Consider the following 139441-nt stretch of genomic DNA (forward strand, 5'->3'; position numbering starts at 1 on the left):
AAGGACCTCAACTGGACCAAACCTATAGTTGAGCCAATATCCTCCCCCCACCCCACCCTATCTCTCCCGCCCCTCCATGCCACCTGCCCAACCTCCATCCACTGTCAGATTCCATCCCTACGGCAGCCTGCAGCCCGCCCCACACACCCAACCCCCTCCCCGCCTGCTTTGGACTCCGACTGACCCTGGGGCAGTGGCTGCTACTCGGAGCTGGGCGCCAGGCCGTAAAGCGACTGGCCCTGCTCGTCTGCGCTCAGGGCTCGGACAGCGGTTTGCAGGTCCTATGCAGGCAGCCGGCGAAGATGTTAAGAGGAGGCTTTTTGCTCCCCTGGGCCCTGCCGCGCTGTCACCATGTCCATCCCGCCGCATGGTTTGTCTCATCCCCTTTCTCCCAGGTGACGTTTCAGCAGCATAACCAAAACTTTGCTCTGGTGCAAACCATTGCACGTGAAATGGCATCCCACAGGTGGATATGGCCTGCTGGGGGCTTTGCTGGGCCTCGCCTGGCGGGGGCCGGGCTGTATTGATTAGAAAAGGGGAGAGGAGAAAAGCCACTCGGCTCTGGCAAAGGCCCAAGCTCCCGTCCTTTGTGCTGACCGCTATCCTGTGATACGGTAACATGCTGATACCTGAGCCGCACCCAGGCCGGGGGAAGGAAAGCGCTGAGCCCGGGGATCCTATCGCCAGGGGGGTGTCTATTTCCAGCTCTGCCACAGACTCGCTGTGGGACCTTGGGTAAGTCACTGCACCTCTCTCACCCGTCCGGGGGAGTGTCGCCACTGGGCAGTGCTGAGAGAGAAAGAACCATCCGTGAAACGCACGATGAGAGTTCATGACCTAGGCACCGACTTTCTTTTCCCTGGGGGCGCTTCACCGCTGCTCCACCCCAAGGCCTCACCCCCACTCCACCCCTTCCCCTGAGGCCCCGCCCTTGCCCCGTCTCTTCCCGCCCCCGCTCTGCCCCTTCCCCGTGGCCCCCACTGCTCGCTGCTCTCCGCCCTCCCCCAAGCCCCTGTTTGGCGGCGTCCTTGATCAGCTGCTGTTTGGTGGTGCCTCAGATTAGCTGACTGGCGCACCACCAAACAGCGGGCGCTGCGGGCTGGTGGGTGCGGAGTACCCATTATATTTTTTTGTGTGGGTGCTCCAGCTGCAGAGCACCCAAGGAGTTGGGGCCTATGGTTCATGCCTATGGTTCATGGCAACTTTGGAACTTTCTGAAAGTCTGAGCTTTCTGCGAAAACATGGGGGGGTGGGGGGAAGAGGTCTGCTGGCCACATGGGAGCTGGGAATGACTGTGCCTGACAGTGCTTCCCTGGGGTCTCAGAACAGGGCTGTTTGAACATGAGTGTGAGCCAGATCCGTGCGACAGATTAGAGCTGGTACGAAAAGGGAGGGGGGGGGGCAGGCGGAGGGCTGTGGAAAATGTCAACATTTCATCAGAAGCCAAATAATTTTGGCCATAAACTTCTGGGGGGAAAAAATCCCCAAACCAACTTTTGAGGAAAGTTAGCAGCTTTCTGCAAAAATTCTCATTTAGTCAAACACACCATTTTCCATGGAAAAAAGTGTTGACGGGCCATTTTACAGATCCCTCCCAGCTTTGGGGGGCATGGTGGCTTCCCCCCTCCCCGGACAAACCCTGGGTCTGATTATTTTATTTTTTTAAAGGGCTGGCTGGAAAACAAGAATTCCGTTGCGTGAAAAATGTCAAGAGTTTGGCTTTTGGTTTTTATTCTGCATCAGACCAGAACTGACCACCCGCTCACCCGCTCTGTGGTCTGCCGCTTGGTTTGTGACGGAGCTTTGTAACCGTGCCATGGTGGCCACTGATGGCATTCCCGGGACTGGCCCAGATCTGGCAAAGACTCACGCCCCTGCTTCTCTTGAGGCACTGTGCAGCTCCAGCGAACCCCACAGCACAGAGCATGGAGGGCTTTGGTCCTGCTCGTACGCTTAAAGTTAAACACGTGCACGAGTCTTTGCAGGCTCGGGGCCTTGGGCTGGCACCATTTCAAACCTAGGGCCCCTTTCTACTGGGCACAGGGCCTGAAAAATAAGATGCAGGGGTGAGTGCAGCAAACGAGCTGGAGGTGAGAATATTAGGCCTGGCTGCCATCAATTAATAAGTGCTAGCAAGCCGCCTGCGTCTATAGGCAGCCCTGTCCAAGCCCTCCCAGGAGAGAAGAAGGTGGAGGTCAGTGCATGTTCCTTAGGGAGAAGAGCTCAAGAGAAAACCCTGCTGACCCACTCCGGTGTCTGAACTCAAACTCCCGGTTTCAGTTGGGCTGCACTAGGCAGTCTGCCCCCTTCATGAAGTCAGAGGAGGACATTGCCCCCCAGGCAGCAAGCGAATGCTGTTTCAGTGGCTGGAGGCCTCGGAGAGCCAGACATGAATGATCAATGGGCTAGAGGCTCAGGGCCAGATTCTGAGCTTGGTTATGCCGGTGTAAACCTATTGCTTTCGGCTAATCCAGATTTACACCGGTGTTCCCGAGATCCCTCTGTCCTTTGCCGCACCGGGACTACTGTGCTTGTGCGCTGCGTGCGTATGTCCGGGTGTCGAGAGATTATCCCACATGCACGAGCACCTGCCAACCCCCCCTTGCTGCCCTTTGTGCTTGGAAACATTTTACTCCTCAGTGCTGACCAGGTGCTAAATTCAGCTTTCCCCGTATCCCGGCTTTGCCCCTTCTTAAAGAGAAGCCAAGAGCGTCACCTGATTTCCCCCAAATCCCTGTGAACCTCATGGTTGTTACATCCCTCCCTATTGTGTTTCAGGCAGTGTGGCCTTCAGAATAGGACAACCGGGATTTGGAAGATCTGGATTCTATTCCCAGCTCTGCCACTGGCCTGGGGCAAGTCACTCGTCTGCTCTGTGCCTCAGTTTCCCCTTTGGTAGAATGGGGATAGCATTTCTCTGCCTTCTGGATCAATGGATGACAAGTGCTGTAGGGGCTTGAGACCATTATTTTAGGGATTGATTTAAGGAGCTCTAAGAAGCAAGGTCCCCGCACCCCACCCCCCAATACTAAACCCGAGTCTAAAAAAATGCCATTGCAAGATTTCTCCCAGACACAGCCAGGGCAACCTGTGCTCTCGCCCCTCACCGAGACGTTGTGTTGCTCAGCCAGGGTTGATGAGCTCAGCCGGGCGCGCGAGAGGATTTCTGCTTCATTTATAGCAGTTGGTTCTCCACCAAACCACAACCGCCAGCCGGCGGACGTGACGCTCGCACGCTGAAGGCCCAGAGAGCAGGTGCGCTGCTTCCGCCTTCGAAGGAGCCTGCGGTTAAGTGAGCGCCACGTTGGGCCTGTTTTGAGGGTGGAGGATGTTGAACCCCAGCAAGGAGCCGCTCAGCCTGGGCTGCTTCTTAGTAGCCAGGCTGGAGCTTGTCTGTGGCCCACGTGAATCCCAACGACCGGCGCAGGGCTGCGTGGGCACCGCTGCGGGCAGGCTGGCCCTAGGACTTACACCCATGAGGCACCAAATCAGCCTGTTGGGTTGCGGCCCTCCCCAAAAGAAGCCTGGCAACGTCGGCGTCTGGGTTTAGATGCTTGAGGTTGCTGAAGGCCACGAGCTCACAACGTGTCACGTCTCAGCCAGAACTCGCCGCTCTCAGCTGATCCGTTCCTCCCCAGCTCAGGGCGGGATGGTCCGTGAGGAGGAGGGAGCTCCGTTTGTTCCCTGGGGTGTCTCTCGGCTGCTTTCCTTCTGGCTGCCTGGCCAGTGCCCTGCAGGTGGGTCTCTTTCCTCCCCTCCATGCCGAGGCGGGTGCCATCTGGAGTTCTCCCTAACTGCTCTGCTGATCTGACAGCACCTTCCACCTGAGAATTTCAAAGCACTTTACAGATTAGTTAAGCCTTGTGGGCAAGTTGTACCATGATCCCCATTTACCAGATGGCGCAGAGAGGTTAAGTGACTCACCCAAGGTCACACACTTTGTCAGGGCCAGGAAGAGAACCCAGGAGTCCTGACTTGGAGTCCCCTTCTTAAATGGCTACGTCCCGTTCCCTGCTCACACAGAGCTGGGGAAAGAACCCAGCGGCCCTGACCCTCAGCTCCTTGGATTTAACTCTTCCGCCACACTCCAGTGAAGGGAGGAAGAAGGAGATGAAGAAATAGGAGAACTTAGCTCTTTCTTCACATGCCTGGAATTCACCCCTGACTCAGGAAAAATCCTGGTTTCTTTCTAGTCCCAGAGCCAGGCAAGTGGCCAATCCTGCAGCAACCAGGGAGCCCTGTCTGCCCCCAGCTCCCGGTATAAGTCAGCCCCTGGGTCTCGGTCCTTTGTCAGGGCAGCCCCATTCTCAGAGCACCCGCCATGCTGGGCTCCTGGGGGCACACGAGCTTTGCTGACTCAGCAGGCTGCGCGAGTGCCTATTTCCCTTTTCCCTCTGAGCTCTCCCGTGCCCAGGAGGCTGGGAAGGTGCAGATGGGCCGGGGTTAAAGACCGGAGTTGTTGGAATCCATCCCTGTTGCTAGTTGTCAGGAGCTGCTGTCACCAGGGGACGGCCTCCGCCTAAGACTTTTGTTTAGTACGTTCAAGTGCGTGTGAGCTTGAGAGCCAGGAACTAATGGCCCTGGGCTGGGGCCAAGTATGTGCAGGCAGGTGCTTTGCAGGCATCCCGCTCCGGCAGCAGCTCCTGCTCCTCTGTTCTTGGGACCCCCACCCCCCATGCACCTCAATTCCCCCCCCCCCCGCAGCCCGTCATGCTATTCCAAACAGGGGCTCCGCACACAGCTCTGCCAACACCCCTCACACCTGACATGCAGCCCCCCCACCCCCCATTGCAAAGCCAGACTGTCTGCTCACGCAGCTCTGGCCTGTACTTCCCTTCCATTATTCACGGCCTGACCCCTTCCAAAGCGCTCTCAATGCATCTCACTCCCAGGCTGCAGCCAGTGCCTCTGGAACTAGGGGTGCTGGCTCGGAGTAGTAATAACAAACCCCAAAGACGTGGTTTCCATCGTCAGCGCCCCTGGCTGCAGCTGCCTCTGCCCTCCCAGGCTCGGGCCCCTAGCAGACAGAGTCACCCACAGGCCAAACGCGGTGACTTTGTTGATGGGGTGCAAGAACCGGAGGCGGGTGGAACCCTCAGAACTAACTTTCACATGCGACGTGAGCAGGATGGGCCCAGGGCTGTGCTGGTGACAAGCTGCAGTGTCAGCTCGCCACCCGAGCTAGACTCGCTGCCCAGGGCTTTCTGAAACCCCAGGTCTGTTTGGATTTTCCCTTTGATCTAACCACGCTCGCAGGTTGGTGCCAGGATCCCGAGCACCGGGCTGGCATTCTGCACCCTCTGCACAAAGCCAGAGCTCCTGTGAGCTCCCCCCCGCCCCCCACAGCCCCCGAGCTCAGGGCTGGAACATAGCTGTCCCCTATTAGATTCGGCAAGAAGTCACCCCATAGTCACCCTGCGGCTCCTCTCTGCTTTCTACTCCCACCCCCGCCCCAGCCCAGCAGCTTCTACCACATACAGGATCTGAAAAAACTTACTGGAAATCCTGTGCATGCAAATTCTGTCCTCTCTGCAGTGCCAGGAATTTACACTGCAGTCCCAAGAGGCAAATGGGCTCAAAGCATGCAGGCCTCCCCGCACTTAATCTGCCAGGCCTTGGAGTCCCTCTTTAAAGTTTCATCATGGGGTGTGGGGGTTGGGGGAGAGAGAAAAGGGGGTGCAGCCAGACAGGGCTGGGGGGGAGATGGTGGTGAAACAGCCGGTGGCGTGGGCTAGCTTCCCGAAACCTTTGACAGTTCTGATGGATAGGTCAGTGCGATATTGATTGCGACTCCCTGGCTCTTTCTCAAAGACACAACCAACAAACCCTTCGCTCTAGAATCCACGAGGGGTTTCCACATTCGGACGAGGGGAACACACCAAGCTCTAAAAGTCGAGGCAAAGACACGGATGTTTGGAGAGAGCCAGCCCTTCTTCAAGCAATGCCAACTCCCGGTTTCACCAGTCCGGGCCCCCAGAGAGGTGCGTCTCCACAGTGATTACACACACACTGACCAGGAAAACACCTGCAAGAGCAGCGCATCTCCATTAGCTTAGTAACCCGGGTAAACAAACATATGATTGATTTCCAGAGAAAAGAACCCTGAGGAGAGAGCTAAGATTGAAAATATACCTTAAATAGATGCTGCCAGGGGAGTTTAAACCCCAGATGTATGTTTGATAAATAAGACTTTGAATAGCCCAGGATCAATACAAATGAACCCAAAATAGAAATGGGCCTGGCTTGGGCGCTCTCACACCCTTTGTGATGTCTGCAACCCAACTATTGCAGTCTGGTGCTAGTGCCTGGAGCCAGCCAGGGGAACTGGATCTGAAACTGAAGTGAAATTGACGAGTTGATTCTTCTTTCAGCCGCTCCGGTAAACAAAGGGTGAGAAGTAGATTAATTTTTTTAAAAAATTTCCCTTTTAGTAATCGCAGTTTTGGTTAACACACGAAAGGAGATTTGGGGCCTGATTTTTAGAGGCGAGATCGGAAGAGGCGAGCGCCTGAAAGCGGAGTGATGGAGTTGGGAAGGTCATTTTAGTCAGATTGTTAGAAGCCATCTTTTTTTTTTTTTTTTAACGTAGTACCAGCTATTTTGTGAGAAGTTTGGAGAAATGAGGCCTTTGTTAACAATCCTCCCTGCCAATGTTTCTCTGGGAAAACCAGGCTGGCCACTCCTGATCTAGATCTCAGGGGGAAAAACAAGAAGAATAAACAAACAAAACCCAATCCTTCAAGCCTTATTTTTACATTATAAAGATAACACCCAACTTGATTAAAAGTCCTTTGCAGGTCACCTTTAACTCTACCTCCATAACCCCTCATCCCTCCTGCAATCTGCTTTCATCAGTTCCACTGGAAACATAAATCTGCCTCCAGTGAGTGCACTGAACGAACAACAGCAGCTTTGAGGGTAGGCTGCTGTAAAATGCCCCCCCCCCCCCCGCCACACACACACACTATATTGGGCACAGGGTCAGTCACTGCCACATAGGAAGAGCATTTCACTGGTGGATCTTGGCATTCCTAGGACACAAGCCTCCAAAGTTCGAGCTAGCTGTACCCCTCATTTTATACCAATGATGAATAGCAACGTACTTTATCTGCCAGAGCGTCCTCGGCCCACACGCCTTACAGCAGGCGAGGAATTCCAGAATTATGTCATAGCTGCAGCATTCATAAAGAGACGACAGCCATCAGGAGTTCCACAATTACATCCTCCTGGGGCAGGGTGGCTAAGTCACAGAGCAGCAGCTGGAGAGAAGAATTAGATTCTTGGGGGAAGATCTGCAGAGACTGAATCAATTCCTGGGGAATAACAACCAGCTGCTAAGAAGAAAGTGTTTCCTTACCGGCACATCGTCATGCCCGGTGGTGTTTGCATGACAATTTCCAGCGTGTCTGTGGGAGATGCGTGTGGGACAGACTAAATGTCCGGATAATAGGGGCTTAGAGCATGACTCCGCTCTGTCCTTTAATTACCCATCCACCCCTCATGCCCCAATTCTTCTTGGCAACTTTAGTCTTTGTATGACTCATGTCATGTTGTAACAGGGGGTCAGGATGAAATCTGCCCCTAGAAAAATCTCTATTTTTTACCTTTTAACCCAAAAGACTCCTTTTCCAGCTCCTGTTCCACAGTGCTACCACCTAGTCAGCTACCACATGGGGAGTAACTGGCTGGGGGGGGGGAAGCACCACTGTGGAACAGGGGCTGGGGGTTACAGAGGATCGCAAATTGAATAGGGGCAGGGCCGGTGCTTCCACTAGGCAACCCTAGGCGGTCGCCTACGGCAGCAGGATTTGGGGGGCGGCATTTTGCCGCCCTCGGCGGAAATTCGGCGGTGGGGGGTCCTTCCGCTCAGGGTCTTTGGCGGAAATTCGGCGGCGGGTCCTTCGCTCGCTCCGGGTCTTCGGCGGAAATTTGGCGGCGGGTCCTTCGCTCGCTCTGGGACCCGCCGCCGAAGTGCCCCAAAGACGCAGAGCGGAAGGACCCCCCGCCGCCGAATGCTCAGAGAAGGAGCGCTGCCGCCTACGGCGGCAAAAACCCTGGCGCCGCTCCTGAATAGGGGTCAACAATGGGATGCAGTTGTGAAAAAGGCTAATATCATTCTGGGGTGTATTAACAGGAGTGGCGTACGTAAGACGTGGAGAGCAATTGTCCCACTCTGCTCAGCCCTGATGAGGCCTCAGCTGGAGTCTTGTATCCCGTTCTGGGGGCCACGCTTTAGGAAACCTGGGTAAACTGGAGAGAGTCCGGAGCAGAGCAACAAAAATGCTAAAAGCTTTAGAAAATCGGACCAACAAGGAAAGGTTAAAAACACTGGGCACATTTAACCTTGAGAAAAGAAGACCGAGGGGAGTCCTGATAAGTCTTTCAAATATGCGAAGGGCTGTTATAAAGAGGACGGTGATCAATTGTTCTCCGTGTCCCCTGAAAGTAGGACAAGAAGTAATTGGCTTTATCTTCAGCAAGGGACTTTTACGTTAAATAGTAGGAAAAAAACCTTTCTAACTCTCAGCTCTGGGACAGGCTTCCAAGGGAGGTTGTGGAATCTCCGTCATTGGAGGATTTTAAGGACAGGTGGGACAAACCCCTGTCAGGGCTGTCTAGGTTTACTTGGTCCTGCCTCAGCGCCTCTTCAGGTCCCTTCCAGATTTCTATGAGTTTATGAATACACGAGGAGACTGGCTGGTTACCCGTGAATTCTCCAGCCTACAGTAACTCTGCACTGGGATGCACCTGCCCAGCTGTTAAATTTAACCTGGCCCATTGGTTCCTCCCCAAGCCTTAGGCAGTGAGACCCAGATCCACCAAGCTCCTTCCTTCCATTAATAGCAATGCAAGTTAGGAGCCGAAATACCTTCCTAGATCTGGGTTTCACCCCTTCTCCTGCCTTTCCTGGATGGGAAGAGATTCATTCTGCTTCGCTCTCCATGTTGCAGCTTTCCCGAGTGTGCAAGCAGCTCGGGCGTGCGGGCAAATCCTTTGTGGGGAGAAGTATTAGGTGGCAAACGAATTATCTAGTCATTTATTTATTGCACGGATTTCCGAAGCACCCAGCACATGCAGCGACGCTCCGTGGGGCCGGGCGCTTGGGCCAGGATCCTCAACCACCCTGATAAATAATTCACTAATCTAAGCCTTTAATTTTCACTCACGCTACTTCGCTTTCAGCAGCGTGGGCCCTGGGGTGCACTTGGGGGAAACTGGCTTTGAAAATAAAACCAGCTTCTTTAACCCCTTGGAGAGGAAGTGCGGCTGGGGCAGGGGAGAGGAGCTAGGCCTGTGGCACATGCTGCTGACCCTCCCCCCCTCATGTCACGTAGGGTAAATTGTTTAATCGCCCTGTGCCTCAGTTTCCCCATCTAAATTGGTGATCGTACCTGCCCCTCAGCGTCAGGGGGCTGTGAGGCTTAGCTCATGCAGATCCAAAGTGCTGGGAGATCTGCAGGTGAATGTTACGTTTAGAGGCTGCCCAGGAAATAAACCAATCAGAAATAAGCCGGGTGTGGCCGAGTGCTGGTCCTGGGGCACGTACACAGGGCCCTGGCCCCACGGCTCAGCCCTTGAACTCTGAGAGTGTCTGAGTTCAGGGCGCACATGACACGGGCCACATGGCTGCAGGAGGCAAGCGGTGGTCGCTAGAAGCAGACACAGCCTAGCTTTAATAGTGGGAGAACTGTAGGGCCGGGCAGGGACGGGGAGGGATTCTCAACAGTAGCCAGGAAGCATCCATCATCTCTCCTTCTCAGCTGGGGGAAAGCGGGGAAGTCTCTGTCCACTGCAATAAAAGACCCACAGCACGGGCGCGGCTGGCCCAGGTCAGCTGATTCAGGCTTGCGGGGTTTGGGTTGGGGGACTAGAAAACTGCAGGGTAGATATTGTGGCTCAGGCTGGAGCCTGGGCTCTGAAACCCAGGGATGGGGGGGTGGGTCTCAGCGCCTAGACTCCAGTCTGAGCCCCAACGTCTCCCCTGCAATGTTTAGCACCATGAGCCCCTGTCAATTGACCCAGGCTCTGAGACTTGGTGCTGAGGCGGTTTTATTGCAGTGTCTTTGTATCTTCTGTTGATTAACAAACACACCCATAGGGATTGCCAGAATGCCCCAGACCGTGGTCCATCTAGGCCAGTTGCCTCTCTCAGAGAGTGGCCTCCACCAGCTGCGGCTGCAGAAGGTGTAAGGAGATCAAGATAATTTGCTGCCCACAGATTGACACTTGAGCACCTGGCCTTTGCTTGGCCGGCCTGCCTGGTGAATCTGCCCACAGCACGCACCAGGATTGGTTTACAACAGAGTCCAGATGATCCAAGATCCCTTTCAAACAAGCTGCGGCCATGTCTCCCTGCTCTGCTGATTCCCTGTTTATTGGGGGTCCCAGTTCTCCAAACGTAGCTGGTGCCCCCAGAGCCTGTGTGGAGCATTCAGACCCCGCGCTCCCTGCCTGGCTTGCCCCAGCTGGCCCTCAGAGATGCTGAAGTTAAACAATCACAGATGGCTGATGTCTGGGACCAGTGGCAGATGATGCATTCCCCAGAGCCCGGTGAGCCATCAGGGAATCAGTTTCCTTCGGCTGCAGGCGACGAGGGGTCTCTCTCTGGGAGTCGGATTAGAACAGGCTGCCCGAAAGGCAAAGTGAAACTTGGCCGAAAGCACCAAGTTATATGTAAGTTACCCCATGGTCCAGTGCCCGTATCTCCTCTGCTGGGCTTCATGCAGAGGTTGGAGTCTATTCCAGCTCCCGGCCGTAGGACACAATCCTTTAGCTCCAGTGGAGAGCCTGATGCTTTTAGCTCCGGAGGTCCCCAGTGTCGGCCAGGATGGACCGCGTGTTTATATGTGTTTCTAAGCCTTGCATGGCTCTGACATGGGTGCTCAGCTGGTTTCAGGGCTCAGGGCAAGTTGAGCCCAGATCTTCTGCACTATCCCAACCCTTTCCAGCCAGCCTCGGTCTCGCTGGGAGGGAGCTGCCGGGATAGGACGGCGTTTGGCTTTCGGGGCAAGGTGGTGGAATTTAGTGGGTTTTGACCGAATTTCACCTTTGGGGGGGGGGGGTGGAGTTTGTTGAACTTCAAAGAGAAGCTCAAGATTGTGGCCAAACCTGAACGGCTGCAGAGCCCCTGCAGGCAGGAGCCAAAGAAACGGAACCCAGGACCTCCCCAGAGCTCTGCTGGACAGGTCACGGTGGGAAGGTGACAACTTAAACCCACAAAGCTGCAAGCAGCCTGCAGCCTCTTTCCTATTGCCGGGACCTTCAATTGGTCGGGTTTTTAACAAGCGTTGCCAATCAGGCCCTCCCCTATTTGGAAACAGATTCTGATCCACTCCAGGTGAAGGCTGCCTGCTGGCATTAGAGAAAAACAGTGCCACAGATATAAAAAACAGGTCTCAGAGGGGGAGCCGGGTTAGTCCCTATCAGCAAAAACAACCAGGAGTCCTTGTGGCACCTTAGAGACTAACAAATGTATTTGGGCATAAGAATATAAAAAAGAATCCGTCGCAATGGCCAGACCAGAGCATCCAGCCCCTTCTCTGACACTGGCCAGCACTTCCCAGGAAGATGCCCTAGACCTTAAAACGCTGGATTATAGACCAAGCTCTTCAGGGGGAGGTTCCTTCCTGACCGCATGGGGTTTGCTTTGCGCCCTGAAGCATGAGGTTGTCTAACCCTGTTCATTCTTTACCTCCCCTCCGGGATCTGGCTGGAGGCCGATCAGCCCCAGAAATGCCTGACCCTTTACTGCGTAACCAGCTCACAGCGGTTTGGCTGTAGGATTGGGGGGGGACCACAGCGCTGGGGTGCGAGATGCCGCCGGAGAACTCCTAGCGCAGGGTGGTGTAGCTGGGCCCGGGTCGGGCAAGCCCCGGACAGGTGGGGGAAGCTGGGAAGCGTCTGAGAGCCCAGCAGGCGGAGTCCCCACCCCCTCCGGCCCAGTAAGTCGTTGGGAAAAGGCCGGGCTGCGGGCAGGGAGGGGCTGGGGGAGGAGAGAAAGGGCCCGGGAGGAGGAGAGGTGACATGTGAGTGTAAGCAAAAGGCAGGTGGAAAATCGAGCGGCATGGAGAGGGGCCGGGGAGCGCCCGGGGCTGGGAGGGCGGCGGCGGCTCGGAGTCCTGCGCGATTCGCTGCGCTTTGACACTAACCAGCCCCCCAGTGCCATGTAAACTGCAACTCTTGGAAACTTCGGCTGCTCTCCAGGCTTCGGCGCAGGAGCCTCGGGACGCGTCCGCCCCCCGCCGCCGAGCCGGGGAGGGGTCTCCCCGCGGCTCGGGGAGGGAAGCTGCGTGTCCCCCTCCAACGACATCGAATGGGCTGAACCTGCGGGGCGTCCCGGGCTCCTTTCCCGGCCTCCTGCGGGGAGCGCGCCGGGCTCGGAGCCGGTCCAACTTGCAGGGGCGCGCGGTCCCCTCGCTGCCCGGGGCAGGAGCGCCAGGAAAGGGCCCCTTTGGGGAGCCAGGGGCCCCTCCCTCCGTCCCAGCCCGGGGCCCGGACTCGCCTGGAGCTCGGGCCATGAGGGGCTGGCCCGTCCCGGGGCCCCCCTCCGTGCCGTGAGCGCGCCATGGCCGGGCTGCAGCCGCCCGGCGAGGGGGATCTCTCCATGCTCTCGCCGCCCCCGGTCCCCGGCGACCCCCGGCGGGTGGAGTTCGTCGCCCTGACCGAGGTGCAGACGGAGAAGAACGAGCCGCCCGCGGGCAGCCCCCGGCGCCTGGGTCTGCTGGGGACCCCGCTGCCAGCGCCGCCCGGCGGGGCAGCCGCCCGCTCCGCCGCGCACAAGCGTTACCGGCGCCTGCAGAACTGTCTGTACAACGTGCTGGAGAGACCCCGCGGCTGGGCGTTCATCTACCACGCCTTCATGTGAGTCCGCCGGGCCCCCGCCCGCCCCCGCCCGGGGGGCGCCCGTCCCCGTCCCCTTCAGCCTGACACCCAGCTACCCGCCTTCATGTGAGTCCGGGGGGCGCCCGTCCCCTCCAGCCTGACACCCAGTTACCTGTCTTCATGTGAGTCTGGGGGGCACCCATCCCTGTCCCCCCCAACCTGACACTCAGCTACCTGCCTGGGATGGGTTCCCATCTGTGGGGCCCCCCAACCTGTCCTTGCCCCCTGGCCCCTGGGTGCCTCCTGGCTGCCATTCCTTGGGGTGCCCCCAGCCTGACACCCATCCACCCGCCTTCATGTGGCCCTGTCTGACCCCTAGGTCCCCAACTGCACCACATCCCTGGGGTGGCAGGGTCCGACATGTGAGTGGGGCCCCAGCCTGATCCTTCAGGAAAACCCCAACCTCAGAGCCCCCCAGCCCTGGCCCCATCTACACACCTTCATCCCAGTACTGGGCCAGGCTGGCTCATCTATAGGGGTCCCATCAGCTAGCCCCCCATCTCCATCCTGACCCCTAATTCCCCAAGGACCAGCCCACCAATCTAATCCCCAGGAGGTCCCTCATCCTCCTTCCCCAGGGGTCATGCATTTGTGTGGCTCCCGCATAACGCCGCGGTCCACACCCCACAACGACCAGGCTCTTGTCTGAGTTCTGGAAAGGGGAGCATCCCCCCCGGTCCCCATCCCAGTCCTCACTGCACCAATCCAGTCTCCATAGTGGTACCAGTCTCCCAATGCTGGTCCCATGGGGCTCCTTTTAGTCCCCAGTCCCAGGTTTCATCTCCACTCCTTTCCACCAGTCCCCCTGTTTCTCCTTGCCCACTTCCTTTCTCTCAGGGCTGATTCCTACCCCGGCTTCTTTCCAGTCCTTCCTCTGCTCCACCTCTCTTCCACCAATGCCATCCTAACCCCGAAGTCCTTTCTTGATCCAATATCCACTAGCTTCTAGTCCTGATCCCCTTCCACCATTTCAGCCCACCTTTCACAATCAGTCTCTTCCTCCAAGATGGCTAGCTCTCTTGTCAATCCCCTTTCCACCTTAATCCCAACCCCCTCTAAAGAGTTCTGAACTGCTAGCAGAACCTGCTGGGGGAGTCCCCAGGGGTCCCCGTTCCTCTGTCTTGTCCCCATGTGAATGTAAAGAATCCACACCTGCTTGCACACAGCTTCCAAACTCTTCCAAAGTTTGCACTAGTTTCCTATGAATTCAGTTCACACCTTTCAAATCCGGGTACATATTGTTAACAGCCTAGGCTATGTTCCACTCCATTGACTAGTGCAGGGGTCGGCAACCTTTCAGAAGTGGTGTGCCGAGTCTTCATTTATTCACTCTAATTTAAGGTTTCGCGTGCCAGTCATACATTTTACTGTTTTTAGAAGGTCTCTTTCTATAAGTCTATAATATATAACTAAACTATTGTTGTATGTAAAGTAAATAAGGTTTTTAAAATGTTTAAGAAGCTTCATATTAAATTAAATGCAGAGCCCCCCGGACCGGTGGCCAGGACCCAGGCAGTGTGAGTGCCACTGAAAATCAGCTTGTGTGCCGTCTTCCGCATGCGTGCCATGGGTTGCCTACTCCTGGACTAGTGTGTTGCGTTTTCTACTAACATCTTATTTTGGGAGGAGGGGGGTTGGGTTACAAACAACTTTTGTGGCTTTAAAAAAAAAATCGCTCCATTGTTTGAACAGATGAGGTGAGAATACCTCCCAGATCACTTCCTCTCAGTTTGTTTCTTTTTCAAATTTGAGATGGTATCTTCTGCTTTGCATGACTTCAAATAAAAAAGGTGTGGGGGGGGGTTTAGTGTTAAACAACAATGTTGACAGTTTAGTACCTTCAAGCCCTGGAATGGACCCAGAACATAAACACAGCTCGCTTTCTGGGTCTGCCTTCCCTAGATATCAATTGGGCCAAAGGTTCTGTTGCTGTCATGAACTATAGCGTAGCTGTGATAATCCAGGAAAGCAAATGGAACCCCTGGGGAAAAAAACCTTTCCCAGCATAAAGAACAGGAGTACTTGTGGCACCTTAGGCATCCGAAGAAGTGGGTTGTAGCCCACGAAAGCTTATGCTCTAATAAATTTGTTAGTCTCTAAGGTGCCACAAGTACTCCTGTTCTTTTTGCGGATACAGACTAACACGGCTGCTACTCTGAAACCTTTCCCAGCATGGTATTGTGGGCAAAGGGATATTGGTTGCTTAGTTTAGCTTGTTTCTGAAGAAACAAAAGATTTGTGTTAATCCCCCTTCGGACTTTGTCCCTAAAGTTTTCATTGACTGTTTGGAATTTTAAAATTTAAAAACCAAAGCAGCTTAAACATAATCATAATAATAATAATAATTAATAAAGACCTAGAAATGGGATGAGTTGCCCTCCATTCTCATTTGGCGAGAAAACAAGAAATACCTTCATTTGTCTGACTATTTCTGTTTATTTTTCTTAAAATTCAAACCAAGGTTCTGTCCTAGAAAGAACTCTTCCTTTCAGAAAGGCAGGAGCAGTGATGCCTTGGTTCTACAGGGATGGGCGCTAGGAAAACATAATAATCATGTAACGGATCTCTGGTGGGTGAGCTACCTGGTATGTACATGAGTCTGTTAATTTCATTAACAAACTCCCATTCTCAGGGATGGCAAAGGGAAGACAGCGTCATTTATCAAACGGTGACTTAGAAGGGAACGGACTTGTGTGTGCGTGCGCTGGGGAGACACGGAATGAAGAGTGATTGCGTTCGAGGACACCAGCTCAGTACTGGCTGTGACATAATTGGTTTTGTATAGAATGCAAGGCATTAATGATCAGTGCGTACCAGTGCAGTGCAGGCATTTCTTGGTTCAGCAGAAAGGGTAATTATTGCAGAACGAAAGGGGGACCAGGAGGCCTCCGAACCTTGCGTCGCTCCAGCGTCAGGTGGTGTTAATTTGGGGGGAATGGGGCTTGGACACAGAAAATTAGCGAGTTGTCTTTCTGCCTAATTAGATAGCTTGTGATTTCTTTGTGCTTAAAACAGTTGCAATGGGGCTCTGGGTAAATAGGAGGTCCATAAATCAAAGAGCAGGTGTTCTGTGTCCCAGAGGCACATTTTTTCCTCTTTTAAGTGGGTTATTTCAGCCAGCGCGCTCTTACCGTATTTCTCTTTAGTTGTACAAAGGCAAAGGAAGAAAAGGCAGTAGGCAAACTCCCTGCCCTGATCCTAGAGTGCTAGCCCCCTTGGCAGAAGTGTTGGGAACCTCTTTGCGTAGGTAGAATGAATTAGGAACCAACCTCTTCCCCATGAAAGGGCCTTTCCATCCTCTCCCTGTGTGGAACGCCATTGGAATTACGCAGATCGGAATCCGGGGCTAGATCTGTAAGGGTGACTCAAACACTAGTCATTGCAACGCCAACTCTACGTGCCTTGCTGCCTGGCGAGGGTCACCCAGTCTCCCTGTTCCATGCCAGGGGAGTGTTAAGTGCCTAAAAAAGGACCCACAAAAGTCAGTGGCTGAGTGGGGACCTGCCTAAGCTAGCCAAGAGGAAATGCCAAGGAGAGGGATAGAGCAGAAGCCAAAGGGAGTTAGGCATCGGGGCTGGAGGGAGGATGCCTCCATCTGTTTGGGATTCGCAGCCATGCTGGGCACCTACACCCTTTCTCCCCAGGGGGAGGGAGGGGTTACAGAAGGAGGAGGAGTTCCCCTTGCCACATTTAGCTCAGCAGTTCGAACACTCGCCCAGGAAGTGGAGAGACCCAGAATCAAATCCACCCCACCCCCAGCCTTGTGTGGAGCAGGGACTTGGCTATCCCACCTTCCAAGTGAGCGCCCCAGCCACTGGGCGTAAGGAGCTCTGGGGCAGGTCTCTCTCCACGGCATAAATAGTCTATATTCCTTGGGCCAGAGAGAGATCTACTGTATATCCTGGTGACTGGATGCTCCACACCACACCACAGCTCCTCCTCCAGCAGCTTGCACCTCCTCCTCCTTGCTCTGTGCAAGGTCCTATCTGCTGGGTGGCCACTGATGGGTGGCCACTGAAAACGCCTCTGGGGTCAGGCCCCACCGGTGAAATATGTCGGGCAATGCCGAGTGGGAGGATGCTGCTGGACTCAGAGTGAGCTGGGTGTCAAGGTTTATGTGGCAGTCCACATGCCCGGCGGCAGAAATGTAGTCACCCCGGGGACTTTACGGGGGGGGGGGGGTGAGTTTGATGTCTAAGGGGTGTAGGTGCCCATGGGGTTAGGCAGCAGCTGGGTGGAGGCTTTGAGGCTCCACATTTTGGGCTTGGGTGCCTGAAGAGGCATTTAGGTTCCTAATTCCCCTTGTGGATCTAGCCCTTGATCTGCAAAGCAAGAGAGCCGAAAAACGCCGCTGAGCGATGAACGTGTGCACAGAAGGGGAAGTGTGGTTAAGCGGTGAGAGCGCATGACTGGGCGGAAGCACGGCTAGATTCTCTTCTAGGTTGGCTTTGTGCAAGTTGCAGGGGAGCTGCATCTCTGTGCCACTGTTTTCCCCAGAAGCACAACCCGGGCGCTACCACCGGGGCCTGGAAGAGAGGGCAGCAGCCTACCTCATTCATCCCTGTAAAGGGTGTGGAACTCTTCTGCTGAATGGGGCGCTACGGGGGCCGATTCTTACACCCCCTGGAAATCTGAGCAAAGTGTGTGAAGTGCAGAGTGCCTCAGACAGAGGATTCCAAGCCGCAGGTTTGCACATGTAAATAAATATCTATTTAGAGCCTTTCTGACGGCAGGTCCCTTCCTGTTTCGTTTTTCGCGATGCAAGGCGTATGTGGATTTCTCCCCCCGCTGTATTCTGTTTTAAAGCTCACAGAGTCTGAATGTCTTAGGAGGGGCCGTAGATTCTCCGTGCTGCAACACGAATGAGCTTCCAAAGCACCCGAAGGTTTGCTGAGGCAGTGTGGGCTAGTGTGTAGTGCAGCGGGGCTGGGGAGACCAGGATTCTAGTCCCAGCTCTAAGACTGACCTCCTGTATGAGCTAGGGTGAACCTGTGCCCCTCTCTCTCCCTTCCCCCCTTTGTCTGCTCTATTTAGATTGTGAGCACTTCGGGGCAGGGACTGTCTCTTGTGCTGTGTGTGTGAGCGGGAGAAGGGCTGGGGGATAATGACTACCTAGATCTGCTCTTAGTGGGGGGGTGTTGCGGCATTACTCTGCCCTTAGGAGAGAGTTGAGTGGGGAGAGGCTAGCCTGCTCCTCTGGTCTCCTCCGATAGCAGCGGGGTCCAATGCAGCCCCTTGGGATGCCCTTGGGGCTGTGTCCAGGTCTATCGCTGGGTTCAGCCACAGGTGGGGCAAGCGGAAGCGCTGGGCTTGTCTCCACTAGTCACTGTTCAAGGCCTACTGAGGCCTCATGGGAAAACCCTGCTGAGCGGTCTCTGGGGAGATCACTCTGCTCCCAGAACAGTGCCAACGTCCCGAGCTGCGGTTGGCTTCATTTTATTTCATTTTTTCCTCCTTCCGCTTCCCTCTTAATTTGCTCCAGGTGTTTTCATGGAGGTGGAATGGGGAGAGCGGAGGGGAAGCTCCCAAAGATGCTCTTTATTCTGTGCCTGGCTCATTTTGGGTCGGGGGGACCCGTAGTTTGGCCTGCAGTGCCATTAACCCGCAGCGTGGTGTCTCATGAGACCCAGCCAGGAGAGTTGAAGCTGCAGGATGCTTCTCCCAGACCAACCAGCATTTGACCTGACCCATCCGCTGGATCTTCAGAAGCAGGAATGTTTCTAGCCAGGGTTTACGCGGTGCTTGAGCAGCGATTTGAACTCCCCTGGGGAAGCTTTTGCTAAATTGGCGTGTGGGTAGCAATTGGACTCTGGTCCCAAAGTGCCTGTCATCTCCCCGGGAGACCCGTCGTGATCGAACGCAATGAGAGAAAGCGCCCCTGGATTTGAATCTGAGAAGAGGGAAAGGAAGTTGCTTGTTGCTGTGAGAATATCTCCAGGAAACGAGGAACTACATCAGACTGGGAATCGGGACACCTGCCTTCTGATCCCGGCTCTACCCGTGACCTTGGGCAAAGTCAGTTCCCTCCCACCTCCTCTGGCCTCAGTTTCCCCATCTTACAGCTGGAAAGCATGGTATTTCCCTATGCTTTTTTTTTAAAGTGCATGGAGCTCTCCGGCTGGAAGAGCCTTGTGGAAGTGCTGAGTGTTATGTACCCACTGATGTGCCTGTGCTAACCACCGGTCCCGCTGCACCTTGCAGTTGGCTGCTTTATCTGCAGGCCCAGAGCACGTTCTTCAATCTGTACCATGTGCTCGATTCCTGTGGGCACAGGAGGAAGCTCAGCAGGCAGCCACCGGTGCATCTGTGCTCTCCCTGCTCCGGCCCGTTTCACAAGACAGCGTTATCCAGGCACGAGGTGTACTGCAGCCTGTATAAGTCACAGCTGGCAGGTACCGCTCTGGGGGCCCAAGTAGTGGGGCTGGGTGTGGGGAATGGAAGACTGGAGTGGAGGGGGGTGAGCGGTTGGAGCCGCATGATTGGGAGAGGACAGGAGGTGTTTGGCGTCTGAGAGTGGGAGACCCCCGCCTCCCACACACACACACCACACCTAAAAATAGCGAAGATCAGCACCAATCAGAAAGGGTAAGGCTGAGTGTCCAGGCTGCTGTATACCTGTCTATGCACATGTATGTGCTAAGCATGTCCGTGCTGTGCGTGCATCCGTGCCTTTTGGCGTGTGGTTGTGTTTAGCTCTCGCTGCCAGAGCCCAAGCCACGCCGGTTTAGTGCCGGGCCGTCAGAAGCAGCCAGGAGGTCACCACCGTGCTGCCCCATCTTGGTTTTGGGGAGCTATAATGCAATGGGAACAGAACGTACGAACTGGGAACAGAATGTATGAGTCAGAGCCTGTTAAGAGGGGAAGAAAGTGGGTCTGTTTTAAGCTAGCCTGGTGAGACGGCAGGATGGATTTGTCACTTAATAACAGGGCATCTGCATTCCCGGGGGAGATCAGACAGGAGCCGGTCTGCCATCTGTAACTCTTCTCGGGACCCTCAAAGTCGTTCGCTGGGGTGGTTTTTTTCTTTGTTTGTTTGTTTGTTGTTGGGTTTTTGTGTGTGTGTGCAAATGTTGGGCTAGAAACAGAGATCCTCCTGCGAGGAATTAATGGTGGCAGCTGGCGCGGAAGGGTTGGTAGTTGTGTATTACACAGGTTTTGCTGTGCTCTGAAAGAAGAAAGGGAAGGAGAATCTTGCTTTCAGAGAGTAATGAGAGTGGTGCACACACACACACACACACACACCCATCCAGGCCCTCCTTCTCCCCCACCCCCTCTAAAAATAACTCCAGTGGAACAAGGCTATCCACTAGCACCCCAGTACAGCGCTGCCAAGCAAGATGCCGTACTAGGGGCGCTACCCACCTGCCCATCCCGATTCCCGTTAGGTCCTTGAGGAAGGGCACGTTTAGACTTCGTCATGGAAGCTGGAGAACGAGCTCCCCGCTAGCCGGATCCTCCTCCTGCCACATCCCACGTGGGGTTCTGGAAGCCTTCAAACGAGACTCCGAGCTGCTGGAAGAGGGACTGCGTTCTCTCTCTGTCTTCGCTCATCTGCGCCACTTCCATGCCTATGCAATAGCTTCTGTTTCCCTGCCAGGCCTTGCTGGGAAGGATTAGTGCCAGGGGACTCCTGTCGAATGAGCTCGCAAAGGGGGGGTGGGGGGGGCAGAGTGTAGCGATCCACAATGAAACTCTCCAGGACACCGAGTTCAGGGTTTGCCCTGGACCTGTGCGTACAGGCAGCAAGGTCCCCACCATAGCTGCCCCAGCAACGGCTAATGGTCTGTGGCTGTGTCAGTCGCAGGTAGGACCCCTGTTTGTGACCTTTACCGTGAGATGTGTTGTTGCGTCACAAACTTGGCCTGGAGACCGTGATGTGGAGTCAGGGAAAGGATTACACGCCCTGCCTTGGAAACTAGTTCTGTGCTGCTACCAGGTTTTTTTTTCTTGTTGGCCGTCTTGTCTTCTAGATTGCAAGTTCTTCGGGGCAGGGACCGACTACCCTAGGTGTGTACAGCTCCTAGCCCCGACCCTGACTGCGACCAGAGTACAAAGAACTAATAACTAGCAAACCTGGCAAGATACCACTTTTCTTCTCAAAGGGGGCTGGGGGAGGCAGTGGGACTGATGTCGAAGGCAGGGGATGCTCTTGTAGCATGGGGCAAATCATGTCTCCAAAGCCCTGAATAATTGTGAATCCCGTTGATTAAGGTAGTGCCTCTGGCCAGCCAGGAGCGGGGCACCCTGTGCTAGGTGCTGCACGTGCACAGAACAGTAGGCAGTCTCTGCCCTGAATAGCTTGCAGTCTGAATCTGTACAATCCCGTCCCTCTTCACATATTGTTAGAGCTGGCCAGAAATCTGTGTGCATGGTGAGGGGAGCGTAGTGTGTCTCTTTCTGCCCCTTTCTTCACCCCCCAACATTAACTCCGGTCTCCGGTCTCTCTTTTGGTGGACTTCTTTCTATAAATACCAGCGCCGCTTGGCGATCGATACAGGAAGTTGACACGGCTTCACCCCAATGCTGCAGCTCTCCACGCTTTGGAGAGCTCTCTTGGGACGGTGGTTCTGAGTGCTCTCGCAGATCTGCCTAATCTCCGTGGCCCTCAAAGGGGAAACCTTAGACTGGAACTTAGAGAAACCCTAAAAGTTGTTCCGTGTCCCCCAGATATTTAAAATCCTGCAGGCCGAGAGCTGTGGGCTAAATCGGATCTCCACTCTCTGCTTAGGGGCTGTGCTCAGATTGCACACACAGGTCTGGAGGTGCCCTGGACAGGTGCATAGGTGCTGGGAGGTCTGGTTGCTCTCCCCATCTGCCCCAGCGTTGCGACGTGGTGCACAGCTGTATCTAGGATCACAACAGCTTGATAGGGTTTGCTGATGGGCTGGGATCTTAAGCATCAGAGCCTTCATTTTTGTGTGGATTTGGACGTGTTTTATGTTCAGGATGTTGAAGCCAGTAACTTAAAGGGTGCGATCAATTTAAGCTCTGTCTACCATGGTAGTGACCCTATAAAATCTCCAGGAAGTTACTGTAGCGAGCACCCAGTGTAGACATGCGTTTTGCTACCAGCATTTCCTTGACTGTGCAGGCTGCTCCTGTCCTGCTTTTTTTAATTGCATCGTCAAGATGGGGGAGTTAACGTTTCACGTCGAAAGGGCAGCGCTGAGGCAAAGAAAGTGACTTGCTCAGGCTCAGTGGGAGAGCTGAGGACAGACGCTCGGCTTGTGACATAGACCTGGGCGCTGTCATCTTGGAGGACTGTGGAAATAGGGTATTAAATGGAACTATACACTGTGGAATGAAATGCTCCCTCTGTTAAAACCGGTTTAAGATCCCAAATCCAGGTCTCAAATATGAGTCTCTTTCCATTGGTAAACTGAGGATCTGGGCCATAGTCTCTGTAAATCGGGACAAAATTCCTTCTCTTGTCTGTATCTTGTTAGATGTATGTACAGTGCCTAGCACAGTGGGGCCCCAAACTTGGTTGAGGCTGTTTATATGTACTGAGGTTGCACCTAAGAGCTCCAGTATGGACTAGGGCCCCGCTGTGCTAGGCGCTGTACAACCACAGAACAAAAAGAGCCCCAAAGAGCTTACGATCTGAACGCTCCATTGCAGCTCTTAGTTGCTACTATAATTGAAATAAGAACCGGACTCTAACACACACACACACACACACACACACACACACACACACACACACACACACACACACACACACACACACACTCTGCTGCTCTGAAAGAACCGGGTTCCTACTAGCTTATAATAATGGTTATGAAACTGCCGGGCACGGAAAACTTGGCTCAGCAGAATTTGCTTTCCTAGAGGAGCGTTTCATTAGAAGAGCAATTTGACCAGGAGCAAATTACAGAAGATTGAACCAATAACAATAACAAACCCCTTACATTGATAATTCTCCCCCCACCCCCATGCTCAGCTGCAGTCCGTGGACCGGTTCGCTTTGCTTCCCTTGTTAGTGTTGATTTGATGCATTTTACCTCCAGCCCTTCTTGTTAAAATCTCACCTGTGTGTCTGGAGTTCAGGACGCGATCAGAGGGAGAAGGCAAATGGGAACCTACTAGGGATTGTTTGTGCATCTCTTACGCTGCTTAACGAAAGCCTGGCACCCCAGAGAGCTGTTGCATTTGTGGGGCCCCGTCCTGTCTCCTTGCATGTGTATCTAGGAAGGGTTTTGAAAGTAATTCAGCTTCAACAAAGAAGATCAAGAATATGCAATAGAGCATTTCTCTCTCTCCCTTAGCTGGAGACGCTGGGCAAGTCCAGTCTGGTGGTAGCCTCCAAGTCATGAGTCCAGAGTTCTAATCCTGATTCTGACACTGCCTTCCTGTGTGGCCCTTGGGAATCTCACATAGCAGCTCTGTGCCTCAGTTTCCCCATCTATATTATGGGGGTAATATTGACCTGAAGGGGAATTAGCTGGATACGCCCTTGCTGGTGCAGGGCAGTTTTCACACATGCCCCCAGCCCGGTGGGGGATTCGCCCCTGGGTCTGGGGGAAGGCAGGGGTGGCTTACCCTGGAGCTTGACTCTGCAGCCACGGCTTCACAAGATGAGGCCACCTGGGAGATGCTCTGAATCAGAGGCTTTGGCCATATACATCCTCACTGATCAGCCCCATCCAGCCCCATCCACTGTGCAGCTGCTAAGGTTGCAAACACCTTGTCCTACTATTGCCCCAATCCCCAGGTGGACTTTCCATCCCTGGGGGGGCTCCACTTCTGTGTCCCCCATGGCAGAAGCTGCCAGGACCGGGGGATAAATCAAGGCCTGTGTCTGCCCAGCGCTTTGAAGATGAAGCCAGCTAGCAACGAGCGAAAGGTTTTTCTTAACTGTGCTGATTTGAACTTTTGCCTCTGCAACTCCTTGCACTGAAACGAAGAACCATTTCCCCTGTTGGCTGCAATTTCAGCCTGGCTGGGCATTGCCCAGAGCCAGCCCTAAACACCCTCCCATGTCGGTGGGAGAGTTGTCTGTGCATGGGCCATGCCGCTGGGCCTGAGCTGCTGATTCTCTCGGGGCCTGGTCTAGCCGGGACGTTACTGCCTGGCAAGCACGGGTGTGAATCTACAGGGCTAGCCGGCTTCACGGTGACAATCTTGTGTCTCTTGCAGGTACAGTATGTCCCTTTTTGGACCCTGGAACTGCTCAGGCAGCCTAGGTGAACATGGGGGATGAAACCAGGCACCGATGTTAAGTGTTTCTGATCCCTCCTAGCAAACGCTGTAACACGCTGGCTGGGAACCAGGCTGCTGACAGCTGATATTTTCTGGTGGTTCTTTTTATTATTATTCCCTTGCATCCTATTACTACAGAGACTTGCGCAGAGCAGCAGCCGATTTCCTCTGCCCCAGCGGCTCACTTTCTCATGCAAGCCAGGCAGCAGGGGCTGAATTTGACCCTTAGCTGGGTGGGATGTGGATGGGGAACCTTGCCTCAGAGGCACCTTGAGTGAGATGCCAGCTGGGCAGTACGCAGGCAGTACGCAGGCAGCACGAGCAATAGGCCGGGCGAGGCTGCTGCTGAAACGGGCAAAACGTGGCAAACAGCCAGTCAAGCCCTTTCGGAAACAGAGCGTTATCAAAGTGACCAAGCCAGTGTGTCCGTCGTAACGTACGGCAGCCCTGTGTCCATCGCCACGAGGTAGCTCAGAGGAGGGACAGCCTTGGGGTTAACACACTGGCCTGGGACTCAGGAGATCAGGGTTCTGCTATGGGCTCTCTGTGGGAGTCACTTAATCTCTCTGTGTCTCTATTTCCCCAGCTGGGAAATGGGGATAAAAGTACTTGTCTATTTAGATTGCAAGCTCTCGGCGGCAGGGCCCGTCTCTCGCTGCATCTGCATCGCATAGCACTGTGCGGCCCCTCGCACAGCTGGACCAGTAAGGGTTTGTCTACACTTCCCACTGAGCCCAGGTCTACGGGACCTGGACTTGGTGGTTCCAGGCCTGTACTTGAGCATCCACATTGCATGGCGAATCTGGATTTACAGTTGCTGGACTCTGGTCTTGCAGCCCTGCTAATGTGTCCACACCACACAGTCCTTCTCACTCGGGTCTTTGGCTTGACCTGGGGCCACTCTGCAAAATGACCGGGCTTGGACCCTCGTCAGAGCAGGACCCAGGCTCCGATCCCGCCTCCCTCCCCAGCAGGAGCCTAAGACCTGGGTCTGAGTGCTGGCTGACCCGAGTCACACTGATTTGGGTGTGGTTGGAAGAGGGTTGGGCTCAGCGTGAGTCCGAGCCTGGGCTTAGCGTGCAATGGAGACGTACCCACAGATGCTACCGTAACACTAATGAGAAGTCAGGCACTGCTGTTTTTTAATGATGCCGTCTGTGTGTTAGTCCCCCTATGGCTCCGCTAAATTGGCGCGGGACGTTGGCAAACAGATGGACTCTCCCTTCGCTCGCTGCTGCCGTTCCGTACTGAAGAAGCTCTCTTAAGCGAGTGAGTGGGGGATTAAACATGCATAAGCTCCGGCCACCACTTAATGCACAGGCACAGCGGCTCCACTGAACCAGGCCAATGCTTTTCCCGGGTAGCAATAGTGGAGTGTATTTAATGGGACCGGCACACGCCCATTCAGCGTCTTTATTCCCCCGTTTTTAAATCTGATTTTGGGGGGGAGGTGTGGGGAACGGAAGAGGGAGAAAGCAGAGGTTTTGCCAGCCACATTCCACCTGATTTAGCTCACTAACACTCATGGACAAACTAACTCTTGGGGCACTGTCTTTTATACGGTGCCTGGCCAATAGCACCTTCAGCCCCAATGCTCTCAAAGCACAGCACGTACGCAACAAATTAATCTCTGTAGTATCGGAGCGCTGGCTCCCGCCTGTTAATGTGCTAGCCTCATTGCACTCCTGTGCAGCAGGGCTATTATCCCTAGACAGAAGGGAAACTGAGGCGTAGAGCGACTATGTGACTTGCCCAAGGTCATGCAGGAAGTCTGTGGCAGAGGAGGGACATGAACCCAAGTCCTAGAGTAGCGACCTAACTGTTAGGCTGTCTTCCTCTTCATTAAGTCTCACTACCCCCTGTGAACATTGTCCCTAAGAAGCAGAGGAGCAGAGAGCTTAAGGCCCCCTGGTTTGGAGTTACTCAGTGATTGGGTGCCCTCCCCCCACCCTAAGGCCTGATTTCCAGAGGTCATCGCGGGTTGCTCAGCGCCTGTGAAAGTGAGACCCTACAGTTGCGGACCTAAGACCCCCCCAAACCAGTGGCCACTCTTGCAGATCCTGGTCCGACGATTTGGCTAGCTCAGACGAGATGTTCGTGGCCTCCCGTGGGCCGGAGCCCAGGCCTCCTGACTCCGCAAGAGCAGACCTTGAGGTTTTAAAAATCGCAGTGAGGCACTCATCTCCTCCCACAGGAAGTGCATGCGCTCTGTCCCGGGGGCCTTGCTCTATAATGAATGGGCCGAGGGGAGCGAGAGCATCAAGAGTAAACGTGTGCCATGAAATATTTAGAGCGTCCTTCCTCGGATTGAGTTTCAGCAGTCCCTCTCCGCGCATTACCGTCAGGGTGCGTGGGCTGAGATGATGGATGGACTCTGCGGATTGGTGCTCTGCCACTGATGGGTATGGACGGGGAGAAGGATGGGGCGTGGACTGGACGGCCTAGGGGAAGCCAGGAGTCTCCCCAGGAGATGATTTGTGTCAACAGGGACTCTGGTGGTGAGCAGGGGTTCCCATCTGATGGCAGGGCGTGGCCAATACGCCCTCTCTAGTGTCAGAGGCTGCGCACACAGCCGCTATCCCAGAGCCCAGCACAGGCACTGCACTCGCCTAAGTAGCCCCTGTGCTGCCTGCCCCGGCCCCACACCTTGGGTGGTCCCTCATAGCCGTGCCGGGAGGATGTGAAATGCCGCTAGGTCAGAACGCTGCACTTGGTACATGCACGAGAGGTGCCGGGCAGGGCCTCTAGCTTCTTGCTCTGTAAAGAGAGGGGAGGTTGTTCCTGCTCACCAACTCCTGGGACTTAGGACTGCTGAGCTCTGCCACTGATTCGCTCCAAAACCTTGATCAAGTCACTTAATCTTCCCGTGTTGTGGCATCCTCATCTGTAAAAATGCGAGGCTACTGAGCTGATCAGGAGGCAGCTGGAGGGTTTGCCTGATGTTTGTAAAGTACTCTGCTATCCTTGGGAGGGAAAGCCGCTGTGTGCAGTCACGTTCTCTAGCGCGGGGAGGCAGACGGAGTTGTAGAGGGGGCTCTTTGGAGAGGCAGTGGGTGAGCCGCCTGGCTGCCGGTTTGGCGTTTCATAGGCCGAAGGGATGTTACTGGTTATTTACGGCCGTGCCTGCTGGGCTGGCAGCCCCTAACCCTGGATCATTCTGCGGCTTCTTCCCACCTCTCCCTGGCTCCTGCAGTTTTGTAAGAAGAACCTGGGAAGTGGCAGCTTGAGGCTGGCACCTGCGTCTCTTGCATCATCTGGCAGAGACCACGTGGGACTGTTTCCATCCTCTGGAGCTCAAGCGTGTCTCTCTGTAACGGGCCACCTGGCATCCACCGGCCCAGGAGTGTGGGCATTGGGTCCTCTCCAGAGCCGCTCATTCCTGCAAGAGAAGGGGGTCTTTTAAAAAGCACTCTCAAATGGCCTGACCCCACACTACTTGCCCAGACACAATTCCCACTGACTTAACTGCCTCCGTCATTGGCTGGGCAGTTTTCCCAGGGCAAGGATAGGCCCAAAGTGTATTTAAAAGGAGTACTCAGCCAAGCGTGGTTTCCATGTGCCGGGGGTGGGTCCGTGACAGAGCACTGGGTGTTTGGAGAATGTAAAGAAACTCTTGCCTGATAGCAGACGCGTCCCAGAGAATCCAAGCAGCTGGAGACGGTGTTTTGAAGAGGTTTTTAAGACTAGGTTGGACAAGTCCCTGCCTTAGTGTGGGAGGGGCTGGACTAGATGACCTCTCGCGGTCCCTTCCCGCCCTACACTTCTGTGATTCAGTGAGGGTCACTTACAGGGCAGCTCAGCTCCCAGGCGGTGGATTTGTCTTGCGGTGTGAGTGGCAGAGACCCGTCCCCGAGCCATCCCCCACACCCCATGGGGTGGCCCCCTCCATACGGCGGGTAGGAACCGTGGCAGTTTCACTTCAAAGGGGCTTGTGCTGACCCTCGTCTTTGTGTGTTTCACTCACGTTTTAAAAAAATAGGTTTTGTTTGTTTCATTTGGAGTCTGAATGAACCAAAGGTCAAAACTTAGCCCCCAGCCTCCTTTGTTTAAAAAACCCAGTTTCCACCCAAACCCACAGATCAGGGCACCTGTCTCTGTCCAAACTCGGCCGTGGTTTGCACACCCCTCACTAAACTGGCCCCAGATTTCAGCTTGATTATAATCACCCCGCCAAATTGGGTGATTCTCCTGTATCCCTCTCTAGCATTTCGATTCTCTCTGGTGGTGGTCGTTACGAGAACAGATTGACAGCTTCCCAATCCAAGCCTCCCTGAGCCAGGCTGCTGTCCTGTGACACTCTGTCCTGGTAGGTCAGTGGCCTTGAGAAAGGGATGGGGTGACGGGGACTCTACCACGAGGTAGGGAGTGGTGGGGATGCTGGTGGAAGGGAGAGAGCTTTCCAGCTCTGCTTTCCAGTCCCAGGGGGCTGGTGGGAGAGACGGATGCAGAGCGGGGAGGCGATTTGGGATCGGATGGTTGTCATTGGGAGTGTCTCTGAAAGCCTCTCATGCCCAATACCCGTCTTTCTCGCTCACAGGAACTCTGCCAGGAAAGGTTCCCATTACAGCTGGCTGGTGTCCCGTCAATCCCCTGCCTAGCAAATGGCCGGGATGCTTTGGGTGCAATATTCCCTCTCTCAGGCATCCGGTCTCACAGGAGCCTTTTTCCGTTGCTTTGTTCCCTAGCCGTTGGCCCCATATCTCAGCTCTTCTCTCCAAGTGTCTGTGGCCAGGAGCAGCAGCCTCTCTGCCTGGGTAGAAATATCCTACAAGTACCTTGGTTTTGCATTTCTCTGGAGCCTTGTGCCCAAGCAGCTCAAATCTGCCCTTTGAGATGCTCTGGGGATCGGTTACAGTTTCTCAGAGTGTCTGCACAGTGAGAAACCCTCTGAGTCTCAGAGCCCAGGCCAGCTGACTTGGCCTCACGCTACAGGGCTAAAAACAGCCTTGGAGATGTTCCGGATCGGACTGGAGCCTGGGCTCTGAGCCCCTCCCCGCTGCTCCGGGTTTCAGAGCTCGATCAGAACACTTACACAGCTGTTTTTAGCCCCGGAGCATCAGCCTGAGTCAGTTGACCTGGGCTCCGAGCCTTGCTGCCCTGGTTGGTTTTTGCTGTGTCGACGTACCTTCAGTAACCTTCTCTAATTTACTTCCTTCTCTGTGCCTCACTCACCCCATCTGTGAAATAGAGAGAAGTGTACTGACCCGCATTTGAGCGTCGGAGCTGCAGCCACCTCTAGGGTGGAAGTTGACAGCAGTTTAACAGCCACAAAACACTACCCAACAATTCCGGCCTGGAAGTGAAGAGGAACAACTTATCCATTTGACAGTGCAGGAGGATTTTAGAAAGGCAGAATATAATGATCTGCTTGGAGTTTGGCCCCCCCCCCCACCCCTCCTTAGGATCTTGGAGTGAAAAATATTATGGGGAAGGAACAACAACAAAAAAAGGCCAATACTGCAGTTTCCCAGGCCTGACGCATCGCCACCAATGCGTAAAATTAAGTGACTAAGCCACAAAGTGAAACTGTGGATTGATTTCCCCCCCCCCCCCCCGCCGCCTTCTGCTGCTAGATTCCACTCTCCACACCCAGCCTTTGCTAAGCTCCAGTGCAGTCAGCTACCTCTCGCCTGAAACCCCCCAGGGCTCAGCTCACCCCCCCCCCCCCCTGTGTGCAACAGGTGCCCTGACTGGCATTGCTCTTGCAGGACAAAGAGAACACTGCAGTTTACAACAGCGGGGGGGGGGGGGGGGGATCTCCCATTTGATTCCCCCCTACCGTTCCCAGCAGAGGCTTGGCGCTTAGGCACACTTAGAGTTATATTTTAGTGCTAAGCCGAGATCCCCTGGGACTGAGTGCAAGGAAAATGGCTGAGTCAGCACAAGGAATCTGCTTTCTCTCGCTTCCTGTTCTTCTGTAATTGGGTCCCTCTGTGCTGAGGCCTGGATTGTTCAGAAGGTGGCTGGACCCCGAGGGCAGCCTTTTGCGTCTAGGTCACCAGTTCAAATCCAGCCCAGGTTGGCAGTGAGACCGCTGGCTCTCAGACCCGCCAGATCGTAGCCTTCCATGCCAGAACCATTCCGAGGTACACCCTTTCCCTGCACCTCAGACGCTTCGTTAGCCAATTAACCCAACTGCCCTTCTGAAAGGCTCCCGGCATCTCCCTCAGCCTTGTTCTCCGTTCTCACGCTCGCCAACCTTTCAGAAACTGCGGCCTCCCAGCCTTTGAATGCAGCTGCCTCGCGGATCGTTTTACTCCCGAATCCTCCATCCCGATGGTGCCGGCGTTTTGGCAGCGTTCTTGTGCCCATTCCCTAGGACAAAGGGAACGTTAGGTCTCTCTGCTCCGTCCTTTCCCCGTGCGCAGGCTTGGGGTGGGGGGAGATTTAACAGGGGGCGGCGCGGGGGCAGGTTAGGGTTTGAGACACAGCAGCAGAGCTGCGTGGGGACAGAGGATGTTGCGGCTTCGAATGAAGGTGTGTTAGCAGGACTGGAACAGCAGCAGGTCAAGATTGATGTGTGTGGGTAGAATTTTGGGTATGTAGTTTGCCAAGCGTGTTCCTGCTCTGTGGCATATTCCCCCCAATTAAGAGGAAAGGGCAGTGGGAAATGGCCACACTACCGGCTCCTTTCTGCCCCACCAAACCCTGCTTCTAAGTGGCTGTCCTCTCAGACCGGTCTGTCACTGGTTCTCCCGGGCCCAGCCTCACCTGGGTAACTTCGTTTGCAAGAGCCCTCTGCAATGTTACTTTTCCCCAGGGATCACTTTGTCCACTGGGCACAGGCCAGGGAAGGCGAGATGTCGCTTTATCCCGGAGCAGGCCAGAATCCCAGAGGCGCCAAGATAGCGTAAGGTTACATATTGCCCTCCCCGGCCAGTGCCTTTTCTGCTGTCCTGCCTGAGAGAAGTAGCAAGGTCTGCTCCTCTGTCTACAGGACACAGCCCGAGCTCCTCCCCACTGGAGCCCTCAGGGAATCTGGCTACGTCCCTCTGGATTTGGGCCTGCAGTTCTATGCAATTGAACAGAACCCCGCCTCAGAGGCACAGCCACGACTCCCGGTCCCGGCTTGGGCTGGTTCTGCGCCAGCCCCCCGGAGGCGAAAGGCTCTATATCCCATTACGGCCATTGCAAAAAGTAACCCGTCCCCACGGTGGCCGGTGACCATCCCAGGATGGAAGCAGAAGGACGCTAGGCGGCACCCTCAGATCCGAGCACTAACCCCCTGCGCTTTCCCTCTCAAGACGCCCTGGCGTTGGTTGCCTGGCGGAGCACGAGGCCTGCTTACGCTCATCCTATTTTTATGTATTTTCCTTGGCAGGTTTGGGCCGGCTTGGGAGGAGAGCGGGGCTCTCGCTGCACTGAGCGATGCAGCTGTCTCTGCGCGTCAGGCTCGGGTCCTTTGTTTCTGGGAAGGAGCCTGCTTCTTATGGTGCCAAGGGCTTTTCTCCCGGGCAATCCAGGGAGCTGCTAGCAGCCCCATCTCTGCTGCTGCCCCCCCGCTGCTGGGTCTTGCCCTGCCTGGAAAGCACCTGCCTCTATGCAGAGCTATTGAAATAAAGGCTGGCAAAAGCAGGTCGGGGAAGAGAGCGAGCCGGTTACTGCGAGAGACACCTGCGCTCCTCCGCAGCTCATAGGGTGGCCTCCCCCACTCGCACCTCGTGCATTGGAAGTGGGAGCAAAACCTGCTCCTCCCAGGGGCTGGGAAGTAGAACCGGGTGATGAACTTTTCCTCACTCGGCACCAACTAGAGCAGTGATGTCCCCAGCTCCTTGCAGATCCAGCCAACTGTCCACGGAGCTTTGCCAGGGAACGTCTCCTCCACCTTGCCGCTGACCTCTTCCCCCTCCCGCCCCCCCCCCGGACTCCAGCTCTCAGCGATCCTTCTCCAGCTAGTGGAGATGGGCGTCACGAGTAAAGCGGGGGGGTTGGCCGCGCACCGTGGCAGTGAGTCATGGACAGCACCTGTCAGGGTCCAGCCAGGCACCCCTCCCCCACTGTAGGATGGTTGCTAAGGTCTCATCCTGTCTAATCTTAAATGTCCCAAGCGATGGGGCTTTCCCTGCTTCCTTGGAGCCAGTCTCGGGAATGATGGGTTGAGTTGCCCCAGCCGAGCCTGGGGCTGGACCGCTCAGTCCTCCGGCCGGTTAACGGGCCCAGCTGGGCTGCTGCAGAATCACTGGCTGCTCAGGGCTTTTGCCCACAGCTGCGCGCTCTCCTATGCCTGCCTCGTTCCTGGCCCGCCTTCTGACTCTAGCTCTGACCCTTGGCTGGTCTCCCAGTTCCTGGCTCGGACTCCCCGCTCCTGGTTCTAAGCACCAGAGCAGACTGGCCACCGCCCAGTCCCTGACAACTGTTCTATAGCTTAGTGCATCTCCCAGCGGAGAAGCTTTCCCTGGCGTTGCTCCTAAGTGTTCACTGCTTTGGTTTCATCTTTGATGCCTGCGTCCTTGGGTGTCGTGAGCATTAGAAATACTTTGGATCCACTCCTAGTATTACTGGTACGTGCTTCTCTTTCATCATGGTAGCGGCTGGAGGCCTCAACCTAAATCAAGGCCTCGTTGTGCTAGGGGCTGTATAAACCCATAGTGAGAGACGTTGCCCTGAAGAGGTTGCAGTCTAAGGAGAAGACAGTGCGGGTGGTGGCACGGCAGTAAAACTATTTTAAGTCAGTGTGTTGGAAAGTTACTGGAGGTTTAGCAACCGCCAGCTAGGAATTCTGCTAAACAGCCAGCGAAAAGACCAGCTTCTGATCTCTGTTACGTAGTGGTAAATCCATCGAAGTCGGTGGAGTTAATCCAGGTTTACGCTCCTGGAACGGAGAGCAAAATGTAGCCCCAGAAGTTCTTGCTGATGCTGAGTTTTTAATGTATTAACTTACTTTGGTGTCTCTCTCTGTTTGGACCCATCCCGCCTGTATCTATTTGGACACCAGGATGGACCCGGACCAGCTTACTTGACTTTAAACATGACTGCCCATGCCTGAACTGAATGCTAAGTCATGTTTAATGTCCTGTAAGTAACCATGACTCCCTCTGGGCCATGTTCCAACATGATGTCACTCTGCAGCCTGGACAAGCCCTGCAAAGTAGCAAGGATTCTGAGATGCTTCTGGGTGTCTTTTGCAATAGCTTCTATTCAAACCTTCCTCAAACTCGAGGCTCTAAGCCTTTCCAGACCCGGAGAGAGGTCTAGGGAGGGTGGGAATGGAGAAGACCTCCTGAAAGACCTCCTCTACATCCTTTTCTAGGTCAGTACTAATGCGATTAGTATGCACCTTGCCTGGTGTGCCGGAGCTTTTAGCAATTGTGTAGGTGTATGTAGCTATGAGTGAACTGGCAATGGGCCAGGGCGTCTGGACTCCTGGGTTCTACGAGGGCCTCTGCCACTGGCTTGCTGTTTGACCTTGGGGAGATGGTTTTGTGTTTTCGCTCCCCTCTTTCTTTAAAATAGAGGATAAGGATACTGGCCTTCCTTTGGAGAGTGCTTTGAGCTATATGGCTGGGAAGATTTACGGATATCTCAAGCACTGTTGGGTGCAGTGGGCCGGATTCCGTGTGTCCACAGTAACGCTGCGGACGCCGCTGGAGTCGGGCCAGGTTTGCCCGGGGAAGCTAGGAGTGGAATTTCTCTCCAGCGATTCCATTCCTCAGCAGGCCATAAGAACGGCCGTACCGGGTCAGACCAAAGGTCCATTTAGTCCAGTATCCTGTCTACCGACAGTGGCCAATGCCAGGTGCCCCAGAGGGAGTGAACCTAACAGGTAATGATCAAGTGATCTCTCTCCTGCCATCCATCTCCACCCTCTGACAAACAGAGGCTAGGGACACCATTCCTTACCCATCCTGGCTAATAGCCATTAATGGATTTAACCACCATGAATTTATCCAGTTCTCTTTTAAACGCTGTTCTAGTCCTAGCCTTCACCACCTCCTCAGGCAAGGAGTTCCACAGGTTGACTGTGCGCCGCGTGAAGAACTTCCTTGCAGTGAGCCTGCAAACGCAGCATCCGTCAGAGCCTCTGCTTTGCATATCTCGCTGCCTGCGCAGAAGGGCTGGGTTTGTTTGGCGATATTCGCAGATGAGACGATAAAATAAACACAAGAGCGGGCTCAGTGCCACAGCAGGTGGAAGGAAGCAACAGCTGCCCTGGGGCCGGAGGAGGGAGAGCAGAGGGCTGAGCCCCAGTTTCATCCGCTGGCTAATTCTCCCTGTAACCAGGGGCCAGGATCCTGAGCTTCAAGCTGTGCATTCAGGGCTTGATCCTGCGACGCGCGGCGCGCTCTGGCCCCGATCCTGCAGAGCATGCCTGTAGCTCCAGTGACGGTGACCGACCCTCTCTCTGCGCTGGGCACTGATCTCAGCAGCTCCACGGTCTGGGGAAGCAGGTGGCAGGTTTGATCTGGGTGAGGGTCCCTGGATTGGTACCTCCCGTATCCTGAATTGGCATGAACTCAAAGCAAAACTCACTCCCCCCTCGGGACTCTTGCCTCCAAACTGCAGTGAAACCTGAACCTCACAAGCCCCATAAACTGGTCAGGGCAGGTCCCCGCCTTATTTAACAGCTCCCGGACCCTCCTGATGCGGCGGGACGTGAGCTGAGCAAACCCCAGGACCAGGACTGTTTGGCGAGGCTGAAGAGCAGCTTAGAGGGAGAGGAAAAGGAGAGAGATGTGATCGCCGTCGGCTTTGATTCAGAGCTGGGCACGGAGGCCTGAGCTGGGAGGCCAGTGCGTTGCATGCTGGGAGTTCTGTATCGGGTTTCCGCAGGTGTGACGTTGTTGTTTTTAACCAGTGCTTGTGGCTAAGGTGGGCAGTCTCCCACCGTGTGCTGGCTGAGGGTTCTCACTGCTCCTTGGCATTGCACTTAGCCAGCAGTCCGGTCTGTGCACGCCAGGCCCTTCTGGGGGATACTAGGCTCTATTACTCAGCTGGGAAGAGGTTTCTCTCTCTGCTCAGCAACCGAAGAGCTGTCCCTGGCAGCTTGGCACAGGGGCGCAATGCAGCGTGCATAGGGCCGTCTCTACCCCCACAGGCTGCGGAGTAGCATCCAAGGCCCGGATCGGCAGTCCTACGCCTTTGTGTGCAGGGGGCTGGTGGAGATATGCAGGCCCTGCCAGCCAAGCCTCCCTCTGCACCCTGCCTCTTGTGGATGCCTGTGGAGCCCATGGGGCACTGAAATCTCCTCCCCTCATGAGCCCCCTCCCCAACTGCTGTCCCAAACCCGTTGGGGATGGTGCATAATTTCCTTCTAAACAGAAGTGAATCTGTTGGTCTCCTAGCACCACCAGGATTCGAACCCAAATCGCCGGAGGCAGAAATCCAGCATGTCCCCTGAGTTCAGATATTGCAGTGCCAAAGTAACACACTGAGTGTCACATCCTCCAGCTCTGGGGGCAGGTCCACATAGGATAACAGCCTACTACTGCTGTCAGCTACCGGCATTGCTCGGTTAGCTCAGACGGGCGAGGTTTGCTGAAGGAAGAGGGTTCAGGCCCAGCGTGAGGAGGCGGGTTAACGGGAGCCCTCACCAAGTGGCAGGGTGGCCTCCAGGCGCTGAGACCCCTGACTGCTGGTGGGTGCCGGTAGCGGAGAGCTTGGCGGCCTGGGAGAGCTTTGCCAGTGCAGGGATGAGGGCTGGAGTCTCTAACACAGAGCAGGATAAACAAGGCAGCAGCTCTCGCCATGGTTACCGGGCCAAAACAATCTTGCTCCACAGCCGATTATTTATATCCCTCCGAGCAGATCGGCTGCCGTCTCCTGCTCTCCTAAAAGGGCGGCAGAGGTAGGGACAGTGGATTTATAGGACATGCTGTTTATATAAGAGCAGACGAGGCTCAGTGCTCGTGGGAGCTGAATCCCCGTGCGGAAGGACTGACAGCCCTAGGGGGCTGGACGCTGGGATCGGATGCCCTCTGTTCCTGTGCAATGTATCAGGAGTGCTTGGCGCTCAGGTGATCGGGACCTCAGCGGAAGGGCCGTTTCCCTGAAGCACAGCACTGCATTAGGGTCAGCGCCGACTTCGGGGGGGAGGGCGGGGGAGCCCCTGGAGTGAGTGACCTGCTCCTTGCAGCACAGCGCCCCCCAAGCCTGGTGCTGGTGGGGTCAGCACTGACTTGGCAGGGAGAGCGCCCCCTACTGTATCTTCCGGGGCCTTCCAAAACAACTTCTCTCCGCCTTCCACAGCCTGGAGACGGGACTGTGGATGCAAGCAGCAGAGCTCCTAGATCGCTCGGCAGTGCTGCTGTGAGGCTGAGAACGGTGAGGCAGGGCTGTGGACTCGGAGGTGCCCGGATGGATGGAGCCATCAGACAAGAGTGGCGTGCGACAGTGCAGGGCAGAGCCGAGCATGGCCAGTTACCACTGGCTCAGCTGCCAGATCTATTAAGATCAAGTCCTGAGCATGCTGGTAAAGCAGAAGGAAGCTGCTCTCAGCCAGGCAGATTCTCTGCCGTGGATCAGCGGGGGAGGCGCTTCGGGGTGATCTTAGGGCAGCTCGGAGGGGAGGGAAAACAGGAAAATTCCGAAAGGGAGATGTGTCCCTTTGCTGAGCTGTGTATGACAGGCTCAAAGTGTTTTCCCTCTGCTGACTTGTTACCCAGAGCCCGTGGCTTTGATTGGAAGCTGCCGCATGGCCCCGGTGCCCCTGCTTCCTGTTTTGTGGCTTCTTGCATTGAGAAAAGTAATTTCGGGCCCCAGTCTGTTTATTGGCTTCCCCTCACTAGATCCTCCTGCGACTCCATCCCTACCGCTGGGCAGCAGGCCAGCCTCCGGGCTCAGCACTTGGGAGCTAGAACGTGAATTTGGTTTGGGTTTTTCCCCCCCGGGGGGCTGGCATTTACTGCAGCAGCATGGAGGCGCTCGGGCAATGCAGCCCCCGTCTGTCTGGACAGGAGGCTCCCAAAGTGGGGGTAGGGGGCAGCACCCACGGGCTGGCGGGTGGGGATGGGGTTCTGGGGAGGACGTTCTCAGCAACTCTCACTGAAGTTGTACTCAGAGCTGCATCGGTCGTTCTGCCCAGTGCCAGACCCGTGGTAGGTTAGCCCCTGTGACGATTACTCCCTCACATCCCCGCCCCACCTACACCGAGGCATCTTCTGCAGTGGGGCAGTGCCCCCTTGCTGACAACAACCAGCCGCGACTGCTCCCCTCCAATCTGGCTTTGAAAGTGGGTCTGTGGCTAGGGCAGATGGGCCAGACCCCCCTGCATTTACCCAGCTCTGTCCCTTGTCCGGTGCGGGGGCTGAAAGTGAGGTGGTCCCATCAGCGCTAGCAGTGAAACCGTTCTCAGCACCGGTGGCCGGAGGGGGCACCGCTGCGCCATGGCCAGCAATGCAGCCCTCTCCCAGCAGGCACGGTGGGGAGGGTGCTGGCGCATTTCGCCCTGGCAGAGAATGCCCATAGTGCCCTGGGGCCGCGGGCCGGGCCCTCTGCTCTGGGGAATTTGCCACAGCTAGTGCTTGGTGGGCTGGGGCTGGGCGTCGCTCTCCCGATCCCGGCTTGCACGCTGCCTATAGAAGAGCTTCTAGCTAGCAGAACTATTTGGTGTTCACTGCAAGCGCGTTCGGCCCCCTCCCAGCCCACTCTATGGGTAGGTGCACCTTGAGCCTGACTCTTTTCTTCTCCCCCACCCAGAGCTCCCACCACTTTGCTGATGCACTTTGCTCCTGACCGGCAGCCACTCCTGGGGCCCATCTCCCTTCCAGCCCCTCCCGTCCCAGCTGGGGCAGGATGGAGAATGGGGCCCTGGGATGATAGTCAATTGGCTCCCTCACTCTGCTGTGGAGAGGGGCAGGTCAGAGGCCCGGGGGCATGGTGGGGCTAACACAAACCCACGGGCTCAGTGCTGGGGTTACTGGAGACAAGACAGGAGGTAGGAACCCAGAAAAACCAAGCGCTCCTGCAGAGCCTCTGGTGGATGGGGTGTGACCGTGTGAGCGGGGGGGGGGAAACAGCTCTTCCTCTTCATCCCAGCCTCACTCAGCGCTCCTCGCAACTGGCCAGCCTGTGCCATTGCTCCCCGCCCACGACCACCACCCGTCGAGCTCCTTTTCCCCTGACTTAGCAGCTTTCAGCTCCCCGGCTCACCTGTTCCCATGCTGGCGCTTGTGCTTCGAGTCCGCCCTTCGGCTGCCCACGCTGCCCATGCAGACAGGGAGCATCTGGCGACAGCTGCTCTAATGAGGATGAGCCAGGAGGGTCGCATCTTTCCAGCTCGGGCCCCACCTGTCTGTTCCCATCTTAATTGTTCATTTTGGGGGGAAGTACCCCCATTTTGGGGAGGGGGGAGCCGGTGGGGCCTAAGACCTCTGATCATGAGGGGGTTGGGCTCAGAAAGGGAATTCCAAGACACTTATATGACTCCAACCACTGTAGCATCATACTCTTTACTGCATTTATCCTTCCAGTACCTCTGTGAGCCATGGCAGTGCTGTACAGGTGGGGAAACTGAGGCACAGAGGCTAAATAAGTCCGGTGGACCCAGGTCTCCCAACACCCAGGCGAGTGCCCTAGCCACTGGTCTCTGTCATGTGGGAGCTGCTAGGGTTCCCCGCACAGGTGGACTCCCTGCAGCCCATCACAGAGCTGACAAAGTTGCAGAAAGGTGAGCGCCATCCTATGGCTACCGTTCGCCAGCGAGTCACCCTCCAGCTGGAGACTGGCCCGGTACATCTTCCAAGCACTGCTCAGATGCTAACCTAGGCCCGGACCCTCAAAGGTATTTTGGTACCTAACTCCCATGCTCCTCGCTGTCTGAAATCAAGGCAGCCCCCTTTACAATCAATAAAAGCCGCTGCTCCTGTGCAAGGTTGGTGTGAGTGGCTGATTCCTGGCCGGGAGGAAATTCCTCTTTGGGCTCAGGAATGCTGAGGCCTGTGGCTGGCTAATGCACGTGCAACGGCATCTTGTGCCTACTCTTTCTTGCACGCTCAGGGCCTGGGGTGCAGAAATCTGCAAGTGCAATCGACCCTGATGAGGTTATTGGTTTCATTTCTCCTTCGGCTCCCAATCTGTGTCTCTATCTTAGGGTGCCTCTCCCTGCTTTCTTCGCCCTCCCGGCGGAGATGGAGCACTCGTGAAAAAGCAGAATTAACCCCAAAGGCTGCGGAGGTGCCTTGTCTTTGAGCTCCTGTGCTCGCCCTCTGACAGCTAGGAAGGCGAAAATCCTGCTCTGCCCGATGCACAGCAGGGCCGAGTCAGGGGCGGGGGGATATTGTCCGGTTGGGGTCTCTGGATTTGTACGTGTACTTTTGCAGTGCAGGCGAGCTGGACTGGACAGCAGCAGCAAGAAGAGATTCTCTGAGTAGAGGGGAGAATCAGCTGGCCTGGGTTATGCTCCCCTCCTGGAAGCCCTTGAGAGGGGGCGAGGCTGTTCTCAGTGTGGTCTGGGCTGGTGTCTCATCCCAAATCGCCTCTCCCGTACCCCAGGTGTTGGGGGCTTTCTTGTGCGCTCCTCCACCCCCATCAAGCCTGATCTCCTCCCCTCGCCCCCGCTGCGGATGGGTCGCTCTGAGCCTCCCCCTGTTGCAAAGGCTCCTGTCTGGTGTCAGCTCAGCCATCGTGCGGCCTGGTGCCAGTTTGGGGGAGCCCCGCAGCGGCTGAGTGACTCCTAGGAAAGCCCTGGCCCTGCTCTGGTGACGCGGCTTCCTCTGCCCCCCTCCCCTCAGCAGTCAGCTCACAGCTGTCCTCAGTCACTCCTGATCCTCAGCCCACCCTGCTATCCCAGCCCTGGCCTCCCCCAGCTCCTCTAGTGTCCCTCAGACCTGTCCTGCAGCCTCCCCACACCCAACGCTGTGCTCCTGTCCTGCAGCTCATCCTGGGTGCAACATGCTCAGTCTCTGGGGGCCGGTGTCCCGCTGGGCCCGCCGGGCAGACAGCCAGAACTGGAAAATCCCCCCTCTCCCCCCAACAATCTCCCCTGGACACCTCCCTTATCTTTTCAGTTTGCATTTTCCTCACTGCAAGGGGCCCCTTCCCAAAGCCGTTTCTCGAGCCGCCTGACTCTCCCTAAGCAGCTTAGATGCTCCCAGAAACCCAGGCTTGGGGACTGGCCAGGCTTTCGATGTTAAGCCCTAGCGGGTGACGGCTTCGGGGAGAGTTTTCCCAATGCTGCCGCCCCTCCCCTCTCCTGTCGGCCCCTTCTGGGCCTCTCCTCCCCGGCTCCCGGACGCTAATCCCACTTTCGGATTACAGGGCCGGTGTGGGGGCCGGATGAGCGAGTCAGGGTGGGGTGAGGTGGGGAACAGGCTGCCCCAAAGGGGACAGTGAGTTTGGACAGGACCAGGGGACCCTCTGCTGGCAACCGGAGCCAGCTGTCTGGCTGAGGTGCTCCCTGTTCTCTGCACTGATGCTAGGACAGCGCTGTCTTCGATCTTTCCTCCCCATCCCAGTGACAGCTGCTGCGATGGTGAGCTAGCTCTGCCAGGCCCTGGCGCCAGCTAGGCCTGGCTTCCTCTTGGAAGGTGGCACCGTGAGTTTTGTCCTGTGTGCCCAGCGTATTCCCCAGGGATATCCATGGCCAGGTGTCCCAGAGTCCCTCTCTCTAAAGGCAATTGTATGGGTTTAAATCCCCATTCCTGGGGCGTTCATTTTGCTGACCAAACACACCCGCCGGTTTCCAACAGCCTCTCCTATGTCTCCTGCCGCTGATTCGAGGGTGCAAAGCTGATCGTCATTTAATGGTGGGCACAGTGGGGCGGCATTTTAGACTTCCAGGGGCCTGATGAGTTGAGGGGGGAGCTGGCGACATCCTAGACCGTCTGCTCCTTCCCCGCCACTCCAGAGAAGCCGACTCCAAGTTAGATGCTAGGGTGGAGCCCTGCTGAGAGAGACAGAATTTGTTTTCTGTTCCCTTTTTAAATGTCTTCCCCCTTTCCCTACAACTCTCCTTCTGCCGTGGCCTCCTCCTTCCATCTCTCCTCCTCTTCCTGCCGCCCCCCCCTTCCCTTCTTGGCTTGTTCTCCCATTGGTACACCCCCCACCCTCGCCTTTTTCTTCCTCTCCTCCTCTTCCTTGCTGCCATGAACATACCCAGGTGGCCTCCCCTGGAACCAGACTGACCGGGGAACACAGATGTCTGTAGAGAGGGTGATGGTCCATTCCAGCATCTTTGTGTCGCCTTGATTCTCTGTTTTCAGTGCTCTGGAGTTGTTGCTTGTATAAACAATTTATGCACCCTTAGTGCATGTATTAAACAATTACACTCCTGCAATCCGCCTTCAGGTGCTCCTTAGCCATCTGAAATGGTCCCTTTGTCTGCTTTCTGGGCACGAGGCCAACAGACACATTTTGCAGGAGTCTAAGTGGCAACACAGAAGAACTTTTCCATTCCAATCTCGGCCTCCACCAGCCAGTGCTGTAAGCATCCTGGCCATCCTGGGGAAAGGGCCTGCAATGGCTGGGAATCAAATGGGATTTCCTGGGCTGGGATAGGAGGGGAAGACGATGCAGGAACATACTTGAGCAGCAGAAAGTTTCCAACCTGCCTGAGGGTGGCCTTTCGCGCCACTGCCCTGCAGCAGTACAGGCCGCCGGGGTTCAAAGCACATCCACGCTGGCTGGGTTAGTGCTCCTTGTCCTTACGCCGTGCAGCTGAACCGCCCTGTGCGCGGAGTGGGGATGGGTGAACCCAAAAGAGGCAGGTGTGTTCACTTCCTGCCCCAAAGTCCGATGCCCTAACTCAATATCCAGCGAGCCGCAGCCATGCCTGAGTTGACCCTATAGAAACTCGGTTCTGTAGTCGTGAAACAGGGGAGGGGAGATACCATTTCCTGCCTTCACAATAAGCCCGGCATTAGGGAAGGCGGGTCTTTCTGTGGGTCTGGGGGGGGTTGGTCCTATCTGGCCATTGCAATGGCCTTGGGGATCGGTGCAGCCTGCGGCACACAATAGTTTAGTCTCCTGTGGGCTGTAATACTCTGGGGTCTAAAGGGCTCGGCGTGGGGACAGCTGGGTGGGGGTAGCGGGCTGTGATCTACAGGAGGTCGGACGCAATGATCTGATGGTCCCTACTGGCCTTGAGCTCTATGTCTCCAGCAGGGCAGCTCGTTGCTGGTTGGCTGCCACACCACAAGCACAGTGTGAGACTTCTCCCCATGTCACAGTCACGGTCTCCCCACCGACCCCGCGTCTGATCATCCGGGGCCAATGCCACCTCTCTGGGATCCTTGGCAGACGTCTGCAGGGACGGGGGTTGTCCCCAACGTTGGGTTGTGATTGGAAAGTAAAAGGGAGCCCAGAGCGGCTCTCAAATCCCATCTCCTTAGGTTAATGAGAAGCTCAGAGCTTTGGACGGAGCTGACCTCACCGAGAGATTTCTGCATTCTCCTCTGCTTCGTGCCTCATTACCCGTGTAATTGCTTGTGAAACTCTGATTGTATAATCTCCATTGCCGATGCATCGAGCAGAAAGGATCCAGCATCGGCCTCTTAGACAAATCTTTTGCCTTTTAAACTGATCATATATGGTAGGGAGGCCTATTGTCCTGTCCCCTCCCCTCCCCCCCAGCCCCAGGCAATTTGGTGCCCTCCAAGTCCTGATTTTGGGCAAGGGTCATGAGGTAATATGGTCTCGTGATGTGCCAGTGCAGGTTCATGGCGTGATGGGAACCTCTCTGTTGTGACTCCCGTGTTTGTCCTGACGGAGGAATGGTTAAGTTGACAGCTTTCTATGGAAACTGCCCAGAGAGGATAATCAAGGAACCAGATGGGACTTGTATGAGGGCTCTTAAAAAGGACATTCATTCTCCTGCTGCATTCCTAACGTGGCCTTTGCTACTAGGCTGCACACGCCACTGGGTAGGTGCTGGAGGGTCTGTGCCAGAACCCGTGGGGAATTAGGGGCTTCCAGAGGCAAAGATCCTTCCTTCCTGCTTCCTCCGGCCTGCTTCTGGACTTGACTCCTGCATGCTGAAAAAGTTAATTGCGTAAATGCTGCATGGGAAGGAAGGGGGTTTGTTCATCATTCATAGAGAGAAAGATTGTCTGTGGCCCTTGGCCTTGCAATTTCTGGGAGGGTCTTGGAACCTCGTGTGTGTGTGTGTGTTTGTGTTTGCGCACGTGTGTGCAGTGGAAAGCTTTAAGATCTCTCTGTTTGGGTCCCAGTGTAAGTAACGAGCTCCAGAGCCCAAATATTTAAGTTCAAAGCTTCCAGGGACAAAGGCCGCAGCTGGGTTGTCTCCGCTGTTATCCCCTTGCCAGGACGTGTGTCCACAGTTGAAGCTCCGATCTGTCTTGGTACAACAACCTGCATGAAGCTCGTTGTGGCCCCGGCGTGACCACACTCGTTGCAAACCGGAGACACTAATTTTCTGGGCTGGGACCAGAGGCTGCCGATCAGACTCCCCGTTCTCGCTGCACCAGGCTGTGTGACGGTCACGTGACACTGCAGGCCAGGCTGACAGTCACCTAACCCACCCCAGAACTCTGATGCTCTAGCGTGACCATCCCCCCACTTGGCACCATCCTGTGCCACTGCTCCGTCGGTGACACGTTTACACACCTGTTATTACTACTGCCATCTTCAACAGCACCCCGAGCCCCTGGAATGGGGGAGAGATGTTCTGTGCTGTAGGGACAAAGCGTGTCCCTAGTGAAAGGGTGAGGCTGGAGTCCCAGACGTGTGTGTGTGTGTGTGTGTGTGTGTTGGCATCACGCTTGGCACCTTTGAAAGTCAAGCCCGGAGTCCTTGATTAGTTCAGCCTGTAATGACAGTTTAATGGAGGAGGCCAGGCAAAGGGGAGATTCTCGATAAGTGTGTGTGTAGAGATGTACCTGCTTTTAGGTTGTGCATTAATATTGCGGGCTGGGAAGAGACCCCAGGAGATAACGTGCCATTCACACTCCCAGTGGCAGCCCCTGGTGACCTGGCTTAGCGTATGTTGACCTCACGAGGACTCACCCTCGCCCCGTTGCAGGAGTGAAGTGCTCCCCAGTGGTTAGAGCAGGGGACTTGTGCGCTCAGAACGCCTGGGCTCCATTCCCAGTCCTGCCACAGATGTGTGGTGTGACCTTGGGTGAGTGGCTTGGCAGCTCTGAGCCTCAGTTTCCCCTGTCTGTGAAAATGGGAGTGGTGATACTGAGACTGTGGGGCTTAACATTCCCGAGCACTGGCTGTGAAACGCCGAGCGTGAGTAGCGTGATGACCTCGGACCCCAGCCAACCCCCAGCGCTGGGCTCTCTCAGCCCTCTAACACCTGCAGAAGGAGCCTGATTCCACCCAAACTCCACCAGCTCCTTACAGCCCCGCCCCTCATCCCCTGCTGGATCCTGGCCGCTGCCCTGTTTGCTTTGGTTTCTTCGCCGTCAGCAGCCAGGTGTCTCTGCTTTCAATGTGCAGCAATTGCAAGGAGGGGAATCGTCCCCCCTCTAACCCTCATGTTTATGTTTTAAACTTGCCCAGCTGTTTCCTTCTCTTTTTAGAGCTTCTTTAGCGGGTTTCAGCCGCCATGGGGCCAGGCTGGGTTTCATGTTCTGCTGACAGGCTGGGAAAGTGGGGATTCAAGGCGCTGCCGTTCTTCCTTTGACCTTTGCAGGCACTCAGCAGTTCTGCAAAAAAAAACCCAAACCCCCAGCAAGACAGAGGAGGTGGGGTCGTCACCATGGAACTGGGGCCTTGGGCAATGTGGGGCTTATCTGGCACCAGTGAGAACCCCTAGTGCAGGCTTGATTTACACCTGTGCAGATTTACACTGGTTTCAAACCCAGGTAAGTTGCACCTGTACCAATCACACTGCGCTGTACAAAGCACGTCAACGTTAGGGGTTTGCCCTGGGGGAGCCACCCCAGGGGCTCTCATCCCAGCATGGATATGGCTTCAGTAAAGAGGAGAGCGTGCCCCTCTGCCCAATGCACCCCTCCTTGGCGCTCAAGTCGACGCAGGTCCATTAAGGTTGGGTTTCTGGCGATGGTGATTTTGCTGCAAGTCCGAAAGAGCCTGGGAAAAGGTTGATGCTCCAACGCTGATGGGCCGGGCAAGCTTTTCCCAGACATTTCGGGAGGAGGGCTCTGCAAGGAAGGAGCTGTTCTCCTTGCTTCCGCCTTCTCATGGGCAAAGCTCAGCCCCGCCTGGCTCGAGGAGACGTACCCGCGCCCGCTCGCTGAAAACGAAGGAGCGTAGCTGGAGGGGCTCGCCTCCCAGGTACATACCTCGCATTCCCAGCCACTCACCCCCACTTCCTGGGGTCTGCTCTTCTTGCCCTCACCCCTAGCTGCTCTTCCCCAGGGAGGTACAAACCCACCACCTTCTGGCCAGGGAGAAGTGAGCATCTGGCCAAAAACCCAAGGGTGTTGTAGCTGGCCGGGGGACCTGGCTTGAGTGCCTGCCGCTGGCACCTGTGCCACTGAGACAGCGACACAGGGTGTGCTAAAGGAAAAGATCCCCCTTGTTTTTCCTAGAGCCGAGCTTGCTGAAGAAAACGCCTGGGTTTGGTTTCAGGCCCCAGAGACTCGTTACAGCTGATTCGGCTTTAATGCCCCAAGTCAGCAGCAAAAGGAGACGAGAAACGCTACAGAGACTCAATGTCAGTGAGGGAGCAGCCCGCCCTCCCCCTGCCCTCCCAGCAGAGGGGCTGAGACCGAATCCCACCCGGCGCTATCTTTAGCAGACTGATTGATTCGCCCTGGCGGATTTTTATTTTGTCGGGGAAGCTGGTTTTGGAGCCGTTTCAGCCAAAGTTGGGGAAAGAGCCTGTGTAGGTTGGGGGCCCCCTAAATGACCCACAGGGCGAGTGCCGAGCCCCATGGGCCATGCCGAGAGCGGCTGGTTTCCATTACTGTTATGATGAATTTGTTGTTTGGCTTGCAGTAGCATCCAGACACCCCGACGGCGCGCAAGACCCTCCCGTGCTCGGAGCTGCACGTCCCACGGGGAGGGATGCTCCCTGCCCCAGAGAGCTCGCGGTTTGCAGCGTTACACCGTTTCCGTTCCCAGGCTGCCCCCTGGAGCCGTGCCTTGGGTTTGGTGTCCCAGGGAGAGGCACGGCGCCATGCGAATAGTGGCGCCGGGATCCCAGTGGAGCTCGTGGAAGAACCAGTCTGGCCCTGTTTTGGGGGCTACGGGACTCAGCTCTTCATGGGGATGACGGGGCCAGTGTGAGAAAATGAGACCCGTTGTGCCAACGGAGGGGTAGGGAGGTCGTTGCCCTCTCATGTGCCTTCCACGGGGCTTCGCTCCACGCGCGGTCAACTGCACGCGGAGCCCGGGTCTCCTACAGACGTGCTGGGACACCGAGTGAGTTCTCAGCAGGGCTTTAAGTTTTCCTTCTTCTGGAGCCAGTATAGAAGGATCAGGTGTAACGAGGCCACCAGGGAAAGACGGACACCCTGCCCGGAGCGACGCTGGCACCAGATCCACAGCTGGTGTGAACCCAATGCAGCTCTCTTGACTGTTCAGGGGATTTACACTGGCCAGGGATCTGGCTCTGGGGAATTTTGGCCAGGGTGTGGGGGGAAGAAAAACTTCCAACTCCCACAGTACCGCTCCTGTCACTTCTGTGCTTCGCACACTCCAGTCTCCAGGGTGGCGCTTCCCGCTCCAAGACAAGCTGGCGGGGAGGGAGGGGGGAGCTCGGTCGACCTCCCTGTGCTGTTACGCAAGGCCAGCTCCTGCAGATTGATGGCCCTTTGTACGTGGTCACGTGAACCAGCGGCACGAGCCTTCCACTTTCCATATTTAGAATCGCTGGATCAGGGGAAAAAATGTATTTTTGGAGAGTTCCATTTGCTACGTCTCCAGATTCTGGGCTTTTTTTCTTCTTCTTCTTTTAAATGTGCCAAAGCCCCTTTCGTTTTAACGGAGCCCAGAACTCACCTGGGCGAACGGACTCCAAGCAGCCGTGAGTGCTTCTGTGCTAGCGCTTTGGCAGGCCCCGTTGCGATCGAGTCTCTGGTGTTCTCAGGCACGGCTGGTTCCCTGTCCCCCACTCCCTTCGCTTGCAACGGAAGGCCCTTGCCTAGGAAGCAGTGTGTGTGTGTATTTAAAGAGCCGTGCGAAACATTCGTTCCAGCTTTTGTGCTGGGTTACCCAGCTCTTCCCCTGTTTTAACGTTTGGTGAGTGAGGACCAGAGGAGAGGACCAGAGGAGAGCTGGTCCTCACCGCCGGGAATGTCCAGTCCTCGGTCAGTCTGGGGCGCAGGGGCATGGATTGTGTGTTGGCTCCTCTTCAGAGAGAGTCAGATAACAAGGAGACTGGTGCTACTTTGCCTCGGTACCATTAGCCCCAGATGGGGAAACTGAGATTCAGGGAGGTGAATCTCCCACGGTCCCTACCATAGCTGGGACTAGAACCCAGGTCTCCATCAGATGTCTGGCAGTGCTCTCTCTGCTAGGCCACACTGCCTTAGAAGGGCTATAGCTGGGCTGCTGCATGCCCATCCCCTCCAGCGTGTGAGGCAGGGGGCTGGGAGAAGCGAGCTGCCCCAGGGAGAGAGCGGGCATAGCCAGCGTCCCCTAGCGAGCAAGAGGACTCGGGGAGCAGCAGATTATGCTTGTTCGCTGCAGTTCAGCCCCTGCTCTGCTGTTCTGTTAGCACAGCCGCCTCCGAGTGGATTGCAAGGGCCAGTCGAGCTCTCAGCAGGATCCACCTGCCTTCGATGTTTATCTCCTTCTCCAGCTCGCTCGCTCGCTCTTCACCCAGCCGTTTATTTTAGAAGTGATCTGAGGCGGCCGACTTCAGACTCAGGGAGCCCCGGGGTGAGGTTTGGATCCTGGCAGTGCTTCAAGTGGACTGGAGAAGGTGTATTGGGGCAGAAGCCGGAAGCCCTGCGCCAGCAGCCGAATCTAACCCCCTGGCAGAGCCGGCTCAGGGCGATCACTCTCAAAACCTGCTGCTGGACTCACTCCGATAGGGTGACCAGCTGTCCCAATTTTATAGGGACAGTCCCGATTTTTGGGTCTTTTTCTTATATAGGCTCCTATTACCCTCCCCCCCCCATCCCGATTTTTCACATTTGCTGTCTGGTCACCCTACATTCCGATAACGTAACTCAGGCTCATAAACCCCGACTTTTAATCCATCTTTCCCGGGGGGAAATGCCCGCAGGGCTTCGGCAGCCCCTTGGCTGTGATATGGGACCAGTGCCCTCACCTTCCTGCCCTTAGGGAAAAGTCCTCTGCTCCTGAATCGAAACCGCTCCCCTTTCTATCAGCGTGTTGGCCGTTGTAGGGACTGTCCTAGAGAATCTCACTCCAGTGGCACGATTCCATAGGCCGGGGGTGCGAACAGAGACTCTCCTTCTCTCTTGGCTTCTGCGGGCAATCAGCTGCTTTCTAGAGACAGCTGTTTGGTGTCATGCCTAACATGGACTTTTCCATAAGGGGAGAGGAAACCCAACCAAATCCAAATGCTTTAGGGGGAGATTCCCATGAGCCCTCCGCTCCGCTCTCACCGAAGCCAACAGGAGTTAAACGCGTTGGGAAATTCCACCTGCAGGGACCAGGCAGGTGAATGCAGAAAGGTGCTTTCTGTCTCTGCCTCTCCTTCGTAGCCATCACAGGCATCTTGACTCCCAGATGCTCGATGGAGAAGGGGTGGGTCCTCTGGTCGCCCTTCCCAATTTTTCCTAGCACAGTCCTGATTCGTATGGGGCACAAGTCCCCTAACTCGCACCTTTTCTCTGCATGCTTGAAACCATGGTTGGTTGGTTGGTTGGTTGGTTTATTTGCAAGCACTGCCGGCGTTTACCCCTAACGAGCCAACAGTCGAATGGCTCCGGTGCGCGCGGATGCTGCCTACATGGGCCAGATCTGCAGGATGGAGCCTGAATCATCTGTGCGAGGCCAAGGTGGGGGCAGAGGCTCGAGGTGGGTGGAGTAGTTCAGCCTGCCTGCGCCGACTCTCCCGTGGGGAATTCTGTCCTCACCCAAAACGCCCCCATCCTCCTGCACGGGAGGAGACGAAGGAAGTGGTTGGAGGCCAGGCCTGCTCATCAGGACTCCTGGGTTCCGTGGCCAGCTCCGTAGCTGACTTGGCCCTTGTGACTCTGGGGAAGTGGCTCGATCTCCCTGTGCCTGGGTCTGTGAAACTCACCTGGGGTCAGACGGCACTTTGAAATCCTCCAGTGACAGAGCGATAGAAAGGCAAAGTAGCACTGCCCCCAAACATGGCCAGGGATTCTATCCACGCACTCCTGCAAGCCTGGGCGTGCCCCAGACTGCCCTCTCTGCTTCCCCTTGCCCTGACCCCCCCACCCCAGGAAATGGGGGTTGTACAGTACAGCCCAGTAATGCTGTGCAGAGCACTCTTACACACATACGCAGGCATTTGTTTTTGTCCCAGACTGTACGATAAAGGAGAATCCCAGGGTTGTGGTAAGATTAACTCCCCTCTGCCCATAGGGCCACCCCCCTCACACCCTCTCTTCCTCTCTGCTACGGGCTCGGTTTGCCCTCCTGCCCCCGGCACGCGCTCTCGTTCGCCCAGGAATGGCGTGAGACGCATGTTGCCACAGTGCAGGTGGGTTCTTAGGGCCCTTCCCAGGGGACGCCGGAAAGTCTTTCTCGTGATTAAATATTTAACGTACTGGCCCAACTCCGGCAGTTTTCCGAAGCCGGAATATTATTGGCTGGTTTCATTCTTTGTTGGCGCTCAGCGCTTTCCTCGGCCGCCATTCGGGGTAATGACTTGGGGATTCCCTGAGCTGTTTTGAGTTAGGCTGCTCAGAGAGTGTGGGACTGCAGGGTCCGGCTTCCCGAGACCCCTGAGATCCAGGGTGAGTGACTGCAGGGCAAATGGGGCTGCAGGGAGTTAAAAAGATGTGGGATTTGTCTTTGTTTTAAATATAAACTACTTTGGAGAACTTTTTGTTTACAGGTAGTGGTGTCTAGTGGGTACGGCAAGGGACTCCGGACTCCTGGGTTCTTTTCCCAGGTTTGGGATGGAAATGTGGTCTAGGGGTAAGAGAAAGGGACTGGGAGGTGAGACTCCTGTGTTTTCCTCAGCTCTGGGGAGGGAGTGTTGTCTAGGGGTTAGCGCAGGGAGCTGGGAGTCAGGACTGCTCAGTTCTGTTGTGTGCTGTGCTGCGGATCTATTGTGTGATCCTGGGGAAGTCCTTTCCCCGCCCATGCCTTGGCCCTTCTGTAAAACCAGGATAATGTTTATCTGCAGTGCAGGGTAGTTTGCGGAGCTTAATTAATGTTCATAAAGCACCCCCTCCACCACCAATTAGTGCTCTAGAAAATGCAAAGCGTTATTCCAGTGGAAAGATGCTACGCTTTAAAACAGTGAAAGGGAGGGTACCCCAGCTCCCTTCCGCCCCCACCCCCGGCTAAAGTTCTCTCCCTCGCTCATGGGACAGTGTGTGTCACAGTAGCCCCATGGGTGAAGAAGTCCTAGAAAGGCAAATAGAGATCTGGGGGGCAGCTGAAGGGTGCCACCTGGCTAGGACTCCACGTTTAGGATGAAAAGGCCCCCAGGCCCCAGTGTTAAGGGCTGAGCTTCTCCTTGCATACAGCTCAGGATATTTGGAGCTCTGGTCCCCACAGCCGGGAAAGGGAAAGCAGAAATGCTGGGGCCGTGCAACGGCGAACTCGAGTTGGTCCATTTCACAGGCTTACGCTGCCTTTCAGGCCCTGGTTTTGCTAGTGCTCATCGGACACACCTAGGTGCTTCTCCCTTTGGTGGACCTGCTGCAGTTTACATCTGCTCTGAACTTGGCCCCGCATCATTGCTTGGAAACCAGATTTGTTTCCCCCCAAACACAGCCCCCTGGGCGCCATGCTAATAGGTGTATTGTAATACGTGCATCGGACTGCAATACTTGCATCGGATTGCCTGCTACAATTTGAAGGGGGTGGAAGAGCTGACCAGGGAGGGCTAGCCGGGGCGGCTGGTTTGACATGTTCCGAAGGGGGAAATCCAGGCTGAATCCATTTTACAAACTTCCCGGCGGTGAGATCTGCCGGGCGCAATGTCCCAAAGGCAATGATGGAAAATCCCCCCCCCATCCCTTGAGACCCTTTAGCCTGGAAAATGTGTTGCAGGGAATGATTCTGGGCTAGCCCTGAGGAAGGACTAAGGGAGCGAATGGACCTTTCCCACTTCTGTCTTCATTAGGCCCTTGCCCTCCTGGGCTACGCCCAGGGCACGTTTCAAATTGGAAAAGGAGCCACAGTTGAGTTACCGAAGAACAGAACATCTGGCGCATGTCTCGGCACCCCACGCCCCACCCAGGTTCCTTGGAAGAGGCCAAACTGAATCTCTTAATGCTCCCTTGATTTGCACTCTGGCTCCACTGCTCAGCAGCACCCCAAACCCCCGGCCTGGGTCCCTTCATCCATCTGCTGTAGCTTTCAGAAGCAGCCTCGGCCCACCAGCTCCCCTGCTCTCTGCTGCCATCTCGGGGCCGCGTGTGGCCCCTGCAGGTCAATCCGGTTTTTAGAAGTTTTGCTGGGGACACTGTTCGGCAGGCAGCTTGGTGGGATCGCCGAAGAGCTAACAAGCCCATCAAAGCAAAGGGGGTGTCTGAGGGGGGCCCGTTCTCCATGGTAGCTTGAATTAAGTGCAGACATCCAGCTCAGCGGCCTGAGATACCTGCCTCGTCCGATGATGATTTTATTCTTTGCATTGTCGTCGTGTCTAGCAGCTCCCGTCATGGACCATGCTCGGTGCTGCACAAACACAGAGCGAAAGACAGTCCCAGCCCCAAACAGCTTCCAATCACAGTATCTTATCTAAGGATGGTAAAACCTTGCGGCTCAGATTAGCGTTTGGTGTTAAAATTCCCTCCTCCTTCCCCTCCCCTTGTCGTACGAAAGAAGTGAAGCCTTTAACCCTTCTGAGCCAGTATTCAGCCCCCCAGCCTCCAAATCACCTACAGCACCTGTCCCTTGCTGTTTTCCCTCGGCACCTTCCCCCTGAGTGGGGGAGCTGCTGTTCACATGGACAGCTTTGGTAGCTTGCCCTTGAGGTCCTTATTCCAGCCCTGGTGGCCCGTGCCTTTGGCGGGCGCTTTACTGTGGGTGAGAAGGTAGAATGATGCTGCCATGTGCTGGAACTGGAGCAAGCCAGGCCAGGGGTCAGCTGTGAGGGGTTGGCTCTCTTGATCCCTGGGGTCCTGAGCAGGGCACCTGGCAGGAAGAAACAATGTGTTGGTTCTGAACCGGAATCGAGATGTCGGATTACACCCCGCTGATTTTTGGATTACACCCCGCTGATTTTTGATTACACCCCGCTGATTTTGCCCGTGCTCAGCTCCAGAAGCCGTGCTGTTGGCAGGCGAAGACCCTGCCAGTCTTACACGGGTGCAGCTACATGCTAGTAATTTCATTAAGCCTCAGCTGTCCTGGGTCTAATTCGGGATGACCTGGTCTTGCAGGTGTTACCAAAGTCTGGCTGGACGATGCAGCTGGTTCTGGCATACTTGGTACCAGCTGGGCATTTGGGATAGCTGGTGCCCATGTGGGACTGGTGATTAGGTTGGGTGGCTCGGCTGTTTGCATCTGCCTGAAATGCCAGAATGCCCTCTCCCCTCAGCAGTATCCAGTTGCCCCAATGCAGAGCAGGGTAAGGTCTGGCCATGGCTGCGTTCCAGCTGATCCTGGGAAGCTGGCAGCTATGGTGGGCACCGGGGCTGGAATGGATTCCGTCTCACCCATCCAGATGGGCTCACTGCACCTGCTATAGCGCCAGGTTGATGAATCAATGCCTGCTAATCTGTTCTAATCATTTATTATTTCAGATTCCTCCTAGTCTTCAGTTGCTTGGTGCTGTCCGTGTTCTCCACCATCCCAGAACATCAGAAACTAGCCAACCAATGTCTGTTCATCCTGGTAAGGAGGGGACTTTATAAACCTCTCTAGCTTCATCTCCGAACTAGCTGTGTGCTCCCAGTTTTCACACCAGGGCTATAGCCATGATGCCCTAGGGAATTCTGGATGTGAACTGAGGCCAGCATCAGCATACAGGAGGGGAACTACGGTCTCTCCTACATGCAGCAATTGCACCAGTTTAGCTCCAGAGGTGATTTTAAATCCATGCAACTTTGCATGTGGACGTTCTTACCTGATCGGTTTTAACCTGGCTTTCGTTCCTGGTGTAACTTGCACATGTGAATTACAAGTGACGTGGTTTGCCCAAGATCTGTGGCACAACTGGGCCTCGAACCCAAGAGAACCCACTCTGCAGCCTCCTCCATTCGGCCAAGCTGCCACTGCTCTCATTGCTGCGCGATGTTTGCAGGAGTGAGTCAAAAGCAGCACAGCATAGCTGCGCAATCTCCTGCAGGATTTTTAAATGGAGACGCTCTAGTGGAATGTGTCTGGGAAGCCTGTAGCCAAATGTATGGACATGCAAAAAAACAACTGGAAAGGGAGGGGGAAAGAAACCTAAAAACAGCAACTTTCCCCCAAACTGTCAGAAACAGCTGACGCTGGATTTCTCCCGACCGTGATGGAGACTAAATTAGGAAGGTCCTTGTGACTTTCTCGCTAGTAAGCAAAATAGGGGCTGGTGTGTACAAAAGGTAGGAGGCAAAGCCGTACAATGCTGACAGCAGAGGAAAATTACCCATATATATTTAAGCTGGGCACATGCAGGAGGAGCAGGGCGGCTCCGAAAGGCTCCACAGTTGAGGGCTCCTGGCTTGTCTCCTTGACTTTCCCGGTGAACAAGGAGGTGCGGAGAGGTTTGCTTTGCTGCTCAGCATTGAAGCTCTGGTTTCCTAAGGACCTGAGCCAAAACCCAGTGAAATCCATGGGAATCTCTGCATTGATTGGCATGGGTTTGAGGTTGGGCCCTGGGAAGGAGGGGACTTTATAAACCTCTCTATTCTTATCTCCTAGTTAGTCGTGTGCTCCCAGTTTCCCCCTCTTCTCACACCAGGGCTATAGCCACAGTGGCTTAGGGAATTCTTTCATGTCCCATTCACACTGTTTCTCCGAGAGGCCAGCAGGAGTGGATGTGAACTGAGGCCCATACGCGCCAACTTTCCCCGGCGCTCTACGGCTGATTTCAGTCCACGCTCGTGCTGAGGGTGCCTGAGAACCGCCCGAGCGGGGGAGACTTGAATCCAGTGCCGAGCCTTGCAGCAAACACCCACGTCCTCCTCCTCCTCCTCCTGAGAGAGTCTGTGCTGCAAACATGGAACCAGTGGGGCCGGCAGGGCTGGGCCTAGCACCGAGAGGGATCGATTATTTATGGGAAGGGATTTTATATTTAGGAGGCAGGTCCCCAGGTCTCTCTACCCTCTGCAGGCTCCTGTTTCTGGCTGCAAGGTCTGTGCAGGTTTGTCTAGCCGGGCAGGTCACCTGGAGGATGCCTCTCTGCAAAGGGAGCGAGGAGCCAGCTGACCCCCTCAGGCGTGACTCAAATGAAGGTTCATACACAGTTCTAGAGGCTTTTACAGGCAGCCGCACTCCGGGCCCTCCCAGATTAACCAACCCAGTCTCTCTCTCTCTCTCTCTGCGCCCCCCCTCTCCCCCCCCGGCAGGAGTTCGTCATGATTGTGGTGTTCGGCATGGAGTACATCATCCGCATCTGGGCAGCTGGTTGCTGCTGCCGTTACCGGGGCTGGCAGGGGCGGTTCCGCTTTGCCAGGAAACCCTTCTGCATAATAGGTACGTGTGGGCAAGGAAAGCCGCCCGATGCACCCTGTGATCCTCCCCATGGGGCACCCAGGGGTGCACCGCAGGGAATTGCTCTCTGCACCCATCTCTAGGGCTCCCACTGGTCCCTGGTTATCATAGGAACTAGAGATGGGAAGGGCATCTTAGGTCTCTTTGGGGCCACTTGGAGGCAATGGTGATGGGCACATCAGGAGAGCCTTGACACACAGGAGAGCCCCCTAGTCCAACTCCTCACAAGCTCTCATGGTTACCAGGCCAGACAGCCCCGTGGCACCCTCAGGAGCAAAGCTGAAAGGAGATGGGATCAGAATAGGTTGTGCCCGGGGTTATGGAAGGACCCTAAAGGACGGAGGTGCCCAGGTCTCTGCTGAATTTGGGAGCCTTAGACTCCATGGAAAATCCCGCCCTAAGAGTAAAGCGCCCCAAAATTCAACCCCCACCTCCTCAAATCGGGATGCGGTGGGGTGAGGTGGGGAGGGCAAGAAGGAGCAGAATCCAAATGTTGTCCCCATCAGGGGCACCTGGATCCAGAACTTCTGGGAAGTCCAAGTTCAAGTCCACATTTTCCCCAAGCCTAGTTAAACGCTGTGTATGAGTGTCCTGCTCAGTGATGGGGTGCGGGGAGACCTCAGAGCGGCTGGAACCCAGGCCGCATTTGGGGAAGGACCTGATGTGAGTACTGACAGGGCCAGCTGAGAGTGGGGTGGAGCCTTTTCTCTGGGGCTCCTGGGGCTTATCCCAGTGTTTCGGGAGCTGGCAGCGGTTTTGGGTCAGGCCGAGTTCTAGAGAAGAGCAGTGGTTCTAGGACCCGACTGGGGCTAAGATTTCAATTTGAAGTGGGCTTGAGGCAGGGGGTTCCCGTTCCTGCCCCATCCGTGCCCCTTTGGAGTGGCGCTGGTTGCCGTTTGGGGGCGATGGCTAGCCCAGGGCAGGCAGGGAAGGGTCGGTGGCTTTGATCAGGGACACATCCGGATGGGGAGGGAGATGCAAAAGTGGAGAACTTCTGAAGAGGGCAGCAGGATGGTCCCCCTCCCCCAAACGCCCGGTGGAGAGAGCTCCTCCAGCCCAGAGAATAGAGCGAGGCATTGACTGCCTCCTACTGGAGAGTTGTAGCAGCACCACCATCGCTGCTGACACACTCCTACGATAAGTGACCAGGGCGAGGGGATCAGCCCAGGAGGATATTCTCGATGGACCCAGTGGCCTTTCCCCGGGCTCTTGGAGACTGACCCACTTTCAAAGGGCAAAGGGCCATGCAGGGAGAATGGAAACCTCAGGGCATATGCAGGGGGGGGACCAGTGATAGACTTCCCCCCCTGCTAGCCTGTTCCAGGAGTGCTCAGAAGCAGTCCGGGGAGATGTGATGCTCTGGGGATGAGACCCAGGCGAGCTCCTAGACAGGTGGGCTGGGATGTATCCCATGCTGGGCAAAGCCAGGATCATAGAATATCAGGGTTGGAAGGGACCTCAGGAGGTCATCTAGTCCAACCCCCTGCTCAAAGGGTGACCAATCCCCAGACAGATTTTTGCCCCAGATTCCTAAATGGCCTCCCTCAAGGATTGAACTCACAACCCTGGGTTTAGCAGGCCAATGCTCAAACCACCGAGCTATCCCTGCCGCCCTGCTAGCCAGCTAACCCCTCACCCATCTCCCTGTGCTCTGGGTCACAGATTTCATCGTGTTCATTGCCTCGCTGGCCGTTATCGCCGCCGGCACGCAGGGGAATATCTTCGCTACCTCGGCACTGCGCAGCATGCGCTTCCTGCAGATCCTGCGGATGGTGCGCATGGACCGCAGGGGGGGCACCTGGAAGCTACTGGGCTCAGTGGTCTATGCCCACAGCAAGGTGAGCTGGAGGAGGGCGCTGGCCCGGGGGCAGGGCTGGGTTTCAGCGTCGGTGCCATGGGAGGCGGGCGGTGGTAAAACAGACAGGGCAGAGCCGGGCACAGTGTGGACTGGTGCGTCCAGCTTTGCCCCTGCCACTCAATCCTGGCCGAGAGCCCCCGGCTCTACCCAGGCCTGGGCTCCCCATCGCCCTGCGCGCCCCCTTCACCCCTGCACAAATAGGTCTGGACTGGCTCCTTCTATGGCCCCCATCACTAGTATCTGAGCATCTCACAGGCTTGAATGTATTTAACCTCACAGAAGGGCTATGATCCCCATAGTCCAGATGGGGACACTGAGGCACAGAGTGACTTGTCCAAGATTGCACAGGGGCGTCTACAGTAGAGCAGGGACTTGAACCCAGCGGTCTCCCTAGTCCTAGGAGGGCACCCTCACCACTGAGCCGTCCTTCCGCTCTTCCCCTGTTAACCGCCTACGTCTCCCCGTTCATTTCGAAACGGACCCAACCCCCCCATGGCCTCGCCCCAGTCAACCACGCGGAACGTTCCCCTCCAGTCACTTAGCGCCGGCGGCCTCTCTGTGCCTGCCCAACGCGTGCGCAAGAGCCTTCTCCTCTGCAGCTGCTGCTGGGTGGGATGAGCTCCACGTACCTGGTCCCTAGGAGCTCAGGCTGGCAGTCGGGGCTGCCCTGCAGGGGGCAGACAGCTGGAAGTACCCCCACCCCCCTCCAGTGCTCCCTGCCATGGGAGCCTCTCTGCCCCTTTGCCGGTAGTGAGTGCTCAGCTCTGGCTGGGGTGGCGTCCGGGGCGCTCTGCAGAGGGGACATTGCATTGTGTTGTGTCGTGTATTGGGCCTTCACACCCCCCCCCTTCCATCTTGGCTTTGGTCCCCTCCCCTCCCCGTCTGCCCTTGGCAGGAGCTGATCACAGCCTGGTACATCGGCTTCCTGGTGCTCATCTTCGCCTCCTTCCTCGTCTACCTGGCCGAGAAAGACGCCAACACGGAGTTCGCCACCTACGCTGACTCGCTCTGGTGGGGCACAGTAAGTGTGGCTGCAAAGCCCCCCTCCCACTGGGGGGGCGGTGCGGGCTGGGGGGCGCGGGGGCGAGGAGAGCTCCGTCAAGGCCTCTCTGTGTTCTCTCCCCCTGCAGATCACGCTCACCACCATCGGCTACGGGGACAAGACCCCCAATACGTGGCTGGGCAGGGTGCTGGCGGCCGGCTTCGCGCTCCTGGGCATCTCCTTCTTTGCTCTGCCTGCCGTGAGTAGCCCCTTGCGGCATCCCAGTAACACCCGGCGCTGCCAGGGGGAGGGAGAGCCAGGCCTCGGGGACCCTAGGCTGGCAGTTGGGGCTGCCCTGGAGAGGGCAGACAGCTGGAAGAAACCCCCCCTCCCCAGTGCGCCTTAAAGGGTCACTGCCCAGTGGCTAAGACTCCAGAATAGACCCTGCCATAGAGATGTCATTGGTCATTCTCTTCCTTCGTTTTCTTTTCAGTTTCCTTCTTTTCTTTCCTCTCTTCCTTTCTATTTTCTCTTTTTGTCCCTTTTTTCCTTCTTCCCCCCCCCCCCCCCCCCGCCTTCCCTCAAGAGAAGAGCAATGCCCTACCACGTCACCGCAGGGACGGTGGCACCCAATACCCCACCCTGCCCCAGTGGGACTGCTGGCTCCTAGCTGACCTCTGTAGCTGCCAGGCCCCTGTGGGAGGAGAGATGGTCTGGCAGAGCCAACAGAGTCCTACTTTGGGGGGCCCTCTTTGCTCCCTCCCAAAGAGTGGATTGTCCTGCTAGCCAGACGGGGGGCGTTGGCGAGTTTGGAGTCCTTCTCCTCCCCCGGGCTCTGAGCGCTCTGTGTTCATGCCGGGGGACAGAGGGATGCTTCCTGAGGACCCCGCAGGCCTGTGGGGATCAGACTGTGTCAGGGCAGTTTGTCCAGCTGCCGCATGGGCCAGGCAGGTTCAGGATCCCGTTTCACGCATGCTGGCCCCTTTCTCCTGCAGGGGATTCTGGGCTCCGGCTTTGCCCTGAAAGTCCAGGAGCAGCATCGCCAGAAACACTTTGAGAAGAGGCGGACGCCGGCAGCGAACCTGATCCAGGTACCGTAGGACACCCGCGCCTCTCCCTGGGGAAACCCCTCCTCCACCTCGGTCTGGAGTCACTACCCAGCTCTGCCGATGGCCCTCGAGCTCAGTCTGTGGGTCGCCCCCAGCTCCCTCCCCCCCCCCCCCCCCGTACAGCTCTGCCGATGCCCCTCGATCCGCACAAGCGGCCTGGCCCCTCTGCTGTTCCAGACTTCCTCTCCCCCATATACACATAACTCTGCCAATGCCCCTCAATCTGAACATCCAGACCAGCACTGCCTGCTGTCCCAATCTGGTGCCCCACCACCCCCACTCTGCAGATACCCCTCAGTCCAGACTGCAGCCCCACAGCTATCCCAATCCTGCGTCCCCCCCTCTCTGCCCCGGCAGGTACGGCTCTGCAGATACAGCCCCCCTGCTCTTCCAGCCTTGGGCTGTCCATGCACACAGCTCTGCCGCGGCAGGTACGGCTCTGCAGATACAGCCCCCCTGCTCTTCCAGCCTTGGGCTGTCCATGCACACAGCTCTGCCGCGGCAGGTACGGCTCTGCAGATACAGCCCCCCTGCTCTTCCAGCCTTGGGCTGTCCATGCACACAGCTCTGCCGCGGCAGGTACGGCTCTGCAGATACAGCCCCCCTGCTCTTCCAGCCTTGGGCTGTCCATGCACACAGCTCTGCCCCGGCAGGTACGGCTCTGCAGATACAGCCCCCCTGCTCTTCCAGCCTTGGGCTGTCCATGCACACAGCTCTGCCCCGGCAGGTACGGCTCTGCAGATACAGCCCCCCTGCTCTTCCAGCCTTGGGCTGTCCATGCACACAGCTCTGCCGCGGCAGCTCCGTCCGCATTTGCACGCTTCAGCACATCTGACATGTCCCTTGGCGAGGGTCCGCCGTGCCTGTAGCCGAGCCGGAGGCGGGCCCTGGCAAATCAGTCCCCTTGTCTAGATCAGCTTGCTAGAGAAGTGAAACTTTAGAATCCCTCCTTATCTCCCCAGTTTCAGAGAACAGGCGCACAAAAGGAAGCCCCCGATGCCCCTCGTCTATCTGCAGCTGCCAGCCAGTCAGCTGGCCCCAGCTTTCACAGCTCCCCGGCCCTCTGAATGCAGCCCTGCTCCTCCTTTCATCTCGGCGGCGGGGAAGGAAAAAACCTGACGTTAATTAATGGAGCTGGGCACGGGACGAGACAAAGGGCCCCACCTGCCTGTCGCCCCACAATACAAAGCAAGGACTGAGACACGCGGCAACCCCCCCGCCCCAGTAACTCTGGCCATCGCTGCCCGGCATTCATCAGGCGCTGATGTGCCGTGGGTGCAGATGGGAAGCCGCGAGGTCTCCGATAAGGCTCCTCCATTGTGATCGCTCCTTAATTAATGGCACCAGCTTCTTGGGAGTGTTACCTGAAGCCTCAGCGAGGGGCTGGACTGGGGAGAAGAGCTTGAAACAGGCAGGTGCGGGGGGTGGGTGAGAAGAACAGGGGGCCTGGTTCTCCACTCCAGCTACGCCAGTTTCACGTCAGCGTGTCTGGCGTGGGCGGAGCTGCTGGGGGGGCCAGGCCCTGCGCTGTCCCCACCTCATCCCCAGCGAAGCACCAGGAGAGCTTCCCACTGGCTCTGCTTTCCTAGCTGTCCCCGCCGTGCCCCTGGGAGGGAACGGAATTTTCCCAGTCCTAGTATTTTAATGACCAGGGGGATCTCCCCCCCCGCCCACATACCCCTCTTTCCTGTGCTCCCCTCTGATTGGCTCAGACACAGAACCCCCCAAAGGCCTCCGGGTCTGCGCTTGGTCCGTCTGATCTGAGCCAGTTCGACCGTTTCCCAGCCCGCAGCCTGGGCGTCCGGCTGGGGCAGAGGCATTTGCACCGTCCAAAGACGGGGTGCTAATGCACCCAATGCACCACCGGCAGGAATGGGGTCTGTGGATCAATGGGCTCCAGGTGGCAGCAGGAGGTGCTGACTCACGGCCTACGGCTGCTGTTTGCTGCTTGGGCAGAATTGGATCCCCCCACCGGGGTCTGTTCAAGGGAGGGGGGTGGAACTGGGAGTGAATTTTGATGCCCTCCGAGGGGCCAAGCTGCTTTGAGATGCCAGAATGAGAACTCCTGCCTGCAGCATCCGACCTAGACCCCGAGTCATAGAGCAGGGCATTGCGAGCTCCCACGTGCCCAGCTGTGCCCAGCCACCTCTGGCCTGACCTTGCAGCATTCACTATTATTCCAGTCCTGGGCTCCCCGTTCACTCACCCACCAACCCCTTAGCATCCCTTGGCACCACCCTGCCAGTGCCCCTCGGTCCTGCCAACAGCACCTCTCCCTGCACTGCCAGTTCCTGGCGTCTCCTCCGTGGACACTACCAGCTGGGCCATGTCTACCACACCATCCCTCTCTCTCTGGTGCAGGCTGCCTGGCGCCTGTATTCGACAGACGTGAGCCGAGCCTACCTGACCGCCACCTGGTGTTACTATGACAGCATTCTCCCATCCTTCAGGTAGGCGCCACGCCACGCGGGTGACCACAGACCGGGTGCTGTGGGGGGAAGGGGAAGGGTGGTCCCTGCCATCTAGCAGTCTACTCCTCCGAGAGCAGTGGCGTATGCAGGGCTCTGAAGGTCAATTGCCTCCATGTCTGTTGAGGGCAGGATTCGGCCCTGCCCACTGGACGACCCCGCAGGGCTTAGGAGCAGCGTGGATGTGAGCAGCTTTGCCCCAGGACCTGGGTATGTAGCCTGGTGTTGCTCATCACCATCTTCCCCGCCAGCCCTCTGGCTGCCGGGCACAGCAGAGGTGGTGGAGATGCCTCGTGTGGCTGCAGAGGCTGGCGTCCCATTGCTCTCCCCAGAAAAGGGGGGGGTCACCGAGGCAGGGTGCAGAATTACCCCCCTGGCACCACGGACGCAGGGAGAGGGACGAGTCCCGGGTTAGCTGATGGAGTTAACCCTTTCAGCGTCATGACCGTTCAAAACTCCAGAGCCAGTGCCCCCTGGTCACTCTCTGGAGATGCATTCTCCGTGTGGGAGAACGCTGGAACCTCTGCACCTTGACAAGGGGTCACGTGACCGTGATGCTCAGATGCGCTTCCAGAGAGAGCAGTTTATCAGAGCTGGTGCCATCAGGCACGTATGCCACAGCCCACTTGGTTTAATGAGGCAAGACGCCGCATGCTCACCCAAGGCATGTACTGTGGGCATCTAATGGTAGACTTCCTAGCATCCTTTTTGGGGAGGAGGGCGGGAAAGTGGGGCACAGACTGGGCCCTGGTCTATGATTCCAGACTTTGAGGCACCCCTGGAGCTGAGATGTCAAACGCTGCAAGTCAGTGTCTGTTCTCCCCCGTTTACATTGGAGTCAAACGGGAGCCGTCCCGCTGAAGTCAGTGGCATTGCTCTGGGGTAAACCGGGTGTTAGGTGCGATCAGAACCGGGCTCAAGACCCCTATGTTGGCTCGATGGTCCGAGACCTGAAACCCAGTCAGGCTGAGATTTCTGTTAACCCTTCCTGTGCCGGCATTTCCCAGCCCGCCAGCCCATCGAATCTATATACACAGCCCTGAGGACCAGAATTCCTTTGGACAGTGGAAATAACTTAACTTAATGGCGGGGCCGGGGGAGGAATAGGGGTGCTTGGGTTGCCAAAGGTTTTGCAGTTAATAGCTTCCCCAGGACGGCGCCCCTTCTCATCCAGGTGGGTTGGGAGAGGGAGGCGGAGCTGAACTTTCTATCCAGCCCATCCATAAAGAGCGAGATCAGCTTTGCTCTCCCCCATCATCCTCTGTCTCCTGCAGAGCTAGTGTCTATGGGGCGCAGGGGCGGAATGGAGCCGCTGTGAAAATGCCTGATTTCCTCCTCCATCATCCTCCATCACCCCCAGGGGCTGCTCCCTTCGGAGACCCGCGGCCGCTGCATCCATTCCAGCCCTGCCCGCTCTGTCTCTCTCCCCCCTCCCATAACGTTTCCCAGATAAGCTGGAGCCCTGCTGCTGATGGGACCGAAGTGGACGGATTCCGCTGGTGGCTGCTGTTGAAATTAGCTGGAGCCGGGAGGATTGCTCGGCGCTCTGAGACCTGGGCTTGACGGGCTGCAGGCCAGCCCCACGTGTCGCCTCTGGGGAGGTGGGAGGGCAGAGTAGGAAAGACAATGTCTGTGTAAGGGAGGCAGGAGGCGAAGGCCCTTTGGGTATCCATGGACGCTGCCTCCCCTGTTAAATCGACCCACCTCCTTTGCTCTTCCCCCTGCATCTCCTAGGAATACATTGTTGGAAGGGGAATTCCTGAGGCCTCTGACGCTAAGAAATAGCGTTGTGTAGGGAGACAACACCCAGAATCGTCATTGCTTCTGGATTGTCCAGTTGTGTCCACCATGTATCTGTGTTGCTGGTCTGCACGGGGCAGTGTCTGGCTCTGTGTTGTCAATTGTACAGCGCCAAGCGCACTGATATTAGGCAAATAATAAAATTGCCCCACTTTACACCAGCATGCTTGAGTCAGGGAAGGAAACATGCCCCCCCCCCAAGAGCTTGACCCCCTCCCCTTCTGCTGCTGACCATGGATTTAGGTTTTGTCTGCTTTGTCCTACAGTGGGTGGTTTTGTTTCTTTGCCATGACCCGTGGTTTTATTTTACAAAGACAGAATTCTTAGCAGCCTGAAACACAAATCCCTCAATTCCCAGCAGCACCACGGCACAGAAATTAACCCAAGGTACCAAACTGCGAAGAATTGCCCTACGTTAGAATCCCCATTCGCTTCTCTGTCACTTTTGAGCCCGTCCCGTTCGGAAGACTGTCTAGTGTGGGGGTTGTTTTTAAAATAAACAACAGAGGTGGCGCCCAGAGTTGGATCCAAACTTCCCCAGAGTTCAGCAGCTCTCAGACACAGGCGTAGTTTAAAGGGGCCGGGGGAGGTGTTGTCCCCCACAACTGCAAGCTTCAGGCAGGCACAGAATTTGCCCCCCAACATGAGGCCCCATTGGCCTGACTGGAGCTGCCCCCCCAAATATAGAAGTCAAACTATACCTATGCTCTCATGCTATTCCACAATTTGAGAGAGATAGGATGGCCCTGTGACATGATAGTTCAAGTCCCTGCTCTGCCACAGACTTCCTGTGTGAGCTTTTGGCATGTTCCTTAGCTTCCCCGTGCCTCAATTTCCCATCTCTACCATAGCACGGTGGTGTGGTGAGGATAAATAGCTGGAAGATTGAGAGGCACTCAAGTACCTAGGAGAGACAGCACACAGATGTAAAATATTCAGAAGGAAGATGCAAAATGCAGCCAGGTCTGCCAGTCATTCAGTGACTGGCATTAAGACACCCGGGGGCCTGACCCAAAGCCCTTTTGAAATCCACGGGAGTCATTCCATCGATTTCAATGGGCTTTGGCTCAAGGCTAGAGACTGTAACATCAACCGTATCGTGCTAAAATGAGACCTTGCCCTGCAAGCTGAGCTTTGTGCTCTAAGGTGCGTGATGTGCCCCGCACTGGCATAAGCAGGGCCAGAATTCTACATCGGGTCAGTTGCAGGAGAGAGGATTAGAAACAGGGGGGCTGCCCCTCCGCTCCCCGATACTGGCTTTCCAGCAGTGCAGCTCCTTCTGATTTACAGCCGGGGTGAACAAGAGGCGCATCAGGCCTGTTTGTTTCATTGCACGATTTACGTCTCTATGCAAAGGGTCTTCTCAGACATGCAGCGTGAGCAACATGTCACGGTCTCTCTTGTATCGTCCGAGTTTGTGCAGAGCACTGAAAAATTGGGACAGACCCAACTGTGTCTGCCTGCAGCCAAACTCCTTGTAAACAATCCCAGCGATCAAACTGCCTGAAAACATGGTGGTACTGTCCCAGCTCTGCCCACTCGCGACAACACGAGACGCCACTCACTGTAGATTGTGAAAATCTTCGTGACTGGATCATTCCTCTTCTTTCTTGTGATATACAGCGGCGGCTCCAGGCACCAACGCTCCCAGCGCATGCCTGGGGCGGCAAGCCGCGGGGGGCGCCCTGCCGGTCCCTGCGAGGGCAGCAGTCAGGCAGCCTTCGGCGGCTTGCCTGCGGGAGGTCTGCCGGTCCCGCGGATTCAGCGGCAATTCGGCAGCGGGTACGCCGAATCCGCGGGACCGGGGACCTGCCTGCTGTGCTTGGGGCGGCAAAAAAGCTAGAGCCGCCCCTGGTGATATACCAAACAAAGGTGACATTTAAACTGCTATCACTAGGCTTCAGAGTAATCAGTTCATTGAGCTAAATGGGGAAGCTCCCTCAAAGCTATTGTTTTAGGCTGTCTGCAGACTCAGGCAGACATCATTCCTTCATGTCCTATTTTGAAGGATATCTTCACCGCCATAAGGCTAGAGGCTTAATTATTTAAAAAAAAAAAAAAGAAAGCTGAGATTGTGGAGCACAGGAACGTACCAGCCCCTCTCAGCCCCCCCAAGCTATCATGAGCTGGCCCAGTTCGACCCCTACAAATGCCTGATAGAAGCTGCTAAGAAACTGTCTTTAAAGTCGGGGGGGGGGGGGGGTTGCTTTACGCCTGCCTGGGTCCCTGCTTTGTTCATTCATGTGGCTGTGATTTCTTTTTGCCTTGGAAGGTTTAATTTCTCCATGTTTTTATTTGAACCCACCCCCAGAGAGCTGGTCCTTATGTTTGAGCATTTGCACCGAGTCCGCAACGGAGGAGTTAGGAATTCAGAGGTGAAAAGGTTTCCTGACGGAGCCCCACCGCCATATCACTCCTTCACCTCTGGCCAGAAAACCATCGCCCCTGCTTTTTGCACTGGGGAAAGGTAGGGTGCCCCTAGCTACCGCTCCTTGGTGTGTCCTTTGTCTCTCCCCCTTCTCCCCCGCCCCCAGTGTTGGCCCTGTGCGTGTGTGTGTCGCCGGCGCTGCTCTCCTCCTGTCTTCTGAGCGTGGTTTGGCTTTTGTCCGTGTTGGTGGCAGGTGTAACCCCTGGCTGGCTCCTGGTCTCCCTGTAGTGGCTGGACCATGTATAGAGGTTTATGTGTCTGCTGATGGATCTAGTCGTTTAGTACAGGCACTAGAGATTCTGCTTTTCAGATTCAAAGGTGGCAGGTTCAGTCCCCACAGACAACTCGCGCAGGGGTGTTACACACCCTCGTGCACAGATCACCCCTAATCCACCTGGCTGTGCTCTGTGTTCCCAGGGGCTCTCCAGCACCCAGGGGGAATCCAGCATCCCAAGCCAATGCCCGAGGTGCTAGGATCCCAATGCTAGGATTCCCAGTGCTCCGGTGCTCTTAGGGTACGTCTACACTACTGCGATTGCAGCTCAGGTAGACACACCCAGGCTGGCATAGCTACACATCGTAATGTTGACGTGGCAACCTGGGCTGTTCAAGTACACCCAGAGCCTGAGTACTTGCATAGGTGCCGACTTCCCCTCTGCCCAGTGGGTGCTCGACGCCCCTCCCGCCCCTGGCTCCGCCCCTGCCCCGCCTCTTCCCACCCCTGCACTACCCTCGCCCCACCCCCATTCCACCCCTTCCTGAAAGTCCCCACCCCCTTCCCGCCCCCATTCCATCCCCTTCCCCCAAGTCCCCACCTCGTCTCCACCTCCTCCCCTGAGCGCGCCCACATCCCCGCTCCTCCCCCTCCCTCCCGGAAAGTCCTAAGCGCCGCCAAACAGCTGTTGGGGGGCGGGAAGTGCTGGGAGGGAGGGGGAGGAGCGGGCACACGGCATGCTTCGGGGGGTGGGAGAAGGAGGCGAGGAGGCGGGAGCTTGGCTGCCACTGGGTGCGGAGCACTCGCTAAATTTTCCCCATGGGTGCTCCAACCCCGCCGCACCCACGGAGTCGGCGCCTATGGGTACTCGTGCTGCTGAAGCCCACGCCCGTGCATCTTGCAATTAAAACTAGCATAGGTCTGTCTGCTCCAGCTGCAGCCGCACCTCACACTGCCCTGCAGATGGACTCTGAGAGTCCGTGCAGCGTCATATAATCAGAATCGCTCATAACGGTCAAACCTACCTCTTGTGCAGTAACATCACTCGGGACATTTTAAACTGGTGACCTGAGCATATGCCTAGGTGCACACCCTGAATAAATGTGTATTACATGTGATACATCCTAGCTAACTCCAGGAATTGTATGTGTCACACAGCGTAACAGACAGCTGGCCCTTCTGCTCCCATGGCCAACGCCCGATGCTGCAGGTGAAAAAGCAAATGCCCCAACGTGCATCTAATTTTGCAGCGTGCCCCTAATTGTGCGATGATATCTCGCTGGTAAATTTCTTCCTGAGCTACCACCCGAGATGGCAAAACCCTGAAGTAGGAGAAACGGACGGGTCTCTCTCACTTTAATCCTAGCTAGTGATCTGATTCATAGAAATGCCTAATTCTGTTTTGAATTTCACTGAGGAATTTGCCTCAAGCTTGTCTTATAGCAGTGAGTTCCCCAGGTTAACCAAACGCTGGTTTTAAAAAAAAGAATTTCCTTTCATCTGTGTTGGTTGTTTTTTTTTTTTAACACATTGCCTTTCCGTGTCACTGAGTGCCTCTTTGCCTTGGCATTATGGGAAAGGGTAAATTAGACTGCCCTGTGCACTGTGCTGTTCTGTACTTTCTTTACCGCTCACGTATCTCCTCTTGCTTGTCTCCTTTCCAAACGTCTCTTCAGCCTCTCTTCAAAGAGGCTCCTAGTGACAGATGCCAAGGCAAGTCAGCTCCAGTGTGGACCCCTGCATTTGAAACTCCCAGCAGAGAGGAAGGGCGGTGCAGAGGTTAGGGCACTAGAGGAAGGCTTGGGAGACCTGGTTCAAGTCCCTGCTATGTCTCAGGCGTCCTGTGTGATCTTGGGCAAGTCACATAGTCTCTCCGTGCCTCAGTTTCCCATCTGGAAAATGGGGCTAAGTGGGAAGGACTCTCTCACAGGGGGCCGTGAGGATAAATACATTGAAAGATTATGAAGCGCTCTGAGATCTCCTGATGAAAAGTGCTAGGTGGTATTAGTGCTAGGTATTAAAAGTGCTAGGTATTCGTGGTTTGTGATGTCTCCATGACCCCTCAGTGGAATTACAGTCTGGGATGAATTGGTTGCTTATGTATTATTCTTAATACACTGTGTAATAGTGTGTACATAGGGATGCTCTGTGGAGGTTAATTCGTGAGCAGGAGTGGTCTCTTGAGGGGTGCTAGGAAGGAAGGAAGGAGGCTCTCCCCCTCTGGCGACATGGCTTCCCCTTGGATTAGGAGTCGCGTGGATACGGAGGTAGGGCCCGAAGCGCTGTGGTAATCGCAGCAGGAAGGCGATAAAGCTGGCACTGCGGAGTGAGAGGCAGCTAGCTGTGATGACCAGCGGCTCCGCGGGACGGAGGAGGAGGGGACCTGCTGGACTCAGAGCACCGAGTTGGTAGGCCATGCACACAGGCTGGAGGACAGGCCGGCAGGGGTTTTCAGAAGCACTCGGCATTGGCCTAACTCTGCTCCCATTGAAATTGGGGGGACGGGGCTGAGTGCTCTGGGGAGCCCCTCCCTGTATGACTGGAGGTGCTGTTCCCCGAGAACAAGGAAACCGCTTCTCCCAAGTGTCCTGAGCTAGTTTGGTCTTGGGGGAGCAGGTCGCCTGCGAGGGTGTTTCATCCCCACACGCTGGGTACGAGGGTTAGGGTCGCACGGATCCCGAGCATGTGATTCCCCTGCTGTTCTCTCGCGGCCCCACAGGGTAATACACACTCCCATGGGCTTTACTCCTACCGGGTCCTAATTCCTCTCCTAGTTTTCTTCCCCGACTCCAGCTGACCTGCGGGGGGGGGGGGATGTTCTTTGCCAAGCCTTCTTCCTTTGCTCGTCTGAGGCAGGCTTTGGTTAAAGGGGGCAGGTGCCTTTCTCTAGAAAGCACCGTTAGGAGTGGGGCATTTGATGAGCATAAATCCAGAGTCCACAGAAGGGGTGCTCCCACCGTGACGGGGATGTGGAGATCCGGAGAGCTGGAAGGTCTATTAACTCCATTAGCGTCATGAAGTGGAATCAGGCTAATCACAGAGACTTGTGCGTTTGCTGTGGGGCCCGGCTGGGTGGCACTCTGAGCTTCCAGAATGTCCCCTGGTCGTCTCTAGTAAATACCAGCACTACAGAGCCCCAGCTAGGATGAAAATGAATGTAAAAGCTGGTGAATGGAAGATTTTCCTGCAGACTTTTCTTCCACTCCGGGGGTTAAGAAGCTGGAAGAAACCCACCCCCAGAATGCCCATATTGGAACTTTCTCCTGGGCAACGGGAGGTTCAGGGAGATGCAACGTGGAAGACGCTGGCCAGCGGTTTCTCAGCTGGATGGGAGAGAATGGAGCAGGAGGCCCTGGCCTCTGAGAGCAGAGCACTATTTTGGTCAATACACAGCCAGTCTACTTGTGAAGCACCCAGGTATGTGTCAAACAGCCTGTGAAATCCCAGCTGGTTCTTGGGTTCGGCAACTTGGCGGATGTGTCGGCTGGATGGTGTGAAGTGCTCGTCCATTTCTGCCCCAGGTGCATCATGATGTCCCAGAGGGATTCGTGGGACTCCGAGGAACGGGGGCGAACTGGTTAAACGAAGAGAAGCTGGCTTGGCTCTCGGAGCACCGGACTGCTCTAGTTTTCATTAGAGCTGATGCATGATGCCAGGAGACTATCCCAACCGCTTAGCTCCCGCAGACCTCTCACCTTTCTGAGCTCATGGGCTCAGCTAACTCTGTTCCGGTTTCTTCGGTGAGCCATAATTACAAGGCCCTGCTTCGCCTTCAGCTACTCCGTAGTTGTGTCCTGCTTCTGCAGCAATCAACTGTGCCTAGCAGGGATCCGAGCGAAACCGCCTGGTAACCAGCCCTCCAGCTCTGAATTGGGGAAAACACTGAAGGATCCTTCTAGTAAGTGTCCTGCAAAGACAGAAATTGCCTTGTGGTGACACCGAATGGGCCCAATCCTGCGTTCCTGACGTGGGTGTGCAATGAATGGAGAATCAGTCCCTAACGGTGCCGTAATGACCCTGGGGCTTTGTGACCAGGAGCTGCAGTAGAGGAGACAGTGGGGGCTCATGATGAGGTCTGCGTGCCGGGGCTCGCCCTTGCCTTCTGGCCCATGTGCTCACTTGCAGCAGATGCAGTGTCTGAAGGTAACAGCCAGGAAACCTGCGGTCCCAGAGTAAGGCTGTGTTTGGAAGAACACAAAAAGAACTAAATAGCCCCAGGCAAACCCCAAAGCAGTGGTTCAAACTGGCTTAGCCGCCTGGAATTCAGAGCGGTCTGCAAAGTTAGACGGACGCCTAACAAGAACTGGCTTTTCGTTCGCGGAAAGCTTCCGGGAGGTGTAGTTAGAGCCCATGGCTGGGGGTCGGACAATAAGAATTCTGCTCCTGCATTGCCTTTAGCCTCAATTTCCCCATCGGGAAAACAGGGGGATTGACACTGACCCCCAACATCTGTGAAGAGCATCGAGATCTTGGGGTGCAAAGGGCTGAGTGCTGGGATGATCATTGCACCCTGCTTCTGTTCAGGCTGGAGATACCTGGGTTAGAACCTCTCCAGCACCTGGTGACGCTCCCTCCCTCTTCACCAGGCTGGGAACACGCGGCAAATATGAACAATTACTCAACGTTGAAAAATGGAACTTTGGTCAAACCTCCCAGAAGGTTCGTTTGCGAGTCTCTGGAGACGCTGCGAGTCCGTTCCTGTTCCCACGGAGCCAGCTCCCTGGGCCCTAGGGCGAAATGCAGGATGAATCTCTCTCCTTGCCCATGTTCTCATCCAGAGAAGATGCCATCCAGCCGTCCCCCACTCCTGCTTCCCTGGAGGCAATGCACAGGAACTGAGCATGGCACTGTGGTCCCACAAGCCTGGGTGCTCTGGGCTGCCGAATCAAAGGGGGCCAGGGGGCACTGAGTCAATTGCTGCCCACCCCACGGGCGCTGAGATGAGAATCGCCCCTTCACTATAACACCAGCGTTCCCAGTGCCTGGCCCAGCGGTGGGGCCTCGGGCAGGGGCATGCTAGAGGGTATCTGGAAGTCTGCAGGTATTGCAATCTCAATGGGCCAGTCCAACATAGCATACAGCCACCTGATTGGACTGGGCCTAAGGTGAGATGCTGTTGGAAGGGTCCGTGTATCCCCCCCACCTGGTCCTTTCGTCTCCTGTGCTAACATCACCTCTCATGACATTATCATCTTCTTTTTCTCTCCTCCCCATCTCCACCTCCCTGCCATTCCTCTTGCATCCCCATTCATTCCCGGAAGCTGGAAAGAGGAAGACGCACCGCCCCCAAGGTGTTTACGTCTCAGGTAACCTTCCTCTTAAAGCCGCAGTGTCTGTATTTTTTTTCCCCCACCCAAAGAGTCACCATACGGTAGGTTCCTTCCAGGTGTTTTGACATTCTTCAGCCGCTGCTCCAGGAAATGTACTCGGGGCCAGGGAACCCATTTGGGGGGGACGAGCGGAAAATAACCTGTGTGGTGTTGAAAGAGATGCTGCCAAGTAGCTTGTGATCAAAATATTGATCTGTCCTAAGATTGCTACAATAGCCTGGTGGAGGTCAGGGGCGGAGGGGAGTTGCTCAGATTCAAAATGTTTTTGTTTTTATTTAATATCCATCTAACGACCTGTTTTTACAGAGCGCTCCTTTGCTAAGAAATTTGACACCCCCCCTCCCTCCTTCCTGAGGGGGAAATGTGGTGGTGTTTATGTAGGACCTACACAAACTACAGTGCTTTGTGCTCCTTGCCTTTTACGCACAACGGGTGCAGTTTAGCCGGTTCCAAACCGTACCACAGGACCTTCCCAGCGCACCTTAGGGGGCCCTGGTCGCTCGACACCATCAGTAAGATCTTGGCTTGAAATAAAATCTAGGGAACTGCCATGATGCCCCCTTCAGGGTAAGGTCAAAAGGGAAAGCCTTTGTCTCTCCTCGGCGCAATCACTGGTGGGGTTACTCCCGCCCCAAACACCTCGGGGTCACGGCCTCCGTGGGTCGCTTGGCTGCAGTTCGGGTGGTTTGCCACGCCTGCCTCGGAAGGCCAGAGGTCTCTGTGTATCCTCTCATGGGGGTGAGCAGAGGTGTGCCCGAGCTGGTGCCTGCTGTTTGGCCCTCTCTCCTCGGATGGTGTTTAACTCTGGCCCAGGGCTCTGCCCGCCAGTCAAATTGACCAGCAGCGTTTTGTTTCGATAAATGGGGCTCTTTAGGGGAGATGCATCAAACCATAATAAGGGTATGGGCAGGGCCCTCGAAGGCTCAGAGCCCACCACTGACACCACGGTGAAGAGCTCAGAGGGGAGAATCCGTTTGCCTGGGCTCTGTAGGACCAGACTATGCCATGTAGTCCTGAGTGCCGCCTGCTGGCACCGTCTCTGTTAACTATCTCCTTCCATGTACACAGCCATCTCTCATCAACAGAGCACCCTCCCAACGCTCTTCTTAGCCACGTGAGCCCGCGTGGAACAGGACTCTCAGGGTCCAGCTTTACTTTTGTAGTCTTCCTGCCACACCGCGCATTGCTGGCTTTACTACCGGGGGATGTTCCTCGCTGGACGCTGCTCTCCTTTTCCCAGCCTGAAGGTGGCGATGTCCACACCCAATGCCACTGCTCCAGGCCTCAGCAGAGCCGGGCTCCGAGGCCACCACCCCCGCACCACACCCCTTTTGTCTCACTAACTTTCTCTTTCTTTTCTTCTGTATCTTTTATTCTCCACCCTCTAGCCAGATCTTTAGTAGTAAGCGGAATTTCTTTCGGATTCCCGCCGGCTGGAAACAGAGGTATCGCGTGCTTGGATACGCTTCCCATGACTTGTTTGGGGGCCAGGTGTTGGGGGCTCTTTTTGCTTTGGGGGCAGAGCCCGTGTGGAATGCAACAGATTGCCGGGGATGTGCATGATGGTCCCTCTGTGCCTTGCAACGAGGGCTGAGGTAATGGAGATATGCCTGCTCTCCTGTATGTAGACTGGTGCATCTCCAGTGCAGCTGTATGGGGGAATTAAGTGTATGGGTAGAGATGGATCAAAACTTGCAGCATTATAATGGAAGAGGCTTCTGCTCTAGTGATCAGAGTACAGAGTAGGCTCTGATGCTGGCCCCTTCTGTGGCCTTAGACTAGTCACTTCACTGCTTTGTGCCTCAGTTTCTCCATCTGTAAAATGGGGATGCTGCTTACTGGCATCATGACAGTGGATAAGCTGAATGTGTTGGAAGCGCTGTGCAAGTGTTTATCCAACCCCCATAATACACCTTGGGCGTCTGGATAAAAACCAAATCTGCACCCCAACCACCTTGGGGTTTTGTTCTGCAAAAGATCAAAACCTGATGGAGGAAGTTCTGCAAATTCCAAACCTGTCTGGGTGTGTTCTCCATCTCTGCCTATAACCCCATGAAATGCTGTCCTGAAAATCTACCCCGCGGCAGTTCTGTGGGTGCCTGAATACAAACCGTTTCTGGAATGACTCTTAGCTATTCTAGATTGCTTCGTTCAACTGCTTGGGGAGGAAATGAGAACCCGGAGCCCCCGCTCTCTGCAATCTGCCCCTTTACTACAGCTCCTTGAATTCCAGCTCCCATCACACCCCCTCGTGGATTAGCAAATGGACACTCAGAAGCACAGCCAGTGGGAAATTTTCCAGTGGAATCGGTTTCCATTGGAAAACGCTGGGTCAGCAGAACGGACCCATTCTGTGGGAATGTTATTGATTCCGTTGACCTTTCAGCAGGAAAGTCTCCAGACCTTTCATTTAGACGTATGCGCTTTTATGTTAATAATTCATGATCGTCGAGAAAAGTCAAAACAATGAAGTGGCAACGAAACATTTTCGCCTGGTGGAAATGAAACATTTTGGAACGTTTTCTTGGGCGAAAAATTCCGAGATTTCAGCTTCTCATCCCGCTTTGAGATGAAAGCACATTTCCAAATCTCAGAATTTCCCAGGGATGGAAATTCTGCTTTGGAGCCAACTCTGCTCGTGAGGTTTTAGGCTCCCCAGAGCGGCCGTATTAACCCCAGTTTCTGCCCTTCCCCACCCGGCTGGGAGCTAATGACCAGAAGAGTGTGCGCTGTCCTATCCAGTTACTGTATGAGCTGAGCCCCCCGGCTGACGCTGGGCCAAAAACCAGCCCCCTTCCCTCATTTGGTGGAAGAGCGGGGGTTGGTGGATAGAGTTCCAGCAACGGGAGCTGCCTGCAGCTTGTACCATAGAGGAAGGAGGAGCTGCCAGAACTGCTGGGTGCAGCAAAACAACCTGCCTCGCAACCCTCGAAGGGGGGCGGCTTCCCCGGCTGCGTCAGAGTCTACAAGCATACAGAGTAGCCCCTTGAGCTGGCTTCTCCTGAGAGCAAGCATGGCCGTGCTGGCCTGGCACTGGCTTGCTGTGTAACGTAGGGTGAGTCAGCTCACGTCCAAGGATAACGGCGACGTTAGCTTATTGCCAGGACGGTGGAGAAGCTGGGGGAGAGGTTGCCAAGCCCTGGGCCACCAGCGTCTCTTTGGCCGGGCTTATTCCGTGCTAGCGGAGTAGCTACTGAACTGTGTATGTGCAATGACTTCGCCTGCCTGGCCATAGGCCCACTCCTGGCCACTGAGGGGGGCGTCCTGTTCGGGGGTTGTCTGGCCTCAGACAGAGGTCATGCCATCACTAGTGGGAACCCCGCGCCCCGGGGCCAGATGCTGCCATTGGGAAGGTTAGTGAATCGCCCATCGAGCCCTGGCCAAATCCATGATGAATCTGAACAGGGGTGGTTAATCTCCGCAGGGCTGGGCCGGGCCAAGGGTGCTCTGTCCCGTGTTTGATCCAGACTCCTATCTGGGGATCAAGCCGGTCTTGAGGAGTGGGGGAGAACTGAAGTTCTGGAGCCTTTGGGCAGAGGGCTTGGAGACCCAACCTTGATATTCTATCTTAACTCCCGTTTGCTGGGTACTTGGTGGAGCAGATGCTCCAACCACCAGGGCTCAACTGTCCCTCCTTTCAGAAGGTTAGTGGAGTAAAGAGCGGGTCAGGACGCCTGGGTTCTATTCCCAGCCCTGATTTGTTCTGTAACCTTGACCAGGCTGTTTAATGGCTCTGTGTCTCAGTTTCTCCATCTGTAATAAATCTTCCCTACCTCCAGGGGGAGAGATGAGGTTAAATTAACAGTAGAGTGCTTTGAGATCCCCGGATGAAAAGTGCTAAGGGAGGGCACAGTGGCAGTGAATGTTGCAAACTTTATTTTTGTGTGTGTGCGCAAAGTGATCTATTTTCCCCAAGAATGATCAGGACCCTCCACCCCCACCCCGGTCCAGATGAAAACCTGAAAATGTTTTTCTGTGAGCTGCAGAATCCTGCAATGGGCCACGCTCTGACATGTTCTGGGGTTGGGGGATGTTTGGGGGTTGTCTCCCATCTCTGGCTCAAACTTAGTTTCCCTCCCCCTGCCTTTCCATTCGAAAGAGACCGAAGCGGAAATGGTCATGTTGTTCTCTCCACAGCGAAAGGGCCGATCGAGAGACCGAACCGATCGCTGATGACAAACCACCAGGCCCCGCCCCTCCTGTTCAGTATTGATCATGGGCTGTAGGGCTCTGCCTCCATTTTTGCATGGTATGTGGCGGTCGTGCTTGCTGGCATGCTGGGGATCTGCCCGTGACGCGATGGCAGAACTCGGACAGGTTTGGGTGGGCGGGGAAAGGGATTCAAGAGACGGTCTAGAACGGGGCAGGGCTTTTGGAGGTTTACGACCCAGCGAGAACTTCTAGAACTTTGTGTCTCCACCTCTCTCTCCGCTCCCCGATCCCAGCGCAGAACTGGAGCCTCTCAAAGTTCTAAAAGGTTCTAGGTTCGGAACCTAACAAAATGCCACGCGTTCTAGAGCCCGCCAGGCTTCCAGAAGCTGCAGATGATGCCTGCGGGGTATCGGTCGGTCGTCCACGCAGCTTTCTCTACTGGCTTGTGGGAGAGGGATGCAAGCTTCGGTTAAAGCTCTGCATTGTGAGTCAGATCCCAAGCCCACTGCGGTCCAGATGGGCTTGGGATCCAGGCCTGCTGCTGCACACTGCTCCCTGTGACGGATGTTCTGTGCGCCGGGGAGCCAGCTGCCTGGAGTCAGAACCTGCTGCTGCTCATGGGAAGATCTGTTTGATTTGAGCCCTCTATGGCTGGGCCAGGCCCGCTCCTCCAAACTGACACATCCAAACACCTCCTCGCCATGTTTCCAGTGGCCAGGCATGCCTGTCCCGTTCCACGTCACGTGCATCTGTCGCCATTCTCATCCTTCCCTTTGTTTTCAGCCTGTGCAGTAAGTACTAAGGTTGTGTCCGGGGCTTAGGGTCCAGCTGTGTTGCAAACGCCCATTGTCCCTTAGCACCTCCAAGTTCTTACACCTCCCCAATTCTGATGATGTTTTTGTCTTATAAGCAAACCCCAGACATGAGCCTTTCTGAGATTCTGCTCACATGGCCTTCATGGGCTCCGCCCCTCTGCTTTCCTCTCGCTCCATCCTCGGGCCCTGATTCAGCAAAGCACGTAAGCACGTGCTGAAATACCTTGCTGAACTGAGGCCTGGTTGACTTCCCCTCCATACTTGCCTCCACTGCTGTCTTTACTACCCCACCCACCCTTCTGGCCCCGCTGGATTTTATGCGGATGCCACTGTGGTCTGGAAACCCACCAGAACGATGACAATTCCAGACATCGTCCACATAATGAATTATAAAGGGAATCGTGCAAAAAGGCCGCCATTCGGCATAGGCAGCGCCTGGCACTGTTGGGCCCTGGGCTCCTACGGGCTACCGCAGTACAAATGATGACGAATAATAAAACCAGAAAGAGTTAGGCCCTGATTCTCCTCTTGTGTGCGCTGGGGGGGAACTCGGCTGACTTCAGCAGCTGATCTAACCCCGTGTCAGAGACACGAATCAGACTCCTTGTCTTCGCCCTCCATTGTCTGCCAACACCCTCTCTGGAATGTGTTCCCTTATTGATTTGTGTCTCTTTTTCAACCCTCGTTTTGGCCCTTATTAATTGTCCATCTCCGTGGCAACAAGCATAAGTCTCTCTTGTTGTATTTCCTCATTTGTCCGTGGCCATCGGGATTGAGAGGGTGAGCTAACTGCTGCGGCTCTCCAGCCACAAGGGGTGAGCACAGAACATTGTTTTGGTGTAGGTCCTACATAAAGGAGGTCTGTTTTTATTACATACCTTCCGCGGAGGGGCGGATTTAAAAAACAACCACAAAAGGGTTGAGAATTTGGAAGATAGTTCCAGTGGAGGGAATTCAGGGCCTGACCCACCTAAATAAAGAATTGCCAATGGGTCGCTTTCCCCCTCCGCAGGCTGGGCAGAGTTTAGCCATCGGCACATGGCGTCGTTTTATCTAGTCCTCTGCTGAGAGCTTGACCCGGCCTCTTAGTCCAGGGTGAGAGGTGGGAAGGTGGAGACAAGAGAATCAGCTGGATATGGATTGTAGGCTGCAAGGCCCTGGTTGAGCGAGGCAATAGAGAAGGTGACACTCCATTGGACGTGCTTCAGGGCATTGGCGGGGCGGGAGTCACTACTGATAGCTTGGAGTTAGCCCAATGCCACTGCTTCCCCAGGCTGCTTACAGCCAAGACACAAGTATCTTCCCTGCGCCTTCGGGGCTCGGCTCGCTAGCTCGGCAAAGCCGTGTGCCGAAAGCCCAGCCAGAAGCAGGGGTTTGTCTGTCTCCTCCCCCCCTGCTGTCTCTCGTCTAGCTTCATTTCATACCAGGTGGTTTCTGTCCCAGCTACATGTGCTCTGTCTGTGTCTCTCTCCACCCTCCACCCCATCCGCTGTCCCTGCCCCACTGGCATTCTCTTTGCTGTCAGAAAAATGTTTCAACTAAAATACCCAGGCGCCCTTCCCCTATTGGATAATCAGGGTCAATCGTTCCTTCAGTTCAGTGCATACAGGCACCATAAAGCATCTGCATTCACAAAGGCCCCTTATCCAGAGCAGCACTGAAGCATGGGGCTTCTAGCCCATTAAAGTCAACGGGACTTAAGCGCTTGCTAAAGTGCTTTCCGGAATCACGCTCCTATAAACACACACATGTGCACACGTGCACACACACACACACACACACACACACACACACTTCCCAGCTAGTCGAGGTGGCACCATGGCTGCTAATTGCACCAGCTACTGGAGTCTGCACCCGAGCTGCAAAGTTTGCACCAAGGATCCGACTTCCCCGCCCAATCCAGGGATTCTCACTTAGGCCAGGCGCTCGTGTGCCATTGTGGCCGGGGCCGGCTCCAGGCGAGCCCCAACACTAGGGCAAAGCCTGCGCTCTTCCATGTGGCGTCACTGGAGAGGGCCAGAGCAAGGGGCTCAGGGTCTGGCCCATTCCAGTAGGAAGACGCCGCACGTGCCCCTCCAGGTTCCCGGCCTCCGCGCCGCCTCCCTCCCTGCTGAGCGGCAGCTCCCCCTCCCCGGGCTAATGCCGGCTGTCCTTCCCCCCCGCCCCGCAGCAACAAAATGGGCATCAAGGACCGCATCCGCCTCAACAACTCGCAGAGGCAGGGCAGCCGGGGAAAGCAGCACCTGGCCCCGCCCATGCGCCGCTCCCCCAGCACCGAGAACGTGCAGGAGGCCTCCAGCCCCACCAAGGTGCAGAAGAGCTGGAGCTTCAACGACCGCACCAGGTTCCGGGCGTCGCTGAGGCTCAAACCTCGGCCACCGGTGGAGGGTAAGTCCCATTCGCCCCCCCCCCCCCCATTTCTATTTTGCACCCAAGCCTTTCGAATGTGAGTTGCCCTGCAGAATGGACTCTCCCCCCCTCCATGGGCAGTTGTGTAGCTAGAGCGCAGGAGTGGGAGCCAGGATGCCAGGCTTCTCGGCCACTGACCCACTGCACAACTTCAGGAATGTCACCCGCCGCTCTGTGCCTCAGTTTCCCCATTCTGTGGATTGGGGACGGGCCTGCCCAAGAGGGGGATGGGGAGCCTGTGAAGATGCTGAAATGCTGGGAGGTCATCAGTTGGGAGGAGCTAGAGAGGAGCCTGGTGGCAAATGCCACAGGACCCGCAGCTGAACTGTGTAGAGCCCATGTTATTCATGGTGAACCGAAGGAGACCTCGAACCCAGACCCGTGCATGTGCGGAGAGAGGACTGGGGTGAGGATCGCTCTAAGGGAGATTTGCACCCCATGTAACACACCTGAATTGGGAAGGGGGAAGCACGTCCCCAGCCCTTTATGGGAAGTCCCTGTTTTCTGTCCTCAGTTGACGGCCTGGTGGAGGAGAGCACCGAGGAGAAGGGCTACCAGTGCGACCTGACCTTCGAGGACATCATGCCAGCTGTGAAAACGCTCATTCGGGCTGTCAGGTGAGTCCAGCTCACCAGCCATCCCTGCACCCACCCGCCCACCGGTACCAGTTCTCAGCCCATGGCAGGGAGCAGGCCTGGCAATCGTTGGCCACCTCCATCCTGCGGGAGGTTTGGGTTGGGGCCTCTCCCAGGCAGCTGCCCCTGGGTGGGCTCTCGGAGGTTCTTCATTAGGGTTTTGGCTGCTGCGGTGGGGAAACTAGGTCTCGGGCTGGTCGGGGTAGCCAGCGAGTGGGGAGGGTGATGGGGGAGGAGAGCAGGCAAGCTCTGTGCCCAGCCTCTGAGGCCGTGCTAACAATTTGCCCTGAAACCCTCAAACGATAGAGTGGCCCATTCCACAGTCCATGCACCAGCCCTCTGCAGCGTCCAGCTCTTCGTGTTCCAAGCCAGGACCTCTTTGCTCCAGCCCAGGCCCCTTTCGAGCCAGACGCTGGGAATTTTGAGCCAGGGTGGTGTCCAATGTGTGCCGACAGCAAATGGCATTTCCCCTCGTCTCCATGCCAGCCCGACCATTGCTCCTTCCGAGCCTCAGGGGGTCGAGGTTCTGGCAGGGACGGGAGGGCTGAGGTTCTTGCCCAGGTGGGCTTTGCCATCCTCGGAACTCCCTGCACCTGCGTGCCAGAGCTGCAGCTTCTGTGCACGCTGAGGGCTGGCCAGTCTCGCCCCCTCTTTCTGTTTCAGTGATTCACCAACAGTTTTGTTCCCCGGTAAGGGTCCCTGACACAAATGAATGGCTCTGCTGAGCAGGTGCGTTTTGGCTTCAGCGTAGCCACTTGAGCCTGGGGAACTGAGCTATCCAGCACCGGGATTGACAGGGGCAGGCGGACAGGGAGCAGGGTGGGTGGAGACGCTGGTTTGGTCACAGGAGCTTTCCTGCTTTTATGTGTCCGGGTTAATTCTTTTTCTGGTCTGCACGTGCCATACTGCAGACACAAGCCAGGCCTCCCTGGCCGCTCGCCACCCATTTGAAGAGACTGTCCTGAATAGAACCATTGCTAACGGCAGTGCCACTGGAACAGGGACCTCGCTATCTCTAGTCACCTCTTCTGGCTGGGTTGGGGTACCAAGGCTGTAGCAATGCTCCTGTCTGCAGAGAGCATGGTGGGGGAGACTGGGAGAAGGGGTGGGGGAAGATAGGTTGAAATATCCCCCATACAACATGTTGGCTCTCTAACGGGGAGGTGAAGTAGGGCATTAAGAGGAGTGAAGTAGATGCTGTGAGAACAGAACACATCATAGAATCATAGAAGATCAGGGTTGGAAGGGACCTCAGGAGGTCATCTAGTCCAACCCCCTGCTCAAAGCAGGACCAACACCAACTAAATCATCCCATCCAGGGCTTTGTCAAGCCAGGCCTTAAAAACCTCTAAGGATGGAGATTCCACCACTAGTAAGCCATTCCAGTGCTTCACCACCCTCCTAGTGAAATAGTCTTTCCTAATGTCCAACCTAGACCTCCCCCACTGCAACTTGAGACCATTGCTCCTTGTTCTGTCATCTGCCACCACTGAGAACAGCCGAGCTCCATCATCTTTGGAACCCCGCTTCAGGTAGTTGAAGGCTGCTATCAAATCCCCCCTCACTCTTCTCTTCTGCAGGCTAAATAACCCCAGTTCCCTCAGACTCTCCTCGTAAGTCATGTGCCCCAGCCCCGTAATCATTTTCGTTGCCCTCCGCTGGACTCTCTCCAATTTGTCCACATCCCTTCTGTAGCGGGGGGACCAAAATTGGACACAGTACTCCAGATGAGGTCTCACCAATGCTGAATAGAGGGGAATAAGTGCGTCCCTCAGTCTGCTGGCAATGCTCCTACTTATACAGCCCAAAATGCTGTTAGCCTTCTTGGCAACAAGGGCACACTGCTGACTCATATCCAGCTTCTCATCCACTGTGACCCCCAGGTCCTTTTCTGCAGAACTGCTGCCTAGCCATTCGGTCCCTAGTCTGTAGCAGTGCACGGGATTCTTCCGTCCTAAGTGCAGGACTCTGCACTTGTCTTTGTTGAACCTCATCAGATTTCTTTTGGCCCAATCCTCCAATTTGTCTAGGTCCCTCTGGACCCTGTCCCTACCCTCCAGCGTGTCTACCTCTCCCCCCAGCGTAGTGTCACCTGCGAACTTGCTGAGGGTGCAGTCCATCCCCTCATCCAGATCATTCATGATGGGAGCAGAGGGCTGGACCCCTGGATTCTATTGCCAGCTCTGGAAGGCGAGTGAGGTCTAGGGTTAGAGCGGGGAGGAGGGAGGAGTCAGGACTCCTGGGTTCTATCATGGATGCAAACAGTCGCGGGTGCAATTCTGTCTACATTTTTCAAGATCAGCTGCTGTGACCTGACCATCCCAATAGTCCTTTGCCCCCACAGACCGGGCACGTACCTGCCTGCGGACAGTTCTTGTGCCTGCCGTTCGCTGGCACGGAACCGGGGGGCAGCTTTGGAGAAATCTAACCCTGGCCTTTTCCCTTTTCCTGAGTTAGCAGCAGGCGCTCCTCCATGCTGGGACATGTCCTAGCCCTGGCCGGTGCGTGCCACCATCCCTTCCCGCAGCGCTGGCCTTTGGTCCTGCAGCATAGGCATGGCTAACCTCGCCAGCTAATTGAAGCCACTGAACACAAGCTGGAAGAGCGCAAGCTGTGGCTTGTGCTGGCTCACGATGCCTGTTTGCACAAGAGATGTTCCTCCACACCCCCGTCTGCGGAGTTATGAAATCCTCCATCACGGCCCTGCTAATGAGCCCTCTCCGCCGGCATCTCTCCCTCCGCTGCATTAGCAGCATTGCTGCTAGTCGTTTGACAAGGAGCCGCTGACTAAAGAGCCAGGGTGCTGGGAGCCTGCTAGATAGAGGCTGGGTTATTCTCTTCCCCTCTGCTTCCTTCCCAGAGCAGGTTTCACTGTCATGGAAAACAGGCAGGCAGGTTATTTCCCATGGCAAGAGGGGAGCGGAGATCCAGTAACTGCTCTCGGCATCTTGCAAAGGCCAGAGAGATCGTCTCCCCTCCTCCCCCAACACCTGCAGTGTCCCTGTTTGTTCCCAGGCTCTAGAAATGGTGCGGCTGGGACGGACACGGCTGGCTGCACACCGCACCTCTGGGCGTCAGAGGTGCAATCGTGTCACTTCAAGGAGTGTAACTTGCACCCTGAGGGAGCTGGAACAGATGACAGACCAGTCTGTAGTCACGGTCTCCAAGGGGAAAGCCCTTGTGCCAAGAGGTCGCCCTTACAGTGAAGGTGGTAAGGCCTGCGGGGTCATCCAGACTTCCAGTGGTGGGGAGTTCCACAGGTGACAGTCTGTCCCATCCCCGGGGACCAGGGCTTAAAGAGAGCGCTGGGGACTTGTTGGACTTCAGCCGTCCCGGTGGGTCCTAGGGCCTCTGAGATAGCTGGGCGGTGACCCGTGTCACGTCTGTTGCTCAGACCCATCCCCACACCGCCCTTCTCTGAGGCAACCGCTTGTGCCCTGGCAGGATCCTGAAGTTCCTAGTTGCGAAGAGGAAGTTCAAGGAGACCCTGCGGCCCTACGATGTCAAGGACGTCATCGAGCAGTACTCAGCCGGCCACCTCGACATGCTGGGCCGCATCAAGAGCCTCCAGTCACGGTGAGCTGACGCACAAAGGGCCCAGCCCAGTTGGTCCCGCTGCCCAAGGCCGCTGCTGGGGACAGCGACTCCCAGCCCCACAGGGACCCGTCCCATAGCTGCTTCCCCAGCCCCTGGCCAGGCAGGACGCAGTGCCACATAATTCAATAGCTGCCGTCACGCATGCTGGGAGAGTGACTCTGTGACCCCCCCATGCACCCAATGCAGGGCAGGGCCAGAGAAGAGGTTTGACTTTGACTCTGCTCCCAGCCTGGCCTGGCCCAAAGCCCTTTGAAATCTGTGAGAAAAGGCCACCCACTGTCAGTGAGCTTTGGATTGAGCCCTTAGGCCCAGCCGTTGAAAGGTATGTGCATTGTGGCGTAGGCAGTTAGGAGCCAAGAGCCCATTGACAGCCCATGGGATTGAGGCTCCTTGGTACCTAAATCATGTTGAAAGTGAGACGTGGGTGCCTAAATCACTTAGGCAGCGCAGTGCCGAAGCACCGTTAAAAATCTGGGCCTTCGCCCTTTAGCGTAACCAGCAGAGGCTGGCGCTTTGAGACGCAAAGGGCCCACGTCCGAACCTCACTGAAGGCCGAGAAGGCTTGTGCTTTCCCTGAGGAGATGGCCCATCTGGGGAGCCAGCGACAGCTGGAGAAGGGTCACATTCGCATCCCTTGTATCCCTAAACCCCGACGCAGACACCCCTAAACCCAGACACTGACCCCCTAAACCCTAACAGTGACTCCCTTGCACCCCTAAACCCAGCACAGACACCCCTAAACCCAGACATTGACCCCCCTAAACCCTGACATTGATCCCCTTGCACCCCTAAACCCAACATGGACACCCCTAAACCCTGAAAGTGACCCCTTCTGCCCTAAACCCAACACGGACACCCCTAAACCCTGACATTGACCCCCCCTTGTACCCCTAAACACTGACACCCCAAAACCCAATACTGCCCTCCCCTTCCACCCTGAGCCCCTACTCTGACCCCCCTTCTGCCAACAAACCCCTATACTGATACCCCTTCTACCCCTAAAACCCCAACCCCCCCACCCCCAAAAAAGGATAAAATCAAAACCAAACCCTCTGTGTCAAGCAGAATTTTGACCCTGAAAAGGGAGACGTGCAGAGACTCCAGGGAGCCCACATAGGCTTCCCTATTGATTTTGCTTGAAATGATTTGTTTGGCCCTCGGGCTGAAAAGGTGGGTTCCCCCCAACCTGTAGTGACAGTGACCAGGAGGCCAGGTGGCCCAGACCCTCCAAGGTACGTACAGGCCAAACTCCCATTGATTGCTGGGCCTTACATCTCCGGGCCTGATTCTCGCTGGCAATAAGGCCCTTGAGCTTCTGCTCCCCCCCCATTCCGCCCCTCCATCCTTTCTTCTCGCCCACAGCGTGGACCAGATCGTGGGAAGAGGAGCCATTACTGTCGATAAGAAGACCCGGGAGAAGGGAGAAAAGTCCCTGGAGGCCGACCTGGTGGACGAGCTCAGCATGATGGGCCGAGTGGTCAAAGTGGAGAAACAAGTAAGGCTGAAGTCAGGGGGGGCGCGTGCAGCACCGTGCACGCACCCGAACACGTGGCCCGGCCCCTACGCTTGCTATGCCTGTGTGTCAGCCGGAGATAAACCAGTTGGCTGCCTGTCTGGCCATCCACATCCTGGGGTTGTTACGGTTGAAAGAGAAGCTAGACCATAGGTCACGTTACTTTCTTTTTCTTTAGCCGTCTAGTGGTAAGAGCAGAGGGGCTGGGAGCCAGGATTCCTGGGTTCTATCTCCAGCTCTAATTAATGGAGATGGAGATATCCTATCTCCTAGAACTGGAAGGGACCTTGAAAGGTCATCGAGTCCAGCCCCCTGCCTTCACTAGCAGGACCAAGTACTGATTTTGCCCCAGATCCCTAAGTGGCTCCCTCAAGGATTGAACTCACAATCATGGGTTTAGCAGGCCAATGCTCAAACCACTGAGCTATCCCTCCTCCCCTCTAGGAGGGGAGTGTTCTCTAGTGGTTAGAGCAGGGGGGCTGGGAGCCTGGACTCCTGGGTTCTATGCCCAGCTCCGGGAGGGGAGTGGGGGGTCCAATGGACAGAGGAGAGGACTGGGAGTTGGGACTCCTGGGGCGGACAGGCAGCTTCTTCATAGAAGTTGCTCACATGGAGCAAAAGCCTCAGGTCCTGTTCCTGTGTCACAGATTCACCAGGTGACCCTGGGAGAGTCACTTAATCTCTCTGTTTACCCAGCTATGAAATGGGCCCCATCTCTACCTACACAGGTTCAGTTCATCATGTTAGTAAAATGCTTTCACATGTGACTTGACCGGGATTTGGACCCAAACTGGCTAGAAGTGAAAGGCTACTGCGCCCTCCAGCCCCCTCTTCTGCCTCACCATGCAACCTGCTCCCCCCTTAATCTGGGGAGCCCCTGCTTCCCCACATGCTGAATCCCCATTCCGATTACACCAGGCTTGGCTCAATCCTCCTCCTCTTCTTCCCCGTCCCCTCCAGGTGCAATCCATAGAGCACAAGCTGGACTTGTTACTGGGCCTCTATTCCCAGTGCCTGCGGAAAGGCTCCACGAACTCCTTTGCCCTGGCCGGCATGCAGATCCCCAGCTTTGACCCAGACATCACCTCCGACTACCACAGCCCCGTAGAGCACGAGGACATCTCAGTGTCCGCGCAGACCTTAAACATCTCCAGGTCGGCCAGCACCAACATGGACTGAGAGGGGTTCCCAGCACAGGTGGGGCGGTCCCGGGGGAGAGCTGGGGGGACCGGTCGTGAGCCTGGTGGTGAACGTTCTTGTAGACAGACACACTGATAGCTAGCAGGCAAGAAGACCGACCCGTGAACCCAGCCAGGTTCTGGGCTGGGGACCACGCGGTCTCGTCTAACACGTCCTGATGCACTATGAGCCTCACCTTGATTTTACTTGAACAAGTCTTCCTTCTGACCGTGCACAAGCAGGAACTATTAAGCAACTAGTATTCAGCACCTGGGAGCCAGCTGGGGCCGGGACCCCGGGGGATGCAGCAGTGAGAGTTTCTTAAAGCGTTAAACCTACAAAACCGACGAGAGAAACGCCTGGTATCTAAGAAGCTCTTTTATTTATAGGATCAGCCTCTCTAGACTTTGTCCTCCGCAGGCAGTCTTCTCTGCGGAGGAAATCCCCCTCTCCGGGCACATCCCTGGTTGGGGTGGCGCTGCCCCAGGGCAGCGGGAGGGCGAGTTGGCCAGGGATGCAACGGGCCAGCGCGCCTTGTCACTCGGTCTTTCTTCTGGGCGCCTCTCTGGGAACCGTCCTCGGAATGAGCTTTGACACGGTATGGAATGACGGAGAGCTTCTGAACTCCAAGGTTGGCGGTTCTGATCTCTTCACCCTGCGGCTCTACGCCATTGCCCCTCCAGGGAGGCAGAGCAGGGTTCTTACTAACAGCTATGCAAGGCTAGATAACCCTTTACTGTCCAGTGCTAAACAAGGGGCACTGTGACTCCATTGAATGTGGTTTCTTGCGGACCTAGGAAAGAGTTGGGGAATGGCCGGGGGGGTGTTTCCTGTCTCCCAGCGAGCAGGGGGCTCCGATTCCGGCAGCCGTGACTGTGACTCAGTAAGCACAGCGGAACCGTCTGCACGGCTGCGTTTCAATATGCAACCTTCGATCCCGACGGGCGGGGCGGATGAGTGGCCCGTCGGCCTAGGCAATAGCTGTTTACCCCACGCCCCTGGGGCCGGATCCGGGGCTGCTCGAGTCAGTGGGGTTTCACGGGGCAAACACTGCTCCTTTGGAGCCTGGCGGACAGACTCGGACGAACTTTGGATCAGGCCCTTGACTTGAAAGGGGGTAACTGGCCCATTGGACCAAATGCAGCCCTGTTGCACGAGTCCGTGGAGTTAACAGCAGGCCTGGATCTGGTCCATTGCACGTGGCTGTTGGCGGGTGGGGGTGGGGGGTGCATACGTGGGTGTGGGCACAGCCAGGAGGAGGATAAGGATGCTGTAGCTTAGCGTTAGCTCTTCCTCCCCCCACCATGTCTAGTCTGCCCAGCTCAGGCGGCCCAGCTTGCCCGCTGTGGCTTCCGTACATCTCCTAGTGGCACGGGAGGCACTGGTAGCTTAGGGTACCGGATATCTCCAGAGCTCGTTCTCCCAGAGGTGGTTCCCCAACTGGATGGCTTCTCTCCCCTGCCCCCTTCTACAGCCTCACCCGTCAGAGCTGGGCACGGGGCTTCACTTGGGAACCTGCTGTCCTTAGTCACCCAGCTCGAGTGCGTCTCAGCTTTACCCATAGATCCTGCCCTCCCCCCCATTGATAGCCCATTCATTTCAAACCCTGGGCCCCGATCCCCCGTGGGCGCCGTAAGGGAGTTCACTGCAGGATGGGGGCCTTAGCCCCCACTCTGGCTCCCAAAAGAGCCCTGATTTCCCTTGCACGTCCTCTGCGGTCAGGACTATTCAGTATCCGTTGGAGCTGTCTGGGTCAGGCCTGGACTCAGAACCCCTTCCCCGGCCTGTTTCCTGGTGGGGCTGCGACTGAAATCCAACAGGAACGGTCGCTGGCATAAGAGGGATATTTTTGGCCCAAGGTGGCCAAAGCCCTGAGATTTCAGTGACATCAAATCCATCTTGGAACGGATTTGGCTTTGACCCCGGAGCCCTCTTCCCAAGCTGAACCCCACCGTTTCCCCACATCTGTTGGTGCTCCCGAGAGGGTGGGTGGGGGATAGACCTCCCCTAACGCAGGATCTCTGCCTGGAAGGAGAGGTGGGATGTGTTTCTTGTGCCTGCACGTTACCCCTCCTATGCAGTTAAATGTCTTCCAGGGTCACCGTGCGCGCTCTGTCCCCCTGCCCCTCGGTCCGAGGCAAACCCCTGCAGAGCCGGGCAGCGCTGCCCCGTCCCGCAGTTAAGTTGCATCCAGCACCAGCCTTCCGGGGTGGCCAAGAGCAGCTCTTGAATTTCAACATGAAGGGTTGGCATCCTACCCCCCCCCCCCCGCTGGAGAGGGATGTGGGGCGGGATGGGGAGGCTGCCGAGGGCCAGCTCTGTCCTGTAAGGAGGCTAGTACAAGGGGTGGCTCTTGGGAATGGCTGGGCAATTGTCCAGCCTGCACGTGCTCAGCAGAGAGCCTGGCTCTGGAACGTGCCCTCCCACGCATGCGTGCTGCTGTGCCATTCCCTGGCAGAGCGGGGGCCTCGCCAGCCCCTGGCCCCACCAATGCCTCCTTTCACCACCCTTGGGGGCTCCCTGACCTTCTTGAGATGGTGGGGGTGTAGGTCAGGTCAAAAGGACCTCCCTCTCCCTTCACCCGCCCCAGCAGGTATCTAAAGGGGTGGGGGGGACGTGAGTACAGTATAACCTGCCCCTCCCTTCCAGCTCCCAGCCAACTCCCCGGATCGACCGGCGGCGGGGTGGGAGAGGCGCCTACTGTAGGGCCGTGCACCGGAGCTAGGGCATGGGGGGCAGCCTCCCCGTTCAGCTGCGTCCTGCTTGCATTCCATGCCTAGGTAGTGCATGCCGCCCGCCCCCGCGGAGACCCCTGCCCGGAGCCAGTCTCATCCCAACCTGCTTGCATGCTCCAGCATTGTCTTGACTTGTGCACCGAGACCCTCCGCCCCGGGCCCCTGCCCCGAGCATGGCACCCATCGCGCTGCAGCGGGGGAGGGCAGCCGCCGGCCCCCTCTCCGGGGCAGACATGTCTCGTGTCTGTACAGGATGGGGATGCGGTCGGGGTTGGGGGGGCCAAGGCTTCGGCCAAAGGAGAAGATGTAGGAAACCCCTCCAGGTGATTCCCAGCGACCCTTGTTTCCGAGACGAAGATAGTTACCTCACTTTACTAACTTATTAACTTATTTGTTTCATTAAAGTTTTACGTAGATGGCTGCTTGCCTGCCTCCTTCTTCCTCTTCGATCCCTCCACAGGCGGCCCCGGACCGTAAGGGACCTGGGGTGGACTCGCCTCAGTCGCTTCTTCATTGCCCCAGTAGGTGGCGCCCCAGACCCACGCCAGAGTCACTGCGGCCGTGTACTGCTTTTGGACAGAGCGATGCTAGTGGAGCCACCCTGGAGGGCAACATTTCGGGGTCCCAGGCCAGCTCCACCCCGCCCCCGCAGGGTATCGGTCATCAGCTCAAGGGAAGTCCCAGGTAGCCTGAGCCGGCGGAGAATCAGGCCCCCGGTCTTGAGCTACTCCCAGCCCCCGTCACCACGGTAGGCATTGTATTTATTAGATGATAGCCCCTTCCGCCTGGGGCGCTGAAAGCCCTTTGCCGACGCTGATTTAACCACCCAAGCCCCCCCCCTGTGGGGCATCAGTCCCCTAAGCTACAGATGGGGAAACTGAGGCACAGAGAGTCACTCACCCAAAGTCACACGAGAAAGCGGTAGAATAGAGCCCAGCAGACCTGACTCCTCAGCCCCTGCTCTAACCCCTAACTATTACCCTCCTCTGCCCTAGAGCTGGTTATGGAACCCAGGAGTCCTGCTCTGGTAGGCCACTCTCTCTCCCTAGGGGTGGCGCACCCGGTGGCACAGTTGAGGGGTCGGCCGGGCGCGCCGTCAGGGTATTTCTAGCACTGGCAGGGGAGAGGAGACATGGAGCCAGTGACGCCCGCAGGGGGGACACTCACCATTGCCGGGATTGGGACACCGTCACCGTTGGCTCTGTGGTAGGGGGGCAGCGCCCGGCTGAGGAGCTGGTGGCGTAACTCGGAGCTGCTCGGGCTTGTTTGACAAGCCCCTGCCCTGCCAGAAGCCCAGAAGCACGGCCCCCTGGTGCAGCGCACGGAGGGCTCCAAACCCATCCCCCGGGGCTCGCAGGCGTCTGAGCTACTAGCCACAAGCCAGCTGCGCTGGGCCGAGGAATCTCAAGAATGTGAATCCCCCCCCCCCCCCAGGAGGCCAGGTGCAAAGGCACCTGGACCAATTCTCCCCACACCATCCCCGCCACCTCCTGCTATCAGCAGCTTCCCAGCCTCCCCTGCTGCAGCCACTGGGCACTTGGCATTCCCCGGCTGCCCGAGGGCGCCGTCTGGTCCCAGCAGGAGCGCGCTGTGTCTCAAGTAGGCGGCTCGCCCCCGCGCCACCTCCTCTTCTCTGGCTTGTCCTGGCACGTAACGAGAGCCCCTGGGAGCAATGCCCCGGCTTCCCTAATGCTGCTCAGCGGGGGTCAGGGACATGCATCCCGCCGGAGAGGGTGTTGCACATTTACTAGGCTGGCCTGTGTCACGCACAGCGTGTTCAGGCCCCGGGGGCTGCCTTTCCTCGGGCCGCTGGCAAGTTCGATTGGCTCATCAGGTCTTTGAGGAGCAGCCAGCGAAGGCTTGGGGTCCGTGCCCACTGGGAGAGTGAGCCCACGAGCAGGGCAGGCTGAGGAGTGCGTGGGCCTGCTGGAGGCTGGGGTCGAATCGCTGGCTAGTGTTCAGAGAGGGAGTGGAGGATCCTTGGGAACTGGGGTCAGGGAAGGAGCAGGAGATTGCACAACCTGCTCCCCTCCGAGCACAACACCGCACGACGGACCCAGCATCAGGGCCCTGCACAACGTCCCGTGTGCAATGCTCCGCCATGCGAGTGAGCAGTGAGGTGGAATGCAAGTCCCCGCAGCTCCCTGTTGGGCCATGCAACACTCAGCAACACCACACCGAGCAACGCAGTACTACGCAATGTAACACCCAGCAACACTCTACTGTGCGACTCAATGCTACACAATGCAACACTGCACCGAGCAATGCAATACTACGCAATGCAACACCCCACTGTGCGACTCAATGTTACGCAATGCAACACCCAGCAACACCGCACTGAGCAACGCAATGCTACACAATGTAACACCCAGCAACACCCCACTGTGCGACTCAATGCTACGCAATGTAACACCCAGCCACACCGCACTGAGCAACGCCATGTGACACAGTGTAAGTGTGCGATGCAGCATGCATGGTGCAGTGCACAGCCCATTGGCACCATGCAGCAAAATGGTGCGATCCTGGTACAGCTTGACAAACAGGACGTACCTCTCGCTTGTGGCTCTCCCTCCCTCCTGCATGGTGCCTGGCCGTCCCAGAGCCGGCTGCTGGTGAGGGGGATAGCGCCCCGGGGCAAAGGGGTGGGCAGACAAGCTGAGTGGCTCTGCTGCATGTCCAGACTGGCGACCGGCAGCATGGCCCCACCCCAGGGCCCCGGACCAGCCAGGATCAATCAGCCGGGGTAGGGGCCGTTGTTCTTAGCATGGAGGCTTGGAAGCTCCTTTCCAGGTGTGCTCAGGCTCCCAGCTCATCCCCTCCCTCCTGCCTTCCCAAGGGACTCCCGTTACTAGGCTCATTCAGGTGGAGGTGGAATCCCCCCCACCTGCACAGGAATGGAGCCGGACGCATGCAGGGATGGGTGTGATGGGGGGTGGGGGCTCCACCCGCAGGTCTGGACAACCAGCCCAGAGCTTAACGCAGGGCAGAAGGCTCCGCACGGCTGATCAGGGCCCGCATGAATTGTTTGCCCCATCGGTTGCGTGGGAGAGACACCTGCTTCTCGCACCGCACAGGCCTCCCTCGCAGCCCCCGTCCCAGGTGCACACCCCCAGGACTGTCGTAGAGGGCCGAGCCACCAGCTCCTGCCAACCAGGCGCTTTGCTTGGACAGCTGCACAGAGGCCCAGCCAGATCCCCCCCGCCCCCATGGGAGTTAGGCACTGAAATACCTTTGAGCATCTGGGCCAAAGGTACTGCAAATTCCTTACCCCGCCCCCCTCCCTCTCCCAGCCTCCTCCTAGCTTGCACCACCGCCTGTCAAACCCAAGGGCAGGCGGACGCTCTGGGGGTAGACATCCTTTTCCTTTGGTTCATCCAAAGCCCCTGCTTGGCTCGCAAAGGGGAACCAGTCCCAGGTCAATACCCTGCCCGCCCTGTCCTTGGCCGTGAGTCTAGCCAGCTAATATGTTCCCCGCTTGTTTAGGAACGAGTCTGCCACATGCCAAGTCCTTCACATTCCAACCATGTTCTTTCCTGCACTTGCTAAACTATTCCGCCTCCATCCCCCACAGTCCACAGATCTGCCTGGCAGGGACAAGAGCCGCCTTTGACGAGCCCGCTGGGGCCGTGAACTTTTGCCAGGGCTCCGGGAAGAGGCCGGGGTTGTTTTCCGGCAGCGCTCAGCAAATCTGCGGGATGCCCCCAGTGCTGCTGGAACGGCTGGGCATGAGCACTAGGTGCCTGCCCTCCTGCCGCACCCCAGCCAGGACCGCAGGGGCCAGAGCGAGAGACACACCCCTCCGGCCCACTTGGCTGGAGCCAAGCCCGCTGCGGAGCCAGAGCTTTGAAGGTGGAGCCAGGGGCAATCAAGTACCAAACCCTGCCGATCGGTCGCTTTTCTGCTCATTGTAAGCGGCCCAGTCTGAAAAATAACGGAGTCGAGAGGCTGAATTCAACTACAGGAGCAGGGCAGTTCAGGCTCTTTCCCCCACAGCGCCCCCAGGAGGACGCGGTGTGGTATTGCACCCAACCTGCTGAATATGGCCAGAGAGCTGGGGTGCTAGATGCTCCCGCGAGCCGAGTCACCTTGTCGTGGGGCTCACCTGCATGTGGCCGCCCTCTGGGGGGAGGTGGGGAGAGACTGGGCAGGTAAATTTGTCCCTAGGGGATAAACTCCTAGGGGCACGACCTGTACTATTCCCTCTAGATCCGGGACCAGGACTTTGGAGCAGCCAGCCGGGGGGGGGGCTGCCTGAGACGCTCCACCCCAGATTTGATAGGAAGCGCAAGGCCTGCTGGGATGGGAGTTTAGCCAGGGCTGGTCAGAGCCGTGCTGTGCAGGTGTGATCAATAAAGCGCCTCCCTCCATGTGGCCCTGTCTCCTCTCCGTGCCTTGCTTGAAGGGGACCGTATCTGACATGCCCAAGGCCCAAACGACACACCCAGGCTGAGGACCCGGCCGGCGCCCCGCTGGGCATTTTTCAGACCCCTCCCAAGGTAGGTGGCGAGTTGCTTCCCCACCAGAGCAGGTGGCCATGCTGCCCTCACACACAGTGGCTGGCCTGGGGTCTGGAGCTTGTGGAGTGCTGGGAATCCGGGATGGTCTGGCTCAGCTCCCGTCCTGGGGCTTCTGGACCACGCCAGGGGATCCGACCCCGCACAGGCTGCAAAAGGATGAGGTGGAAGCAGAGTGGGGTCCGTCCGATGGCAAGCAGTGCACAGGAGACGGCACATTGGAGAGGCAAGTCCGGGTGATTTTGGAAGAGGACAAAGCCTTTCCCCCTGCCCTCCTCCCCATGAGAGCTTTGCAGGCCACTGTCTCAAGCCATTTCCAAGAGCCCCTCCCCAAAGCAGCGAGTCCCCGCACCGCCCGCCCGCCCAGGTGCTCGGTGCGTGCAGAGATTACGATCCCTATCTCGCCCGTGGGTGGGGAGAAAAGGCTGCCGCATTGCGCCACAGGCAGCACCTGGCGCATGGCAGGGAGTGACCTTTGCTCACCCGCGCGCGGTGAGTCTGCTTGCGGGGGGAGAGAGACAGGACGGCAGTGTTTGGCTGGGATATAGATGGGGTGTCTGGGACAGGGCGCATGGGGGGCAGAGAGGAGATCTCCACCTACCAGCATGCATAGCACCCCCCCACACACACGCTCTCTCTCTCCCCATGTACATTTGTCTGTCTGTCTGTCCCCAGCTGTACTCCTCCATCCACCCACCATCGAAGGGCTTGGTGCAGGAAGCGCTGTCCCGTGTTCTCTGGCCTCACCTAGGAGGCCAGGCTGGAAGATCATCGCTGTCTTTCTGCCCACCCCTCTGTCCCTCGCTCACGCGCTCTCTCGTACCCGCCACGTGCCCATCACGTACTCCCCGTCGCACTCTCAGGGCCTCCCCAGAAAAGCTGGCAGGATAGAAGTGACTCGTAAAGGCCCTTTGTTAGCCTGGAGTCACCCTGGATCAGCCAGCTTCCCTGCAGGGGGTGCGTCGGTCTCCTGGGGTCCTTCTCCTTTGGCTGAGGCTCCCTCGCCTCAGTTTCCCTCCAACTGTTACCCTCTTCGCCGACTCTTGGGACAGGGAGACTAGATCTTCCGCTGAGGCCATTCGGTGTGTCTGTGTCAGCCGGGAGGGGTCGCTGCTGAGATTCCCTCCTCTGTGCTGGCCGGGGGAGTGAGAGGTTGGGACCAGGCACCGAGTATCAGAGCTGCACCCCGCTGATAGGCTGTGTGGGGAAGTAGGTGAGGGGGAGTCTAGATCTGAGGCCGAGGCTCCAGGGCACCCAGGGATCCCCAGCAGCACGGATCTGGCTGACAGTCTGGAAAACGCCAGGAAGCGTTACTCACCCTGCCCCTGCCCAGAGCACTGCGCCCTGCCCAGCTGTCACCCCCACTCACACCCCTCCAGGGACGGTGGTATCTGATCTCTGCGCTGGGCACAAAGGCAGGAAGAGGCTGGGAAAGAGCCAAAATACTTCGGCGATGCCTCAACTTTCTTCAGCAGAAACCCCATCACCTGGCCTCTTCTGCGGGAGTCGTCCACCCCCAGCACACACAGGGGCCGAATCGCGAGCCTGCTGCGTCCCAGCGGGCGTTTGCTATAAACGCCGGGTAATGCTTTCTGCAGCTGGGGCTGCTTGAGCTGGGAGCTGGACTGGCTGGGAAACCCGCAGACGGAGGCAGTGGTATGGGTGATTCAGCGGGGGGCGCTCTGCCCTCGGAGTCGGTATTGCTGCAATACCCCAGTGTGGTGGTGCTGTGTTACCAGAGGTGTTGCCTTTCCAATGAGAAGGAAAACAAAGATCCTGAGCACGCATGATTGTTCAAATCCCAGGTTACGTCTCACCAGGGTAGCTGCGTCCACGTCCCAGTGTCCCGCCGTTTCAATTCAATTCAATTCTTCTTCCTTTCCTTTCCTGGCCTGTAACACAGCCATGCTGTATGCTGTGAAACAGCTGCTACCTTCCACCCCAGAGGCGGCTGCCTTTCAGTGGTGGGTGAAATGAGCCGATCCAATGAGCCAGTGGATGAACGTGGCTTTATGAAGGCCAGGCTGTTATTGCTATGGGATGTGTGCACGTGGGTTCACGCTGAGCAGGATTTGGATCAAATGGCTCCTGTTGAGAACCGGACAGGGATTTCCAGATTGCGGCTCTCAGGGGGAAATGGGGAATTCTGGAAGGGACGCCTCGGTCATTGGGGGAAGGCGCTGACCCTAAAGCTATTCTGGTAACAGGCTTTGGGAACGTCCTGGGTCTGGAGACTATAAATCCGACTTGGCCGACCAAGGAAAATTCCTTGTTTAAACTGTTTAACCCCCTGTGTGCTGGATGGTCTCCCACACGAGCCCTCCTCCCCCCAACAGATGTCAGACAGGGAACCGCCATGGGGTTCAGCCCAGCAGCAGTGAAGGGGTTAAAATAAAGCAAAGCCAGGGGTGTCCTTGGAGTCAGGGACTGCTCTGGCTCCCCAGGGGCGCCTGGAAAGACATGACTCACCATGGATTCCCATCCCTTCCTTGTCATGGAGAAAGTATGCGCAGTGGAGCCTGCAGGTCTCGGCCTAGCCTGCCATGCCTTCCTGCGGCACATCCCATTGGTATCACCCCGTCCCTTCCCTGAGCTGTGTCCTCGGCCGCCGGTGCAGCAGGGAGGAACCGGGAAGCGCTCGGCACAGGAAGTCATTTCAAGGAGCTGCTGTGGTGCAGGAAAGCATGGTGGGCCAAGGTCAGCCCTGGGTGGTTGTGCTGCACCCCACTGGGCCCCGTCTGGCCCGTGGCTGAGCAGGTCCCCTCTCAAACGCAGGGACTCAACCTGGACCAGCTCCCGCAGGGGGCATTCTGCCTGGGTGGCTGTCTCAGGCAGGCAGCTCTGTGCCTAAATCTGGGAGTGGGATGAGCCCAGGGCTGTGCATCAGGACTTATTTGGGGCCAAGTGTTTAGCAGGATTCCCCAGCGGGACTGGCCAGTTATGTGGCTAATGAGAGTCACGAGAGTGAGGGTTAAAAAAAACAAACCAGGAGTTTGGGAAGGGATCTAAACCTTCATGCTTCAGGGCATGAGCTAATGTCTAATTCAGAAGGTCAGGAGGAAACTTCCCTGGAGAGCACGATATCCCCTAATTCCAGGGGATTCTTGTCAGGGCTGGGTGGACCCACTGGTCTGATCCAGGTGGCAATTCCAGTGGCCTGCTCCTGGCTGTGCGACTGACTGACCGTGCGACCTCAGAGCAGTCACGTCGCTGCTCTGTACCTCAGTTTCCCTCATGCCACTGTCCTCTCCTTTGTAAAGCACTTTGAGATCTGTGGCTGAGACGTGCCTGTATAAGAGCTAAGGCCCAGATCCTGAAATCAGCGGAAATTAAGCGTCTAAATATCTTTGCGGATCTGGGCCTGTGTGCTGTCACATAAAAGCAGTGTCAAAGACCGAGCAAGCGAACGACACAGAGCTGTTGACCTTGTGCTCCTGACACGAAGCATGCAACTTCCTCCCAGGGTGGAGACGCCTTTATACGCACAGCCCAAAAGCGCACCGAGGCGGCAGTTCAGGAATGCATGAACAGACTACAGGCCCATCTAACCTGGTACCTGGGATGCAACCGCAGCCGGATTCTGCAGAGAATGGGCTGACATTCCCGTGAGGCACCTCATTGTGTAATACTGTCCCAGGAGCAGGCCGTTTCCTCCTGCCCACATCGGGCGATCTGCTTCTGCCCTGAAGCATGCCCATGGTGTGGTCTTTCACGTACTTTTTCCCAGAGCTGGCGTCATTGCAGGTACCTCCTGTTGGGATAGTGCCATATTAGTGTCACCATACTGAATGAATGGTGTGAGCATAACCTGACATACCTTAAACATGGCTGAAGGGCTGCAGAGGATCCTAGGAGCAGGTTCTCCTTAAGCAGAAGCAAATTCAATAAAGAACCAGCAAAGTCTGTGTGTACGATTGATATTGGACCTATTGGTCAGCAAATAGGGGCCCATGCAAAAGTAAATATCACATGTATAAAGTTCCAGCATGGAGCACAGGTCGACCTGGTTATAGTGACCCTACAGCAAGGATGTCATCAGGGCCGGCTCTGGCTTTTTTGCCGCCCCAGGCAAAAAAGCCTCCGGCCGCCCCCCCCCCCCCCCCCGCGGAGCCCGGAGCCCGGGGGGGGGGCGGCAAGCCCCGGGGGGGGCTCGGCTCTCCCCCCCCGGCGGCCAGAGCGCCGGGGGCAGGGCGGCGAGCCCCGGCGGGGGCAGGGCGGCGAGCCCCGGCGGGGGCTCGGCTCTCCCCCCGGTGGCCAGAGCGCCGGGGGCAGGGCGGCGAGCCCCGGCTGGGGCTCGGCTCTCCCCCCGGCGGCCAGAGCGCAGGGCGGCGAGCCCCGGCGGGGGCAGGGCGGCGAGCCCCGGCGGGGGCTTGGCTCTCCCCCCGGCGGCCAGAGCGCCGGGGGCAGGGCGGCGAGAGGGCGGCGAGCCCCGGCTGGGGCTCGGCTCTCCCCCCGGCGGCCAGAGCGCAGGGCGCGGGGGGGAGGGCGGCCAGAGCGCCGGGGGGAGGGCGGCGAGCCCGGCTGTGGCCCCGCTCTCCCCGGCGGCCCGAGCGCCGCGCCGCCCCCCTCCAGGTGCCGCCCCAAGCACCAGCTTGGTTGCCTGGTGCCTGGAGCCGGCCCTGGATGTCATGCAGAGAGAGAGAGTGAATAATTAATAAGTGAGTAAACGTAAGGTGATCTTCGTTCGGTACCACACCCCCACATCCCCCCAGCCCCTTCTAAAACACTAATCAAGTAAAAATTAGTAACCACACGCCCACTGGGCATGCTTTTAAGACATGTAACTCCTTTAAAAAAAAGTATACAAATCAAGCAAAGTAAATTACTGTGGTTGGAATTCCATAATTAACGCTTAAAAAAGCAACACTGCTACAAATAGCCCAAACTCTGCTCCGTGGGCTCAAGGGGGATTGTAAATGAGAGGAGTCACAAGGCGACCAAGGCCTTACTTTGAGGGAATCCAAAACAGACCAGAGGGCTAAAAAAACCAAGGAGAGAAGAAGCCGTCTATAAAACTGGTAACCACCTTCTGTGTTTGCCAAGCAGAAACTGTGTGAGGCTAGCGCAGGGCCTGTTCGTGTATGTTTGTAAAAAAAAATATGTATAGCTCTTAATGTATAGCTCTTAATGTCTAACGTAGAAGTTATGTGCTTAATATAACCCTTTACTGCTTGTGTAATTCCTTCTCAATAAACTGCTGTGTATTGAAGATAATTCCTGTGAACCTTTTTCACTGGTATAACAGTAATCTGCTCCACTGGGCGCAAGTAAAAAATCCATTTCAGGGGTAGTCGCGCCCCCTGTTGTCAACACCTCCGTTAGTCAGAGAAAGCCCTGGTCCTTTCTGGAGCCTTTGCCTTTATAGCTTCCCGTAGCAGCGCACTTTGCAGGTTAATTACACGTTGTCTAACAGCAGCTCCTCCGAGGAGCCAGCTGTCTTTAGCTCAGGGCACGGGAGTGGGCCTCTCAGGTCCGAACTGGCCTATGCATGCCCCACAAGCCCAGCAGCCTGTCTGTCAGCTGCTTAGCCCACCAAGGGCCCCCACCACTGTAGTACATGAGCACCTCCCAAGCATTCACCCTCTGGCCCCTTCCCCCGTATCCCCATGAGGCAGGGAAGGGTTATTATCCCCCTTTTACACACAAGGGGAAACGGAGACATTTAAGGGCCAGATTTTCTAAAGGGCTCCACGACCAACCGTTGCCCTGTCGGCATCTAAATGAGGTGGCCAGGGAAGAGTGGGAGCTGCTTTTGAAAATCTGGCCAACAGCGAGTTGGCCAAGGTTATGCAGGGAGTCAGTGGCAGACACAAGGTTGAACCCAGATGTCCTGAGTCCCAGCCCAGTGCTTTAGTCACAGGTTGGGATCCCCAGTGAGGCTCTGGATTTGTTCCTCCCATCAGCCGGGCGACCCTCTCAGCTGGGTGCAACGCTCACTCCTGCCTGTCCCGACCCCCACGCACACCCTGTTTCCTCTTCCCCTGTGTATGCTGCTCATTCCAGCTGTTCCCTGGCTGCGGGTGTGAGGGGATCTTGGCGCTCCGAGGCTTCCATGTCTCTGTCTCCTTCAGCTCCCATGCTTGGGAGGGGCCTGTAGGGTCATGGCTCTGTGGCCAAGCCATCGCGCGCTGCTGTCGCATGCAGCAGATATGATGTGTGGACAGCTGTGTGTTGGTTACAGGGCTCAGCAGGGCAGGATGGTCAGAAAATGGAGAAGCTGGTAATATTATTATTGTTATTATTTTGGTCTGAGCCATCCTGTAGGCTTGTCTGCCATTCATTCATTCATTCATTCATTCATTCATTCATTCTCCCTCTTATCCCAGGCTCCTCCCAGTAGCAGCAGAGAGCAATGTCTGGAAATGGCCCTAGTCACCCTGCTGCTCAGCTCCCCCAGACCCCATGCTACCCGGCCAGTCCGTCACCAGCTCCAAATACAGACCCCGTCCACCCACCTCACTGGAGCCACTGGGCGTCTGACCCGGCTGGCCTTGCGCCGGAGGGCTGACAGTGTCCCCCGGAAGTGACACACTGGGGTACTGAGTGCAGCTTGTTTTCACCCAGCCCACAGGCCTTGGCTGACCCACACGCCAGCTGACGGGGCATTGTGCCCCCCGCATGCCGGTGTGACTCAGCGTGGTCCATTCTGCATTTTGCAAACTCACTGGGCGGAGGAGACGTTGGCACAGGATGATTCAGCCTTGTCCTTTTGCTTCCTTTGCCGTCTCAGGGCCCCTCGGGTCACCCCTGATCTTTACAGAGGGCCTCTGTGGTCTCCGTTTCACGTCACCTTCTTTATTCCACAGCAACGCCTCCCGCGATGCAGGCCGGGGCAGCCGCTCCAGTGATGGCTCGTGGGGGGCGGGAGGGGGTCAGCCCGATTGCAGGGCAGGCAGGCGGGGTCCTGAGCGGATGAGAGACAGGGCTGCAGGGGGATCTGGTCTCTGTACCAAGAAACCCAGCACAGCTGATTGTCGCCCAGGCCGGTGTGAGCTCCCTGCACCTCTCCACCCGCACCCTCAACCCCCCATCTCCTTTCGGAGCTCATCGGAGACCAGCCCTCTGCAGGAGGCCTCCAACGAGGCGAGGGGGGTAGCTCAGCACCCCCCTTAGCAGGTGGAGGAGGGGGCTGAATCCCGTGTCCCCGCCCCTTTTAGACGCGGCATTTATTTGGGAATAAGGGAGTCCCCCTGCAAGGGGCGTGAGGCTCGCTCCTCAGTGGTGCGTGTGTCACTTCCGCCCGTGTGTCACCTCCACTCATCCCAGCATAATCTCTCAGCATCGCTGGTTTCAGAAGCTGACGCCCACCCCCAGCCCCTCTCGTGTGGCATTTTACTCCCTAAAGCGCCCTGCGGCGCCGCAGCTGGTACTCGCCCAGCAAAACGAAGTTGCAATCGCGGTGCACACGAGATCCGGTGTGTGTCGCTCAGGGTTGGGACCTGGCAGCGAGGCTGTCCCGATGCACGACCTGGGGGCTCTTGCGTCCGGCTTTTTTCATTGGCTCTGTCAAGGGTGGGTTAGCTTTCCTGTCAGGGTGCGCCATCAAGAGACCCCAGCAGGTTTTGTGAGGGGAACAGTCTTCTGTTCTACTCTGACTTTACCCTGCAGCCCCGGTACCTGCTGGGTGCAGCTCAATGAGCCCCGAGTGCTATTACATCACCACTGGGAAGTGGGGGAGCCCCCTGGGATTTGTAGAGATGCCCCCCACCTCCCGAAACTGACAGGGATTCCAAATCCCAAATAGCTCCAGGTCTGAATGTCCGAAATGCAAACGCAGCGCGGAGCGCAAACAGCAATGCATCGTGGGTGATGGCATGATGGTGCCCTGTGGGAGAGATGTGTCTAGGGAGGCGTATGTAGGGTTACTTGTATGAGTCCCTTCTCCAGGGTCTCCTGTGGCTGTGAAGTTCATAGGCTGACAACAGCAGGGGGGAGGGATAGCTCAGTGGTTTGAGCATTGGCCTGCTAAACCCAGGGTTGTGAGTTCAATCCTTGAGGGGGCCACTTAGGGATTTGGGGCAAAAATCAGTACTTGGTCCTGCTAGTGAAGGCAGGGGGCTGGACTCGATGACCTTTCAAGGTCCCTTCTAGTTCTAGGAGATGGGATATCTCCATTAATTTAATTTATTTTTAATAGGGTGCTACTTAGGTTTCTTTAGGGGTTCAGTTACCGTGGTGATGACGGGTGTGATGTAAGTGTAAGCAGAGTCTGGGTGAGCTCTCCCCTGACATCTAGTAGTGAGCTGTGGAAAAAGAGTTCAGAAGCTGATCTTGTTTGCATGGACACGCCCACCCTGCCTAGGTGCTCAGCATGATGGGATTGCTTGCCCAAATGATCACGTGTGGCTGGTGTTGGATCCCCAGTCTCCTTGTTATTGGGGCAGGAGTAATAAAGGGTTGTTATCTTTGTTGTGTGAACTGAGGGCAGCAGAACTGTACCTGGCCTACCCCGATGGAGGGACTCCCCCTCAACTGAATGGCACTCACTAGGCAGGGGACATGGGTTCCAAAGCCCAATGAGCTGGGAGGGGGTGAGGAGGCCCTGAAGGTATTGTGGTAAGTGGCTAGCAGGGGGGCTGGTGGAGAGGTGTGGTAAGTGGCTAGCAGGGGGGCTGATGGAGAGGGCTAGAGCAGAGCCTTGCAGAGGTGTGGCAATGGGCCATTGGGCTGAAAAGCAGGTGCCCAAGCAGTGCAGTGTGTAAGGTGCCTCCTTGCCCTCCCGCACACGCCTTCCACGCAGGGTGGGAGGTGAACTCTGCAGATGAGCCTCTGAACTCTGGGGCTGCCCTGGCCAAGGACAGCAACTGTGAGTGGGGTACAGAGAAGGGATGGGCACGTTAAAGGGACTTTTGGGTTGCTGGACCCTGAGGGGGAAAAGGACACTGCTCAACTTACTTGGGGTTGGGTCTTTTGCTCATGGTTTGTGTTTATGAACCCTAGTTGTGGTGTTTTCCCAAATTAGTGCTGAGTTACTTCCCTCCTTTTATTAAAAGTTTTTGCTACACTCAGACTCTGTGCTTGCGAGAGGGGAAGTATGGCCTCTTAGAGGTGCCCACGGGTGGTGTGTGAGAGGGGAAGTATTGCCTCTTAGAGGTGCCCACGGGTGGTGTGTAATTGTCCCAGGTCACTGGGTGGGGGCTTCAGTCGGTTTTGTGTTGTATTGTTGAAAAGGAACCCGTAGATACTGAACCCGGCCCCTGCTGCTGCTGGCTGCACCTGGCAGAAGGGTTACATAAGGACACAAGTAGAACTAATCTGCACATCTCCGTAGCTTGCCTCACCTCCAGGCCAGACTCAGCCAGACCGAACCCGCTGGCTTCCTTGCCCTCAGCAGTTATCGATGAAAGTGAAACCCAGCAGCCGTGGCCACGGAAGGCTGAGATAGCAGCGCACCTCCCCTCTGTGACGTTCCGCCCATGCCCAGGGGCTGCTAAACCGGGGGATTTAATACATGAGCCTTCGGCATCTAGAGGCCGGGGTTGCAAAGGAGCTGGGCCACCTTGCCACTGGGATGAGCTTCCCGATATTGGCCCCGCACCAGCAGATATGAGTTCCTTTCCTAGCACAAGGGGCAGGGTATGCCCATGATATGCTGGGACTGAACTAGCAGGGGTTGCTGCAGGTCAGGGTTGGGGTACGTCGGCTGAGCTGCGTGTGAGGAGTCCAGGGTTGGAATAGCAGGGGGGTGCAGGTCGGGATTGGTGCATTGGCAGCATTATCTTCTGGAAGCCAGCATGGGTCCTGCCCGCACTGTGCCTAGTTCCAACTAGTTCTTTCAGTCCCTCACTTTCAGAGCCAGCCGCATTCCATCCCTGCCTCAAGGATGGAGTTTATTTCTAAGGTCAAGTTCCCTCTCGCTGTGGTTAGTTCTCTTACGACGGAATCTGATTCAGACAAGCAGCGCCCTCGCGTTACGCACGCACTCCCCTGAACCTTGCAACCCGAGACTGGCACCGCAAGCAGCCAGGTAGGGAGAGGGTGGCAAAGTGGCTTCAGCAGGCAGGTGGGCGAGCTGGGGTTGAGAGGAATTCCTGCCTCGGAATTCCTGCCTCGGGGGGTGGTCTGTTATTGGATCGAGCAGTCCCCCGCTCCATACCCCTCAGGGCAATGTGTTACAAGGGAGCAAGCCACTGGGGATGCAGGAGTGACTTTAACACGTGCGAATAACAACACCTAACTGTCATATAGTGCTTTTCCTCCATAGATCTCTAAGCCCTTGATCAAGGTGGTCAATATCATTATCCCCATTTTACAGATGGGGTAACTGAGGCACAGAGGGGGGAAGTGACTTGCCCAAGGTCACCCGCAGGCTGGTGGCAGAGGTGGGACTGGAACCCATGTCTCCTGTGTCCCAAGATCCTAGGTCGTAGTTTCAACACATTAGCTAGTTGAGGAAAACCCTAGGCTGCCCCTAAACTATAACTTAACCATGATAAAGCCTTGTCTACACTGGCCTGATCTAGCATGTTAGTTAACACCTGCTGCCATCACACCTTTTATCCCTTGTAAGAGAAAAATGTGAGTAGGCCTAAAACTCTGGTCAAAATAACTGTGTATGTGGTCAAAAGGCAGGAGGAGAGAGTGAGGAAAATTACAACTTTGACACAATTGCAACAGCAAATCTTGAGAAATATAAGCTTCTGTGTTAACCGCAAAAGTGCAACCTGTTAATCATACAGGAAAAGCTTGTGCTTCTATATTCCTAATAAGGTGGTGTTTTTCTGTATTGGGGAAAAATATTATTAATGGGGAAGCGTGTTGAACTAGATGTGGTTTTTAGCTATATAAGCTTCTGTATTCCTTTGTTAAACAGAGCAGCTGGGCTCGCTGCCTCTCCCTGCATGCTTGTAATAAAGGAACCTTAGGCTGTTCTGATCCAAACACAATGCGTGGTTAATTTTCCACAACACCCTGGACACAGGCTAAAAGACTGGGTGCGAATGGGGACCAGTGTTATCCACACCAATCCCATTCACAGCTGCCTTGGTGATAGGGTGACCAGACAGCAAGTGTGCAAAATCGGGACGGGGGTGGGGGGTAATAGGATCCTGTATAAGAAAAAGACCCTGTCAAGGCTCCTTCCCCACTCTGAACTTTAGGGTACAGATGTGGGGGCCTGCATGAAAACTTCTAAGCTTAACTACCAGCTTAGATCTGGTCCGCTGCCACCACTCCCAATGTGCTAATTCCCTTCCCTGGGTAGCCTTGAGAGGCTCTTCACCAATTCCTTGGTGAATACAGATCCAAACCCCTTGGATCTTAAAACAAGGAGAAATTAACCATCCCCCCTCCTTTCTCCCACCAACTCCTGGTGGATCAAGATCCAACCCCCTTGGATCTAAAAACAAGGAAAAATCAATCAGGTTCTTAAAAATAAGGCTTTTAATTAAAGAAAAAGGTAAAAATCATCTTTGTAAAATCAGGATGGAAAATAACTTTACAGGGTAATCAAACTTAAAGAGCCCAGAGGAACCCCCTCTAGCCTTGGGTTCAAAGTTACAGCAAACAGAGGTAAACACCCTAGTAAAAGGTACATTTACAAGTTGAGAAAACAAAGATAAAACTAACACGCCTTGCCTGGCTGTTTACTTACAAGTTTGAAATATGAGAGACTTGTTCAGAAAGATTTGGAGAGCATGGATTGATGTCTGGTCCCTCTCAGTCCCAAGAGCGAACTCTCCCCAAAAACAAAGAGCACAAACAAAAGCCTTCCCCCCACCAAGTTTTGAAAGTATCTTGTCCCCTTATTGGTCCTTTGGGTCAGGTGTCAGCCAGGTTACCTGAGCTTCTTAACCCTTTACAGGTAAAAGGATTTTGGAGTCTCTGGCCAGGAGGGATTTTATAGTATTGTACACAGGAGGGCTGTTACCCTTCCCTTTATAGTTATGACAGACCCCAAAATCGGGACTGTCCCTATAAAATCGGGACATCTGGTCACTCTACTTGGTGATCGCCTGCTGCTTAGCCAGTGGCATGGATTAACAGTCCGTAAGGGTGGTCTAGTGAAAGATGCCGAAGGCACATGTAAGGGAGGAAGTTACCTGCTGATACCTGAGCCTAAGGGACGCTAGGAGCCAGATTTTCAAAGGTTCTTGGAGCCCAATGTCCTGAGTGTTTTTGAAAATCTGTCCCCTTACGTGGAGCCTCAGTAGGATCTGAGCTGCTCTGAAAATCAGTTCATGTAATTTACAGTGAGCAGCTGGAAGAAGTTAAAACGTATGAGCCCTCCCTTCCACATCCCCTCTGACCTGAGCGCCCACGCTCAGCTCACGCCCCTCAGCCTGACAAGAGCTATAGGCGCTCCTCGCTGTAATCGTGAGTGGTGTCTCGTTAAGGGCAGGTCGCTTTGTCGCTCACATGCCCTGACATCTCTTCTGGGCCAGCTGGCCTGCTGGCCTGTCTGTTTCATCTGGGAGTCTCGAGTGTTTTACCAAGGTGGGTCAATAAATACGATATCCCTGTTTCACAAAGGGGGGGAAACTGAGCCACAGAGCAAGGAAGCGACTTGCCCAAGGTGACGCAGTGAGTCAGTGGCAGAGACGTAGAACCTAGGCATCTGGACTTCCAGTCCCCTGCTCTAGCAACTAAACTTGGCTGTGTCCCCACTTGGGGACTGGGCTACCCCCATCTTTGCAGGGGCCCTATACAAGTGGGGACACCCCGTTCGGTTGTTGGTACATTTGGGAGACTGGGATGTAGCTGGGCAGATGGAGGCTGCTCCCTCTGCTCTGCCCCAAGCAGTCTGGACATGAACTACCACTTCAGCCCTCCTGGGCTGGCTCACATACACTGGTGTAAATCAGAAGTAACCCCAGTGCAGTCAATGGATTTACACTGGTAGAAGGCGACTTGCTCCTTCTCACAAGGGGCTTCTTTCTTAACCAGGCCCTGGTCTACACTTTACAATCTTGATCGACCTATCTGCATCGCTCGGGGTGTAAAACATGTGAACCCCTTGTGTATACTTGCTACCACGGCTCAGGAGGGGTGTGGATTATTTACATTGGCTGAAAAAACCCTTCCATCAATATAGGAAGTGTCTACGCTCTGGGGGCTACAGCAGCGTATCTGCAGCTGTTCCCTGATAGCGCCCGGAGCGCACATGTGCCCTGGGACCACTGCAGGATCCTTAGACTTGGCGGGATTCGATTTTTCCTGGTAAATGTCGATAAACATTGATTTCACTGCCCACACCCAAGCTGACAAATAATATCAAAATCTACAGACTGGCACAGTCAGAGAAATGCTGCTGGAGAATTTAGAGTCCCAATCCCGCCATGTAGACGTCTGACCTAGGCTTGTTACAAAAGGACCAGCGACTGAACAGTAAAACCAGGGCGGATTTGTCGTTTTAGGGGTATTTGCTGGGTGTATTTTGAGGTGTGATGCTGACCCTTTGTGTTTGAGCGGTTTCTAAAGCTGTCTCATTCGGAGCCGTTCACCAATTGTCTGAGCCCCTCCATGATTTCCCACGACTATGGGAATTTAAATCAATAAAAAGAGGAAAAAATGCTTAAAAATAAACACCGATATTAGCCATTGAAATTCTGCCAACCCTACGTATTCTCTAGGAACAAGCTGCAGCACAGTCGCACCCTGGGGCGTTATTTCGGGTGCCAGGGGATTGCGATAGGGTAGGGCAGTGTAGCTTTCGGGGAATGTGCCTGGTACGGAGGGGGTACACCGTATGGGGTTGGTTCTCATGAGGCTGGGGCTGGGCTAGATGGAGCGTGGTTCTGATCTGGCCTGGTGATTGCTCTGTGTCTGTGCTGGCGAGGGTTAATTGCGGTGCGGAGAGGGGAAGAAAGAGTGCTGGGATTGGGACATAAATCTCCCTGCCCAGCTACCATCCCCTAAGCCAAGCCGGAGCTCCCCGAAACCCCATCCTTTGTCTGGCAATGTGAAGCCCTGCTCTGGGCTGTGCATGTGAATGCTGCAGCCTTTCCCCCTGGAGCCAGGGGAGGCTGGCTGACAGCGGATGAGTGGAGGTGGGAAGGCGGGTGCTACATAAGGAGTGCCCGGGCCCCTTTGCACCAGTGTGTGCGAGAGAGCCAGGCCCAGAGGAGTGGCTCCGCTGCTCTGCCTGCGTTAGGAGTCTGTCCTGCAGGGGGACGACAGGGCTTTTGCTGGCGAGCCCAGACTGCTGCTGTGCTGGGACAGGCAAGTTTCAGGTAAAATCCTCTTCTTTCCTGGCAGGGAGCTGGGCTCTAGTGGGCTTTGCCTCCTCCCTGTGGGTTTTGCTGGAGCTGTGGGCTGCTGATTTCTGCAGGGAGCAGCCGGGGAGGAGGAGGGGGAAGGAATCCGTTTCATGGATTTCTCACTGCTTTAGGGGAACGGGAGAGACATGATTTTGTTTCTTGAAAACCTGGATTCAGCTTTAGGTTCAGAGCTGGTTGCAGTCCAGGAGGATCAGCTGCCAGCCGGTCCCAGCCCAGAGGGGCTGGCTGAACTGGGGTGAATGTTGGAAGGCTTTGCAAATATTTCAGACCTTCCTGGGTAGATGCACTATCGATGGGGGTTGTGTGAAGTGGGAAGGTTTGGGGGGGGGGGGGTTTACTGGGAGGGACTGGGACAGCTCCTAGATTCCTTATCCCTGGTGTGTGTAGCAGAGGTGTAGCCGGGAGGAAAGAACACAGCCCCGAACAGCCCGCTGCTAAGATCTGAAGGCAGGGTGTGTTTGGGCTGGGGCTGGAAACCACCCTTTCCGGGGGGAGTTGATTTCCCCTTTTTGCTGGCTTCCTTTCCCACCAGGGGATACGCACCACGCTTTACAGACCGGGGGCAAGATCTGCCCTCATGTTACACCCCCCTACTTGACTTCAGCAGGGTTGCAAGAACGGGAATGGGATCCAGATTTGGCCCCGCAGTTGCAGGGATGACTTCACCCAACACTGAAATGCAGCGTCCTCTGGGGTGGGACCTAACTGCTGTTTTACAGTCACACAGCAATGCTGCCCGGGGAACGCTCGCCCAGCAGTGAAATGCAGCCACCTCTGGGTGTTGTACAGTCGCCCAGCAATGCTACTGTATGTGGAAGTTTAATTACCACCGGCCGCCAGATTCCAAGCAGTTTCCTGAGCCCACTTTAGCTTTGCTGCTCCGGGATTTATGCCCGTGCTGCTTGTCCCAGACCTAGGTCAGAGGGTTAAGCTAACAAAATGAAGGCAGCTTGCTTACCTTGCAGTAAGCACAGGCGCTGGCAAAGACAGATTGAAATTCCTTCCCTGCCTTTTGACCTTCGTCCCCCTCCCCTTCCCCGCCTACGTTAGCTGCTGAGCCCTGGAAACTCATCACATTGTCTAAGTCCTAGATCACAGCACTGTACATTCAGATGCACTTTCAAACCCCCTATCAGGAGGACTGGCCAGGGAGTTACAAGCAAGGCTGCTGTAACCCAAGTGAATATGAAAGGGAGGGAAGGCTTGAACGCAGGCTGGAGCCAGGAGCAGCGTGAGCAGGTACTGGACTAATTTCCCCTCAGTCCTGTCCTGCAATGCTCTGCTATTCCCACAGCCCCCTGCTGCCCCAGCTCAGGCCTCCCCACCCACAGCTATGGTGACCAGACAGCAAGTGTGAAAAACTGGGACAGTGGGTGGGGGGTAATAGGAGCCTATATAAGAAAAAGACCCCAAAATCGGGACTGTCCCTATAAAATCGGGACATCTGGTCACCGTACCCACAGCTCAGCCAGTGCCCCTCAATTCTGCCCTGCAGTGAGCTCAGTCCTGCAGTCCGGGATACTACACTGGCCCTTGCAGATCAAAGAGACGGAGAGAGGAAAGCTCCGTTCTGACATGTCCCCGAACAATGCTGAGAGGAAGGCGAATAAAACCTCTGGGCAGGGATTGGCGTGAGGGGAAGAGCTGCAGGAAACATCCCGGGGGGGTTGCATTGCAGGGCAAAAAGTCACACACACTTCCAATTATTTTCACTCTTGGTGGGCGGGTGGATCCCGCTCTCGGGCCGGATCCACCCTCAAGCAGCCACCGAAAGAACAAAATCGGTTTAATCCCCCGCTTTGGCGATGCTGGTGCAAACGGGGGCTGGACGCTCTGGTTTCAGATGAAAAAAGCATCACCGTTTGAGTGAGTTGAAGGGTAACAGTTTCAAAAGTGCCCAAGTGACTTCGGAGCCTAAATCCGATTGATCCTGAGTTATTTCGTTTTTAATGGTTTAAGTTTAAAAAAAAAAAAGACACAAGCTACAGCAAAACGGGACACTCTGAATCGGAAACCAGCATGTTCCAGGCACAGACTCCCACAGAAATAACGGACTCTGTTTTTGGAGTAGCCTAGCCCGCGATTGCAGAGATGTCGGTAGGCTCAGGGCTTGTCTCCAGGGCTCGCTGCACTGGTTTAACAAAAGGGGCGATTTTAAACTGGTTTAACTGACCTGGTGCATGAGCATGTGGACAGTGATTTCGGTTACAACCAGGCTTTTTGAGCTTAGCCACAGGGTTAAAAGGTCGGAAGGTCCAGTGGTTAGGGCAAGAGGCTAGGCTGTAAGAGACCTGGGTTCAAGTCCCTGCTCTGCCACAGACCCCGTAGGTGTCCTTGGGCAAATCACTTCGTTGCTTTGTGCCTCAGTTTCCCCACTGCCCTGCCTCACAGGGAGTTGGGATAAATCCATTAAAGACTGTGAGGAGCTCAGAGACGAGAGTGATGGGGGCCAGCTAAGTCCCAGAGATGGACAGGAATAAGCTGCTCTTACACCAGATTCAGAACATCCCCCCCAGGGGCTCGCACCCATGTAACTAAACCAGTGCCAATTCTTGTGTCGACGCCTGGGTTCATGCAGTTATACCTGGGTCACTGCGGGCAGGGGCTGCAATGGTGCAGCGATGCCCATGCAAAGCCCTAGTGTAGATGGGGTACTGCCGCGTGAAAAGAGGCTTGCGCTGGGCACGTCTCAGCCTTTACCCCAGTGCAGCAGCTGGAGACCTGTGTCTCCATCGCCCAGTCCCTTGTGCTGTCACTTCCAGCAGTGCGGAGTGAGCGTGAGATGCTGCCCCTCATGGGGGTGTCGATTCCCACCCACTCTGCACTAGGTGCTGTGCGTGAGAGGATCGGGCCCCGAGGTTACATTGGTGCAAAACGCCCCAGTGCAGGCAGGCTACCAGAGCAGGAGCGCTGGATGATTCCCGGGGAGGGGGGATTCCAGATGCAGGATTGGGCCCCTCCGGCCCCACATGAATGCCACACAGCGGACCAGATTCCCCCCTGGCGTTGGCATGTAGGGCCTGATTCTGCTCTGAGCCTGTGTCGCTGCAGAGGAGCATGCGAGAAAGCCTTGGTCCATGTACCGCGGGCCAGTGCATGATGGGGGTGGAGTCAGGGGAGGACATGCACAGCTGCATGCCCGGCAGCCCCCTCCCTTTAGAACTGAAACCCCCGAGTGCATTTGAGCTGCTGCATGGAGCTCACCAAGCTGCGATCAGACAGGGCCCCTCCCCGCCCCACCCTATACCCTGGTAACAGCAATGCTGAGGCAGCGTGTGCGGTGCAGACACACAGTCTGGCCCAGCCATGGAGTGCCTCATAGGCTGTGGCCCGCCATGCTGCTCCCACCCCCTTTCAGAGGCTGCCCTTGCCTGCCTGGTGCTGGAGACGAAGGCCGTGTTGGCTGCACTGGCATGTTCTTGCTTTCTTTCTCCAGTCTGAGGGGATTAAACAGGAACATGCTCCGATACGTTCCTGGCAGCTTCTCGCTGCCCGGGCTAGTCTGGGAGCAGCATTGCACCGCGGCTGACCTGATGCTGAAGGCAAAGCTGGTATCACCTCCTCATAAGCCAGGCCCTGTGCAATCATGGGATTTAATGAAGAATAAAGATCAGCTGCTTCTCCTGGTGGGGGAGCACTCAGGGGTCCCGTTTTCCAGTTTCTCTCTGCAACCAGCAGGGCTAGAAACTTACTTAGTTTTTTAAACGGAAGCTGAGATTCTCGGGGAATCACCTGACTCCGGGAGCTGGGGCTTTAAGGTAAAATAGCAAAGATCCCGAGGCTTGCAACTGAATCAGGAGAGATGGCAACACTAGCAGCCAAAGCCTGGTCTTATATTAAGCGTGCACAGAGCTTACAGCTGGCTTCTGCTGTCTGAGCTGCTGGGAGCTTGGGGCCCAATTTTATCAAGCTCCCTGCTAGCCTGGGCTTTGATCCTACATAACCTGCAGCCTTGATCCTATCTAACCCGCTGGGAGCCCTCACCTTGGTTATCTGATGTGCAGGGAACCCAGGTATTTTGTACCTTTATCCTGGTAAAGATTTGGGAAGCAACAAACAGATCATTTCTCCCCACATCTTGCAAACAACCAGCACCCCAGCTCCCGCCTTTTCCCAGCCAGGTGTGATGCTATGTGACTGACAGCTGTCAATCTGCTTGGGAAGGGAACACCCCCGACTTGCATCTCCCTCTGGTCTCTTAGGGCCAGACCCTGAAAGGTATTTGGGCACTTAACTCCCAGATGGTGCCTAAATACCTTTGCGGCTCTGGGTGATAGCTCCCAAGCTCTGCATCAGTAGCTCTGATGAATCAACCACCTTCTGGGGTGGCTTCCATGGCAAGAAACACAAAAGGGAAGGGAATCTGTCCTCTGCCCACAGCACTTAGGACAGAGCCATTCGTTAAATCTCCCCCTCTCCCTCTGGGCGATGCCCTTGCTCGTGAGTTTCCAGAGCAGAGTCCCTTTTGCTAGCTGGGCGACCGGCTGGTCGGTGTTTCACGCTGTCCTGCACAGGGGCGCAGAGGATGCATGGTGTCTCCTGCAGAGCTGTGCATGCAAGTCTGGCGAGGGATTATGGGGGATCGTTCCTGGAGAGTGGAACTAGCTGACAGCTCCCCTGGAGGGTAGGTCGCTGCCTTAGCTCCCTTGTCCCCCCTACTCGTGCATCCACTGGTGTTAGCCGCACGTAGCATTTTATGAGGCTGCAGTGGGGCTTATCTGGAGAGCCTCTGCTGGCCACCTGAGTGGCTGCCCTAAAGGAGGACGTCTCATGGCGGCACTGTGGCCCATGCCATGCTGATGACCCGAAGCAAGCACCGGTGCAGGTGGCAGGTGGCGGTGTGGCCTGGGTGTCCTCAGGCTGGTTGCATCTCATCCTCGGGCTGGGCAAAGCTGGGAAAGCTCCGTTCCAGGGTCTCCTGGCAGCCACCAATTCACTAGCCCCCATGGCAAGTCCCACTTGCCTGTGTTCGGAAGCCCTGCTGCCACGCACCTGCCAGTGGCCTGGGGCCCGAGGTGAGATCATGGCGACGCTAGTGTCCCTCAGGGTTCATGTCCCCCTCTGAGCTCTTAGCGCAGCCCTAGGAACGAGGCTGTGGGCCAGGAGGTGCCCGTGTCCACTCCGGACCCTGCCTTCCTCACGTCCCGTCCTTCTCTCTCCCTGCCTGGCCCCTGCAGCTCCGGGGACGTCGGCCCAGAGATGAGGCTGCTGTGGACTCTCCCGACCCTCTGGTTGTTGGCAGCAGAGGATCTCTCTGCCCACGGGGCCCGGACCCGCAGAGAGCTGGCACCGGGCTTGCACGAGCGGGGGATCCGTGACGCCGGAGGCTCGTACTGTGAGAGGAGCGATGCCTGCTGCGCCGGCAGGGACGACGCCTGCACCGTGCCTTACCTGGATACCATCTGCTACTGCGACCTCTTCTGCAACCGCACTGTCTCCGACTGCTGCCCTGACTTCTGGGAGTACTGCCTGGGCATCCCACCCCCCGTGCCTGTGCACAAAGGTAGGTGGGGCAGACCCCCTCCAGCAGCTCGCTCTGGCCTGGCCCAGGGCCTCTGGGTATCCCCATGGGGTCAGCAGCAATGCAAGCACCATCCCTCACATCCACACAGCTCCCACCCGTCCGCCTGCCCCAGAGCGACCCCATAGCTCAGTCCCCAGGGCCTGTTCAGCGCTTGGCTTCTCCACCGAGGCTGCCAATGACAGACCAATTGTTCCGGTGGAGTTTGTGTAGGTCAAACTAGGCTGGGACCCACCCTCGCCACCCAGACATCTATCGAATGGGGATAACGTGTGGTCCCACCTGCTGCAGGATTTGAACCTGCAATCTCAGTGTTCCTGGCCCTTAATGACCCCCGCCCTTCTATTCTCCTGTGGAGTCAACAGCAATTCCACTCAACAGGGCCTCTGTTCCCTCTCCTGCCCACTTGGCTGCTGTCCAGCAGCCATCCCCCTGTCCCCATCCATAAGGGGATCACCCCAGGGTCAAACCCCCAGACACGGGGAGGCGTCTCCCTGCGCCCCCTGCTGGTTTGCTTGGCACCGGGCTGCCTTTGGAGCCTTCCCAGGGGACGTTGCCAGTCATCGGTCTCTCCCTTATCGCAGATCCTACTTAAGATGTGATCATTTCCTTGGCAGCTGCGAGAGCTCAGCCCAACAGCGGCTGGGAATGTGTGTACTTCACACGCGTCATAGCGGCTTTTCTCTGGCCCTGGGCTGCGGGGTAGGGGAGGGGGGGGCTGCCAGCAGCCTTTCCTAGAGCTCTGCCCGCCTCTTGAGCGAAGAGTCGTAACCCCAGAGGTGCCAGGCGCTGGAAAACTCATGGGCCGGGAAGAGAGACCTCGGATCCTGCTCCTGGGCAAACCCAGTCCTGGCATAAGAGATGTAAATGCCACTGGAGACAATGGAGGTTTGGCTTCCTAATGCCCAGTCTGACTTTGCCCTGGGGGGTAACTGAGAGCAGAATTTGGCCCAGTACATTCCAGTTCCATTTCTAGGAACATAGAGGCTCAGCTGGTGTAAATCAGTGTAAATGCACTGGCACCCGGGTGACTTCCACCAGTGGAGAATCTGGCCCACATTAGTTATTGACCGTTCCTTAGCACCCTTCGTCTGAAGGCCCCGCAGTGCAGGACAGCTTGTGGGCTGTATTCTGTGCGCCGTTACGCCAGAGTAAATCCAGATAATGCCTTTGCCTTCAGCGGACTCACTCCAGAACATCGCATGGTGCAACTGGACACAGAATCTGACCCTAGGTAGATAAATGGGTCCCTTTGCCTGGGGCTGAAATGTGGCAGCTATCGCCTAGCAACGCTGCCCGGCCAGCTGGGATGGGGGAGTGAACGAGATGATGGTGTCTGCTTTGACCCTGCCAGGGGAATTCCAGGATAAGGAGCTGGGCTGGAATTTGGCCAGTTCCATGCGTAACATCCCTACGCTTGAAAATGGGACCTTTCATTGTCCGGTGCTCAGGGCCTTGCGTTGATGCTGCTGTCACTGAGATCAGAACCTGATCAGTCAAGATCATGGTCCTCAGAGCCGCGTATGTTTCACTGTCAAGTTAACCCTGACATACTTTGCTGGGGAGACTGCATCCGCTGGGCTGTGTGTCCCTCCCTCTGATGCGTGTCACAAAACTCTTTCTAAGAAGCCATTGAGGAACCAGCCGGCGTATAAAGATGAATAAAGCTTTTGTAACTGGGGCCTTTATCGGAAATGTTTCCAATCCACAGGGGCGTGGGCGAGTCTGTCGCATGATCTCACCCTGTGAACGCCACTCTCTGGGAATGACTCCTGCCCTCCCCACCGCAGGGTCCCACGGTTGTGGCATAAACCACCGAGCGCTCTTTACTCCATCCCAATCAGGGGGCCAGTGTGCACCCTTTTCGGAGTCGCGGAGGGGTTGGCCTGAGAGGGGGCTCTGCGGCGGCCACGCTGGGACATGAGGGTCCCATGCTGGGAGTGTGGGGAGCCGGCCCCTAAGCCAGGGGGCAGGTTCTGATCTGTTACGCCGGTGGGAATCCGGAACTATTCTGGATTTACACCTGTGCAGCTGAGAGCAAAGCCTCCCCCTCCTCCCCCCCGGTGACTGAGCTGTGGGGAGCAATGAGGAAAGCCTGGGCGCGTTTACATCAGAGGGTGCAGGGCATGAATCACACCTGGGACACGCTTCGCTTGTCTGGCACCGAACCCAAAACCGCACAAACAGCCTCCCCTGCACCACGAACCAATAAATCAGAGGGTGATAAGTCACCCCCACCCCCCCGTCTCCAATTGCACTTTGTCCAGCTGCCTTTGCACACCTCCTGGCTGGGAGCCAGCAAGGGGAGGAGTGAGTTAAAGGCCGGCAGGGCAGATCAGTTCAGTTCCAGCAGCAGCTGCATAACTGCACAGCCTACTGGCCCCCGGGATAGTTGGAAGGACCCGGCTCCTCCTCCCATGAGTCAGAATTAAACCCTTTCATGTCCTGAGACGCAAGAGCTGTGCCCTCTGGTACAGCTCAGGTAGGCCTGGAAAACCTGTCTGAGATTGGCTGTGATACAGAGGGGTGCAGAATATTTCCAAGGCAGACCCCAAACCGTTCTAAATGGGCAGGGGGATTAGTTTGGAAGGGTGGGCCAGGGGTTCGGGTGCTCACTTGGGATCAGTTCCCTGCTCTGCCACAGACTCCCTGTGTGACCCTGGGCGACTCACTTAGTCTCTTTGTGACCACGGCTCCTTATTCTGCGTGGGCTGGTGGTATGGCTTATGGTCCTGGTGTTGCTCCTTTGAAGTCAATGGAAAGATTCCCACGGACTGTATGGGGAGTTGCTTTGTGGTAGCAGTGATCTAACTAGTCTCACGTGTACCCCTGTAGAACAGTTCCTCACCGTGGTCTGTTCTTCACCTCTCTCCTGTCCAGGTTGTGATCGTGGTGGACACAAGTACCCAACCGGAGCCACCTACAGAGAAAACTGCAACCTCTGGTGAGTGCATTGGCTTCTGATCAGGGGTCTTGCTGACGCCAGGCGTTGCTAATTATTTCCCGAGCTGCTAATGAGCTGTTTGCCATCAGCTAAGTCAGATGACTCAGGTTTCTCTTTAAACCATTCAAAATGTATTTTTCCTTAGCGGAACCCCGTCCCCAAGATTTCCGCCTCGTCCCCTGACAGAGAGATCTCACAAGGCTCCCAGTGTGCTCAGCGGGAGACCCATCGCTTGTAAAATGAGACTGCATAGAGCATCAGAAAATGTGTTGTAGGGGCCATCTGCACTGGCAGGAGAGTGGGGCCAGAGGCATGACCTGTCACAGATTCCAGCGTTCTCTGATGCCAATCCACGGGGGTTTGCTGGCGCTGAAATTTGGGTGCCAGTCTCCTTGGGAACTGCCAGCTTTTCCCTGGCCTGCAATGGAACGGCACGGGCTGCCCAGAATTTCCACGGCAGAGCCATAACGCAGCCGTGGGGTTTCTGGAAACTGGGCCTGCATGTTTAATGTCCCACAGTGAATCCTTCGACTTGCCCAGTGTTAAATTGGTGATGAAATCCCAGATTGGGTCAGTTTCGGGTTCATCACTGTTTCCTGCAGAGGTGTCACCGAGACCAAATTCTGCCCTGATAACCCCACTGTGGCTTAGAAATGTAGGTCTGGAAGGGACCTCAAGAGGTGATCTAGTCAAACCCCCCAGGCTGCAGCCCCAGCACAGGCAATGGTTTGCCTCCCTTTATGAATGCTGGCTACGGTTGCATCACGAATGAACCTCCTTTCTCAGCGGCATGCTGAGAGCTGATTCCAGTCTTTACAGCCCTTTCCAAAGTATCTCTGGAATCCTAGAAATCGAGATGGGAAAGACAGATTGGGCTGTTATGCCTCTCCATGTGCAAAGAGCAAACAGATGATTTAGGTGTGAATGGCATTTATTTTAGATGAGGAGAACAACGGAGAACAAAAGAAGTCTCTATGAGAGAGCGCAGTGTGCGCGCGCATGTGTCGCCTAACAGTCTGTACTGAACTGAGCACAAAATGGCTGCCCACCTCTACAGAGAGCAGGAGCCCTATAGATTTAAAGGTGCAGGATACAGAAAACGAAGGCATAAAAGCATCAGAGCTAAATACATTGAACCTTACCGTAGATCAGGGATATCCCTGCATGCTAATAATGGGCTGGATGCTTGTCTCAGTTACACTGGTGTGAATCCGGAGTCACTCCACAGATTTATACAGACGTTAGTGCAGCACCTTGTAATCAGCTGGTAGGAAGCTCACCCGCGAGACCAGCACCTGTCTGAGACCATGCAGCCCAGCATTGAGTTGGGAGGATACCGAGTGTATGACAATCACAGCAGAGCATCTCCCCCCCCTGCTCCCTGCCCCCCAGCCACAATTGGCTGTCTCAGGAGCCAACTCTCCCTGGTGTTTTATCAGCAGGAATGCGGGGGTGGGATGCACTCAGTGTTGAAGCAAACTCTTCCCTGACCAGTTCCCAAGCTCCTGGGGCTGCAGGGGTCAGACCCTGCCCAGGGCGGGGGCTTTAATAAGGGCTCAAGGTTCCGAAGATTAACCGGCCGCCTTTCCTGCAGAAGGGGAAGTGTCTTCCAGCAGGGCTGGGCCTTTGGGGGCTGAACGCTCCTCCTGCCAAAATATTCCCAGTCCTGACCCCACGTCGGACTTAATAAGCAATTCCCCTTTCAGCTCTTACTCCAGATGCATCTGCATCTTGTGTGACCCCCAGCTACTCCCACTCAGTTATCTCTCCCCTGTCCTACTAGACCCCCCAGGCAGATCCAGCCCTGCATTGGCCCAGAGTTAGAGGCCATTAGGTCTCTCTCCAGCCATAAGGAGCCCCCTGCTGCTCCCCCTCCCAGCCACCAGCACAGCAGCATGCTAGGGCAGGTAGGAAGGGCCACTGGTGACCTGGTATGGTTGCCGTAAGGGGCTGCTCTAACTTACACAAGGGGCCGCTCCAGCCCCGAGAGCGGCCTAGAGGCTAGGAGGCAGAGGTGGTGTGAACGTCTGTGAAACCTCTGTTTACTTCCTGCCACGGGACTGCTGGGCACATTGCACTTTACACACGACCCCTCCTCCCCCCCCCCCCCATTTTTAACAGGGCCTGCTCTGCTCCTTGATTTAGTTCCTGAGAGCGATGCAGTGTCTGCACCCGGGGCAGTTCCCCGGGCTGGGATCCACCCTGTGGATTGCAGCGGGGCGAGATCCTCTCCCCAGGGGTTAATAACAAGATGCTCCAGCAGTCCGGGCACCACCGTGTGTGTGGAGACCAAACAGCAAGGAGGGGGGAGCGAAGGGCTTGGAAAGCATCTGGGAGGCCGTGGAATTTGAACTCTGGCTTTTTCCATTACCTCATGGGCGCAAGGCAGCGGTGCGATCGCCAGGCAGAGGGGAGGGAAGATTCCCCCGGGGTTATAACACACACAAGGAATGTTGGGCCTGAGAGAGGAGCCTGCGACCCCTGGCCCCAGGGGAGGCTATCATGGTTGTTCCTGTTTCGGGTGAGCCCTTTCCACCCTGAACAGTGATGTGCTTCCCTCCCAGCTGGGCTGTGGGCCCACCTAGACCCACGTGGACTGTCGGGACGTGGCTGGGGCGTTTGGCGGGAGTGGGGTGGGAAGGGTTAATTGGATGTGACTGTCTTGCTTTTCTATAGTCCCATCCATGCAAGGATCTGAAATCGCTTAATAAAAGGGTCATCAGTGAAGTGATCCCCTCCTCCCCAGAGTCTTATCTCCATTTCAGACGGGAAACTGAGGCTCCGGGAGGGCAGCTTGCACAGCAAGTCAGTGTCAGAGCCAGGAATGGAACCCTGGAGTCCTGAGGCCCTGGCTGCTGCTTTCAGTGCTAGCGAGTGCAGCGGGGCAGCCAGTTGCTGATGAGTTGGGGTGGGGCGAATTCATGTACCCCAGGACCAGGGGAGAGGAGCGGCCCGGGGCGTGGGCAGTCACATTCCGCCCTGTGCCCCTGTCGCCCGGCACAGATGCTGCCACCCTCCCGGCAGCCCTTCCGGGAGCAGAAATGCTTCTCAGCCCTCACAGCTCTGCTGCCTGGGGCCTCGGGGCAGGGAGGGGCATCTCCTGTGATCCCTGGGGAGGGATGGCCGGTTACTCTTCAAACCGCTGATGGTTTCTAGCAGGTTATAAACTGTCCCCTCCCTCCGCCTGGTTGCTGCGAGCTCCATTGAGCCGGGGGGCAGGATGAGGGGCACACAGCTCTCCATTGGTCCTGGGCAGCTGGCTGTGGGGGGGCAGGGGGGATATCTCCTCTCCCCCACCCCGGCTGCGTTCCCACCCTCTCTCCTCTGTGGGGTGGCGGCGAGGATGTCACTATCCACACCCCAGTGGAACACCTGCCTCCATCTGCCCAGCGGCACCCGCCCAGACTGGCCAGGCAGCCCCGTGCACCCAGCGGCGGGAGCCTGGCAGCAGGGTTGCAGGGGCACCGGACATCCAATGCCCCCCAGAGGGGCAGTCGTCCCCTGCTGGGAGGAGGGCAGGCGAGATCTCCCACTCAGCGTCCCGGGGAGGGAAGGGTTAAGGCTGGGCCCGGGTCTGCCGGCTCAGCTCTGTCTATCCTCGGAGAGTCCTGCCGGCAGCTCCTTCGCCTTAAAAGGAAGCGCAGCCTCTCTGGGCTGGAAAAGGAGCAAAAACCAGCGGGGCTCTTGGAGAAAATACCGAGCATTGCTTGGAGCTTGGTTAATGCTGGAGAAGGCTTGTGTGAGCTCCCCGTGGGCGCCAGGGGACTGGAGGTGCTGGACTGGTGTGTGGGGGGGATGGGTTTCGTTCGGTGCCTATGGGAGTGAAGGAGCTCAGGGGCCTGCTTCATGCTCCCCACCCCCCAGCTCTCCACAGCTCTGCTGCTGCACCCTGATCCAGAGCTGCAGCCTCCCCCCCCCCCCCCCCCCCCCGCCCCAGCCCCGCGGATCCCCTGCCGCGTGGGGCACAGGACACTTGCTGGGCTGAACTAGAGTCAGCGGTGGCTGCTCTGTAACTTGGAGTCTTGCAGTCAAATCTGAGGATTTCAGTGACTCAGCCAGAGGCGCTGGGCCTGCTGCAGGAGCCAGTGGGCGACTCGGTTCTGCAGCCTGTGCCGTGCAGGAGGTCAGAGATGATCAGGATGGTTCCTTCAGGCCTGAAACTCTCTGAGCAGGGCCTGATCTTCCTTTCCTCCCCAGCTCTTCTAATGCATCCCAGGCCTGGTCTCCACAGAGACGTGATATCAGGGTGACTATGTCAGGGAGGGGGGTGAAAAACCCACACCCTGGAGCTCCGTAGATGCAGCCAGGGCGGTGGAAGAATGGTGCCTTTGATGGGGAAGGCGGGATGGAGAAACCCCTTCTGTCGCTGCCGTCTGCGCCGCGGGGATACAGCGTTATGTCGCTGCCGAACCCGTAACGCAGACATGGGCTGGCTAGGTTTCCCCGAAGGTTTAGTACAGACTCTCTCGTGTTCCCTGGTTTTAACACAGGCTGCTGAACTAATGGAAAGACAGCAATAGCTGCTCTGAACCTTCCCCCAGCTCCAGAGTTTGTTGATGTTTGCAAAAGCCCGACTAACTTTCAGCCTCATTAGTTTTCATCCCATGCTCCTTTGCCCTTCCAAGCTCCAGCAGGGACCAGCAGGGGAACAGGTCACAGTCTCATGCCAAGGACTGATTTCAAGGGCTTTCTGGCTCAGTTTCGCAGACCCACGTGGCTCCAAAGGTGCAGAGAAGTGAGTTTAGTTTCTTCTCTGAAGGCAGCATCCAACCCTTTAAGTGCTGGCAGGGCTAGCTCTACTGTTTTTGCCGCCCCAAGCAGCATGCCGAATTGCTGCCGTGGACGGCGGGGGCTGTCCATGTGCCGTTAGGGCAGCACGCGCGTTTCCGCGGCGGCGGCAATTCGGTGGCAGCTTCTGTCTTCAGCCGGAAGACAGAAGCTGCCGAATTGCCGCCACGGGCAGCTGAACATAGAAGCTGCCACCGAATTGCCGCCGCCGCGGAAACGCATGTGCTGCCCTAACGGCACCTGGACTGCCCCCGCCGTCCGCGGCGGCAATTCGGCGCGCTACTCGGGGCGGCAAAAACACACGGAGTGCCGCCCCTTGCAGATTGCCGCCCCAAGCACCTGCTTGGAATGCTGGTGCCTGGAGCTGGCCCTGAGTGCTGGCTTGCAAACGGAGCAGAGCGTAGGCAGATGGGCTGCTGGGGGTGGGTTGTGGGAAGGCACAGGAGCGGAGGCCGATAGCTGAATCACAACTCTGGAGCAACAATGGATGCAGCTCCCCTCAAGATCCAGTATTGGCTGCCACCTGGGGTAGCTCCCCCAACTTGTGCCGTGGGCAATGCGTGGCTGAGGTGGCTTTGGGTGCAGCCGGGGAATGAGTGAGAGGGAACGACTGGTCCCGGCCTCACACGACGGATCTCTAGCATAGGCAGACATGTAGCGGTTCCGTCCCGCGCCGTTGGCAAGGCCTTGTCCCACAGTTCCCCAGCTGGACCTGCTTCCCTGGCTGACCCTTCCCTTATCTCCTTCTCTTCCCAGCACCTGCAGCGGGAACGGGAAGTGGGACTGTGAGCAGCACGCCTGCCTCATCGATGGCGAGATGATTGATGCCATCAACAGAGGGAATTATGGGTAAGAGCCCTTTGCCGGGTGGGCGGGGAGAACGGTTTGCCATGGCCTTCGAAAGCCTGAAGGTTGGAGGTGTCGCCGTTCCACTGCGGGTCCACGGGGCAGCCCGATGCTCTGAGAAACCTGCAAAATGCTGGGCCGGGTTCGCTGTGAGTGTTTGGGTCCTGGTAGCTCCGAGAGCCCCCAGCTGAGATCACGGCCCCATTGTGCTCGGCGCTGTACAGACACCCAGCGAGAGAGAGCGCCGGCCCCACAGAGCTTACAGTCTATACCGACAAGCCGGACGCAAGGCGGGAGGAAGGAAGAGTTCATTACAGAGGGAGAAACGCTGGGCAAGCGAGGGTTAACATTCTGTCCTGTGCCTCCAAGCCTGCTTTTAGTAAATGAAAAGTCCTGACAACCGTTCTGAGAACGTTTTCGGTATCAGTGGCCCCCCAAAAAGGCAGCACGTTTGGTGGGGGTTGTTTTTTTTGCGAAAAAAGAAAAATTCCACCCACCGACCAATTTTGAATGAAAATTTTCGGTTTAGAAAAAAGGGCCGTTTCTGGTTAGAAAAATGTCGTCCCGCTCTAGGGTACAGCCCCTGCGCCCCACTGCCTTGGCACATCAGGGCCAGGGCGGGGGATGGAACCTCTCCTGAGACATGTGAGCGTCTGGTAGCCAAACCCTTCCCTTAAAATGCTGTTAGACGCCCCTTAGCATCTAGAGAGCACGGATGGATTTGCGGTTAAGGCACTGGCCGGACACCTGGGTTCCGTACCAACCACTGCTGTAGACCACTAGAGTGACCTTGGGCAAGTCCCTTAGCCTGTCTGTGGCTCCATTCCCCATCTGTACACTGGGGATACTAGCACCGCCCTCCCCTGCCTCCCCGGGAGTGAGAGAGTGAATGTATTAAAATGCTGATGCCACAGTAATGGGGCCCAGATAAGGGCCTAGGACGGCGTGGCTAAGTCCCCTCTCCGTGTCAGGGACCAAACCAAAGCCCTGGACTCAATGTGACCGTCTCTGGAACGGGCCACGCTGACCTTGGCGGGGAGGAATCCGGCGCTGACCCTTCTCAAGCCCTGAGGTGGCCAGACGTGGGCCCTGCAGCCCAGGCCCATCTCTGTGTTAAACACCCGCATGCCCCCAACTAGCACTTCCAGGGGGTGGAGCTGGTCAACACCCTACAGCTTCAGGCTGAGCCGTCCACGCCTGGGGTCGTGAGTGTGTCGGGGGTGCTTTGCTCTCTAATCGGACCTGCGCCTGTCCCTCGCTAGCTGGAGAGCCGCCAACTACAGCCATTTCTGGGGGATGACGCTGGACGAAGGGATCCACTACCGGCTGGGGACCATCAAACCACCCCCCACGGTCATGCACATGAACGAGCTGCAGGTGAGTCTGTCTTGCCTGGCCCAGGCCTTCAATAGGGTGGGGGTTGGGTTTAGTTCCTGTCCACTTGAGACTAACTCTCCCATCCCAGCCTGCAGCTGGGATTTGATCCCTGTGGGGGGCATTATCCCCATTCTACAGATGAGCACTGAGGCACGGGGCAGATTAAGTGACCAGACCAAGGTCATACTGGGTGTCTGTGCCTGAGCTGGGAATTGGCCCAGTCCAGCACTGACCTTCCTTCCTATCCTGGCAGGGCCTTCCCCCTTGTGCTGGAAATGGCTCCACGCTTTGGCTCAGGGCTGCTGCTCTCTGCCGTTGATTATTGCCGAGCTGCGGACGCTCCGGGCTGTCCCGATTCGATTTCACACACCGGCAGCCTTTCGCCGCACAGCCTTCCAGGGCAAGTTCCTGAGCTGGGGCTAACGCCCGTGAGGATCCACGTGGCGGGGAGCACTATCAGGGCCTGCCTGCCCACAATGCTCATCGGCGTGCGGACGTGCCCAGAAGCGTGCTGCTCACCCCCAGGCAGTGATGCTAGCACACACATGGGATCAGGGACTGGGGTCGTGTGCTTCTGTCCGGAACCCCAGGAGGCAGGGCAGCCGCCGGCTATGGGCCAGTCACTGCCCAGTTACGGCGGCCTCCTTTGAAAGCTGGCTCAGGCTGCGGGCAGGGGAAAGGGGCGTGTTCTCTGGAGGAGGCCGCAGTCTACCCCAGGGAACCCCCAGGCCAAGGGTACAAAGCCACGTTGGATTTTTTTGGAAGACTGAAGTGGGCCGATACTCCCAGGCCTGTAGTGGAGGCTCCGTGGGGGTCTCATTAGGCCTGTTCGTCTGGAAACCCCAGCTCAGTAGCTTCAGCCTTGCGATCCCTGGATTCTTTTCCTTTCCTTCCCCTGTTTGTTTCCCATCGGAAAGCGAGGTCCGCGCCGGCCCCCGGGCCCCTGCTGTGCCGCTGCTGAGTCTGCAAAGCCAGCCTGCTGCACGGTGCATTACCCCGGACGCAGTCTGTCCCTAAAGGCTCCTGCCAGAACAAACACGCGGGCAGGGGCTGCCAGGGCACGGCACTGACGTCGCCCGGGCTCTGCTCCCGTCCAGTTTCCCGCGGAAGGTGGCCCCTGCCGGTGCGTGTGGAAAAGCGACGGGGCGCTGCTCAGACTCATTCTGTTCCAAGCACGTTCTTGGAGAGCAAGACGCTGTTTTTCCAGTGGGGGCTGGGGGGGGAAGTCAGCTGGCTCGGCCGGGCAGGAAACCCAGGCTGTCAGCGGATGGGACAGGTCGTTATTCCAGCTTGAGCTATTGTTTGCCTGCTGCTTTTTTTTTTTTTTTGTCTCTTGGCGCTTCTGCTTGACCCGGGACTCGGGGGTGGTCTAAGCCAGGGCAGGAAGAGGTGTGAATGGGGGGAAAGGCCAGATTTCATTTTGCTTTCCCATTTTTGGGGATTCCCTGTACTCATCTGAGCCAGGCGCGGGGGCTGCGTCCAATCGGGTGGGGGCTGCCCCTGCCCGACACATGTTGCCATGACATGGGGGCGGCAAAGATCGGGGTGGTCAGGAGGTAGCATGCTCAGATTCCATTAACAACCTCAGGGCAGCATCCCCAACAGCGCCTCCTGGTGGTGACAGCAGGCAGCAGTGCAGCAACCCCATGCCAGGCCAGGCTGCGGGTAGCACCCTGGCCAAGTGTGCTAGGCGGTTGATCCGCACCCTACCCTGCTCTCGCTGAACAGAGCTAGTGCTTTAGAGGCCTGTACTTTGGGGTCAGAGACCTTGGGTGCGATCCTGGCTGGGAACTCTCTTGCTGCATTGCAGGGATGGGGCAAGTCTGTACAGTCGAGGCGTTTACACCATTCTCCTTCACCTCCACACCTTGCCGGCTGGTGGCCTCTTTCCCCCAAGGAAGGAAGGCCAGACCAGAGCCCTGAAATAGTCTTGTGCTGACCCCAGTCCCAGCAGTTCATATTTATCCCTCCTCCCGCTGGGAACCTTGTAATCATCAAGGTGCGGAGGATGGAAAGAAGGGTCCCTGTTGTTATGGCCTGGCTTTGTTTTTCTTGGAGTGCCCCTATCGTTGGCGTGAGATCGCTCAGGAGAGAACATAGCGCAAACATCAATGCGCCTTCCCCTCTGAGCTTGGCAGCAAGGGCGGACCACGGTCCGAGGCCGCAGTGTCCTTCACTCCCTGACCATGTGTATTTTTAGAGACGTTTCCTGATCACACATAAATGCTCCGCATTTGAATTGCATCCGCCCCGGTGCATGGCTGGCGGCCGGCCGGGGGCTGGGCAGCGTTGCCCAGGAAGGACTCCCTGAATTCACTCCAAAATGAAAGGCAGCCATTTGTTCTGCAATTGGAGGGTTGCAATTCAGCCAGGTTTAAAGAAAGCCTGTTGTTGTTCCAGTAGCCCAAGAAGCCGGCACCAGAGCTCAGGGCGCCCTGGTGCGCACACCCAGGGGAAGACAGCCCTGCCCCAAGGCGCTGGCAGTCTCACTAGACAAGACAGAGGAAGGATTCGTATCCCCGGTTTGCAGTTGGGGAACAGAGCTGCAGAGGGTGAACATTTCCAAAGAACCCAAGTCAATTAGGAGCCCAAAGCCCATTGACTTCCAAAGAAACTTAGGCTCTTACATGCCTGTCCCTTTTGAAGAAGGGACTTAGGCACTTTGAAAACTTACCCAAGCCAATGGGAGTTAGGCACCTACATACCTCTGAGCCTAAGTGACTGGCGCAGAGTCAGTGGCAAAGCCAGGAACTGGCCCAGAGCTCCCAAGCCCCAACCCAGTGCCTTTACCATAAGCCCATCTTCAGTTTAACACCCACCAAGTGGGTCGGGGTTGATTGCCTGCTTTGGGGAGGTTTGGATCCTGCAGGAGGCTTTTGGCGGGAGGGTGGGGGGGAAGCAAAGGTTCCTGGGGAAAGGGGAAGAGGCCAGGCTCTCAGCTGGCCCTGGGGTATCGTCTCTAGAAGGGCTCCTCTCTTGAATGCAGCCTGGAACTCCAGCCGCCCTCGGCCGTGGTGTCCCTGGTGCTCTGGCACTGAGCCCCTGTGGCCCGCTGAGGCTCCCTGTCTCTGCCTCTGCAGATGAGCATGGACACCAACGAGCGGCTCCCCAGCCATTTCAACGCAGCTGACAAGTGGCCCGGGTTGGTCCTCGAGCCCCTGGACCAGGGCAATTGCGCCGGCTCCTGGGCTTTCTCCACGGCAGGTAAGGCGCCCGTCGGGCAGCAGTGCTGGGCAGCATGCTCCGGCAGGAGGTGGCCGGTGCAGAGAGAAGGAGCCCTCTGTACCCGCTCACTGGAAGACCCCTGCCACTCCCTCCCCTTGCTGCCATGGTTCTGCCCATTGGCGTGGTGCATAGAACGGGCCCGTCCTTCGTGCCAAGTCCCAGCTCGGGCCCCTGGGGCTGAGGCTGATTGGCTGGGGGAAGGGAGAAGAGTTGTATCTGCTACGTTAGGAACCTCCTAACCACGTGAGTTTCCTCCAAGCGGTGGCATCGGACAGGATCTCCATCCATTCCATGGGGCACATGACGCCCGCCCTGTCCCCCCAGAACCTGATCTCGTGCGACACCCGGAACCAGCAGGGCTGCAGCGGGGGCCGGATCGACCGGGCCTGGTGGTATCTGCGCAGGAGAGGGTGAGTGTGGTACAAAGGGTGGAAGGGCGTCAGCAGAGCTTTGGGCAGGGGAGGGAGCCCCGGAGTGGGGCAGCGGGGGAGGAGGCTGCAGGGCAGAGGTGGAATGAATCAGCCGAGCTATGTCTGGGAGTTCAGGGCTCAGAGAGTGGGGGGCGGTGTGTATGGTGGAGGGCAGGGGGGCTGTGGGGCACTGGCAAAGCTGCAGGTGGAGAGGGAAGCCCAGGGCTGGAACAGCAGAAGAGCGATGGGTTGGGATCGAGGGGCATTGGCAAAACCAGGGGGGGAGAGAGAGGGCAGGACTTGTTGCACTGTGCCCAGGAACAGGCTGGCATTGCCCAGAGAATGATCCATCCCCTGGCACGGTCGCCTCCAATCTGAGACGGAGCCAGCATTGGTCAAGCCATCCTGGAGCTGCACTGGGTGTCCCAGCCCTCCCCAGCCCATCGTCCCTGTGCCGGGGGCTGGCGCTTTGTCCCACCTGCCGCTGTGCAGCCCTCTCTTACCCCCCACTCTTGCCTCCCAGGGTGGTGACAGACAGCTGCTACCCCTTCACCAGCCGGGAGAAGGACAGCGCCCCCGCAGGCCGGCCCTGCATGATGCAAAGTCGCTCCACGGGCAGAGGGAAGAGACAAGCCACCCAGCAGTGCCCTAACCCCCAGACCCACTCCAACGAGATCTACCAGTCGACCCCCGCCTACCGCCTCTCCTCCAGCGTAAGTGCCGCTGCCCCGCCCGGAGCCCTCTGCGGGCGGAGGCCAGCCCCCAAGGGGTTAACGCTGGCTGGACCTGGGCTGGCCCAGTCCCACTCGCTCAGGGACAGCAGGCTCCAATCGGGAGGGCATTGGAGGGGTGGGGTGAGGGCTGTGCGGAGATTAAAGCCCAGGGTCTCCCAGCTGCCACCACCTCCTGGTCCGGGTGTGACCCAGCCCTGCTCTGTGTTTGCAGGAGAAGGAGATCATGAAAGAGCTGATGGAGAATGGGCCCGTGCAAGGTAAGGGATGTGCCAGCTGGACTGGACCCACCCACCACCTGCCGCAGGGAATCCCCTCCCCGTCCGACTCCGGCACAGACCCCGCTACCCGTCCAGCCCCAGGGAGCCCCCTCCCTCTCCCACAGACCCTGTTACTAGTCCCTGGCTAGTGCAGAGGAGGGGGGCTAGGGGGTTGGCTTCCATTTGGGCTGCTCCTTCCCCCCCCGGGAGTGGGGTAAAGGGGGCATGCCCCTCTGTTGCTATCCCTGGCCGCATCCGGCGCCCGTCTCCAGGACCTCGGGGTGGAGCTGGCAGGGGAGACATTAGCCTCAAGTGCTGGGCTTCGAGGATCCCATCAGGGCTTAGGCACAGAGCAGCTCAGTGACGCCAGGGGGCTGTGCGTGCCGGATGGCTGAAAAATAGGGGACTTTCCTGGTGGAAACGTGGGTTAGGCAGCCGCTCAGCAGGGTTTTGATGTCTAAATGTTGGGCGTAGGTGCTTTGTGAATCCAGCCCTCAGGTGCTGTGGTGGGGAGCGTGGTGTGAGAACCTGTGTGGAATAGAATAGACTGGCCCTTTCGGCATGGGCTAGTGTCCTGAGTGTTAGCTGCCAGAGGCCACACTTAATACTGTGTGCTTCCCAATGGGACAGCAAATGGGGCCCGTTCCTGATTCAGGGAGCAGGATCCCATCATGTAGAAAGAGGGGGCAAGAATTAGACGCAGCCTGGGTTGGGTCTAGGGCAAGGACCATCTCTTTGTACTGTGTTTGTACAGCTCCTAGCACAACGCGGTCCTGGTCTGTGACTCAGGGCCCCACAATTGTCCCACAATACAAATTATAATAAATAACAATAGAGAAGGCCAAATCCAAGATGATGCCCAGGTTATGGGCCTGAGCGACCTATTAGTAATCATGTTCATTAAGGGCTAGCCAAAATCCCATTGTTCCAGGCAGCGTACAGACACAAAGCAGCAGGCTTGCGGCATTTTGTCTTTGCAAGTGTTCATTTCAACATTTACCAAAAAAATGGTCCGTCAGTATTTCAATCTGTGGTGAGTCCGTTTCATGGAATATACCAAAGGCCCTTTGTTTACAGTTTTTATTTTTCTTTACAATTTCCCAGGCCTGTACTAGTTTTTATTACAAACATTTTAAAAAAGGATAAAACATCAGTGCCAAAAAATTAACTTCACAGTTTTCTGGGTAAATACCAGGATTAATATTGGAAGCTGGGGGGACAGAAACAGCAGCAAATTGAGAAAAGTAAGAGTACTGAAAGTAAAAGCTGCTGCATACTGTGGTTTAGTTCATGAATTGCACATTAATGGTTCACACGCACTCCGTGGTCTTACTTTAACAGCCTCCCGGGTACACTTTGTCTAACTTATTACAACCTAAACACAACTCTGCTGGACTGGATTTTCTTAACATCATTGTTTTTTTCCTGTATTTGAGTGGTCCAAAATTCGGGTGAAACTCACTAAAAACCCAATACGAGCTTTTGTAAAACCCGGGACATTTTCAGTAAAATTCAGTAAAAAGTGAAAACCAAGGGCCTCACGTGTCCCGCCCAGCTAGCTAGTGGCCTCCCCTCCCCATCTCAGCACCACAGGATACCCACATGCTCCACGCTCCCTTTGGCAGGCAGGGCGAGGCTGGTGAATGTTTAACAAGCTGTGTGATTGGTAAAGCCGCAGTTAAGCTGATTAATGGTCTCTGGTGCTGGGGCACCCATCCTGCTCTCTCGTCACAAATGGGGGCTGCGCGTCGCTAGGACCGTGTTCAGTTATTAACTGCAGGGAGCTGATCTCAAATTCCCATTGGTTTGATTTTTAATCGGCGTGATAATAAATTTTGTAAAAGCTCCCTCGGCAGGAGTAGTCCAAAGGGGAGGGAGAAATCCTGCTCGAAAACCCAGCTGTGTTCACCCCATCTGCACTAGACTTCCCTATATGTTCAGCCTGGCTGACTTTCCATTTAAACCAAACAACAAAGAACAAAAGTCAAGTCTGCTTGGGGGAGAGAGAGCACAGTGTGCGCGTCTCTGCCCGAGCATGCTGCATTAACTCCACCTCTCACAAAATGGCTCAGGAAATTTAAAGGTGCAGTACACACAACCTCCCTCCACCAAGGTAATTACCGATACCAGAGGGGCAGAGGATAGAGGGGCATCACCCGGGAAAGAAATCTGGCTTGAAGGGGGCACCATGGGCCCTGCTCACCCAGATGATGTGTAGCTGTCCCCTCACCCCATGGTGACACTGCTCTTTCCTCCCTGTCTGCAGCCATCATGGAGGTTCACGAGGATTTCTTCGTGTACAAGAGTGGAGTCTATCGGCACACGCCGGTGATGGCTGGGAAGCCGGAGCACCACCGGAGACACGGCACCCACTCAGTGAAAATCACAGGGTAAGGAGGGTCTTTCGTGCCGTAGCAATTTTGTGTCTGCGCCCTCGTGCCAGAGGTGTCTGGCAGGGTCATGTGGGTGTTTGAGAAGGTGTCGGGGAGGGAGATGGGGGCGTGGAATTAGTGGGGTGTCGAGGACGGGTCAGGCGTTTGCAAGGGCCGTCGGGGCGGTGTGCGGGCGGGCGTGCGCACTGAGGCCAGAGTGAGGGGGTGTTGGTGGGAGGCTGTTGGCTGGCTGGGTGTATCGGGGGAGGTGTCACACCGAGACACTAGGCTGTTTGCTGAAGGGGCAGGGCGCTGTGTATTTGGAGTGGGGGGCCATGGTGAGTGGCATTGAACATGTGCCAGGCCGGCACCCTCCCTGGAATGAGGAACCAAAGTACATTGGGGGGCCCTGCGGGGAGGGCAGAGGCCGGAGGAAGGATGGCAGCCAGACAGGGCCACTCCCCTCTGGAGGGAGGAGGTTGAGAGTTTTTCCTCTGGCGGTGTCCCGGGGGTGGGCAGCTCATCTCTGGGAGCCACTGGACTCTGTGGGGTGGGGGCTGCATGGCAGAACAGTCTCCCAAGAGACCCCCTGCCTGAGCCAGCCTGCCCAGTGCCCCTCTCCCCCCTCCCCGCAGGCCTACAGGAGAGACAGGGCCAAAGAACCAGCCCCAGTGTGGGCCAGCGCTTGTTGTCGCAGGACGAATTGCAGCCCAGCGTTTCCAGCAGCCTGGTCCGGCCCTGGTGCCCCCCCCCCCCCCCCGGTGCCCTCTGGGCCAGTTCAAGCCAAGAGGAGAAACAAATACGTTTCCTTTGCTTTAAGAAAAACCCAGGCTGGGTTTCGTTCTCGTGAGAGCAGGAGGCTGCCAAAGCCTGGCACAGGCTGGAATAGTTGTACCAGCCTGCCCTGCCCTCTGCTCTTCCCGTCCTGGGGCCCCGCGTGCAGCTCTGCTGGTGCCCCTCAACCCCGATCCGCAGCCCCGCTGCTCTTCCACCCCTGAGCTTCTGCGCTGAGTGCAGCGCGCCAGGCTGCGGGGCTCGGTTGCAGGCCGGGTGTTGGGTTTGTGCTTAGAAGCAGCCGGGGCTGCAGCTGTGAAAAGCTGGTGCAGCCTGGGAGGCTGAGACCGGGATCCTGCCCCTATGGCAGTTAATGGCAAAAGGCCCCTTGGCCCCTCGTGGTGCAGGATCGGGGCTGGAGCGATGGTCAGAGGGGCAAGGGGTATGGAATAACTCCAGCATGCCCTGCGCCCGGGGAAGCATCCCGGGCTGTACGGACGCTGGTACCTGTGTGGTGGGTGCTGTATGCGCTGACAGCCCTGTTTTCACCTGCCTTGTTCTCACTATTACCCCGAATGATTGTCCCCTCCATTGGCACCATCCGCCCGTGTCCCCAGGATGGCACAGACGGCCCAGCTGGGAGCACGTCCCGCCCTCACTCCTGGTCCTGCCTGAGCCCTCCACTGAGTCAGTTCTAGGCGCTGCTAGTGGGAAAAGCTCCCTCGGTCTGCGAAGGCATTTTCCCTGCGGTGGAGGAAGGGAGTTCCCCTTCCTTGGGCTGGAGAGGAAGCGTGTGTGTGGGGAGAGATGAAAGGAGGGGGAAGCGGGTCCCGTGCTTTGGGCCCAGCCTGCGGTGAGTCACGCTCCGGCGCTTTGCGTCGCTCAAAGAGGAGTGGGTCGAACCCCAGGTTTGCACCGATCGAGCCGCTGGGGACGCAGAGATCAGACGAACCACACTGGAGGCCGGCTGTGCCCTCCGGAGGAGGGCGGTGTGGTCTATAGCGCCCCCTAGTGATGGGGCTCATACTGGGACACCCACTACTGCCGCTAGCTAGCTGAGCTCCCCTGCAGCCCTGCTGGGCTACTGCCTGCTGGTCAGGCACCTCCTTCTGGGGAAGGCAGCGGCAAATGGGATGGGTTCGGGCTGGGGAGAGGACAGCAGCCCAGCATGGCCGGGAGGCGGGGATGCAGCCGGCTCAGACTGTCCGATACCAGGCGGGGTGAGCAGTGGGGGGCGGAGGGGTTGGAGCAGGGGTGAGGGGCTGGCAGGAAGGAGGGTAGCATGGGGGTCAAGAGAGGGCGGTATTTAAAGTTTATGCTGCAGGAGCACTGAGGTGAGATCTGAGCCCCGTTGTGCCAGGCGCAGCCGGAGGGGGAGCCGGTCCAAGCAGCCAAAGGAAGGATTATGCCCCCATTTCACAGGTGGGGAACCGAGGCTCTGAGAGACTAAGGGACGTGGCCAAGGTCGCACAGGGAGTCTGTAGCATCAAACCCTTAGCCGCAGACCTTCCAGGGAGGATTGTTAAGCTGTGCGACAGGCGCCCCAGGGACATGCAGAACAAGACTGGGCTGAGCCCTGGGGACAGTGGAATGTCCTGTTTCTAGCAGGGTTTGGTCCAGCTCAGCAGGTAGAGCCACGAATAGCATGTCAGCCTCCGCCACCCGCTTGGGGCGCTGCCAGGCAGACACGAAGGACACAAGCCTGCTGTGTTTCCACCTCTGGGTAGCTGCCCCGGCTTGCTGGCTTCCTGGGCCCACAAGCCGCTTGGCTCGGGTTTGGGCTGACGTGCTGCTGCCACGGGGTGACTTGGCCCCTGACACCGGGGAGCTTGGAATGAGCTCTTGGAAATGTTCCAGGTCCCTTTCCCGCCGGGTCTGCCCGGATCTGGCTGGTTTCTTGCAGGTAGGCCAGGCAGCGGGGCCAAACGGTTGCAGGGTGTGGGCCGATAGCCACGCCCCTACAGCCACAATTAGACCCCTCAACCAAAGCAAATCTGGTTCCTGCAGCTCCTTCAGCACCCTGGAACTCAGCTGCTGCCCGAGCAGGATAAAGGCAGCTGCACCTCTTCTGGCCCAGCTGCAGTGCCAAGGGGGCATGAGAGACCCAAGGTGGAGAGGGTTAATGCAGCCACCTTTCCTCTTTGGAGTGGACAGAGTGAAGGGTAAATGAACCTGTATCAGCTAGGCCAGGGCCAGCAATGGGGGCTGCAGATAAGGGTTGAGGTGCATTGGCACACTTGGCTGCAGGACTGGAGTAGCAGGAAGGTTGTGGGTTGCGGTTGGAGGGGGTGTGAGCCTGGGGCTTGGATAGTAATGTGGTGGGCTGTGGGTTGGGCATGAGGGGCACCGGCAGAGCTGTGCGGGGCCCAGGACTGGAGCAGCAGGCAGGGGGCTGGGAGTGAGGGGCACCGGCAGAGCTGTGCGGGGCCCAGGACTGGAGCAGCAGGGGCAGGGGGCTGGGAGTGGGGGGCACCAGCCGAGCTGTGCGGGGCCCAGGACTGGACGGGCAGGGGCAGGGGGCTGGGAGTGGGGGGCACCGGCAGAGCTGTGCGGGGCCCAGGACTGGAGCGGCAGGGGGCTGGGAGTGGGGGGCACCAGCCGAGCTGTGCGGGGCCCAGGACTGGAGCAGCAGGGGCAGGGGGCTGGGAGTGAGGGGCCCTGGCAGAGCTGTGCGGGGCCCAGGACTGGAGCAGCAGGGGCAGGGGGCTGGGTGTGAGGGGCACCGGCAGAGCTGAGCAGGGCCCAGGACTGGAGCAGCAGGGACAGGGGGCTGCGAGTGAGGGGCACCGGCCGAGCTGTGCGGGGCCCAGGACTGGAGCAGCAGGGGCAGGGGGCTGGGAGTGAGGGGCACCGGCAGAGCTGTGCGGGGCCCAGGACTGGAGCAGCAGGGGCAGGGGGCTGGGAGTGAGGGGCACCGGCAGAGCTGTGCGGGGCCCAGGACTGGAGCAGCAGGGGCAGGGGGCTGGGTGTGAGGGGCACCGGCAGAGCTGAGCAGGGCCCAGGACTGGAGCAGCAGGGACAGGGGGCTGGGAGTGAGGGGCACCAGCAGAGCTGTGCGGGGCCCAGGACTGGAGCAGCAGGGGCAGGGGGCTGGGAGTGGGGGGCACCGGCCGAGCTGTGCGGGGCCCAAGACTGGAGCAGCAGGGGCAGGGGGCTGGGAGTGGGGGGCACCAGCAGAGCTGTGCGGGGCTCAGGACTGGACGGGCAGGGGGCTGGGAGTGGGGGGCACCGGCAGAGCTGAGCAGGGCCCAGGACTGGAGCAGCAGGCAGGGGGCTGGGAGTGGGGGGCACCGGCAGAGCTGTGCGGGGCCCAGGACTGGAGCAGCAGGCAGGGGGCTGGGAGTGGGGGGCACCGGCAGAGCTGTGCGGGGCCCAGGACTGGAGCAGCAGGGGGCTGGGAGTGGGGGGCACCGGCAGAGCTGAGCAGGGCCCAGGACTGGAGCAGCAGGGGCAGGGGGCTGGGAGTGGGGGGCACCGGCCGAGCTGTGCGGGGCCCAGGACTGGAGCAGCACAGGCAGGGGGCTGGGAGTGGGGGGCACCGGCAGAGCTGTGCGGGGCCCAGGACTGGAGCAGCACGGGCAGGGGGCTGGGAGTGAGAGGCACCGGCAGAGCTGTGCGGGGCCCAGGACTGGAGCAGCAGTGGCAGGGGGCTGGGAGTGAGGGGCACCGGCAGAGCTGTGCGGGGCCCAGGACTGGAGCAGCAGGGGCAGGGGGCTGCGAGTGAGAGGCACCGGCAGAGCTGTGCGGGGCCCAGGACTGGAGCAGCAGTGGCAGGGGGCTGGGAGTGAGGGGCACCGGCAGAGCTGTGCGGGGCCCAGGACTGGAGCAGCAGGGGCAGGGGGCTGCGAGTGAGAGGCACCGGCAGAGCTGTGCGGGGCCCAGGACTGGAGCAGCAGGGGCAGGGGGCTGCGAGTGAGAGGCACCGGCAGAGCTGTGCGGGGCCCAGGACTGGAGCAGCAGGGGCAGGGGGCTGGGAGTGAGGGGCACCGGCAGAGCTGTGCGGGGCCCAGGACTGGAGCAGCACGGGCAGGGGGCTGGGAGTGAGGGGAACTGGCAGAGCTGTGCGGGGCTCAGGACTGGACGGGCAGGGGGCTGGGAGTGAGGGGCACCGGCCGAGCTGTGTAGGGGAAGGTTGCCCAGCACTTGCCCCCTCTGTTCCTGGTTCTCACATCCCTTAGCACTTGACTCCCCCTCCCCACTGCTAACTCTGCCTGGCCGGGCTCCAGGAGCGAGCTTGGCCCTTGGGCTGGAGCCGTGACCTCAGGGCTCCATGCCATCTCCGCGAGCCAGGAAACCGGCAAAGCTAAACAAACCCCTGGCCCCAGGACCCCTCCAGCCTGCGACCCAAACCGGTGAAATGACAGTAAACTGAGTGTTGCTGTGGTTACCGGTTCCAACACCAGAAGCAAAACAGTCCCCGAGGCAACAGCCCGGCTGGGGACTGAAGGAAAAACCTGAAGTCCTGAGCAAGCCCCGAGCAGGCAAGTGAGGAGCAGGCGGCTCCTTCTCCCTTGTGTTCTCTCCATCTGCTCACGGGAGAGTCGCGGAAACGAACCAGCCGGCCAGGTCCTGAGCCCAGCCCCAGGGAGCGGAGTGGAGCGGCGCCAGGTTTCCACGCAGTTTGGAACCACGACCGAGCGCGTGATGGGAGAGGGGGGCTCCTGAGTGGGGTCACCTCTGGCTCGCCCTGGGACACAAGGCAAGGGTTGGACGGCTCCAGGGGACTGGGCCAAGTCTTCATTCCCCCCCCTTGGGTTTGCTCAAGGGTGGAGCACATGAAAAGGGAGGACTCAGATGAGCTGGATCCGCTGGGGCTGGGGCTGTGAGGCTCCAAGCCTGACCCAGAACCAGACCCCCGCCTCTAACCATCTGTTCCTTTCGATCCTGCCGCAGGTGGGGAGAAGAGAGGACGCCCCAGGGGCAGACTCAGAAGTACTGGGTGAGTGTTGCGTGGCAATGAAACACCCCTGCACTGGGGGCTGCGTGGGTAGGGTGGAGAGTGGTGGGAGGGTTAGCGTCCCACCGGTGCTGCGCGGCTTCCTGAGTCCTGGTGACGCTGCAGAGGTGCCATCAACCCCCCCAGGCCATGTGCCCTCAGCATGGGGGCACTCCTCAAGCTACCGTCCTGAGGCTGGCTGCAGATCTCACCCGTGGGCAGGGGGTTTTGTTGTGTCCTGGGGCACTAGAAGCCAGACATGGGCACGCTAAGGCTCAGGATTGAGATCAGGAGCCAGCAGCTCGATTCAGCGTGTGACTGGGCTGCGGGTCTCCCCAGGACAGACCAGCGAGGCCCAGCTGGCTCGGGCTGCGGCTGGCGCAGAACCGGAGATGGAGCCATTGCGGGGCAGCCTCTTCCGTTGTTCCAAACTTTGGGTCAGAACCAGGGAAGGGAAGGGGTGCTTTCCAGGGCACTGCTGCGTGCATGTGCGGCTGGCTGGCTGTGTGCGTCTGTCTGTCTGTGTGTGCACGCGTCTGTCTGGCTGGCTGTATGCGTGCGTCTGGCTGGCTGTGTCCTTGTACACACGTGCTACACACAGACTCGGCTGCTAACGTCTTTTAACGTCTTTTTCTGGCCTCCCTGCAGGTGGCTGCAAACTCCTGGGGCAAGCACTGGGGAGAGGGCGGCTACTTCCGCATCGCCCGGGGCGCCAACGAGTGCGAGATCGAGACCTTCGTGGTGGGCGTCTGGGGCCGCGTCAGCATGGAGGACATGCGGCGCCGGAAGTGAGCCAGCCGGGTGGCCCCGCATGGCACGGGGAGGCCGTTCCTCCCACAGCCCCGACGTGCTCCATGAAGCCCAAGTGTGATCTGGACCCAGCCACAGGCACCTGCAGCAGACTCTGGCTCCGTTGCTACCCCCAAGGGACCTCGAAGGATCCCCGGCCGGCCACCGTCCTCTCCCAGGACTACGTAGGGCTCTGGGAGGCCTGGCACCCCGGGGGCCTGGGAGGATCCCTGAGGACTCATGGAGCTGCCACCAAGGAATGTCTTCACAGCACGGGCCTCACCCTCTCCTGGTAACGGACCCTCGGCCCTGACCAGTCCCTAGCTGGAGACGTGCTGGGACCCCCAGGCCTGGTCCCCTCTGGGATGCGCTTTAGTGAGGACAGGGCCCTGTTTACACTACTCTAGTGGGGTTTGGGGCTGCGGCTTCTGCTGTGGGGCTGGGGTGTCTTGGGCCCCGCCGTGTGGAAATCAGATTGGTCTGTCACCCCACCCTTTTGGGAACCCTGCCCCCGCCTTCGGGGCCCCCATTGTCCCAGCCCCGCCACCCATCGCTGGGCTTTTCCCCAGAGATACGGAGGGGGCCCTAGGGCTTCCTGGACCCCCAGCTCTCCGGAGACCAACCTGTAGTTAACCCTTTCATTTCCCCGGGGGCAAGCTGCCTGGCCCTTGTGCAGAGCTCACGGGGTGCCACTGAGCCACGCCTTTGTCACCCCAGTGGCAGGGTGTTTGCCTCTTTGCCCCCTGCCAGCGGGCGAGGAGATGGCACAGCCAGCACGAGGAACCCCAGCTTTTCCGGAGAGCCTTCCGCGTTAGCAGGGAGCTGGGTCTCCAGTGGTTACCACCAGCCATGCGGCCTGGATGGAGCTGGGCCGGGGCAGGAGAGTAACTGACATGCTGCTGTTCTTCACCCTGGTCATCTCTAGCTTTCCCATCATCCTAGAGGTCCCCTCCCCTGCGCCCCTGGGAGCCCACTCTGGTCTCCCACCCAGTCCCACTGCAGTCCCCACAGGATCTCCGACCAACTTCCCAATTTCCAACACACCCCGTCCCCCCCGCCCTTCCACAGCCCCCTGCTCTGAGCCTCAGCGTCTCGCCTCCAAACGACCCCCGTCTCGCGCGGAGCCCTGTTGGGACCCGGGCAAGGCCGGCTTTCTGCTGACACCGAGGCCGCGGTGCGCTGGCCCGTAGCTTATATGTGCTGAGCACTTGAAAGTGCGTCGCCAGCCCCCTGGCTTTTCACCACAGCCCCACGCTTTGTACGGGCCGGCAGGGTCTTAGTGCCTAATCCCGGCCTGGCTAAACAGGCCATTGTTGGGCGCCGGAGGTCGCTCGGATGTTTGCGCTCGATGCCCTCGCTGGCGCTGTCAGCGGCGCGGCCCGAGTCGTGACAGTAAGCTGCAGCCTTTCATGTCAAAGAGGCAGAGGATTGTTAAACCAGCCCTGTGCTTCCGCCTGACCGGAGCGGCGGGACGGGGAGGGGGGCTTAGAACTGCCTGCTCCAGCAGAGGAGCCAGGCACCGCTCCAAGAGTGGGAACCTGAGGGGGCCAGGCACCGGACTGGCCGCAGGGGCAGAGAGATCAAAGCAAAGGCTGGGGTGGAGAGCTGCGCTGGGGCGGGCGGGGGCAGGATGGAGGGGGTACGCAGCGCCCTCCTGCACTGGTCTCTGGGGCAGGCCTGCAGGGAGGGGAGGCTGGCTTGGATTCTGGTTCCTCCCTGGGGTGGATGCTCTACCAGCAAAGTAACCAGCTAGGAAACCTTCCCCCGCTCCCTGCCTGCTGCCATACGTCCCCCCACTGCCGCTCCAGTTCCCCGCGGGCCGCTCTCTGCCCCGGCTGGGCAGCCCTGGAATTGCTGTTTGGCTCCAAAGGGCTCTGTGAGACCCAATGAACAGGCAGCTCTCTGCGCTGATGCAGGGCAGCAGACGCCCGTCAGCGTCAGGGGTGATTGGCTCCGGGGCGGAGAAGGAGCAAAACCAAATGGGACCCCTGGCTCGATCCAGGGCAGAAACCCAGTGTCTGACACACGGCATTGCTGTGGCACTCTCTCCCAGGCCCTGGTGCGCGTTTCCTCTCCCCTCCGTGATGCTACCCAGGCTGGACGGCTTGTCCTGCCTAGGCCTCCTTACCCACTTGGATTAATTTTGCCCTCTCCGCCCAGCTGCTGCCCCCTTTCAGCAAATCCCCATTGTCCAGCTCAGAGCTTAGCTGCAAAAAACATCAAAAACTGTGAAATCCTTCCCCTGCTCCGTGCCCATCCCTCCGGCTTCCTGGCTGCGCTCGGATCTGTTTCTCCTTGTTCAAGAAGCGGCGTTGAAGTTAAGGGCCGAGCCAGCTCTTCTCTCAAGGCCTTGAGCCTTTAAAGAGCGCTGTGTGAGAGCCCGTGCAACACCCCCTCCCTGTGTGCACAGCCAACCGTGCCTTTGTGTTTTGCACAAGCGGGCGTTGCTCATTAGGGGATGGAATTTGCCCTTGTGCAGACTTGGTAGCGCACAGCCTCTGATCACTTGAGCCTTGTGCTGGCCTGGGGTGAATGTCACACAAGGGGCATTTGTGCCTTTAACGCCTGTGTCTTAGTTATGGATCCAGATAACACAGGGCCCCAAAGGAATGGTGTTCTTCCACCTGCCGCGCAGCTGGCTTCAGGCCAGGATTCTCCGCCAGGGGTAGCTCGGTGCTGCGCCCGGCTGGGAGATGTCTCAGCGTAAAGCCGTACGACTCCGGAGCGTAATCTAAACTTCTCCCCAGCCTGTCACTTTCCAGGACAGGCACCGAATCTGCCTTTTCCCTGTGGTGCTAACGGGCCCAGCGCAGGAAAATGTCCATTACCAAGGGCCTTGATTTGGGGAATTTATCCTTCCGTTGATGTCAGTGGCAAAGCACCCCTCCCCCCCCACACCCTTTGACTTCAGTGGGAGCTGGATCAGGGCCACTGGTAGATAATGTTACACGTTGCAATGTTCGCTGATGTACTCACAGCTTTGTCCAGGATCAGGGGAGGGAGGCACTCTGTGTGTCTCTCTCTCCTGATCCAAAGGGTAGTTGCTCTCAGACCAACGTCCCTGTCCACGCGTCAGCGAGGAGAGCTGGTGTCCGAGATGTGGCAGAGGCTTTGTCAGGACAATCTGGGTCCTGAGACTGCACGGGCCAGGCTGAACAGTGAGTCTATAGCCAAAGACAAAACAAGCCCGCAATCTACCTGCCTAGCTAGCGGCCGGGCTGTCCGGAGGGGTTGTATTGTAAGAGTCTTTTGTATTTATTGTGCTTTTTATTATTTGTACATAAATTTATTGAAGCCTCTCACCAGCACAGCTGTGTCTTTCTTGCCCACAAAGTGGGCCTGTTTTCCATTGGTTACTGCTGGCTATCCCTGGGGGTCATTAGCCAGCTCCATCCTGGCTGAGCCATCGATTCAGAGGTGGTAAAGCCAGAAGGGACCGTTATGAGCAGCTAGTCTGACTGTTACGGAGTTTGGGGGAGACAGGGCCCTGCACCCCCGGCTTTCTGTGATTTACCATGACTCTCAGCCTGCCAGTAAAACAGAAGGTTTATTTAGACGACAGGAACACAGTCCAAGACAGGTCTTGCAGGTACAGACAACAGGACCCCCCCCAGTTAGGTCCATCTTGAGGGGGGAGCCCAGGGAGGCCAGAGCCCCGTCTGGGCTCCCCTCCATTTTCCCAGCCAGCTCCAAACTGAAAACTCTTCAGCCCCTCCTCTCCCTTTGTCTTCTTCCGGGGCCAGGAGGCCACCTGATCTTTTTGTTCTCCAACACCTTTAGTTGGCACCTTTGCAGAGGCGGGGCCCAGGCCATCAGTTGCCAGGAGACAGGGTGTCGGCCATTCTCTGTGCAGACAC

The 139441-nt window shown here is 56.9% G+C and overlaps 2 protein-coding genes across 2 annotated transcripts; both read left to right on the forward strand.

Moving 5' to 3' along the window:
* Positions 1-12565: 12565 nt before the first annotated feature.
* Positions 12566-85143, forward strand: KCNQ4 (potassium voltage-gated channel subfamily Q member 4). The gene is made up of 14 exons (XM_065421617.1): positions 12566-12861; positions 52761-52851; positions 54510-54636; positions 56317-56492; positions 57408-57533; positions 57643-57753; positions 58490-58585; positions 60965-61053; positions 65183-65338; positions 77981-78198; positions 78734-78836; positions 82299-82430; positions 83814-83946; positions 84925-85143. Exons 1-14 carry the CDS (start codon positions 12566-12568, stop codon positions 85141-85143), a joined length of 2073 nt encoding a protein of 690 aa, XP_065277689.1.
* A 26667-nt stretch (positions 85144-111810) lies between these two features.
* On the forward strand, positions 111811-135587 carry TINAGL1 (tubulointerstitial nephritis antigen like 1). The gene is made up of 11 exons (XM_065421784.1): positions 111811-112114; positions 115013-115076; positions 120621-120713; positions 121973-122087; positions 125168-125291; positions 125572-125722; positions 126246-126435; positions 126668-126713; positions 128980-129103; positions 134753-134798; positions 135444-135587. The coding sequence occupies exons 1-11, from the start codon at positions 111811-111813 to the stop codon at positions 135585-135587; spliced, it is 1401 nt and encodes a 466-aa protein (XP_065277856.1).
* The last annotated feature ends 3854 nt before the right edge of the window (positions 135588-139441 follow it).

This window comes from Emys orbicularis, chromosome 23 (genome assembly GCF_028017835.1).
Source record: "Emys orbicularis isolate rEmyOrb1 chromosome 23, rEmyOrb1.hap1, whole genome shotgun sequence".
NCBI lineage: Eukaryota > Metazoa > Chordata > Testudines > Emydidae > Emys > Emys orbicularis.

Excerpts from the sequence above, each read along its gene's own strand:
- TINAGL1 (XM_065421784.1), top strand. The coding sequence starts at position 111,811 with ATGAGGCTGCTGTGGACTCTCCCGACCCTCTGGTTGTTGGCAGCAGAG. Across the intron at positions 120,714-121,972 it reads ATCAACAGAGGGAATTATGG|CTGGAGAGCCGCCAACTACA; the intron begins GTAAGAGCCCTT and ends GTCCCTCGCTAG. Across the intron at positions 129,104-134,752 it reads CACTCAGTGAAAATCACAGG|GTGGGGAGAAGAGAGGACGC; the intron begins GTAAGGAGGGTC and ends ATCCTGCCGCAG.
- KCNQ4 (XM_065421617.1), top strand. The coding sequence starts at position 12,566 with ATGGCCGGGCTGCAGCCGCCCGGCGAGGGGGATCTCTCCATGCTCTCG. Across the intron at positions 57,754-58,489 it reads CCTTCTTTGCTCTGCCTGCC|GGGATTCTGGGCTCCGGCTT; the intron begins GTGAGTAGCCCC and ends TTTCTCCTGCAG. Across the intron at positions 83,947-84,924 it reads TGGTCAAAGTGGAGAAACAA|GTGCAATCCATAGAGCACAA; the intron begins GTAAGGCTGAAG and ends CGTCCCCTCCAG.